This window comes from Hemitrygon akajei, chromosome 8 (genome assembly GCF_048418815.1).
Source record: "Hemitrygon akajei chromosome 8, sHemAka1.3, whole genome shotgun sequence".
Taxonomy (NCBI): domain Eukaryota; kingdom Metazoa; phylum Chordata; class Chondrichthyes; order Myliobatiformes; family Dasyatidae; genus Hemitrygon; species Hemitrygon akajei.
Genome location: NC_133131.1, coordinates 127,862,137 through 128,006,315, shown reverse-complemented (window position 1 = coordinate 128,006,315; position 144,179 = coordinate 127,862,137). Strand labels below are relative to the sequence as shown.

At 41.3% G+C, this 144,179-nt stretch overlaps 1 protein-coding gene across 1 annotated transcript; it reads left to right on the top strand.

Annotated features, from left to right (window-relative positions):
* The first annotated feature begins 44,530 nt into the window (after positions 1–44,530).
* Positions 44,531–130,628, top strand: LOC140732537 (alpha-2,8-sialyltransferase 8F-like). The gene is made up of 7 exons (XM_073055306.1): positions 44,531–44,710; positions 66,109–66,198; positions 70,205–70,291; positions 76,170–76,314; positions 103,139–103,251; positions 108,428–108,517; positions 130,139–130,628. The coding sequence occupies exons 1-7, from the start codon at positions 44,616–44,618 to the stop codon at positions 130,626–130,628; spliced, it is 1,110 nt and encodes a 369-aa protein (XP_072911407.1). The 5' UTR covers positions 44,531–44,615.
* The last annotated feature ends 13,551 nt before the right edge of the window (positions 130,629–144,179 follow it).

Genomic DNA, 144,179 nt, shown 5'->3' with positions numbered 1-144,179 from the left:
GAAAAACTCTTCCTGCCATGAACCTCCAGCACCTCAGCTTGCCAATACAGCACTTTGGGAGCTCCGACCACAGCCAACTCCAAGTCCGTCCGAAAACTTCGAGCCTCCGACCAGCCCTCTGACACCGAGCACCGAGCACCGCCTCTGCCGAGCGTTTCAACCCCAGCACCGGCCGCCAAGCAACAGGCAAAGCCGAGGATTCGGGGCCTTACTCTCAAAGATTTTTCCGATCACACAGTAGCAGCGGCAGCGAAACAGGCATTTCAAAAGTTTCACCAGATGTTCCTCTGTGCTTCACACATCCGTATCCATCAAATCAGGATTGTACACGGCCCCTACTTACAGATAACAGATATTCATTCCTGGAGTGGCCGCTGCGCTCTGCATCGCACCGCCATCTTGCCACAGATCTAAAAGAAGTTGCAGAGGTTCTGGGGGCTTAAATTGGCAGAAATTTCTTGGTAATAGTTCTAAACACCGGAACAAAGTGGTTAGATGTGTTCCCAATAGCCTCTGCTACAATAGAGAAGCTTCTTCTCCAGGACTGGTGTTCCAGAACACTTACTCAGTGATAGTGAACCACATTTTGTTGCAAAACAGTTCTAGTCATTCTTGAAAATGAATGGAATAAGGCTTATTACATCTGCACCATATCACCCAGCTACAAATGGCTTTGCAGAAAGGTTTGTACAGAGTCTAAAGAATGCACTGCGAGCAATGTCAGCAAATACATTACACTAACACTGAACCACGAGCTCGCCAATTTCCTCATGCATATCACAATGCAGCACACTCTACAACCTGTAACTTACCAACTCTGCTGTATTGGGTCATGCCTTGTGCTCACACTTGGATGTCCTTAAACCCAATCTCAGTAGCAGTATGCAAGGCAAACAGCTGAAATAAATTGAGGGCTCCTAAAACAAGGAACTTTAATGTTTCACTTATGCTGGTAAGGGACAACAGAGGTGATCAAATGTGGGGGCATGGAAAGATTAAGGACAGAGCTAGACCTTTCTCTTACACAGTGGAGAATATATCTGATGTCATCTGCAGAAGACATATCAATCAGTTTAGGAGAATAGAGTCAATTGTTCAAGAAGAAAGGTGCCCAGAGCTGTCAGAACTACTTTGAGCAGTCCCAGAGTCAGCTTCTACAACCACCCTGGCAGAAGCTCCAGAAGCTGAGATCACAGCCACATTTCTCACCTGCCAAGCTGAGTGACCCCATTTGTCAGGAAAGGCATCATCCCACAAGAGGAAGAAATCCTTCACAGCGATTAAACCTTTAGTTCTGAATAGGACAATGTAAAATTTACTATGCTGTGGATGTCTATGTAGTTATGTAGTGTACTGTTTATATACAGAAAGTACTGTGCAGATGTCTCAGGCATATCTATATAGCTGGGGTGCCCAAGACCTTTGCACACTACTGTAATAATTTTATGTATTGCACTGTACTGCTGCAAACCCCCCCCCCCACAAATTTCATGACATATGTGAGTGGTGATAAATCTGATTCTGACATGGGTCTCTATTGTGGAGTGACAGTAGGAAGGGGACGGGGAGAGGTGAATCATGTTTAGGAAAAAAGGGGTGGGGAGCAGGAGGCTGCAGGCAGACATTGTAATGATCAATAAACAAACTGTTTGGAATCAAATAGTAAAATGACCTTGCCTAGTGTCTCAGGGCTAGGTGTGTCTGCACCACCACCCCCCAGCCAGTACTCCTTTTCTGGCACCTGCCCCACACCCCTCTATTCTAGGATCTCTACCCTCACCATTGCCTATTTAATATTTCAGGATTATTTGCATAATATTGTAAATATATTATCTGATTAAGCATTTACAAAATTCATTACAGGGGATATGTAAAAGTAAATGAATGGCATATGTTATCATACCAACACTTCATAAGTACATGACTCACTTAAAGTAAAAAATGTAGAGTATATATTTATCCCAAACTCCTGTGTTTTTATTTTGATTAATTTCTGGAATAAAACAGCATAACATTGTGTCCATTCCATGTCTCTATGTAATGCAGTTTTCTAGTACAATAGGTGTATGCTGTAACACAATCAATGAATTTCCTGAATCTTTCATGTCATTGTTGCTGTAGTCTATGCCTCTACTTAATCCAGTTTTCGAGTACAATAGCTTTAACACAATTGGTGAAGTTCCAGAAACTTGGGTGTTGTCAAAGATTCTCTAGGAGTTACTCTGCAGTTCCCTTTATTACATTAGCACAATCCACATCCCTATTTCCTAGTTAATAGTCCTCAGAATCGGAATCAGGTTTATTATTATCACTGACATGTGATATGAAATTTGTTAACTGAGCAGCAGCAGTTCAATGCAATACATAATATAAAAAATGAAATAAAAATAATAATAAATAAGTAAATCAATTACAGTATACATATATTGAATAGATTAAAATGTGCAAAATAATAGAAATACTGTATATTAAAAAAAAGGGAGGCTATGTCCAAGGGTGAATGACCATTTAGGAATCAGATGGCAGAGGGGAAGAAGCTGTTCCTGAATCACAGAATGTGTACCTTCAGGCCTCCATACCTTCTAACAGTTGCTAATAGTGAGAAAAGAGCATACCCTGGGTGCTGGAGATCCTTAATAACGGACGCTGTCTTTCTGAGACACTGCTCCCTAAAGATGTTCTGGGTACTTTGTAGGTTAGTATCCAAGATGGAGCTGACTAGACTTACAATGCTCTGCAGCTTCTTTTGGTCCTGTGCAGTGGTGCAGTAGCCCCCCGAACCCCCATACCAGACAGTGATGCAGCCTGTCAGAACGCTGTCCATTCTACATCTATAGAAGTCTTAGCCCTCACTATTCTTTCCCCTGCAACAGTTCCGCGCACCCCCCCCCCCACCCCCTGAGATGCTTGGCCTAGAATGTCTAATAGGGTCTAAGGTTTAGAACCAACTAAATGGCCATTACCCGAACTCCAACGCTTTACCTTTACTAAAATTTAAAAAATAACGGTCATTAAGACAATCATCTGTACAACAACAAGAGATCAGTCAAATCCAGGGATGGATTTCTGCATTCATACCCCAATTCAAATACTATTCCAAGAAGAGGGATTCTCTAGAGCCATTTCTGCCCTATTCTAATGATATATTACCCTTTTCTTAATGACCTTCTTATCCTCCTGAATGATCTTTTCTCAATCAGCTGTAAAGTGTGGAACTAGTGCTAGTTCTGTTGCTACATACATGTGCAATCCTTTGTGTCACTACCATAAATGGTAAGCTCCAGCTGCAGTTTGAGCATCACTTCTGTAGATGATCTAGACAAGCTCTGCCCCCCAGTCATACATTCAGTTCAGGTTCACTGACTGCCACATTACAGCAGGTCAGATTGCATTGTACCTGCAATTGCAGCTGCTGGATGTCGTTCACCAAAGTATACTTCAGAAAGGTTTGTTATTATCAGGCAATATGGACAAGGGATAGTTATCATACATACCAAAACTACATTCAGTCCTGCCTCCTTGTATGATGTCCTCAGACATGCCGAATGATTACCCCTTTGGTGAGATTGCATCAAATCCACTCCCCCCCCCCCCCCTTGGAACTGTGTAACTTGATAGCATAGACCAGAGGTTGTTTTGAGAGATCCAGGTTTCCTTGTGATATTTTCCAACATTATGCACTCACATTAAGAGGGGTAATTTGATTGCCACCGTGTCAGGACACGTGGAGGACTATTGCTCTCCACAGTACATCCATAAAAGTTTTTAAGTGTACTTGTTAACAAATCAAATTATCTTCAAACTCCTAATGAAGTATAGTCGCTGTCTTGCCTCCTTTTTAACTGCATGATATGTTGGAATCAGGTTAGGTCCTCAGAGATCTAGACAGTCAGGAACTTGAACCTGCTCACTCTCTCCACTTCTGACCTCACTACGAGGATTAGTGTGTGTTCCTTCGTCTCACCCTTCCTGAAGTCCACAACCATTTCTTTCATCTTACTGAAGTTGAGTGCAAGATTGTTGCTGCAATGCCACTCCACTAGATGGCATATCTCATTCCTCTCATTGCATGCCCTCTCGTCTCCATCTGAGATTTTAACCAACAATGGTTGTATCATCAGAAAACTTATATATGCCATTTGAGTTATACCTATCCTCCCAAGTCATGGCTATAGGGAGAGTAGAGCAGTGGGCTAAACACACACCCCTGAGGTGCGCCAGAGTTATCGTCAGCGAGGAGTGTATGTTATCACCAATCCACACAGATTGTGGTCTTCTGCTTAGGAAGGAGGCCCAGGTTATATAGCTTCTTACTCAGGATTGTGGGAATGATGGTATTAAATGCTGAGCTATTATTGGCAGATAGCATCCTGATGTTGGTGTTTGTGTTGTCCAGGTGGTCTGAGGCGGTGTGATTGGTGGTGCCATTGAGATTGCATCTGCCGTTGACCTATTGTGGCGATAGGCAAATTGTAGTGTGATGAGGTCCTTGCAGAGACAGGAGTTCAGTCCAGTCATGACCAACCACTCAAAGCATTTCATCACTGTCGATGTGAGTGCTACCGGGCATTAGTCATTAAGGCAGCTCACATTCTTCTTCTTAGGCACTGGTGTAATTGTATCCTCTTGAAGCAAGTGGGAACTTCTGTCCATAGCAGTGAAAATTTGAAAATGTCCTTGAATCCTCCCGCTAGTCAGTTGGCACAATTTTTCAGAGCCTTACCAGGCACTCAATCGGGACATTCCGCCTTGCGAGCGTTCACCCTCTTTAAGGACAGCCTAACATCGGCCTCTGAGACAGAGATCATGGGGTCACCAGGTACAGCAATGAACTTCACAGCTGTAATTATATTCTCCCTTTCAAAGTGGGCATAGAAGCTGTTGAGTTCATCTGGTGGTGAAGCATCCATCCTCCTTTCCACCTAATCTGCCTTAGTCTTCTGTGCCAGGTTCAAGAGGCCCAGTGAGATACAGCACCTCAGCTTCCATCTGTGTATGTTGTAGCTTTCTGGGTTCTAGAGCAAGAAACAATCTGGTGGAGGAACTCAGCAGGTTGAGCAGCATTTGTGGGAGGAAGTGATTTGTTTACATTTTGGGTGCCACTGGTTAATCTGATCAATCTCTACCTCACAATATTAAATTTATGCATCGTACTTTGTTTATGTGTAATTCATCTCTCAATTTTATCCTTATGCAAACCCTCTATCCAAACTTGGCTCATTAACTAACTTGGCTAACAGCCACGTGAGTCAGTGATGAGAGGGCTACTTTTCATAAGCAAAACATCTAGGGTCGGTATGATTTGGGTTTAACGAAACAGGAAAGTAAGGATGTTCTGATTAAGGAACATTGATAGCAGCTAATGCTGTGTAAATACTGTCCTATACACATCATCATTTGCCAGGGAATGAAAGATTAGAGAATGGCATAAAATTAGGAAGGAAGTATATTCACCAAATTTTAAATGTTAGCAAACAGTTGCAGAAAAAGAAAATAAATTTAAAAGAGCCAATTAGTGTTAAACCATTCCAATGCACACATAAATGTTGAGCTCATTTTTGGAGTAGTTGGGTATTGCATTACTTATGCGCTGAACCCACATTCTGTGTGAAGGACTCCTCCCACAGTTTGAATTTACCTCAAAGACAATCTCAAATGAACTTAAAGAGCAAATATGAGGAAATCTGCAGATACTGGAAATTCAAACAACACACACAAAATGCTGGTGGAACACAGCAGGCCAGACAGCATCTATAAGGAGAAGCACAGTTGACGTTTCGGGCCGAGACCCTTCGTCAAATGAACTGGCTAACTCAGGAGCATTGGCTCTTCCTCCTTTAAACCATTCATCTGTACAATACTCTTATTCAAGTGGGATTCTCCAAGCATCTTTGGTTGTGCTCTCTTCTGCACCTCCTCAGAAGAGACCCCAAACCAGACTACTGTCCTTCAGAAATCTGACCTGCCCAACTCTCTGGAATGACCCATAACAAATGCTCCTTATCTTTAACCGAAGGCAAAACAACAGTGTATGAATCTCACTAACAGGACACACTGCATTTGCAGAAAATTACTAAAATAAAAAAAAGTACCTCACAGCATAGCAGTAGAAATCTTAACCAGGGTTTTACACTTACTTTCCTAAGTTATTGTGTGTTATGTGTACGACTGTGCTTTACACCCTGGTTTGTAGAAATGTTGCCTCCTTTGACAGTATACATGTATAGAGTTAAATGACAATAAACTTGTTTGACTTGAAAGTGTGCATCAGGACTGAGAATGAGGAGGGCAAGCTGGCCAGAGTGGATGTGGTGAGACCTTTCTGGGATTCATTGTCTGAAGAGCAATGTAAAATGGTAGGCAAGTTTCCCATGCAGGGTAGGAGGGAAGGGTTAAGTTGGGAAGTATGGCATGTGAATGATAGACTGAGGCAGAGGGAGAGGGAGAGAGAAAGAGGGGGGAGAAGGAGAGGGAGAGAAGGAAGGGGGAAATGATAACCAGATAGAGCAAGGCAATGGGAGGGAAGAGTGAAGATTGAATGTGGTTACTGGAGAGAGATTTGCATAAACAGAGCTTACTCACAGCATTGGACTCCAATAAATAGCTCTGAATGTAGCTTAATTTTCTAATTGAATAATGTTTATTTTGTTCAGACAGATCCGTTTAAAGATCACAAACTTAAATATTGCTCAGTTGTTGGAAATGCTGGAATTCTAATTAACAGCAGCTGTGGAGCTGAAATCAATGAGGCTGACTTTGTATTCAGGTAAGAAAAGAAAGAATCAGAAAAAAATCTACTCCAAGGTATCTCAAAGGTTTCCACAGCCAAATAAATATATTTAGCCATTCTCAATGTAGGAGCCACTTTGATAACAATACACAGCCACAAGTTATTATTATGTGATAATTCCCTCATAATCTGGTTTGCCAGAGTCAGATTCATACATCTTGGAATCAGGCCCTTCAGCCCAAAGAGTCCATGATGACCTTCAAGCAACTATTTACACAAACCGTATCTCATTCTCCCAAACTTTCCCCTACATTGTACCACTTGTGACTGCCAGAATCTGGATCAGAGATAAAGGCTCTAGATGAAGATTCTCCACCGGAAACATCAACTGTCCATTCCCCTGCACAGATGCTGCCTGACCCACTCAGTTTGACCAGCAATTTGTTTCTTCTTCATTTGGCTTGTTCAAGGGATCAATTTTGACCTGGGATCTTCAGAAAAATTGAACTAGATCACCTATATCTCTCTGCTTGGTTCACCTATGTTATTGGGCATGGTGGGTGTTTAAAGAGGAGTTGTTATTTTTACCTTAAAGAACACGTAACTGTTTATTCAAAAGAACATACATCTTGCTTGTTTCTGTACCAGATTTTTGCATTAAATTTTCCAGAATAGGACTTCAATCCAAACCCTTCTAATCCAAACCATATCACTGCAGCTATTAAGAAGGCAAGACAGTGGCTATATTTCATTAGGAGCTTGAGGAGATTTGGTATGTCACCAAAAACACTCATAATTTCTACAGGTGTACTGCAGAGAGCATTCTAACTGGCTGCATCACCTTCTGGTGTGGGTGGGTTGGGGGGTGAGTGTTTGCTATGTCGAAGTAAGCTGCAGACAGTTGTAACATTATACAGCTCCATCATGGGCACTAGCCTCCGTAGTATTCAGGTCATCTTCAAGGAGCAGTGGCTCATAAAGGTGGCATCCATTATTAAGGACCTGCACAACTCAGGACATGCCCTCTTCTCATTGCTACCATCAGAAAGGAAATACTTAAGTCTTAAGGCACACACTCAACAATTCAGAAACAGCTCCTTCCCCTCTGCCATCGAATTTCTGAATGGACATTGAACCCACGAACACTCCCTTGCACCTTTTTTATTTCCTGTTTCCGCACTACTTTATTTAATTTAACTATTTAATATATATTTATTGTAATTTACAGTTTAGATTTTTTCTCCCTCTGTTGTCATGTACTGCACTGGACTGTTGCCACAAAGTTAACAAATTTCACAACAAATGCCAAGGATATTAAACCTGATTCTGATTTTGATTCTGATTAAGTAAGAGAGGAATCCCTCAGAAAATCTTAGTCGACCAAAGAAGCTTCACATCAATGGATGAATGGTAATTCTAGGCAGAGCCTCATTCCTAGACTTTAAAGCGGAAAAGACAACAGGTTTAAGTGATTTTCTAGAACTGATCATTTCTGATAAATAGGTAGAAATTAATAAGCAGATGCCTTCTGACCAACAAAACACTGAATAGAAAGCTTTTTGTAAAGGAATAAATCCTAGAGATTAATTGACCTAGTGACAGATTAACCATGTTCCTGCATCTCATTAGGTACAATTCTGGACTAATCCCACTTTCCATCGCTTAGCTTGTAGCATTCTGTGTCCTGGCATTGTATTTTATTCCTTTAGGCAGTGTATTCCAGATTCCCACATCCTCTAGGTGAAAACATTCTCGGTTAGTTCCCCTCTTAACCTCTTAACACTTACTTTAAACTTGTGCCCTCCAGTTTTACACATCTCTGCTCTGGGGAATTATTTGTGAATATATTCCATCTATGCTCCTCAATTATGTCTTCTCATTCTCATCCATTCCAAGGAATATAAACCCAGCCTATATTCTGATAATTTTCTTTGCACACTGTGATTCTGTGCTTCAATTGTACACTTTATTAATTAGGTATTGATGTTACTTTGCAATTAATACAGTATGTAATATTTTTATAGATCAGCAACTGGTTCACAATATTGTAAATCTATTCCAAGCAGTGTAACAGCATAATTGCACATATGAAGCTTTACAGTTTGTGTCACTGCCAAGGCCACAGATGCTTTACAAAGCAGCTATAATGATGCACACTCACCATGTGCAGAATGTACTGGTGATGGGCAAATTAATTTCCTAAACATACTGTAGGTCATAAGGAGATATAGCTTTGGCAGGGAATATATCATTGAGAGAATAATCCTGTAATATTTAAAAAGATAAACAAGAACATCCAGGAATTTATATAATGCAGAATTATAGATCTGTAGGAAATTATACTACAAAATTGTAAAGGACCACTTTTTAGGCTGATAAGTAGTAACATAGTAAACCTACAGCATAATGCAGGCCCATTGGCCTACAAAATCTGTGTCCTCTTGTGGCAGCCATTTCACCTTTGGGAAAAAGCCTCTGACTATCCACACGGTCAGTCGTGCTCATCATCTTCTACACCTCTATCACATCACCTCTCATCCTCTGTCGCTCCAGGGAGAAAAGGCCAAGTTCACCCAACCTATTCTCATAAGGCATTCTCCCCAATCCAGGCAACATCCTTGTAAATATTCTCTGCACCCTTTCCATGCCTTCCACATCCTTCCTGTAGTGAGGCGACCAGAGCTGAGCACAGTACTCAAAGTGGTGTCTGACCAGGGTCCTATATAGCTGCAACATTACCTCTCTGCTCCGAAATTCAATTCCACAATTGATGAAGGCCAATGCACCATATGCCTTCTTAACCACAGAGTCAACCTGTGCAGCTGCTTTGAGCGTCCTGTGGCCTCAGACCCCAAGATCCCTCTGATTCCCTACACTGCCAAGAGTCTTACCATTAATACTATATTCTGCCATCATATTTCACCTACAGAAATGAACCACTTCACACTTATCTGGGTTGAACTCCATCTGCCAATTCTCAGCCCAGTTTTGTATCCTATCAATATCCCGCTGTAACCTCTGAGAGCCCTGCACACTATCCACAACACGTCAAACCTTTGTGTCATCAGTAAACTTACTAACCCATCCCTCCACTTCCTTATCCGGGTCATTTATAAAAATCACAAAGAGTAAGGTTCCCACAACAGATCCCTGAGGCACTCCATTGGTGACTGAACTCCATGCAGAATATGACCCGTCTACAACCAATCTTTGCCTTCCGTGGACAAGCCAGTTCTGGATCCACAAAGCAATGTTCCCTTGGATCCCATACCTCCTTATTTTCTTAGTAAGCCTTGCAAATGCCTTGCTGAAATCCATATACACTACATCTACTGCTCTTCCTTCATCAATGTGTTTATTCACATCCTTAAAAAATTCAATCAGGCTTGTAAGGCACGACCTGCCCTTGACAAAGCTATGCTGACTATTCCTAATCATATTATACCTCTCCAAATGTTCACAAATCCTGTCTCTCAGGATCTTCTCCATCAACTTATCAACCACTGAGGTAAGACTCACTGGTCTATAATTTCCTGGGCTATTTCTACTCTCATTCTTGAAAAACAAAATAACATCCGCATCCCTCCAGTCCTGCAGTACCTCTTCCATCCTCATTGATGATGCAAAGATCATCGCCAATGGCTGAGCAATCTCCTCCCTCGCCTCCCACAGTAGCCTGGTTCTGGTGACTTATCCAACTTGATGCTTTCCAAAAGCTCCAGCACATCCTCTTTCTGAATATCTACATGCTCAAACTTTTCAGTCTACTGAAATTCATCACTACAATCACCAAGATCCTTTTCCACAGTGAATACTGAGATAAAGTATTCATTTAAGTACCTATGCTATTTCCTCTGGTTCCATACACAGTTTCCCACTGTAACACTTGTTAGGTCCTATTCTTTCACGTCTTATCCTCTTGCTCTTCACGTACTTGTAGAATACCTTAGGGTTTTCCTTATTCCAGCTCACCAAGGGCTTCTCATTGCCCCATTTGGCTCTCCTAATTTCCTTCTTAAGTTCCTTCCTATTAGCCTTATAATCTTCTAGATCTCTAACATTACCTAGCTCTCTGAACCTTTCGTAAGCTTTTCTTTTCTTCTTGACTAGATTTATTACAGCCTTTGTACACCACGGTTCCTCTATCCTACCAGAAATTCCCTGTTTCATTGGAACGTACCTAAGCAGAACTCCACACAGATATCCCCTGAACATTTGCCACATTTCTCCTATACTTTCCCTGAGAACATCTGTTTCCAATTTAAGCCTCCAATTTCCTGCCTGATAGCTTTATAATTTCCCTTACTCTAATTAAACACTTTTCTAATTTGTCTGTTCCTATCTCTCTCCAGTGCTACTGTAAAGAGATAGAATTATGATCATTATCTCCAAAATGCTTTCACACTGAGAAATCTGACACCTGACCAGGTTCATTTCCAAATACCAAATCAAGTACAGCCTCTCCTCTGGTAGGCTTATCTACATATTGTGTCAAGAAACCTTACTGCACACACCTAACAAACTCCACCCCAACTAAACCCTTTGCATTAGGGAGATGTCAATCAATATTTAGGAAATTAAATCTCCCATCACAACAACTCTGTTATTATTACGCCTTTCCAGAATATGTTTCTCTATCTGCTCCTCAATATCGCTGTTACTATTGGGCTGCCTATAAAAAACACCCAGTAAAGTTATTGACCCCTTATTATTCCTAACCTCCACCCACAGAGATTGTGTAGATAACCCCTCCATGGCGTTCACCCTTTCTGAAGCCGTGACACTATCTCTGATCAACAATGCCACGCCTCACCTTTTTTGCCTCCCTCCCTGTCCTTTCTGAAACATCTAAAACATGGCACTTGAAGTAACCATTCCTGTCTCTGAGCCATCCAATTCTCTGTAATGGCCACCACATCATAGCACCAAATACTGATCCATGTTCTAAGCTCATACGCTTTGTTCACAACACTCCTTGTGTTCAAATAGACACATCTCAAACCTTCGGTCCGAGTGCATCCCTTCTGTATCACCTGCCTATCCTCCCTCTTGCACTGTCTACAAGCTTTCTCTATTTGTGAGCCAACCTTCTTATCAGAAGTAATGCTATGTTTTGTGAATTTACTGCTTTTCATTAGTGCTTATCATTAGAGTAATGATTATGTTTTAGTGTGCTTTAATAAATGGAAAAATATTTCTATAAATTTATTTGCAGATGCAATATTCCACCAGTCATGGATTATAAAGATGATGTGGGAACCAAAACAGACATGGTGACATTAAACCCAAGTATTCTTAGACTCTGGTGATTATGTATAAATATTTAAAATTAAACCAATTGTAGATATAGAGAGAAAGATGATGTCAGGAATATTGAATAAGAAAAAGAGGTTTAGGAAATAAGTATATCATGTATTTTTCAACAATGCATTTTCAGCAATCTTACCAATTTTCCTTCACCCTTTGCCAGCTGGAATTTTCTTCTTTATATTTGAGTGCCAGAACTTCTATCTATTGCTTAATCACCCCCTGATCCCAATTTAGTTGAATTCTGCCTCATTCACAGGCTGCTTTACATTGGGTGATCTATCTTTAAGAGAAGGTTACCTGTGACGGGGTGAACCATGACATGTTGCTGCTGGGGATTGCTGCTATGTTTAAAGTGGTCGAAAGGTTCACCAAGGGGACCTGAGAACTGGAACTTATTTGAATTTACTCTTCTCATCACCAAACATTTCCTGAACTAATAATCTACTTGAGCAAAAGATCAATCTTAAAAGGGCTTGAGTGTATCCAGCTGCTTAATCAGTATCCATCATTACTGGCAGGTAACAGAAGCTGGTGTAACATGACTGACCTCAGTCCAACAGATTGCAACTCCAGTTTCTGCATTGCTGAGCTCTGCTTAAATCCAGCTTTGATCAGCTTGAGACAATCTGAAATCTTCCCTGCAAATGAGGGAACTTATTATATGATGCAAGATCCCGGTTTAATTATTAAGTTCAAAGTTCAGAAGTTCAAAGTACATTTATTATCAAAGTGTATATACATCTTACATCCTTAAGATTTGTCTCTGAACAGGCAGCCGTGAAACATAACATAACCCATTAACCAAGAAGAATTAGCAAGAACCGATGAGCATATAAAGCACAAACTCTATTTGCATGGTCTCATATATTGAAAAGGAAATTGAAATTGAAATGATAAGGTTTGTTAATGTAGTTTGAGACTTGTTAAGTACTTTGATAATAAATGTACTTTGAACTTAAGGGAATCTCAACCGTCTGAAATATGGAGTACGATAAGGAAATTGAATGGTATAAGAAGTAGCAAAGAGATTCCTGTGCTAAAAAGCAAGGACAAAATGGCAATTACAATGTAGAAAAAGCAGAAATATTGGCAAAAACTTTTGTTAACATACATAGCTTGGAAAATTTGAGAGTTGAGGCTGGACAGCAAAGAGAGGAGAGGCTTAAGCAAAATTCAGGAATTACAGATGAAAGAGCAACGTTGGAAGAAGTGCTAGTACACCTATTAGCAAAACAGATATAGGAAGAGCCATTGTGAATGCGCGGCCAACTTCTCCTAGGAAGGATCACGTATGGAGTATAATGCTGAAGCACTTATCAAGAAGTACACTTCTAGTTCTAAAGAGACTGTTTAATAATATATAGGAAATAGGTAAAATACCATCTGCATGGAAACATTCCGTTGTTGTTCCAATATTAAAACCTGGTAAAGATTCATCAGACCCAACAAACTATAGACCAATTGCATTAACTTCAGAGCTAGGTAAAGTTATGGAATGAATAATAACAGATAGACTTACACACTTTGTAGAAAAATAAGTCTTATTTCTCCCTACTAAAGCGGTTTTCACAAAGGAAGAACAACAGTAGATTCAATACTTAGCTTGGAATCTGAAATTAGGAAGGCTCAAACAAATAAAGAAATGGTCCTGGCAGTATTCTTATGGTCTTATGGTATTCTTTGACATAAAAAAGACATGTGATGTGCTCTGGAAAGAGGGGCTGTTCATTAAATTGAAAGAATTAGGGGTGGAAGGAAAATTATATAACTGGATTCTAGACTTCCTTTTTGATCGAACAGTTCAAGTCAGGGTGGAAGAAGAGTACTCCAGGACATATTTGGTTGAAAATGGAACACCACAAGGTAGTGTCTGCAGTCCATTACTACTTACCATAATGATAAATGACATATTTGCACAAGTTGAACATAGTGTAGGGAAAACTTTATATGCAGATGATAGGGCTTTATGGGTGAGGGGAAGAAATTTAATTTATATACAAAGGAAAAGGCAAGATGCAATTACTAAAGTGGAGGAGTGGGCAAATAAAATGGGGTTTCAAACTGTCTATAAGGAAGTTGCAAGTGATGTGTTTCTCAAGGAATCACAAACCAGTTTCCATGAAATTATATAAACAAAAATTAGAGCAGGTAAAGGTAATTCGGTTCCTCAGTTTGTTATTTGATGAGAAACTTACATGGAAAAAGCAAATTGAGAAAATTACAAACAAATGTAAAAAAATAAACAACTTATTGAGGTGTCTCGCTGGACAGGATTGGTGTGCGAGCAGGTTATCGCTAATAAGCTCTAATGAGGGCTACATTGGATTATGGATGTGTAGCATAATGTCAGCTGCAGAAGGTAATTTAAAAATGCTGGATGTTGAGCAAGTTCAGGCCCTCAGAATACGTAGTGGTGCATTCAGAACATCACCTGTATCAGCTATTCAAGCTGAAATGGGGGCAATGCCATTAAGACTAAGAAGAATAAAGCTAATGCTACATTACTGGGTTAACATCATGGGGCATAACTATTCACATCCAGCTAAAGCTATATTAAAAGACTGCTGGGAACATAATAATTCAAATTATAATAGCTTTGGATGGATCGAGGATGCAGCAACACAAAAATGTGGTCTACATGAAATGGAATATAGCCCTCAGTTCCATTATCCGATGTTCCTCCATGGTTCTTTACAATACATACAGTGGATATAAACCTGCAACAACTTTTAAAAAAGAAGTCTAACTGTGGAGTCAAACTGATAATACAAGAATATATAGACCAAAATATTAGTAATATTTACAGATGGATCAAAAGACCCTAGCTCTGGCCACACAGGTATTGCAGTCTACATCCCTCAGTGCAAAACTAGCATTAGAAAAGAACATCAAACCATTTATAGTGTATACAACAGAATTAATTGTAATATTGAGTGCATTATCTTGGATAAAAGAAAATAATGTCATAAAGGCTGTAATTTGTTCAGACAGTTTGTCTGCATTAACCTCTATCTAACCAAGAAAATCAGAAAGTAGACAGGATATTTTATTGGGGATACTATGCAAGTTATATAAACTGACCAAAATGGGGTAGAAGTAAGCTTCCTTTGGGTTCCTGCTCATTGTGGTGTGGAGAGTAATGAAAAAGTGGACATTATAGCTAAACAATCACTCAAATCGTCTATAATAGAGGTCCAGATCCCTCTAAGCAAAGTAGAAGTCAAAAGAATTATAAAAACACGTATTGAGGAGACATGGCAGAAGCCCTGGGATGGGAGTGAAACAGGGAGACTACTGTACAAAATACAAAGGCAAGTCAGATACCAAAGAACATCAGGTGGGCATAGATAGAAGTGATCATTCGTCATTTAAGAATTGGACACAAAAGTCTTAATTACACATTATATAAAATAGGGAAACATCCAAATGGGTTGTGTAAATACTGTAATCAACCAGAAACAGTTGAACATGTATTGATAAAATGTAAGAAGTATCAAAGAGAAAGAGTGAAGATGATAGAAGCACTTAAGATAAACAACAGAACTGCTGTGGGTATAGAAGACAGTTTAAGTTGGAGTTCAAGAGAAATACGGACCTATATCATGAAGTATCTGAAAGACTCTGCTTTATTATATAGAATTTAGGGAATGCAATTCTTTTCATTCCTCCTGTTTATCAAACGATCCACACTCCAGTCTAGTAGGTGGCAGTAATGTACCTTAAAGCTGTTTTGCCAACACATGAAGAGCAACAAATGAAGAAGAAGAAGAAGAAGAAGAAGAAGAAGAACTGCTTTCTGCTGAGCTACTCAAATCTTGATTGACTTGACTGCACAGTCCAACTGCCAAAACTGCCAGAATCTCTCAAGTCAAAGACTCAAAGCTTCACTCCATCACTGGCCCACTCACTCACTGACTGTTTTCCAGTGGCCGCTCTGCTTGAGCGACCCCTCTATTTATTTGTTTGAGTTCAGATGGCCTCAGAAAGTGGTGAGTGCGTGGAATGGGCTGCTGGCAATGGTGGTGGAGGCAGAAACAATAGGGTATTTTAAGAGACTCCTGGATAGGTACATGGAGCTTAGAAAAATAGAGGGCTATGAGAAAACCTAGGTTGTTCTAGGGTAAAGACATGTTTGGCACAGATTTGTGGGCTGAAGGGCCTGCATTGTGCCGTAGGTTTTCTATGACCCAGTACACACAGCTTATTTGCTATGGGTGTATGTGCCACACAGTTCTCAAAGTGACTATTCATGATGGCTTTACACACCTCCTGCAGCTCTGGATCTGTGGCTGGCACTCTCTCTCTCTCTGGCTCTCCTGTTGTCAGGGCTATAGGCAGAGCCCTCACGGCTGTGAACCTGACATATCCCTCTGAATCGTGCTTGTGTCTCTCTCTTTCAGCAATCCCTCCCAGTAGCCTCAAGAGTGGGTCTGCAATGTTATGTTTTCCTGGCATGTGTGTGACTCTGTAGACATATGGTTGCATCTCAAGACCCACTGCTCTATACATGTGCATGTTTAGATCTTGAGTTGTAAATTATCTCCAAGGGTTTATGATCTGTGATCAGGTTAAATTCTCACTCATACAAGTAAGGATGAAGTCCTTCACAGGCCCATACTTGTGCTAATGCTTCTTGCTCTGTTTGTGAGTATTTTGTTCACAGTCTGTGAGACCACAGCTCACACAGCAGACAGGTACCATTTCTTCATTTTGTTCTTGTACGAGCACCGTCCCCAATCTGACTGGGCTGACATCTGCTATTAATTTAGTTGGTGCATCTTTATCAAAATATGCCACTGTACTTGCTCTGGCTAGCTCCTCTTTTTGGTCTTTGAATGCCCTTTCGTCTGTAATTCCTGAATTTTGCTTAAGCCTCTCCTCCCTTTGCTGTGTAGCCTCAACTGTCAAATTTTCCAAGCTATGTATGTTAACAAAAGTTTTTGCCAATATTGCTGCTTTTTCTACATTGTTAATTGCCATTTTGTCCTTGCTTTTTAGCACAGGAATCTCTTTGCTACTTCTTATACCATTCAATTTCCTTATCGTACCCTATATTTCAGACGGTTGAGATTCTCTTCCAATTTTGTTACAATATTGTCTCCAGTATGCTCACTTTGCTTGTCTGATTATTTTCCAAACTACTGCTTGTGCTGTTTTATATTGTATAATGTTTCTACCGAATGTTGTCTTTTTAACACTTTAAATGCTTTCTTTCTTACTTTTATACTTCTACTACATTCCCAATTCCACCATGGAACACTTTTCCTCTCTCCTCTACCTTTACTTTTTGGAATTGTTTCTTCTGCCAAATTTATAATTGCTGTGATCAATTTATCATTCATTTCTTCCATATCCAATATATTTTCATCTAAAATCTTTATGCATCTTACTTAACTTCTTCTTTGAAATATCTCCCATCTGCCTTATTTAGTTTCCACATTCTCACTCTAGGTCCTTTATTTTGCTCTATTTTAATCTGAATTAGATTAGATTATGAGGACACTCAGTCCTCATTTATTGTCATTTAGTAATGCATGTATTAAGAAATGATACAATGTTCCTCCAGTATGATATCACAGAAACTCAAGACAGATCAAGACTAACTGACAAAAAGCACATAATAATAACATATAGTTACAACAGTGCAAAGCAATACCATAATTTGATAAAGAGCAGACCATGTGCACGGTAAAGAAGTCTCAAAATCCCCGATAGCCCATCATCTCACGCAGATGGTAGAAGGAAGACAAACTCTTCCTGCTGTGAGCCTCCAGTGCCACAAACTTGCTGATGCAGCACCCTGGAAGCACCTGACCACAGCCAACTCTGAGTCCGTCCGAAAACTTTGAGCTTCCGATCAGCCCTCCGACACCGAGCACCATCTCTGCCGAGCTTTTCGAACCCAGCCGCCAAGCAACAGGGAAAGCCAAGGATTTGGGGCCTTCCTCTCCGGAGATTTTTCAATTGCACTCTCCCCTTCATATAGTAGCCCATTGGCTCCTTCTTAATTCCTGCTTCAGAGAGAGCTGTCTCCTTCAATGTCACCAGCTCCTCATCCCGTCTCTGCTCCTTTATAAGTTCCTTCCTCACTAATGGTAAATCCACGTCCTCTCCCTTACTTTCCTTAGCTCCACTATCCTCTTTCTTCTCATCCTTTAACCCCCTCCTGATACAGTGTCGTTAAAAATGTCTCAGCTAAATCAACGCCGGGCTCAGTTAAATTAGTGCCTGTCTCAGCCGCTTTTCTTGACATGCTGCGAGCTACTGCACAGGCGGGATAAACCTTGGAATCTATGGGCGGGTCCTCAGCACTTACAGGCTTGCTCGTCAGCTTCACTGTCGAGTACACAACCCCACCTGCAAGATCATTACCGAGTAAGACTTCCACATCACGTATCGGGAATGCAGACCGCACCCCGCTCGTGACTGGTCTGTATACCAACACTTCAAAAGTATTTTATGCAACGGCACTACCTCGGTCCCTTTTCCAACCCCTTCTATCACTACGTCACCAGTCTCAGTCTCAGCACTAAAGTCCAACACACTGCTTAGGATTAGGGGCTGAAAAGCCCCAGTGTCTTTCCAGATTTTCACTGGCACTGGGGTTGACCCTTCCGTCATAGATACCAACCCATTCAGAAGAAATTTCTCCCATCCCTCCTGAACTTGGCTTGGCTCCTCCTCCTGCTTTAACAACATTTCAGTTGGCTTAACGCAGGTGGTTGGGGTTGGTGCCTTTCCTTTCCCTGTCTCTTTCTTCAGAGCCAGGCACTCAGCTGCTATGTGACCAGCCTTTCCACAATTATAACACGTAAAGCTGGGAAAATTCCTGCCAGCCTCTTTTTCCTCCTCCTTACCCTTTCCACTAGTCCCCAGCTTATTCTCTGACTTTGCCGGTGGGCTTTCTCTACCATCCTTACTACCCCTCTGGTAGCTCTTATTTGGGGGGGGAACTTTAATTTGTGCATTTCATGGGCAAACTCTAAATACGTGCGGTCCCACAGCTTTCTCAAATTGTGGAACCTCTGCCGGTATGCCTCTGGAACCAGCTCGTAACTCCTCAGTATATCCCGCTTTACTTCCTCATAATCCTTAGCCTCATCCATAGACAATGCCGAATAGGCTTGCTGAGCCTTCTCCTTAAGTACACTCTGTAACAGAACAGCCCACTTCTCTTTTGGCCAGTCCTGATTCATAGCAACTTTCTCAAAATGGAGGAAGTACCTATCGACATCCATCTCCTCAAATGGGGGTACCAACTTAACCTCCTGGCCAACCTTGAACCCCCTGTCTGGGTCCACCACGTGTCCCCTGCCTGCAATGCTCATAACCTATCCATCTCATACTGCCGTTTCTTCTCTTTTTCCTCAGCCTTCAGCTTCCATACTCGGAACTCATGCTCCCTTTTCCTTTCCTCTGCCTCCATCTTTAATCTCTCCATCTGAAGCTGAAGCTCAACCCCACTGAGTTTACTCTCAGGAAACATCTCCCGCTCCTCTTCGGAAATCACCCCCTCAGATACATAGTGGTCAACTATGGCTCTCTGTATCTCTGACTTCCTCATTGCCGGTTTCAACTCACAAGTTTCAACTGTTCTGCAATATTCAACAATTCCAATTTTCTGGCACCCCCCAATGCCTCTGAAGTTGGTTCCCTTAAAAACTTGTCAATCTCCATTTCTGCTGTTTACCTGTATTTCCCACACACCGAATCAGATAAGGGAATTTACCCCGATCAATCCAACAACCTCCCAGTTTGACGTTCAAAATCCCGGATAGAGGCCCCAATTTGTCACGTACCCCGTGATCGTGTTACCAAACCAGCAGAAATGGAATGATACGTTGGAGTCTGGTGATACTGTAACTAAAGGTGTTTATTAGTAAACTAAGTAATACAGTATCAAAAATGCAAATATACATATAAAACAGGTTAGCAAGGATAAATACAGAAGTGTAGGAATAAGAATCAAAACCAAGCTCTATCGTAGTCTAGGGGTAAATGAATAGTCTTAAGATAATGCAGAGTTCAGTTCAGTTCAGTTTGGATTGAGGTAGTTGCTGTTATGACGTTGGAGAGAGAGCGAGTGAGTGAGAGATGAGCAGCTGCAGCAGGCAAACCTTCCATTGTCTTCTTGTTCCATTGTACCGTTGTGGTCATTGATTATGACCCTTCCATTCCCGGCTGGACCGTTCTTCAGTGGTGGACTCATCACCCAGGCGAGGATGGACACACACACAAGCCACCACTAGCCTGCCTTCACACACTGTGAGCTTCAGTCCGATTCCCCTGAGTCGATCCTCCAAGCCCCCACCTTTCTGTGGGTGCACAACACTTGTTCAGTGTCCAGTGCCGTGTCTGCCTGTGTCTCAGCAGACGCGTCTTTTATCTCCCCAGCCGGGGTACCAGCCATCCATCAACTGATCATGTCCATCAAACTGGCCACTCCCCCCAGTCTCAGCAGGCACCTGGCATCACTCTGCTGTGTCAGCAAGGATTCACACAAGCAGGCAGAGTCCTTGAAAGTAAAGTCAACAATCAGCAAAGAATCCATAATTTTAAATCCTTGTGTCTCTCTCATTATCAGCATGTGCAGCATGGCGCCTCTCCCCCTCTTTATCTGTCTCTCTCGTTAGCAGCATAGTTCACGGGGGTCAACTCTGGACCCCAACTCCCCATGGTTTTCCCATCACACATAACAATACATATCAATATTCCGTCATCTATAAATTCTTCTATCACTAATCCATTTCCAATGGTATTTTTACATCCCCATAGTGTACTGTGTCCATTCAAATCCCCACACATTATTTTCCCTTTCATCCCACCACCCACTGTGTTTAATGCATCTTTGTTTAATCTTTTACATGGATTATAATAATTTATTATTACCAGGCTTTCTCTGCCTATACAAATTTTGATTATTATTGATTCATATTTCTGCCCTAATTTGATATTATACCTCATCCTACTGGTTATAAATATTTCTACTCCTCCACCATTGCCATTACTTCTATCCTTCCTAATAGCTGTATATCCTTGTAAAACAAAATCTAATTGTGGTTTCAACCATGTTTCCTGTATACAGTACATAAAATCTGAGGTTTTTACTTAAGTTCTGATACAGATTTCATAAATTCTTGACCATTTGCGATAAGACTGTTTGCATTCCATTGTAAAAGATATACTGCCATTAATATTCCACACCCCCCGCCTGTCAACTGTTTGATTCTCCATTCAGCGTTTCTTTAACTACTTCCCACCTAAGCCCTGTAACACCAAGATTTTTTTCTGCAGACTTGACTATAATTTTAATTTTCTTGGTTCTCTTGTCTGTTTGAGCTGAACAGTTAATTGTGTCTACCATAAACTGTACAAAATCCTTTCTGCTCATTAAAGGAGGGATGTCATGTATTGAAATAGTAAGGTCAGCTAATTTAGTTTGACACTTGTCAAATACAGTGATGATGTCATCATTCTGGGATAGAACAACATGTGATGTGAGGGAGCATGGAAGTGAGACTGAGAAATAAAGACACGTTCATCCAGCCTTCGTATCTAAATCACACTTGATGGCCAGGAGCTGGACTTAGCTGTCAGAGGCTGTTTGAAGACACACTACATTGGGAGCATTTAATAGGTAGTGGAGCTTGTCCCCACTACCACCCCGAGCTTTAACAACATAAAGAAACCAAAATATAAGAATGTAAGAAATAACAGAATGAGGCCATTTGGTACATTAGTCTATCATACAATAACATAATGACTGATGGAAACTTAGCCTCAACTCCACTTCCTGTCTGTTCTTTGTAACACGTAACTCCTCAAAATCTGTACCTCAGTCCCCACAGCTTCTTGGGACAAATAATTCCAAAGAATTATGACTTTCTGAGAAAAGATTTTTTTCTTCATCTGTGATAGCGAACCAGATAAACAGTTGAAAATATTCAAAGAAGGGGGCACTAGTGAGATGAGTGCAGTATAGACGTGTTTTTTCGAGCTCCTCATGGCACCCCAAACTTTACGAGTTAAAACTGCCTTTTTGTACACTTGACTTTCAATTTTTGTTGCAAGATCTCTGTTGTTTGTTTCTCTTTTATGCCACCAAAATCATTCCACTGAGATGCAAAACTGAGCGTCATAGGAAGTCATTCCTGCCTGTGGCCATCAAACTTTACAACTCCTCCCTCAGAGTGTCAGACACTCTGAGCAAAAAGGCTGGTCCTGGACTCATTTCCTCTTGGCATAATTTACTTATTATTATTTAATTATTTCTGGTTTTATTTTGCTATATTGCTACTCTATTCTTGGTTGCTGCAACTGTAACGAAAACCAATTTCCTCGGGATCAATAAGCTATGTCTGTCTGTCAAAAAGTGTAACATGAACACGTCCAGTAAAACAGCACGAGGCGGGAAGGCAGCCGCTCGCCCGTGAGCCAATGCTGCAGCTAATGTTAGCCGGGACCAAGCCAGCAAGAACTCTCCAGAAATGTCGTCGGCTGAAGAGGGAGACGAGCTTCCTCTTACTTGGCAGAAAATGCTAAACAAGCTCTTGCAGTCCTTCAACAAGCGGTTTGACAAGTTTGAGCACAGTTTCCATAGTCTGTTGTCCGCCCTGCAAGCGCTCACTGGGAGACTGTTGAACACCGAAAATCAGACCGCCGACCACGAGCAGCGAATCCACGTCATGGAAACTTCAGTCACCGAGCTGCAGCAAGAAAATAAAAGGCTGCGGGTCAAGCTCCATTCTAGGGGAACAAACTGACAACTACTACTTAAACTTAAACAGCAACATGTTGAGTTTGGTGACAAGCCACAGAAGTTATTGGCAAGGCAGTTAAAAGGACAGCAAGCAAAATAAGCCATTTACAAAATAAAATCCAAATCTGGCCTGATGCAAACGGACTTAAAGGATATTAACAAATGATTTAGTGAGTTCTACTCTGAAATTTACACCTCCAAATCAACAGCTACACAGGAAGATTTTGATAAGATTTTTGATCTGCTTTACTTCCCACAATTAGATGCAGCTTTCAGGGAGAATTTGGATTTTTCACTATCTGAGTTACAGGATGCCATCAAAGCATTTCCCACCAGTAAGGAAGCTGGACCGGATGGGTTAGGGCCAGAGTTTAACAAAGCCTTCCAAGATGTCCTTACACCGACTTTGCTGAGAATGGTTCAGGATACCTTTAAAAACAAGAGGCTCCCACCCTCTCTCATTGAAGCAAATGTCTGTGTTTTATTAAAAAAAAGATAAAGACGAAACAGACCCTGGAAGCTATAGGCCCATTGCACTACTAAATTATGATCTGAAAATAATTACAAAAGTGTTAGCGAATCGGCTCGGTAAGCATATAGCAAATATCGTTCACCCGGACCAAACAGGATTTATTCCGGGCAGGTACTCCTTTTGTAATGACTGTAAAATTCTCAATGTTTTGTGTGCCAATTATGGAAAAGATGATAGAGCTGCTATACTGTCTCTAGATGCCCACAAGGCATTTGATATGAGAGTGGCCCTATCTAATTGCAACACACAAGAACTTTGGATTCGGCGACACTTTCATCAAATGGGTTAAAATATTATATACTAATCCAAAATCCTTCATTCTCACAAATGGAGATAAATCCAATCTGATCTCTCTGCAATGTGGTGTTCACCAAGGGGACCCATTGTCCCCCTTGCTGTTTAACATAGCACTGGAGCCCCTGGCAATTGGCATTAGGGGCCACCCACACATTAAAGGTATTAAGTTGGGCAATATTGAGACCTGTGTGACCCTGTATGCGGACAACCTCCTTGTTTGTCTAGCCGACCCAACGGTCTCTATTCCCATCCTACTGGAGTATATAAATTCCTTCGGGAGTATTTCTGGCAATACCATAAATTGGGGAAAGAGCAAATTCATGCCCTTAGTGGATCATTTTACTGAAGACTTCCTGAAAAAATTGCCTTTTAGAGTAGAGAAGGACTGTTTCACCTATTTGGGGATTAAACTGACTAAGAATCCAAAGCATCTTTTCAAATTTAACTTTACAGAATCCTTAGAAAAACTCAGAACAAATATCGAGTCCTGGAGGATACTGCCCTAATGCATGATTGGACGAGTAAATGCGATCAAAATGGTGAACCTACCCAGGTTTCTATCTTTTTCAAAACCTGCCTATATACTTAAATGCATGCTTTTTTAAGAAACTTGACTCTATCATATTGCCCTTTGTATGGGGCTATAAATCACACAGGATATCCAGGATATCTAAGGCTCACTTACACAAACCCCTTAAGAAGGATGGTCTTGGTCTGCCAATTTTCAAACATTACTATTGGGCAGCTAACTCCAGGGCTCTGTGGAAATGTGGAGGTGCTGAGACCGAAGAAAAACCTTCATGGCTACAGCCGGAAGCCTCTGTTGTTAAATATTCTTCCTTCCTGCTCTTCTACTTTCCACTTATGCCTCAACAGACAAGCTAATCCAACAAAACTTTACCTTAAAGCATTCTTTACGAATATTAAATCAGATAAAAGTGACTCACCATATTCCCAGTGTTTCCATACACGCTCCCATTTGTCAAAGTCACTCATTTAAGCCTGGACAATTAGATGGGGTGTTTGCAGTCTGGAGAGAGAGGGGTATTAAAACTTTCTTAGATCTGAACATCGATGGCCAATTTGCATCATTCACACAAGTAAGCACTAAGTTCAACCTCAGGGCTCACTAGCACATCTTTTCTGGTTTTGCCCTACATTATACAACTTTTGGACTGCAATTTTTGAGTGACTCTCAAAAGCCTATTCAGTCCAATCATGACCTTGCTATCTTTGGATGTTCTACAGTGACTCTTGAGTTGCTGCACAACATGCAGATCGCTTTGCATCTAGGAATGGTGGTGGCTAAGAAACTTATTCTTCTCACCTGAAAGTTTACTACTCCACCTACCTTTGCACACTGGCTCAAGGAGATGTTGTCTATTATACAAATGGAAAGACTGCGTCTGCACAAACCCAATACACAGAATACATTTTGAGAGAATATGGGGACCTTTCTTGGCTCAGTGTCATATTACCTCACATACATAGTGATCTTGACCTGTCTAGCCTCATGAGTGGGTGTGGTGCCTAACTGGATTCCTTTATTCATTTTATTTTATATTGCTTCCATGATACCATTATTGTGTCAACTCTTTTTTTGAAAGTCTATTTATGTAATCTTGTAAATTGTCTGGCAGCCCTTTTGCTTTTTGCTTTTGATTTGTTTTGTCTGTGGTCCACCAGGAGCTGTATTTCCTTTGCATTGTTGTGTATGTCTTCATTATGTTTTCTCTTTGTAATAACTGAAAATTGTAAATAAAGTATTTTTAAAAGGAAAATATTCAAAGAATTTGATGGAGTGGATGCAGAGAAAACATTTCCAGTTGTGGAGAAGAACATAGTCAAAGGATATCAATAGTGGACATCAGTAATTCAAATCAAGAATTTAGAAGAAGCTTCCTTACCCATAACTGGTGAGAGTGCAGAACTTGCTATCACAGAGATCACTTAGAATGAAAAGAATAAAGGCCGAATGGAAAAGTGGATGGGAGCTATCCTAGGTTTGTGAGAATGGCAAAAGAGTGCTGGTGCTGGTGAGGTCCCAGAACACTGGAGAGTAGTTGATAATGTACCTTTATTTAAAAAGGGCAATAGGGGCAAACAAAAAAAAATGACCAATGAGCCTTTAATTAGACAGTAATAGAGAAATATTGCAGAACATTAGGCATAGAATTTACACACATCTGGAAAAGCATGGATTTATTGGGGATAGTCAATATGGCTTAATTTGAATGGGGAAGGAGAGGTCATGCATGTGTATAATAAAGAACTTCAATTCCCAGTGGGCAATGCGGGCAGTTCTCCCAGAATCGGAAGCTACAATGGTGAAAGGTTGCATGCAGTCACTGTTGAACAGCAGTTCAGTAATAAAGTGTTCTAACATAAACCCACACCAAGTTTGTCTTTACTGAAAACAAATGTAACATGCTGTCAGAAGATGGCATGATGTCTAAAGATGGAGAGTAAATAAATAACAGTGCATAACCATGAAAGAAACTGCTTCAGTATAAAAGGTGCTAGAAGCAAGTAAAGTTGGATGCTAGTTACAATGGAGAGAAGCTGCCCGGCAAGGTGAGAGAGCATGTTGTTCCCAAAGTTTAGCAGCCACCAGATTCACCAAGAGAGATTCAGATGAGAGACCAAGCGATCTCTTCATGGATAAGCTAGGTCCTTATGCAGTTTCCCAGCAATATGACTGATAACTGGAAACATTTCAAACAGCTATTCAATATATTTTTAGCTGCTAGTGGAGCAGGAGGAAATGATGAAATGTTGAGAGGGTCTATTTTTCTGCATGTATTTGGTGAAGATGCTTTGGATGTCTATAACAGCTTTCAAATTGATGACACATCTTTTTTGTTGAATGCACCAATGACAAAATTGGAAGAGCATTTTGTCCCAGTTAAAAGCATTATGTTTGACAGATATCAGGTCTTTTTCCCCCGTGACCAGAAATAATGTGTTAGCTTTGACCAATACTTAACTGAGGTTCACACACTGAGCAAGTCCTGTGAATTTGGAAATCTGAGAAACTCACTAGTTAGAGACAGAATGGTTTGCGAATTCCAGATAATGGTCTCAGAGAAAGACTGCTGCATGAAAAAGTTCTACCACCGGAAACATCTGTGAATATGTGTAGGGCAGCAGAGACCACACAAACGCAAGTTAAGGAGCTGCACAGGGTAGACACAGCAGTACATGTTGTGAAAATAGAGGAGCAGTGCACAAGACATTTCCCAAAGCAGCCACAAAGCAATGAAGAGGGCTTAAACTGCAAATGCAGCAAATGTGGAGGTAGTCACATTCCAAAGATGTGTCCTGCTTATGAAAAGTCCTGCAATAATTGTAGGAAGTTGCTTCATTGCTTCAAAACTTGGGCTACCAAGAGAAAGGTGCACATGGTTGAAGAGGAAATGGAGGGATTCTTTGTCAATTATCTATATACTGCTGGTGCTGGTGAAACAGAATAGGCAATTCCAGTGACTGTGAATGAGACAGCAATTCCATTCAAGGCTGATACCATACCCAGGTGAATCTGTTATCTATGGATCATTACAAGATTCTCACAATAAAGAGCAAGATTTACCCAGTTAAGTTCTATGTGACAAGCTACACTGGAGAGAAAATTCCAGTAAAAGGGTGATGTATAGTGACCTTCAAGCACAAGGGGCAACAGCTAAAGTCATGGCTACTCATTGTAGAAAAGAGAATTGAGCCAATGTGCAATTGAAAATCTCAACCTGCTGAAAAGAGTTTTAACAGTGACATCACAGACCAAAGATGACCACACAACATTCATAGAGGAGTACGCAGATGTCTTTGAGGAGCTTGGATGCTTACCTGGTGTACATAGAATTCATATAAATGAGACAGTTGTTCCTGTTGTCCATGCACAAGTCCTCAGGGTCCCGATTTGACTCGTCATCCCATGCCGGCAGCAGAAGGGAATACCCCCTTGGACTTCCATGGGATAATTTGTTTGATGGGAAGGATGTAATAGAGAAATGGAGGTCATTTAAAGGTGAAATTTTGAGGGTACAGAATCTTCATGCTCCTGTTAGGTTGAAAGGAAAGGTTAAAAGTTTGAGAGAGCCCTGGTTTTCAAGGGATATTGGAAACTTGGTTCAGAAAAAGAGAGAGATCTACAATAAATATAGGCAGCATGGAGTAAATGAGGTGCTCGAGGAATATAAAGAATGTAAAAAGAATCTTAAGAAAGAAATTTTAAAAACTAAAAGAAAATATGAGGTTGCTTTGGCAAGTAAGGCGAAAATAAATCCAAAGGGTTTCTACAGTTATATTAATAGCAAAAGAATAGCGAGGGATAAAATTGGTCCCTTAGAGAATTGAAGTGGTCAGCTATGTGTGGAGCCGAAAGAGATGGGGGAGTTTTTGAACAATTTCTTTTCTTCGGTATTCACTAAGGAGAAGGATATTGAATTGTGTAAGGTAAGGGAAACAAGTAGGATAGTTATGGAAGCTATGATGATTAAAGAAGAGAATATAAATGGCGCTTTTAAAGAATATAAATTAGATAAATCTCTGAGTCCTGACAGGATATTCCCTAGGACCTTGAGGGAAGTTAGTGTAGAAATAGCAGGGGCTCTGACAGAAATATTTCATATGTCATTAGAGACGGGGATGATGCTGGAGGATTGGCGTATTGTTTAAAAATGGTTCTAAGAGTAAACCTAGCAATTATCGGCCTGTATGTTTGACGTCAGTGGTGAGTAAATTAATGCAAAATATTCTTAGAGGTGGTATATTATGGTAATTATCTGGATAGGCAAGGTCTGATTAGGAACAGTCAACAGGGATTTGTGTGTGGAAGGTCATGTTTGACAAATCTTATTGAATTTTTTGAAAAGGTTACTAGGAAAGTTGATGAGGGTAAAGTAGTGGATGTTGTCTATATGGACTTCAGTAAGGCCTTTGACAAGGTTCCACACGGAAGGTTAGTTAGGAAGGTTCAATCATTTAGTATTAATATTGAAGTAGTAAAATAGATTTAACAGTGGCTGGATGGCAGATGCCAGAGAGTAGTGGCGGAGAACTGTTTGTCAGGTTGGAAGCCGGTGACTAGTGGTGTGCCTCAGGGATCTGTACTGGGTCCAATGTTGTTTGTCATATACATTAATGATCTGGATGATGGGGTGGTAAATTGGATTAGTAAGTATGCAGATGATACTAAGATAGGTGGCGTTGTGGATAATGAAGTCAGTTTTCAAAGCTTGCAGAGAGATTTAGGCTAGTTAGAAGAGTTTGCTGAAAGATGACAGATGGAGTTTATGGCTGATATGTGTGAGGTGCTATATTTTGGTAGGTCGAATCAAAATAGGACATACATGGTAAATGGTAGGACATTGAGGAATGCAGTAGAACAGAGTGATCTAGGAATAGATAGATAGATAGATAGATAGATAGATAGATAGATAGATAGATAGATAGATAGATAGATAGATAGATAGATACTTTATTCATCCCCATGGGGAAATTCAACCTTTTTTCCAATGTCCCATACACTTGTTGTAGCAAAACTAATTACATACAATACTTAACTCAGTAAAAATATGATATGCATCTAAATCACTATCTCAAAAAGCATTAATAATAGCTTTAAAAAAAAGTTCTTAAGTCCTGGCGGTTGAATTGTAAAGCCTAATGGCATTGGGGAGTATTGACCTCTTCATCCTGTCTGAGGAGCATTGCATCGATAGTAACCTGTCGCTGAAACTGCTTCTCTGTCTCTGGATGGTGCTATGTAGAGGATGTTCAGGGTTTTCCATAATTGACCGTAGCCTACTCAGCGCCCTTCGCTCAGCTACCGATGTTAAACTCTCCAGTACTTTGCCCACGACAGAGCCCGCCTTCCTTACCAGCTTATTAAGACGTGAGGCGTCCCTCTTCTTAATGGTGCATAGTTCCCTGAAGGTGGAATCTCATGTGGATAGGGTGGTGAAGAAAGCTTTTGGTATGCTGGCCTTTATAAATCAGAACATTGAGTATAGTTACAGAGAAAGGTTGAACAAGTTAGGTCTTTATTCTTTGGAGCTTAGCAGGTTGAGAGGGGGACTTGACAGAGATATTTAAAATTATGAAGGGAATAGATACAGTTGACATGGATAGGCTTTGTTGATTGAGAGTGGGGGAGATTCAAACAAGAGGTTATGAGTTGAGAGTTAGGGGGCAAAAGTTTAGGGGTAACATGAGGGGGAACTTTTTTACTCAGAGAGTGGTAGCTGTGTGGAATGAGCTTCCAGTAGAAGTGGTAGAGGCAGGTTTGATTCTGTCATTTAAAAAAAAATTGGATAGGTATATGGTCAGGACAGGAATGGAGGGTTATGGGTTGAGTGCAGATGGGTGGGACTAGGTGAGAGTAAGCATTCAGCACGGACGAGAAGGGCTGAGAGGGTCTGTTTCCATGCTGTAATTGTTATATGGTTATATATTGACCAGATATTTACTCGAATCATCTGGAACTGGAGGAACCTTTGCCCACCTCCATTTAAATTAAACAGAATTTGAATTGCCAAGAGCTGTGCATTAGTGCTGCCAAAAGATTTTACTAAATGGAAAACAAACCCTATTCTATGATAAAATACTTTTAGGTTGTTTGGTTACAGTAACCTTACAACAGTAGCTGACACTAGGATAGCCCTCCCTGTCTCACTGACCCTGTCTGCTACAAAATGAACATTTGCCTACCCAGGACGTTAATTCATGAATGACTCCAACGATAGGTAAGGATTCCTTTCCATACAACAGAGTTTCAGTTGCTGCCATTTAATACTTTTAAGATAAAAATACTCATTAACAGTAGAGGTAGCCATAAACATGAGACATTGCATATCTTTCTTTGATCGAAAGCTAGATTTTCCATTGCTTCTAGTCTGCCACTGTGTACAACAGTACTTCAGCACTTTTCTCCTTTTCTGCTAGTATCTGAACTAGTTGTTTGATTCCGTTTTCATGCAATAGTCATAAATTTAAATTACATCCCAGATGTTTAAACACTATTCCTGTTGTTTCACAAGCCTACTCTTTGTTGTTGAACCAAGATATTGAGCTGAAATGCTATATGTAAATATGCATCAGAAGTTAGTGTCACAATAACAGCACCTAACACTGAACATAACAGATTGGAATAAGCAGATAGTTGACCAGTTAACTGGAAACAAATATTACATTGGGACTTTCCTGATTGACAAGACATGACAAGTGATGTTAATCTATGTAAATAGTTTGGATGAATAAATGAAAGGTACTCTTTGTTAAACATGCTCTTGGCATTAAGTAGCAGAGTAAATTGTGAGGAGGATGAAAGGAGCCTACTAAGAAATACAGGTTTAGTGAATAAATACTTGCCAAATACTGTATATTACAGGATACTGTAAAATTGTTAACTTTGGTATTATCTAAGAAGTAAGAGATTGCAGAGTTCCAAGATGTAGAAGGATCAAAAAGTCCCGGTGCATAATTTGAAACAGACTATAACATGAAAACAAAGTAATTAGGAAAACTAGCACTATTTCATTACTTATTTCCTGATAATTCTAATAAATAATTTAGGGAAGTTATGCTTCAGTCATGTGGGGCATTGTTGTGATCAAATCTGCAGTATTTCATATGACATACTTAAAGAATGATGTTAATGTATTTGAATAGTTAAGGTCATTGAAAAAATACCACAGGGAGAGCTTGTTGCTTTTTGAGGAAAGCTTGGCCAGGCTAGGCTTATGTCTCATGTATTCACAGGAATTTAAATTAGATATTTCAGACAAAACTATCTGACACCCTCAATTTAAAGTTGCAAATAAAGTTTAATTTTAAAACTGGCATTTAACAATTGCAACAAAAATACTATAGAGACAAAAAGAAATAAAGTTGCTGGTACATCTTCGTAAAAGTCACCTGGAACTGTTAAGCTCAGTACTAAGTCCCAAGGAAAGAGATATCCTTAATTGGAAAATGAGATGCTTGTTCTCAAACTTACATTAGGCATCATTGGAACAACGCAGAAGTCCCACAGTCTGCATTTGATTTCTCCACAACAGCAGAGCAAATGGAGTAAGTTCAACTCGAAGAAATATAAATTAATTGTTGCTTCACATTTAAGGACTGTTAGGATCCATGGGTGGTGGGAAAGGATGAAGTAGAGAGCAAGAGTTTCACCTCCAGCATCCGACCTTCAGGCTGAGCAGCTGAACCGGCGCCAAGGACCTCCATCCTAACCAATCCACGGTCGATCGCCTGCTTCAGGGACCACACAGACGTTACAAAGTATATTCAGCAGTGTAGACTACGAGGGGTTGCTTAAGTTAGCCCTGCCTATTAGTGGTGTAGGTAGTGTACAATATTAAGCATTTCTCGCAACTGTCTTCTCTGTATTAGCAATGAAGTGGGTTTTAAAGGAACTACCGAGTTTGAGTCCATTTGTTCAAGCGAAACCAAATAGTTGCAGCATACAATTGTTAAGATCATTTTATTTATATCTTAGATTTGCGGACAGTTGGCATAGTTGTGGCAGGATAGTGGATTACTGATAATGTTTCACTGGAACAAAGAGGTTGCCCTGGAACAATATCGCATACCTGGGTGGACAGATAATACTGATGCGTTTGCTGTGCTTGCTAACACACTTGCTAAATTGGGACCTCCCATAATTTGGGATGATCGCCTATATGATACTGGCGATAAATTGGGAAGTAAAATGGCTAGACTGTTGCGAGAAATAATTTTTCCATCGAAACAAGGTTCTCATACTGATAGCTATTGGCTGCTGGCCACAGCCCTGTGCCAACAGTTGGAAAGGACACGTGAAGTGGAATGAGAAAGGAATAAGTTGAGGGATAAAGTGAATGTTATGAAGGAGAGGTGCTCCATAATGACTGAAGTGGTAAGGACCAATCAGAATAGGTCAGAGGAGAATGGAATTAAGATGGCATGTAGGTTAGTGCAAATTAAATATCAGGAGGTGTCTCTCCACCAGAATTATACCCCGATTCCATGAAGATAAGCTCATTGTTGTTATCTAGGGAAGACCCAGATACCTGGGATGGGGATATATGGTATGATGATAATGACAATGGACTCTTTAATGAGGGGGAAACTTCTTTTCCCCCAGAACCATTGCAGGCTCGGCCTGCTGTGGTGACTTCTCAAAAGAATGTACAGGGGCAGCTGGGAGTACAGACTCTCGAGTACAAGGAGTACAATGATAAGGAGCTGTCTGAGATGGCTGCCCGTTTTAAGCAAAGGTCTGGGGAGTCGCTAGCAGAATGGTTACACTGCTTGTGGAACGATGGAGGTGCTAGAATGCTAGTATAACCTTTTACTCTGAAGAATTAGCGAGGCTAGGGTCTTTAACTTCGAATCCCCGTATTAATACTGAGTTATACCAATTTCCCCGTGCGTTCAGGTTATTTTTTCAAGTGTTGGAGGCTGTTAAGAAGGTATTCCAGCACCCACTTGATTGGAATTCATAGGTACAGGGCGACTGGGAGACTGCTGCTGAATGCATTCACCGCTTAAGACAACAGGCCCTGTTCAATAGGATATATGGGGACTGGGACGCACAGTGGCGACGAGGTCGGCGTCCTGACCAACAGGAATTCACTGGAGGGATGTACATGAGGTTCGGGGTGTGGTTCTTGCATTATTGGGGCCCTTAGGTCAGGAGGATATGGAGGGTGTGACTAATGCCTTGGCAGACCTTATGGACTTGCAGGTAGTTAAACCCCAAGTCCGTTCGACACGGCTAACGAATACTGAAAGGGGGAAGGTACTAATGGTACCAATGGGACTAGGAAACCTGCCCTGATGCGCAGGGAGATGTTCACTACCCTTTTCAAAGCAGCGTCTTCAAGGAAAAGATTGACAGTGTACCAACTAGTGTATTGGATGCTATGTATCATGAGCACATGAAAGCTGGGAAGATGCCAGCTGTCCCTCCTGCTCCTCCTGCCTCCTCGCTGTACCCATCCTTAGATGAATTGCAGGACATTGTAAAGAAAACATACAGGAGGAGACCGGGAAATGGCAGCCTCCCAACCCCTCCCGCACTTAGGGGGGTGGCTGGGTTCCCCCAACATATAAGATTAATTCAATGTGGACCCGGGGGGACTCCAGGCCTTATGTACCTATAGTGGTCCACTGGGCTAAGGGAAATGATCAATGGTTTGTTGCTCTGGTGGATACGGGAGCAGAACATACTGTGATCCAGTGCGACCCCGACAAGTGGAGGGGACCCGAGAATAATATTGAAGGGATGGAGGGGGTGCGGGGAGTGCACTGACCAGGGCCCGGGAAGTAACAGTGCAGGCAACGATTGACAAAAATGTCCCGCGTTCTGTATTTGTCCTAATTGCTGTAACCACTGAGTGTATCTTAGGAATGAATGTGTTACGGGACATGCAATTGAAGACATCATTCAGGACCTTTAGTTTTGGGATCTGGAGCATGCGGGTGGTAACAATAAAGTGGGTTTTGAAGGAACTACCAAGTTTGGGTCCATTTGTTCAAGCAAAACCAAATAGTTGCAGCATCCACCTGTTACAATTATTCTATTTATTTAGATCTTAGACTTGCGGAACAGTTGGTAAATTGGAAAAATGAACCATGGAGTTGTGAACCCTCTGCAGTATACAAGATTTTTAAAAATGCAACGCATCTTACACTGACTCGTAATTCATGCATACTTCAATAAACCATCACCTACCTTAGGAAGTAGATTGACAACATCTTCTGTAATTTTAAAAAGTTCTTCGAGGTTCTGCACTCTAACTGATATTTTTTCCCAATGGTTAATGGTCCTGAGTGACACGAAAATGTTGACTACATTGCAGCATTTCTGCAGCTGTGGCCTGGAAGAGAAAACATTGAATCACAGAAGCAAACAGCATAGAACCAGGGCCTCTCGACCCACCTCACCCAGGCCAACCATTCATCACTCTGTGTGTAAAACTACCCCTCAGTTCTCATTTCAATGCCTTTCCTCTCACCTTGAACTGGTGCCCTCTAGTTCTATACTTTTCTCCTCTGGGAAAAAGTACTCAGGACCATTGATTCTATCTATATCAACCATGATTCCTGTCTCTACTGATCGTTAGACCCATATCCAACCGCTCGACTTTCTTCTTTACAGCTGAGCAGACCAACCATTACTCTAAGCAGAAACATTTTTACATGGTTAAAAACTGCACAGCATTTTAATAAATCATTAGAAAAAGTAACTTCCAGCTACGCTGCAACAAATGCTGTGTGTATGGGAGCGTTTCAGTGACTGCCCGGCTGCACACATCTGCATCGCAGCGGGAACAGTGCCAGCATTCCTTTCCACCTTTCTTATTCAAGCATCTGCATCAATCCTCCTGCCTCACCTGAACTCTGGAATCCTGCTCTACCTGCCTGAACTCTGGGATCCTGCTCTGCCTGAACTCTGGGATCCTGCTCTGCCTGCCTGCTCCACCTGCCCCGCTGGAACTCTGGGATCCTGCTCTGCCTCGCCTGAACTCTGGGATCCTGCCCTGCCTCGCCTGAACTCTGGGATCCTGCCCTGCCTCGCCTGAACTCTGGGATCCTGCCCTGCCTCGCCTGAACTCTGGGATCCTGCCCTGCCCCGCTGGAACTCTGGGATCCTGCTCTGCCTCGCCTGAACTCTGGGATCCTGCCCTGCCTCGCCTGAACTCTGGGATCCTGCTCTGCCTGAACTCTGGGATCCTGCCCTGCCTCGCCTGAACTCTGGGATCCTGCCCTGCCCCGCTGGAACTCTGGGATCCTGCTCTGCCTGCCTGTCTGAACTCTGGGATCCTGCCCTGCCTCGCCTGAACTCTGGGATCCTGCTCTGCCTGAACTCTGGGATCCTGCTCTGCCTCACCTGAACTCTGGGATCCTGCCCTGCCTCGCCTGAACTCTGGGATCCTGCCCTGCCTCGCCTGAACTCTGGGATCCTGCCCTGCCTCGCCTGAACTCTGGGATCCAGCCCCGCCTGCATTACCCCTTACATGCCATGGCATCTGATGCACCATCAATAACTCACGCTGAGACTTAGGAAGTGAGATATCGGCTTTTATTGACTGAAGAACAACACTACATCCTGGGAAAATGAGGGAGAGCAGCAGACCACAGTCGCCTTTATACAGGGGTCTGTGGGAGGAGCCACAGGAGCAGTCAGCAGGGTCTGTGGGAGGAGCCACAGGAGCAGTCAGACAGGTATATCTAGTTCACCACAGCATCCCCATCCTGTTCTACCCCTAGTACTTCTGTTCCTGCGTCCTGCATTTGGGTCCATCCAGCCCCTGTTCCTGACAGAACGACCCCCCCAGACATTGACCCAGCAATGCAGGCACTGGAGTCTACTTCCCGTGACCCTGGGGGTTCTCTCCAGCCTGTACATTCCCCCCCCCCCACCCACCCGTAATGTCCCTAGCCCAACAGACCCTCCTTGGTCGCCAGGAGGCTCCCTTGGCGGGGGGGGGGGGGGTGTTACTGTTAGGGCCCAGTCCGGAGCTTGCTTTCCGGGTCTTGCTCCGGTCCACGGACTCCGGACTCTGGGCCTTGCAGCCAGCCCTCCTGTCACCTGGAGCCATTGGATCATCCTGGATTAAGGAGGTACACCTATCGCCTATTAGGGGCCAGGTGTTTATAAGGGGCTCGGGGACTGAGCCTAGTTGGGGGGTAGTTCTGCTCTGCCCGTGTTCTGACCTGCTCTGTACCCTGTTTACCCTGCCTGGGTTCTGACCTGCTCTGTATTGGTTCTGTCCAGGTTTGTCTTGTTTTCCTGCTTCTCTTGTGTGTGCTGATCCTGCTGTTCTGCTGTATTTGCCTTGCCTGTGCTGTCTGCTTGCTTCTCCCTATTTACTGGCGTATCCTGGTTGTCCTGCTGTTCACCCTGGACCCAGCTCCCTTCTGTTCCCTTGCCTCTGTTGGGTAAGCCAGGCTGTTGTTGTTACCCCTCGGGTGGTTCTGTCCCTCCCTGTCCCTTGCCTCTGTCGGGTAAGCCAGGCTGTTGCTGTTACCCCTCGGGTGGTTCTGTCCCTCCCTGTCCCTTGCCTCTGTCGGGTAAGCCAGGCTGTTGTTGTTACCCCTTGGGTGGTTCTGTCCCTTCCTGTCCCTTTCCTCTGTCAGGGAAGCCAGGCTGTCTGCCATTGCCTGGCAGGGGGACTTGATCCCCCTCCTACCCCTAACCTCAGATGGGTTGTGCCCTGCACCTGCCCAGGTGTCCGTGTTTCCACCTGGGAGGCGGCCCTGCCTGGGATCCATGCGGCCTGCCCTGAGGTTTGCAGGAGGAGACTGTAACTGGAGATGGTAACACAAACTGGATATCAGAACAAGGGGAAGACTTCTTGGAAATTGACAAGATTTAAAAAAAATAAAACTTTGGAAAACTGTTAAGACAAAATGGTGTTTGTCTTTGATGCAGGAACTTGTGGAAAATGTTCAATGGAACCAGTCTGCAGTAATGTTTTGCTGTACTGGTCTGTGTCCTATATTCTTTGTTCACTCCTGTTCATCTTTGCCTCCTTGTAAAGCCTCATAAATCTCACTCCTACACTGGCACATTCTCACAGTGGCCACTCCACTTGAGTTTACCTTCCTTTGGTTGGCAGGGTTTCCCTATATTGAACCAAACAGAAACACAGATTGCATGAGTGAATTATTTCTCAAGCCTTCCAATCACTCACAAGTCTGTTCCTCTTCCAGACAGTCATTGATAAAGTAAACCATGTCCTGTCGTGGTTTTTCGTGCCTTACAAATGACCAAGAGACGCAGAAGATTCTTCAAGAAGGGTTAAACTTTAATTTGCAAATCAAAGCTGAGACAGTCATTGAGCTAGTCGCTGATTGCCCCCCCCCCCCCCGATCCCCAGACACTGCAGCTTTTATAGCAATCTCTAGTTGCATACTGCACATACTGCACGTACATCATGTCCCTTTTGTTCCTATCAATTGGCTTAATCATGTTTTAATCTACATCTCTTAGCTACCTCTCATTAACACACCATTGTCTTCCACATTTTTAAGACTTCGGTCTCCTACCCAATTGGATACATGCATAGAAAATAATAGTCCTAGGATTATGTGACTTAATTATGTTCTAATCTACATCTCTTAGCTACCTTTCTTTAACACACCATTGTCTTCTACATTTTTAAGACTTTGGTCTCCTACCAAATTGGATACATGCATAGAAAATAATAAACTCAGAACTGAGCAATGTTCTAATCTACATTTCTTTAGTTCTTTAGCTACCTCTCATTAACACACCATTGTCTTCTACATTCCTAAGATTTCATTCTACTAAATTGAGTACATGCATAGCAAATAACTGACTTCATAGTTAAAGTTTATACTTTTATACTTATATAGTCCCTAGGGAAGAGCACCTGAATTATAGTCATAGATTAATATAGCAAAGAAGCAAGCCCTTTATCTCAACTGCTCTGCATCATCCATCCAACTCGTCCCAGTTACCCATGTCCGGTGCATAATACTCTAAGCCAATACTCTCCATGTACCTAACCAAATGCCTCTTAAATGTTGCTAATATACCTGCATCAACCACCTCCCCTCGTAGCTCACTAACCTTGATGTGAGATGATAAAGGGATAAAGGGTTGAGAAATGGTTTTTGAAATCTTGGAAATAACTGCAGACTTCTGATTGTTCTATTCTGTTCTGTTCTAAGTAAATTGCTTGTTCTGCTTTTAGACTAACAACTATGCTATGTTTTGTGGATTGAGTTCTGCTTATTTGTCACATATTTCCTGCTATATGGCTTCGCAAGAAATAAAATAGCACTCTTGTTAGACAAAGGTTCGATATATTTTGTTTCCAAAATATACATATATATAGCGGAATATATAGTGGGAAATATAGCGGAACTACAGTTAGGAAAATGTGGAATTATCTCATTGTGCACATAGGACATTGAACATAGAACATAGGATAGTACAGCACAGTACAGGCCATTCAGCCAACAATGTTGTGCCGACTCTTAAACCCTGCCTCCCATATAACCCTCCATCTTAAATTCCTCCATATACCTGTCTAGTAGTCTCTTAAATTTCACTAGTGTATCTCCCTCTACCACTGTCTCAGGCAGTGCACTCCGCGCACCAACCACTATCTGAGTAAAAAACCATCCTCTAATATCCCACTTGAACTTTCCTCCCCTTATCTTAAAGCCATGTCCTCTTGTATTGAGCAGTGGTGCCCTGGGGAAGAGGTGCTGGCTGTCCACTCTGTCTATTCCTCTTAATATCTTGTATACCTCTATCATGTCTCCTCTCCTCCTCCTTCACTCCAGAGAGTAAAGCCCTAGCTCCCTTAATTTCATGCCTTACTAAAATCCATGTAGATCACATCCACTGCACTACCCTCATCTATATACCTGGTCACCTCCTCAAAGAACAGTAACAGGCTTGTTAGACATGATCTTTCCTTCACAAAGCCATGTTTACTGTCCCTGATCAGACCATGATTCTCTAAGTGCCCATAGATCCTATCTCTAAGAATCTTTTCCAACAGCTTTCCCACCACAGACGTAAGGCTCACTATAATTACCCGGACTATCCCTACAAACTTTTTTAAACAAGGGGACAACATGCGCCTCCCACCAATACTCCGGTACCACCTCCCTTGTTCCTTCATGCTATCATTCTTTACCTTCTTCTCCAGGACAAATTTATCCCTAACATCCTGCAAGAGATCCCTAAACATTGACCACATGTCCATAGTACATTTCCCTGCAAAAACATCATCCCAAATCACACCCACAAGTTCTAGCCTTATAGCCTCATAATTTGCCCTTCCCCAATTAAAAATTTTCTTGTCCTCTCTGATTCTGTCCTTTTCCATGATAATGCTGAAGGCCAGGGAGCAGTGGTCATGGTCCCCCAGATGCTCACCCACTGAGAGATCTGTGACCTGACCCGGTTCATTACCCAATATTAGACTGTCATAATGGGGGCAATGGAGAGGACCCAAATGCAAGAGACAGACACTGATCAGCCAGGAACAGGACTAGGCGTGACAAGGAAGCAGGGGAAGAAAGGAAGAAAGGACGCTGGACATGACTCCGGCCCCAGATGAGACAAGGACTCTGGGCCTGTGCTAGGACCTGACTAGGATAGGGAACCAGGTCATGGAACTGGAGACTAGGAGCCTGGGCTTGGACTCTAAGCCAGAGACTGGACAAGGACCCAGAACCTGGGACTTGACTTGGGATCGGACCCCAGAACTAGGTGAGGACGCGACGAGGTTATAGGACGAGGAGAGGCAACAGGACTGGACGTGAGACTCATGGACAGGACAAGGGAACCCCAGCACAAGATGAGGGCATCCCAGCACCGGGCTGGACAAGGTACTCCTGGGCTGGGCAAGACACAACTACAAGTCGAGAACACAGAGCTGAGGCTTGAACATGACTAAGACCTAGGACGTGACTAGGACTGGATGAGACCTTGAAGCCTTGACTTGATCAAGGGACAGGAAGGCAGAAAACTGAGCCTGGGTCGAGGGAGAAAAGGAACACAGAACACAGAGCCTGGGTTTTCTCCTTGGATACAGGACGTAGGGCCGGGAATCATTACACAGAACCCTGAACACGAGGAGACAGTTCCTAATGCTAGGTAGCAGCAAAACGGCTGGACCTACCTAGCAAAGGCGTGGACACGGAGAGGCAGTCCCCAACGCTAGGTAGCGGGAAAATGGCCGGACCTACCTAGCGAAGGCGTGGACACGGAGAGGCAGTCCCCAACACTAGGTAGCGGGAAAATGGCCAGACCTACCTAGCGAAGGCGTGGACACGGAGAAGCAGTTGGAAACAGAGTGAGGCTCCAGGCAGAGGCAAAGGCGAGGCGAGGGGGGATGAATTGCAAAGGTATTTCAGGCAGTTAACATCCTCTCTAAAGTTTATTCATTCTCAGGTGCAGGAGGCGTTTAAACAACAGGAAAAACCAGAGGCGGGGTGGCCTGATTTGAAAATTAGAGATTCGGTGCTGATAAGGGATTGGGAGAACCCCAAGCTTGGACTCCGGTGGAAAGGACCTTTTCAGATCCTTCTCCAAACACCCACAGCAGTAAAAGTACAAGGTCACGACTATTGGATTGACCTGAGCGATTGTAAGTGATGGTCGCTGGACGAAAAGTGATTGTTGTCGGACTTGGACTCTTTATGTTTGTACTAACAGATACTTTGGAAAGTAATCTCTTTTATGAAACGCATATGTGATTATACGGTAATAGAACGGTATGTTACCCCTTAGCTCAATCTGTGGAGACACTATTCGTGGCTGACCCATCTGAAAGGAATTGGGAGGATTTAGTGGAAGAGGATAGGTCAGGCAGAGAGTGTAAAGGTGATAAGGGAAGGTTTACAACAGCAACTGTGGGACGGTGTGTGGAAAGTATTAACGGTACTATAGGGTGGAGCTCTGAGAATTGGCGATCCAAGTGCTGGGGAACTCAGTCCTGGCTAAAGGCACAGAGGCAACGAAATGACGATTGGGAAAGGGGACGTTGGGTCATTAACTCTAGCTGTAGAAGCACCCAAGGCTACTCTTTCTTTTTTCGAGGATTAAGATGGGGGTGTGTAATTGTCAAAGTCCCTAAGAACATCCCCTACATTGAAAAGTAGTGTCTGAATCATGATTGCAGAATAAAAAGGAGGTTTTCATGTACCTGTACTCGAGAAAGGTGTGTTTCCATACCCAAAGGGAGTCAGTACGTACGTGGTGATTGTAATAGGACCCATGTTGCTAGAGGGAGAATGTCACTGGCTTTCGCCCCAATATACCGCTCTGAAAATACCTGGTATCAGAAAATATTTTCTTCTGGTGGTTCCACTTGCTACCGGGCAAAGAGCGGATATGTGTTCCTCCTTAATGGAATCTGTACTACGGCTACTAATGTTCTGCCTCCACTATTCGCAAATCGATCAGCCCTCTCACTGTTCCTTGCCTGCAGGAGGCTCACGTTCGATGACGACTGGTGGCTCCATCCATCAGTAGAGAATTTTGTACGGATTATAAGGACCTGACCACTCTGGGATCAGCGGTAGGCTACGGCTGGGTCAGCACGTTCTCCCTCGGGGGATCTGCTGGGGCCATAGCTGCCAGGAATCGAAACTACCTTATCTGTGGGCTGATGGCATTGGGGAACAGCACAATGGAGGGCCTGGAGGCAATCAACCAAGAAATGGCAGAACGTCGGCTTTATGATCTGCAGACCCGGTATACCGTGGACTTCCAGTTAGCTCAGCAAGGTGGGGTGGGTGTGCCATAGTTGGAGATAAGTGCATCACTCATGTCAGGGACGAGTCCTGTAATGCCTCTCACACATTTCTAGAGATTCAGGAGCAGTTAGATAGTTTCAGACAAGGGTCCTCAGGAGGAGAAGGGTGGCTCAGCGGGTCGCTAGGGGGATCGTGGGGCTCTTGTCCCCTGCATGGGCTAATCATTTTTGTCATGATTATCATTGTGTGTTGTGTACTGTTGACCTGTTTAAACACTTGCTGCAAGGCTTTCGCTACCAAATTAGCGGCATTGTTTTCTGCCCAGATTTAATCATGTTAATATGGAATGATAAAGGAGGGAATGAGATGTTTAAGTGTTAAAGGGTTGAGAAATGATTTTCGAAGTCTTGAAAATAACTGCAGACTTCCGATTGTTCTATTCTGAGTAGTTTGCTTGTGCTGCTTTGAAAATAACAACTATGCTATTTTTTGTGAACTGAGTTCGGCTTATTTGTCACATACTTCCTGCTATATGGTTTTGCAAGAATTAAAATAGTGCTCTTTGTCTCGTAAGCTAGTTCCATAAATTATTAGACAAAGGTTCAATATATTTCATTTCCAAATATGTGGAACTACAGTTAGGAAAATCAGGAATTATCTCATTGCGCACATTGTCCTGGCTGTCTGAATTTGACTGCCTTTCATGGTGATCAAGTGGTCTTCACCTCGAAATACCACTGTTGCTGGGCATGTGATTACGGAGGTAGCTAAAAAATTGTTTCCTGAGTACGTGACAAAAAGTGGTATAAAAACCCTGTATCTCTGTGCTTTGCAGAGAGACCTCCGGTACAGGCCCCTGTGTGTGCCCAAGGAGGGCTCTCTCTAGTAGCAAGCTACTAAGTAAAAAGCTGTTGCTTTATCCTCCGTAGTACTGTGTGTTCTTGTATAGGGTAACGGGTAATAATTAGAACAGATGTGGAGAAGTTACCTCCCAGGTCGCTTTCAGATCTCTTCTCTTATGCCTGTGTCCTTTAGGTTTGTGTTGTAGTAGTTATTAGGTTAATCCTATGCACGTGATTAGCCGTGGGATAAGTTCATATACTGCACAAGTAGCATTATCAATAAAGTTCATTTGAATAGACTGCGTGCTGCTGGCGTTCTCCTATGCTCTGTACTCTCTCTTGTTAATGAACACAACAGTTTGAACTCCCCAACGTTGGGACAACGTCTATGGCCATCAACCTTATTTATTTATTTAAAGATACATTGCGGAGTAGGTCCTTCAAGCTGTGTCACCCAGCAACCACCAATTCAACCCTAGCCTAATCACAGGACAATTAACGTACTAACTGTTATGGCTTTAGATTGTGGGAGAAAACCAGAGCAGCTGGAGAAAACCCATGCATTCCACAAGGATGTACAGCTCCCTACAGATGGTGTCAGAATTGAACTCTGAACTCTGACACCCAAGCAGTAATGGTGTTGAACTAACTGCTACGCCACTGTAGCACCCCAATAAAAATTATCCATATCCCTCATAATTTCATAAACTTTTATAAGGCCACTCCTCATTCCCTTACACTCCAAGGAACGGAAACCCATTATGGGCAACCTCTCACTATAACTCTGGTCCTCTGGTCCAGGCAACCTCGTCATAAATCTCTACAGATATATCATGGAGAGCATTCTAACTGACTACATCGTCATATGGTATGGGGGAGGGGGTGGGGTGGGGTGCTGGCTAATGCACGGGATCGGAAAAAGCTGCAGAGGGTTGTAAAGTAGTCAGCTCTATCATGGTCTCTAACCTCCGTTGTATCCAGGACATCTTCAAAGCAGCAAAAAGGCTGCACCCATCGTTAAGGACCCTCATCACACAGGTCATGCCCTGTTCTCTTTGCCAACATCAGGAAGGAGGTACAGAAAGCTGAAGGCACACACCCAATGATTCAAGAACAGCTTCTTCCCCTCTGCATCCGATTTCTGAATGGACATTGAACCCATGAACTTCACAAGCTGTTTAATTTCTATTTTGCATGGCTTATTTAACTATTTAATATACTGTATATATACTTACTATAATTTACATTTTCCTTATTATTTTGCATTGATTGTACTGATGCCACAAAGATAACACATTTCACAGAATATGCCGGTGATCTTAAACCTGATTCTGATTCTGAAATCTCACTGTACCCTCCAGCTTTACAATGTTCTTCCTCCAAAAGAATGGACCAAAACTTTTCACAATACTCCGCGTAACCTCAGCAAGGACTGATCTAACTGCAACATAATGTCCCCCACTCTTAAGCTTGCTGTCTTGACAGATTACAGCCGACATGTCTATTTGTGTAGCCACTTTGATTCTCTTTCCTACTCGACACTGCCCCGCCATTTCCATCTAGGTTCTACCCTGATTTAACTGTCCAAAATGCATCAGCTCACACTTATTTAGATAAAAATCCATTTGCCATTCCGTAGCCCGTCTTGCTAATTGATCAAGATCTCTTTGCAATATATTGCAACCTGCTTACACTATCGATATAAGGTTTTCGAATGAACAACCCGTAGGCGCGTACAATTGAAGGCTTTGTAGGAGGTGGGTGGAACCACTCGCTGAAACACACTCGGTGAATGTTCTTATCACTGTCGTGGAAGGCGAGCGAAGTGAAACTGTTACTAGCGTCTAGAAAATCACCAGCGCAAATTTGGGTTTAGAATCTCTTTCTCAGACATTTGAAAGATTAACCATGCGAAATAAATTTTATCTCTTTATTCTACCAGCTTCTCTATTTTGCTTCTGGTGTATTTCCTGGATGGGACGAGAGAAGACTAATTACTTAAGGTACGAATCCCAATATTTGCGAATATTTTATTGTTGTTGAAAGCCTCACGTGAATAGTTTGAAAGTAAAATCCAATACATAAATACACTTAAGTAATTTTGCTTGACGGTTCTATGTTTCTCTACGAAGTAGTTGTTCGAGTGACGCTCAATCATTCTGTTTTTTTTCTAATCCCCTCAAATTTTTAATTCATAGTCCTTTCAGACCGTGGAGTATAGAGGAACAGAGCAAAGAGTTACAGTACAACCGGAGATCACGGAAAGAGTCAATATAGCTTTCATTAACACGTTACCCATGATTTTAGACTTAAGTGTTTAGTATTGTGTCAAACTAATACATAAATAAAGTTCCCCAGAATGTAAACAAATGTTTTCTGTGTCGATATTACACGAATAGCAAGAAAGCAAAGCAATAATAATTGGGAAACATTGGAAAAGCCGAGTTTCCCTGTTCGTGGGCTGCTTTGGAAGGGTTACTGTGATTGGTAGAGTTGTTTGTAAAGCACAATACGATCGTAGTGAGTAGCAACAATTATAATATTATTAAATTTTACATTCCGAGTGAGAAAGAAACGAATGGATACAGGAATAGCATTTCAAAGAGGAAATAATGATGTAAGCCTGTAAGCAGAGCTAGCTGAAATGTTGAGGCATTGGCAAATTAAAATAAGCGGGAGGCATTCAAGATGACTTTTCAGAATACAAGATAGAGATAGCTTAGAGTGTCGATAAAAAGTTGCCGGGGGGGGAGTTGGTCGACCTACATCCGTTTTAAACGTACACAAGGTTTGTGCAATGACAGAAGATTGCACAGGTTAGTAAAAAATCCTTAATAACTAGCTGAAAGATTGAGATACGAGACTAAGCGAGCTAGAAAGATGAATTGGATTGACTTTATTACTTGCTTCCTACACATACATGAGTACAATTTTTTACGTTACATTTCCGTCTAAATTTACTTACTTTACTTTGTCACCAGAGAATTGATACTAGAGCGTACAATCATCACAGCGATATTTGATTCTGCTCTTCGCGCTCCCTGACGTACAAATCGAATTAAATATAATAAAAAAATTAAATTATAAATCATAATTAGAAAATAGAAAAGAGAAAGTAAGGTAGTGCAAGTCAGGTCCGGATATTTGGAAAGTATGGCGGGTCGTGCAATGTTATATGTCAATATAACATAGAAACGCAATTACGTCAGCGTGAATTAATCAGTCTGATGGCTGAACTGGAGCTGTTGGTCCTGGCCTTTATGCAGCGGTACCATTTCCGGGATGGTAGCAGCTGTAACTGTCTGGTTGGGGTGATTCGGGTCCCCAAATATACTTCGGGCCCTTTTTACACACCTGTCTCTGTAAATGTCCTGAATAGTGGGGAAGTTCACATCTACAGATGCACTGGGCTGTCTGCACCACTTTCTGCAGAGTCCTGCGATTGAGGTAAGTACAGTTCCTGTAACAGGAAGTGATGCAGCCACTCAGGATGCTCTCAATTGTGCCTCTGTAGAAAGTTCTTAGAATTTGGGGGCCCATACCAAACCCTCATGTTGCATATTTTTAAAAAATAGCAATCTGAGTGTTGTTAAGAAAGTCAGTCTGAGGAATTGCTGTCAGCAAACAAAGAAAAGGCATTTGAATTAAACAAGACATTTGAACTGCGAGTAAATACAGAAATGCTGCTCTAGTTTTCAAAATTCACTGTATTTGGGAAGCAGGTTGATAAACATCAGATGCAACTACTTTATGGGTTAACACAATACTTTACAGTACAGGTGACTGGGATTCAATTCCCGCTGCTGCCTGTAGGAGTTTGACGACGTTGGTTTCCTCCGGTGCTCCGGCTTCCTCCCACAATTTAAAGATGTTGTGGCGGGATCAGGAAGGCTTTAAAGCGAGGCCGCGAAGCTTGAATAAATCTTTTTTTTTTGCAACTGCAGCTCACCGACTCCGTGTCGTTATTTCAGCGCTGCGTGTAGCACACCGCTACAATTGGTGACCCCGACGGCCCAAACAATATTTAGACCGGAGATGAATGACGCCGCATCTGTTCATGCAATTTCGTTAAAACTGCCAAGCTGCTGGACGCTGCGACCTCACCTATGGTTCCAGCAAGCAGAAGCCCAATTCCACATTCGGCAGATAGCCTCGGATACCACACGTTACTACTACGTGGTGAGCTCCCTCGACCAGGAGACAGCGGCCCAGGTTGATGAGTTCATACAATCGCCCCCAGCGGATAGCAAATACACAGAATTCAAAGCCTTGCTCATAAGGACTTTCGGACTCTCACGGCGAGAGCGAGCTGCCCACTTACTGCACCTGGATGGTTTGGGGGACAAGCCGCCTTCGGCTTTGATGAACGAGATGCTGTCCCTGGCCGGAGGTCACAAGCCCTGCCTCATGTTTGAGCAGGCGTTCCTAGAGCAGCTGCCCGAGGACATACGCCTGCTGCTGTCCGACCCGGATTTCAGCGACCCCCGGAGGGTGGCGGAACGGGCAGACGTGCTGTGGAAAGCCAAGAAGGAGAGTGGGGTGTCCGTCGCACTGATCACCAGGCCACACTCTCAGCAGCAAACCAGACCAGGCCCGGCAGCAGAGCCTGCTAACCCCAGAGGCAGGAGTGAGGAGACCAACGAACAATGGTGTTGCTACCACCAGCGGTGGGGCGCAGAAGCCCGCTGCTGTAGCCCGTCCTGCAAGTTTCTGGGAAATGCCAGGGCCAGCCGGCGCTGATGGCTACTGCAGCTGGCCATCGGGATAGCCTCCTGTATGTCTGGGACAAGCGGTCGGGATGCCGTTTTTGGTCGACACCGGAGCCGAGATCAGCGTCTTACCCCCGACGAGTTACGACACCCGCAACAGGGCACCGGGTCCCACTCTGAGGGCCGCGAACTGCAGCACAGTAAGGACCTACAGCACCCATATGGTGCGGCTGCAGTTCGGCTCCAGCCAGTTCATGTGGCCGCCGTAGCCCAACCGCTCCTGGGCGCGGATTTTTTGCGGTCTCACAGCGTACTGGTCGACCTGCCGAGGCAGAGACTGGTCCACACCGAGACCTTTCAGACGTTCTTCCTGGGTGAAGCCCAGTTGCCAGCCCCACACCTCGGCTCCATCACGCTGTCCGACAACGACTTCACCAGAGTCCTGGCGGCTTTCCCATTGGTTCTGGCACCGCAGTTCACGGCAGCCATGCCCAGACATGGCGTACAGCACCACATCCCAACACAAGGACCACCCCTCCACGCCCGTGCTCGAAGGCTTCCCCCGGACAATCTCCGACTGGCGAAGGAGGAGTTCAAGAGGATGGAGGAATTGGGGATAATACGGCGGTCCGATAGCCCATGGGCCTCTCCCTGCACATGGTGCCCAAAGCAACAGGGGGCTGGAGACCATGTGGCGACTACTGCAGGCTGAACGAGGCTACCACACCAGACCACTACCCTGTGCCGCACATTCAGGACTTTGCAGCAAACCTGCACGGCGCACGGATCTTCTCCAATGTGGACCTCGTCCGGGGATACCATCAAATCCCGATGCATCCGGACGATGTCCCCAAAACGGCACTCATCACCCCTTTCGGCCTTTTTGAGTTCCTCCGCATGCCGTTAGGCCTGAAGAATGCCGCACAGATGTTTCAGCGGTTAATGGACGCGGTGGGACGCGACCTGGACTTCACATTCATCTATTTGGACGACATCCTCATAGCCAGCAGCAGTCGTCAGGAGCATCTGTCCAACCTCCGTCAACTCTACGCCCGACTGTGTGAATACGCCTGACAATCAACCCGGCCAAATGCCAGTTCGGGTTCGACACCATCGACTTCCTGGGCCACAGGATTACTAAAGACGGGGCAACCCCTCTGCCCGCTAAGGTAGACGCAGTCCGCTATTTCCCCCGACCCACCACAATCAAAGGCCTTCAGGAGTTCGTAGGTATGGTAAATTTCTACCACCGCTTCCTCCCTTCAGCTGCCCGAATCATGCGCCCCCTGTTCGCCCTGATGTCGGGTAAGGGCAAGGACATTAAATGGGATGAGGAGTCCACCACCGCTTTCATTAAAACCAAAGAAGCCTTAGCAAACGCCGCGTTGCTAATGCACCCCAGAATGGACGTCCCTACCGCCCTCACAGTGGACGCATCTGCCACGGCAGTCGGTGGAGTGTTGGAACAACTCATCGAGGGTTGCTGGCAACCCCTGGCGTTTTTCAGCAAACACCTACGACCACCCGAGCTCAAATACAGTGCTTTTGACCAGGAACTGTTGGCGCTATACCTGGCAATCCGGCATTTCAGGTACTTCTTGGAAGTAGGCCCTTCACTGCGTTCACGGACCACAAACCGCTTACCTTTGCGTTCACGAAGGCATCCGATCCCTGGTCGTCCCGCCAGCAGCGCCATCTGTCCTACATCTCTGAATACACGACGGATGTCCGGCATGTCTCGGGAAAGGACAATGTCGTGGCGGACGCCCCCTTCCACCCTAACATCCTAGCCCTGTCCCAGGGGGTAGACTATGAAGCGCTGGCAGAGGCGCAGCAGGCAGACGAGGAGATCCCTAGTTACAGAACCACAGTCTCCGGTTTGCAGCTCCAGGACCTCCCAGTAGGCCCAGGTGAGAGGACCCTACTCTGTGACGTCACCACCGGCCAACCCTGCCCCGTTGTTCCAGCAGCCTGGCGGTGGCGCGTTGTCAACTCCATTCACAACTTAGCGCACCCCTCCATCAGGACAACCATCCGGATGGTCTCCAACAAGTTCGTTTGGCACGGACTCCTCAAGCAGGTCAGTGAATGGGCCAGAACGTGCATGCACTGCCAAACAGCCAAGGTGCAGCGGCACACCAAAGCTCTGCCGCAGCAGTTCCACCCCACCCACCGGCGTTTCGACCACATTCATGTGGATATCATGGGCCCCCTGCCAGTGTCGCGAGGAGCGCGGCACCTCCTGACTATCGTGGACCGGTTCACAAGATGGCCAGAGGCGATCCCACTCACAGACACCACCTCCGAATCTTGTGCCCGGGCACTGATCGCCACCTGGGTGTCCCGCTTTAGTGTACCGGCCCACATTACCTCCGACAGAGGCGCCCAGTTCACCTCCAGCCTGTGGTCAGCTATGGCCAGCCTTTTGGGGACACAGCTGCACCACACAACTGCCTACCACCCACAGTCGAACGGCCTGGTGGAGCGTTTCCACCGTCACCTGAAGTTGGCTCTCATGGCCCGCCTGAGAGGAACTAACTGGGTGGACGAGCTTCCCTGGGTCCTGCTCGGAATCCGCATGGCGCCCAAAGACGATCTGCACACCTCGTCGGCCGAGTTGGTGTACGGTGCACCCCTGGCCGTCCCAGGGGAGTTCATACCAGTCCCAAGGGGGCAAGAGGAAGAACCCGCAGCAGTCCTGGGCAGACTACGCGAGAGGCTCGGAAACCTGGCCCCCATACCCACTTCACAGTATGGGCAGAACCCGACCTGCGTACCCAAAGACCTGCGAAACTTTAAGTTCGTTTTTGTATGACGGGGCGGACATCGGGCACCACTACAGTGGCCCTATGAGGGGCCATTTACGGTGATCAGAAACAATGGGTCCAGATTCGTACTGGACATTGGGGGGAAAGAGGAGGTTTTCACAGTGGACCAACTCAAACTGGTCCATGTGGACGTGGCACAGCCGGTCGAGATTCCGGCACTGCAGCGCAGAGGCAGACCGCCCAAACAGAGTCCGGCCCAGATTGTGGACGTTGGGGGGTGCTTCACCAGCAAGGGCAAAAGCCCGCGCGCAGGATGGGACTGTGAATACGTGCCCCCTAAAGCATTCCCGCCCGGGGAGGGTGGGATCAGGAAGGCTTTAAAGCGAGGCTGCAAAGTTTGAATAATTTTTTTTTTTGCAACTGCAGCTCACCGACTCCGTGTTGTTTATTGCAGCACTGTGTGTAGCACACCCCTACAACGTACTGGTAAATGGGTTAACTGGTCTGCCCATCAGTGTCCAAAAGCATGTTCTCGCGAGAGGAGGTGGTGGGGATTGGCCGTTGGAAGGTGGTGGTGCATGTGTGAATGTGGTTTGGAACTTGTTGAGGGAAGGAGAGTGGAGAAGGAGTGGGATAGGGATTTGGGATCAGAGGTAGGCAGCTGGGGAGAAATGGATTATTGTGAAGGGAGAAATAAAGGGACTGAGGAGATAGTGAGGGGATGGATGAATGAAAACTGAGACAAAGGGAATAAAAGAATAAGAAATGACAGTGGAGAGAGTTGTGAAAGTGAGGAAAATGAACAAGTTCAGAGAGGAGGTGCTGTCATAATTAGGTTTAATGAGAAGGCACAAGGACACATGAAGAAAATTAACCCATTTGTGCTAACAACAACTCTGGCAAATAAGATAGGGGAAATAGTATTTGCAAAAGTCCTTAATGATGGCAATCTATTGGTAAGATGTGCGAATGAGGAACAACTTGAGAAAGCACTCAAGCTAAAAGAGATAGAAAAATGCAAGGTGGAATATACAGGGAGGGTGGGAGCACGGAATGGTGGTTGTAAAGGAGTGATCACGGGTGTACCAATGAGTATAAACATGGAGGAGTTGAAGAGGAATATCAAAGGGGGGAAAGTAATTAATGTTCTAAGACTGAAAACAACAAAGGAGGGAATGAAAAAGGAAAGTGAAACAGTATTGATTGAATTTGAAGAAGAAAGAGTGCCAAGGAAAGTGTTCCTGGGTTTCATGAGTTACCCAGTAAGGGTATATGTGCCAAAGCCATTGAGATGCTATAATTGTCAAAGGTTTGGACACAGAGCTAAAAACTGTAAAAGGCAGAGGAGGTGCCAGATGTGGGGATGATCATGAATATGGAAAGTGCGGAACAGGAGTGTAACCAAAATGCTGTAATTGTGGAGGGGCTCATAATGTGGCGTATAGTGGGTGTGAGGTATGAGACGGGAGAATACAATTCAAGAAATAAGAGTGAAAAGAAAGATCACTTATGCAGAAGCTGTAAGAATGTCAAGAGAACAGAATAATGCTCCTAATGACCAGAGAGCAATAGGGATGCAAGAGATGCAGCGAAGAGTAAATGATAGGATTTATGTGGGGAAAAAAAGCTCTAGTAACATTCATTGCAGGAGTCATTAATAGTACGGCAGAGGTAAAATCAAAAAGTGACAAAATTCAGCTGGTGGTCAAAGCAGCAGTAAACCATTTAGGGTTAGTAGGACTGACATGGGAAGAAGTGAGGGAGAACCTCACTAATCAGTCAAGCCAGGAAGTGTCATAGGTTGGTTAGTACTCATTATGGTGATTCTTTTGCAATGGAATGCAAGGAGTTTACTGGCCAATGGCCAGGAATTTAAGGACTTTATTAAGGAAATGGTTGTAAAACCGGATGTAGTGTGTATTCAGGGAACTTGGTTGAAACCAGCTTTAGACTTTGAGGTACATGGGTATACAATGATACGGAAAGATAGAAATCTAGGGGGAGGAGGAGGTTGTGCTATGTTAATCAAGCAAGGTATACCGTATAGAGTACTGGAAAAAGGAGACGATCAGGAATACATAGTGGTGGAAATATGGGAGAGAGGGGAGGGAGTGGTTATAATTAACTACTACAATCCATGTAAAAGGTTGGATTTGGACAGCCTACTAAGGATACAAGGACAAAATAGACATAAAGTAGTGTGGTGTGCAGATTTCAATGCTCACAGCACAATATGGGGGGATCCGATTACAGATTCAAATGGAATGGTAATTGAAGATTTGATGGAAGAAAGGGATTTGGTATGTATGAATGATGGTAGAGGAACAAGGATAAACATAACAACAGGAACTGAGTCGGTATTAGATATTACGTTAGTGTCTAATGTCTTGGCTGGCATCAGTACCTGGGGAGTTTGGACTGCTTCAACAGTAGGCAGTGATCACTACCCAGTTTTATGTTCAGTGGGTGAAAGAGTTGAAATAAGACCAGGTGGGGGAGTCCCAAAGTGGGTGTTTGGAAAAGCAGATTGGGGTAAGTTCCAGAAATTAAGTGAAGAAGCATTGACGAAGATTGACATTTCTGGAAATGTAGATGGATTAAACAGTCAGGTGACTTCAGCAATTATTATGGCAGCAGAAGGATCTATACCCAGGAGTAAAAACAGGATGAATAGAAAACTGGTGCCATGGTGGACAGAGGAATGTTGTCAGGCTGTAAAAAACAGAAATAGAGCATTCGGGCTAGTTAAAAGAACCCATAATATGCAGCATTTGATTCAATATAAGAAGGCACAGGCAGTGGTGAGAAGAACTATACGTCAAGCTAAAAGGGGGCAAGTTGGAGGAGTTTTTGCAACAAAATAGGAAGAACAACGCCTGTGGGAGAGGTATGGGGAATGATTAAGAGGATGGGGGAGATAGAAGGGATTGATAGATAGATAGATAGATAGATAGATACTTTATTCATCCCCATGGGGAAATTCAACTTTTTTTCCAATGTCCCATACACTTGTTGTAGCAAAACTAATTACATACAATACTTAACTCAGTAAAAAAATATGATATGCATCTAAATCACCATCTCAAAAAGCATTAATAATAGCTTTTAAAAAGTTCTTAAGTCCTGGCGGTAGAATTGTAAAGCCTAATGGCATTGGGGAGTATTGACCTCTTCATCCTGTCTGAGGAGCATTGCATCGATAGTAACCTGTCACTGAAACTGCTTCTCTGTCTCTGGATGGTGCTATGTAGAGGATGTTCAGAGTTATCCATAATTGACCGTAGCTTACTCAGCGCCCTTCGCTCAGCTACCGATGTTAAACTCTCCAGTACTTTGCCCACGACAGAGCCCGCCTTCCTTACCAGCTTATTAAGACGTGAGGCATCCCTCTTCTTAATGCTTCCTCCCCAACACGCCACCACAAAGAAGAGGGCGCTCTCCACAACTGACCTATAGAACATCTTCAGCATCTCACTACAGACATTGAATGACGCCAACCTTCTTAGGAAGTACATTCGACTCTGTGTAATGATATCTGAGGAGGAAACAGCAGTCTCCAGCAGGGATAAGGCTGAGATCATGGCCAAGTCATTTGTAAAGATACATAGTTCAGAAAATTTGTCTGAAGAAGGGAGAAGGAGAAGGGAAAGAACAATGAGTCAATACCCAGGTGTGTTAAACAGGAGGAAAGAAACAGATGATATAATTGATGATCCATTTACTTTGGCAGAAATGGAGAGAGCAATAAAGAGATCAAGACCAACCTCCCCAGGAAAGATCTAATATGCTACGTTATGCTAAAAAATCTAGGAGAAGGAGCGCTCTTGAAGTTACTGCATTTTTACAACAGAGTGTGGGAGGAGGGAAGATTACCAAGTGCATGGAAAGAAGCAGTAGTAATTCCAATAAGGAAACTGGCAACCATCCGTCAAAACCCACTAGCTACATGCCAATAGCACTAACACCAAATATATGTAAGGTAATGGAAAGGATGATAACTGAAAGGTTATCATATGATCTTGAGAAGAGAGGAATGCTGGCAAGTTATCAGAGTGGTTTTAGGAAGGGAAGGAATTCCATGGACTCAGTGAGAAGGCTAGAGACTGAAATAAAGGCCCAGGCAAATAAAGAATCAGTAGTTGCAGTGTTTCTTGACATTGAAAAAGCCTATGTTATGATGTGGAAGGAAGGATTATTAATTAAACTGCACAAGATGGGGGTTGGGGGGAGAGTTAAAATTCAAGTTCGGATTGGATCAGAATTATCAAAACAGTACATAGTGGGAAATGGCACACCTCAGGGTAGTTACTTTTCATCATCATGATCAATGATGTCTTCACAAAGGTACCAGTGGATATAGGTAGGTCACTGTTTGTGGATGATGGGGCCCTGTGGAAAAGAGGCAGGAACACGGTGCATATAATCAGGAAACTACAAGGAGCAATTGATGAAGTGGTAGAGTGGGGTTATGATTGGGGATGTAGATTTTCAGTGGAAAAAACTCAAACTGTATTTTTCACTAGGAAAAGAATTGAAGTAGGGAAGAAGTTAAGGATATATGGGATTGAATTAGAAAGGGTTGGATCATTTAAATTTCTGGGAGTTATATTTGATTCACGATTAACATGGGCAGACCATATCAGGAAAGTTGAGGAGAAATGTAAAAAAATAATAAACGTGATGAGATGTTTGACTGGTAGGGAATGGGGAGCAAGTTGTTCAGCATTGAAGAGAATGTATGTGGCTTTAGTAAGATCTGTGTTGGACTATGGAAGTGTAGCATATGGATCAGCAGCTACGTATCTTATAAGGAAACTGGATGTGATTCAGGCTCAGGTTTTGAGAGTGTGCAGTGGGGATTTTAAAACATCACCAGTATCAGCACTGCAGGTAGAAATGGGAACAATGCCTTTGGAATTAAGACGGATGCAATTGATGGCAAACTACTGGGTTAATTTACAGGGACACAATGATTCTCACCCTGCTAAAGGAGTGTTGCAGGAGTCCTGGGAAAATGGGAGGTTTCAGAGGGAAAACTTTAGTCGGGTAGGGAATGATATTGCTAGATCATGTGGAGTGTTTGATCTAAGGATAAGTCCTTCAGTAGTTTATCCGGTTGTAGCTCCATGGAAGCTGGTATGGCCTGATGTAGACTGGAATTTGTTAGAGGTAAAAAGGAAAGGAAAGTATAAGACTGATTTGGTAAGTGAATTTAACTGTTATGTGATGGAAAAGTATAGTGATTATACTCAGGTCTATACAGGTGGTGCGAAGGAACCTGAAACAGGAGTGATAGGGTTTGGGGTGGCTATACCAGCAAAAGCAATTGCAATCAGCAGAAGAACATCTGATAAGTTAGCGGTGTACACAGTGGAAATGATGGCAGTGTTGGTTGCGTTGCATTGGGTGAAGAAAACTAAACTAGTCAAAGCGTTGATATGCTCAGATTCATCTTCAGTTCTAGCAAGTTTAAGGTCTTCTCACTCAAACAGCCGGCAAGATGTACTTCATGAAGTCCTTCAGTCAGTCACAAGAGTTGCAAATCAGGGAGGTCAGGTTAAATTTCTATGGGTTCCAGCTCATGTAGGGGTGAAGGGCAATGAAAGGGTGGATGAGTTGGCAAAGAGGGCAATAAAGAAAGAAAATATAGAAATGCACATTAGTATCAGTAAAGCAGAGGTTAAGTGTGTAATCTGGGAAAAAATTAACCAAATGTGGCAAGAAAGATGGGACAGGGAGGGGAAAGGAAGGCATTTATATCAAATACAAAAAAGTGTTGCAGGTACTAGGGTAGAAAGTAGATACAGAAGAGAGGAAATTGTGTGGACTAGGTTAAGGCTGGGGCACTGTGCACTAAACCAAACACCGAAATTGATAGGGAAACACCAGACAGGACTGTGTGAGGAATGTCAAGAAGAGGAGTCAGTAGAGCATGTAGTTCTGAGTTGCAGGAAGTATGGGATACCGAGAGAGATTATGAGAATTAATCTAAGGGAATTGGGGGTGCAGGAATTCACATTAAAAGGGTTGCTGGGCATGGGTGAGAGAACACAGGTCAGGGTATTTTCAGCTTTCTTAAGGGGTACAGAGGTTTTTTATAGGATATGATGGATAAACAGAAATAGGGTACTAGGATGGGGAGGATAAAGTGTAGGTTAGGGTATGTGTATGTGTGTGATTGGGTGAAGGGATTTAGAATGTGAGTCCATTGCATACTCCGGAGCAGAAGGTGGCGGTAATGCACCATTAAGCTGGGTGCCAACCGCCGTAAAACAAGACGGAGAGAGAGAGAGAGAAGGTGGTGGAAGAGAAAAAGCTGCTGGAGCTGGAAAGGGTGGAAGTATTGTTTTGATGTTAGATCATTGGTGGTTTCCCTTAACTTTTTGTTGGCCAGTTTGTTTAATTTTACGTATTTTATTAATTTATTTTCTTCCCCTTTATTGAACCCAGCGGTTTGAAAGGGTTAGTTTGTAGCCTATGGCTGCGGGGGGGGGGGGGGGGTTGAGATTGAAGAGGAGGGTGTGAGACTGTGGAATACTCCAGAAGTAAGGGTAGCCAAAAAGAGGTGCATCAAGTGAAAGACCGGATGTAATAGGGGACAACAAATTGAGGAAAATGGGTGATTTGGAGGAATTTATAGTTCTGTATAAAATTAAAGGTCATAAGGAAAGGGAAGGAGGATTTGGAGCACTTAATCCTTTAAAACTGCCAGCAGCATTAGAGAACCAAATAGGTAAAGGATTCCAGGCCAAGATTTTGTATAATGGATTGCTGAAAATTTGTTGCAAAGATGTTGACCAACATAGCAGAGCTAAAATGGTGGGGAAATTGGTTGTGAAAGTGGAGTGTATTACTCCGAAAGAAAGGAAGGGAATTAGGGGGGTAGTATATGGTATTTGGTCTGGCATGACTGAAAAGGAAATTTTGGACAATATTTCAAGTGGTCGAGTGATTGAAGCCAAGCGATCAAAATCGAGAGAAGGAGGTGATTTGGATTCTCCTGTCCTACTGGTTTTTGCAGGTGAATTCCTTCCAGCTGCAGTCTATCTTGGAAGCATGTCTTATCAAGTTAGAGAATATATTAGACCTCCCTTGCGCTGTTATAATTGCCAGAGATTTGGACACATTTGTTGGTTCATGGCGAGGTTAAAGAAGATGTGTGGAGAGGATCATGATATTAAAGCATGTAAAGCAGCAGCACCTAAATGCAGTAACTGTGGAGGGGACCATGTAGCCGCATTCAGAGGATGTGAGTATTTTATCAAGTTAAAGCAGATTCAGGTTGTTAGTAACCAACAAAAAATATCATATTCTGAGGCAGTAAAGAAAGTTGATAGAGAGCAAAGGATAAGTAAAGAAAAGATTGGAACAATGGGGAGTCAGCACATTCCCCGTTCTCCAATTATGGCTCCTTCAGAAATGTTGTTGATGACTAAGGAATCCTTTTTGGTGTTTGTTGTTGATGTACTGGTCAGGGCTAAAACCTACAAACAAGAGGTCGGATATGATAAAAGTAGTTGTTGAAGCTGCAGAGAGATTCCTCAATATGAAACAGGTTTTACTGGAAAAATTACATGAGTATATGACAGACAAATAATCACTGAATATTTCCCAGTTGTTGGGGTCAGAGAGTATGGATAAGCTTTATGTGGATGAAGAGGCTGATAATTAGTATTTGGATGTTTTTAATATTACAATGGAATGCAAAGAGTTTAATTGCAAGTGGTCAAGAATTAAAAAGATTTGCTGGAACTTTTAAAGATAAGCCTGATTTGATCTGTACACAGGAGACATGGGTAAAGCCTCATTTAGATTTTGTGATCCGTAGATATGATAGATAGAGAGCTGATAGATGGGTGAATATGGTGGAGGGTGTGCAACTTTCATAAAGACAGGACTTCAGTTTAGAAGACTTGATTTTAAATCTAACCTTGAAATTGTGGCTGTAGAGTTTTGGAGCTCTTGTGGTCAAACAACTTTGGTTAACTTTTATAATCCATGTAATATGATGTTATCAGATTTTCATGGAATTATGAATAAGGTAAGATCCCCAGTAATCTGGATTGGAGATCTCAATGTCCATAATCCCATATGGTGTAACGAAAGTAAAGATAGTAATGGAGCAGTAGTAGAGGAGTTTCTAGATAAATACAACATAGTATTACTAAACGATGAAAGGCCAACAAGATTTAATATTGTAAAGAATACTTGTAGTCACTTAGACTTATCATTAACTTCCTCAAACTTAGCCAGGGTTGGGGCATGGGATGTTATGGACAGATACACACCAAGAAGTGATCACTATCCTATATTATGTAGATTTGGTAGAAATTTGATAGAAGTTGAGGAGAGGGCTGCTAGATATGAGTTTTCAATGGCCTGTTGGGATGAGTACCAGGAGAAAGCTGTGGATATAATAGAAGAGATGGATAGCGAGGACTCCATAGATGGTTGGAATGAATCCCTCTGTTCTAGAATACATAAAGTTGCTTTGTTGACTATTCCGCTATGGAACATTTGGAGCATTAGCTCCGTGGTGGAATAAAAATTGTGATATAGCAGTAAGAAACAGAAATAGTACTTACAGGAAATTAAAGTACCCAATATTAGATAATGTTATGGAGTATAAAACGGAAAGAGCAGTAGCAAGAAGAGTAATTAAAACTGCAAAGAGAGATAGTTGGAGAAGATTTTGTGGAACCCTTGGCCCTGAGACACCTATAAAGCAGCTACGGATGATCATTTACAGAATGTCAGGGATATATAGAAAACCATCCAACCCAGCATTGCTGGAAGGAGATATTGAAGCTGTAACCAACAAGGAAAAGGCTGATCTTAAGCCTTTTGTACATGCTTTAATATTTACTTGACATTTCTTCCTCTTTTCCAGATTGCACCATCATCTGAAAACAGGCTGATATGTTTGTACAGGTGCTCCAAGCATTTCACAGTTCTGGAGAGCCAGGTGATTTGAGAAATGAAATTATGTTAAAGGAAAGTTGGAAATTGGATAGGAGTTTGGATGCTAATAGCTCCATAAATTTGTTTATCTCCCTTCAGGAATTGCAGGAAGCTGTCCAATCAGGTTCTAACAATTCTCCTGGTAGGGATGGACCGTGTTATGAATTGCTTAAGCATTTAGATGACTCTGTATTAACAGAAATGCTAGCTTTGTTTATTTCAGTGTGGAAAGAAGGAAAATTACCAGTAGAATGGAAGCATGCAATGGTAGTTCTAGTTTTAAAGCCAGGTAAAGACGCGTCGAGTCCTAGTTCGTATCAGCCTGTAGCTTTAACATCAGTGCTTTGTAAAACTATGGAATGAATGGTCACCAACAGACTTGTTTATTTTTTAGAAAATAAGGGGCACTTTGTTGCCTATCAAAATGGTTTTAGAACTGGAAGATCAACAATGGAATCTGTTGCCCTTTTAGACCATGATATTAAAAAAGCGTTTCAAAATACAGAATTAATGGTAAGTGTATCTCTAGATATTGAAAGAGCATATGACTCACTATGGAAGGATTGTTTATTAATTAAACTCTATGATGCGGGAATTAGAGGTAGAATGTTTAATTGGATCAAAGATTTTCTTAAGGAAAGGACAATTCAAGTAAAATTAGGCAGAACAAGCTCCAAGTCAGTTAAAATAGGTAATGGTACCCCTCAAGGAAGCGTCATTAGTCCCGTTCTTTTTAATGTCATGATAAACGATATCTGTGATCAGGTAGGGACAGGACTTAGCAAATCATTGTTTGCAGATGATGGTGCAATCTGGAAAAGAGGAAGAAATGTCAAGTATATATTAAAGCAGGTACAAAAGGCTTAAGATCAGTTGAAAACTGGGTCAATAAATGGGGTTTCAGGATTTCTGCTTCTAGAAGTCCAAATATATGATTTCTGGCTTTAGGAGAAAGATTCCTGATTGTGAATTGTGTCTATATGATTCTCCATTAGAAAAAGTCAAGGTATTCCAGTTTTTAGGCGTCTGGTTTGATGAAAGACTTACTTGGAGGGTTCATTTAGATAAAACAATTGGAAAGTGTGAGAAAGTTTTAAATGTTATGAGAAGTATTGCTGGATGTGACTGGGGAGCAGGGCAGGAAACTATGTATTTAATATATCGAGCTATGATTAGATCAGTTATTGATTATGGTGGTATTGCTTATGGTTCTGCTGCTACGGCAGTGCTTGAAAAATTAGACACTGTGCAGTCCAAAGCACTTAGACTCTCATGTGGAGCTTTTAGAACAACGTCAGTCCCTCCATTATGTGTAGAGATGGGAGAAGCACCTCACAATTTAAAATGAGATAAGTTTGGCCTGCAGCATTGGGCAAAACTAAATGGCTTCAATCACAGCTGCCCATCAAAATGTCTTTTGCTGGAGACGTTGGAGCGCCAAAGTAAAATTAAAGATATCCATTTTTAGATTTGGTTAATATCTGGGCAGTGAAATTGAAACAAATTGAGGAAGACATAGCTGACCAAATTTGCTTGCCACCCATTCATTTTTGGCTTTTGCCAGAACCAGAAGTAGCCCTATTCCTCCTTTTTCAGCTTCAAGGAAGCAGAGCAATTTCAACAGCGTTGATCATAAATTAATATTTAAATAATAAATAGGGATCTAACCTGAAGATTTTTACTGACGGCTCGGTGGACCCAGAGAGCAGTAAGGCAGGATATGGGATGTACGTGTCTCTACTTGGAGTTGAGATTGGTCACAATCTCAAAAAAGCTTAGGGGGTGTTAGCTTTCATACATCGAGGGATAGAGTTTAAATGATGCGATGTAATGATGCAGCTCTATAAAACTCTAGTTAGGCCACACTTGGAGTACTGTGTCCAGTTCTGGTCGCCTCACTATAGGAAGGATGTGGAAGCATTGGAAAGGGTACAGAGGAGATTTACCAGGATGCTGCCTGGTTTAGAGAGTATGGATTGTGATCAGAGATTAAGGGAGCTAGGTCTTTACTCTTTAGAGAGAAGGAGGATGAGAGGAGACATCATAGAGGTGTACAAGATATTAAGAAGAATAGACAGAGTGGACAGCCAGCACCTCTTCCCCAGGGCACTACTGCTCAGTACAAGAGGACATGGCTTTAAGGTAAGGGGAGGGAAGTTCAAGGGGGATATTAAGGGAAGGTTTTTCTCTCAGAGAGTGGTTGGTGCGTGGAATGCACTGCCTGAGTCAGTGGTGGAGGCAGATACACTAGTGAAGTTTAAGAGACTGCTAGACAGGTATATGGAGGAATTTAAGATGGGGGGTTATATGGGAGGCAGGGTTTGAGGGTCGGCACAACATAGTGGGCCGAAGGGCCTGTAATGTGCTGTACTGTTCTATGTCACTGGGTTTCAGATGGTGTTTCTGTCTTTGCAACAGAATTATTAGCAATCCTCTGGGCCTTATGGTGGATAGAAGACTCTCGACCATGCAGGGTTTTCATCAGTTCAGATTCTGCTGCTGCCTTAGAGGCTATAAAAGGGAATAAAGCAAAAGCTCATCCTGACATAGTTATTGAGATTCTCTTAGTTTTGCTTAGAGTAGGGAAGGTGGGTTGTGAAGTCAGATTTACATGTTTACCTGGGCATGCTGGGGTGGAGGGAAATGAAATTGTGGATGGCATTGCAAAGTCTTCCTTACAGAGCAGGCAAGTAGGAACTAGAGTACCCCTAGGCAGAGCAGAATTGGGAAGTAGGATTAAAAAAAATATAGAGAGGTGGTAGGAGGATTGGAAATATGAACTAGAGGGAAGGCATTTCTTTTCTAGTCAGCCACTAGTTAAAAAGGTCTCAGTCTGTTACTCTTTAAATCATAGAGATATGGTGAAATAAACAAGACTTATTGTCCAAGGGGCTGTCTGACTTAAGTGTATTTTGTTTCTCTGTTAAATATTTGTTTGGCCACCAAGAGAACCACCATCTGATTGAAGAGTTTATTATTCACTTTCTTTGTGCGACTAGTTTATATTTGAGAATTTATGTTTCTTGAAATTCTATAATTAATTATACATCCTGCAGAGGGCAGTAATATGCTAGAAGCATCTAAACTGACGGAAATAGAAGAAAAGGAAGAAGGCTGATTGGTCATTGTAACTCGTCCTGTGAATAGGCTAGGATTAAATTGGTGATTGCTGGGGGGCATGTCTTGAAGGGCCTATTCCATGCAGTATCTCAATAAAGTTGCGCTCCATGGGGCACGGGCTGGTCGACGGCCTGCCCCTGCATTCCTACTGGCGAGCGCTATTTATGGTTCTTGTTTTAAAATACTTTTGTGGGATTATGGTGGGATGTTCAAGTTCATTTATTATTACATTTTAGCTTGGATTATACAGTTATTTACGTGTGTGTTTGTGGGTCACCTTGGCTGTAACCGGGGTGTGTAATTATCACTTCCCCTGTCTGTATCTGACTGAGTGGGCTCTCTCCCTGGGTCTGAGTGGTTGGTGTGTTCTTTTGTTTGTTGCAATAGCAATGGTCTGTTAGATGCAGATCATTTTATTTACCATGGGAATTCCCCACTGTCCTTATAGTCAGTGTCTACATTCCCCCCAGCACTAATGCTTAGGAGGGGCTCTGTGACCTGTATGGGGCTATCAGTGAACTGCAGAACACACACCCTGATGGACTGTTTATTGTCGCTGGAGATTTTGACCACACAAACCCAGTCAGTGCTCCCCAGATTCCCTCAGAATGTGGACTTGGCAACGAGAGGGGAGAGCGCATTGGACCATGTTTACACAAACATCCTTGATTTGTACTGGGCGGAGTCTGCCTCCACCTTGGTTACTCAGACCACATCTCTGTTATGCAAATCCCAGCATAAAGACTGCTTGTCAGTCGCTCCAGACCAGTCAGAAGTAGGTGAAAAGCCGGCCAGCAGGAGCCATCTCTGCTCATCAAGACTGCTTTGAGCACATTGACTGGCACATGTTCAGGGAGGCTGCAACTGATGACGACTCCACCAACTTGGAGGAGTACACAGCATCAGTAACTAACTACATCAGCAAGTGCATCGATGATGTCACTGTGTCCAAGACCATTACTACACGTGCTAACCAGAAGCCATGGGTGACTGTGGAAGTGCGTGTGCTGCTGAGGACCTGTGACTCCGCCTTCAGAACAGGTGACAAGGCAGCCCTAACAACAGCAAGGGACAAACTGACCCAGGCCATCAGAGAGGCAAAGCATGCACACGCCCAGCAAATCCAGAGCTACTTCCAGGACAGTGGCAACATGCAGCCAATGTGGAAGAGCATTCAGGACATCACCAACTACAGGACAACATCACCTTGACTATGCGGGAGATGCCTCCCTCTCAGATGCGCTGGGTTACTTCTACACTGGTTTTGAGGTGGAAAATGACATAGCAGCAAGGAAGTCCATCCCTCCACCAAATGACCAGATGCTGTGTCTCACCATGGCCGATGTGAGAAGAACTCTGTGCAGGGTCAACCCACGGAAGGCTGCTAGACCAGACAATATTCCTGGCAGGGTGCTTAGAGGATATGCAGACCAGCTTGCAGATGTTCTCACTGACATCTTCAACATCTCCCTGAGCAGTACCATCGTTCCAACATGCTTCAAGGCCACCACCATCGTCCCTGTGCCGAAGAAGTCTTCAGTGTTCTGCCTCAATGACTATCATCCTGTTGCACTCACATCCATCATCATGAAGTGTTTAGAGAAGCTCGTCATGAGGCACATCAAGACCCTGCTGCCCCCATCACTGGACTCCCTGCAGTTCGCATACCGTCACAACCATTCAACAGAGGACACCATTGCCATCACCCTCCACCTGGCCCTAACCCACCTGGACAAAAAAGACATGGACGTTCAAATGCTGTTCATAGACTTCAATTCAGCATTCAACACAATCATTCCTCAGAAACTGATTGGAAAGCTGAGCCTACTGGGCCTGAACACCTCCCTCTGCAACTGGATCCTAGACTTCCTGACTGGGAGACCTCAGTCAGTCTGGATCGGGAGCCGCATCTCCAACATCATCACACTGGGCATGGGGGCTCCCCAGGGCTGTATGCTCAGTCCACTGCTGTTCACTCTGCTGACCCACGACTGTGCTGCAACACACAGCTCAGAATATTTCATCAAGTTCGCTGATGATAAGACCGTGAAATGTCCCATCAGTACGAATGACGAGTCAGCATACAGAGAGGAGATGCAGTGGCTAACAGATTGGTGTAAAGCCAGCAACCTGTCTCTGAATGTGAAAAAAACAAAAGAGATGGTTGTTGACTTTAGGAGGGCATGGAGCAACCACTCTCCGCTGAACATCGACAGCTCCTCGGTAGAGATCGTTAAGAGCAACAAATTTTTTGGTGTTCACCTGGCGGAGAATCTCACCTGGTCCCTCAACAACAGCTCCATAGCAAAGAAAGCCCAGCAGCATCTCTACTTTCCGTGAAGACTGAGGAAAGTCCATTTCCCAGCCCCTATCCTGACCATATTCTACAAAGGTTGTATTAAGAACTTCTGAGCAGCTGCATCACTGCCTGGTTCGGAAATTGCACCATCTCAGATTGAAAGACCCTGCAGCGGATACTGAGGTCAGCTGAGAACATCACTGGGGACTCTCTTCCCACCATTACAGACATTTACACCACACCCTGCATTGGCATAGCAAACAGCATTATGAAGGATCCCCACGCACCCCTCATACAAATTTTTCTCCTTCTACCATCTGGGAAAAGGCACCGAAGCATTCAGGCTCTCACAAGCAGACTATGTAACAGTTTCTTCCCTCCAGCCATCAGACTCCTCAATGACTAGAGTCTGGACTGACACCAACTTACTGCCCTCCACTGTGCCTATTATCTTGTTTATTATTTATTGTAATGCCTGTACTGTTTTGAGCACTTTATGCAGACCTGGGTAGGTCTGTAGTCTAGTGTAGTTTTTTTGTGTTGTTTTACATAGTTCAGTATAGTTTTTGTACTGTTTCATGTAGCACCATGGTCCTGAAAAACATTGTGGCGTTTCTACTGTGTACTGTACCAGCAGTTATGGTTGAAATGACAATAAAATGTGACTTGACTAAATCCAGCAGTTTTGAATGAGCTTCTCTCATTTGTCACCATGGACCAAATGTTTGCCATTATAATAACATTATTAAACATAAGGAATATACACCACTGAACTTAAATGAGATATCCACCCAGAGAAATGAAGATGATTTTAAAAAAAAGTTAACCAACGGAAGTGGATGACTCTCCTTGGAAGACCCACGGTCTGAGCAGACTAGATGTCCACAAGGAAGCGACTAACGCTTGAAAGCCTGGAACATTTAGCATTCAGTCCTGAACCTCTTTTAATCAAGACTATAAAATGGTCAAAACATCATAGTTCCCCGTGCTGAGCCATGCTCAAAGTTCATCTCCTATATCCTCAATAGAAATAAACTCACTTCAGCCATTCTATCCTATCATAAAGCCTGTCTGTCCTTCCTTACAGACTGAATCAAATGTTGTTCCATCTGAGTTATGGTAAGTACCTATTATTCAGTAGAGCTAAGAATTGATATCTTATCCTATGATGTTCAGGATTTGCATAATCATGTCTAGATATTTTTTAGCATAAATGAGCAACAGATGAGCTGAGGTAGGGGCATATGTGGCGAAGATGAGATGGCAATAACATAGAAATGCAATACAGTAATAGCATCATTGTTAATTTACTAGTCTATTATTCATTACCTTGGACAACTAAAGCAGCAATCCATGTTTTCACCTGGAAAACTAGTTCCTTTATAAATATCGCAATACAAATTTAGAGTTTTACTCAGTATAATTGCAGTGAGATTCAACATTAATGTCTATAATAATGCAAAATGTAATCCTAAAAGCTCTGCAAGTAGGTGTTTTATTGCTTGACTCTTTATCTTTATTTTTCTTAACCGTATTTTTTGTAGAATCGCAAAACAGACAAGAAAGCATCAACAGAAGCATATTTCACCAGAATGTATGGAACTGAGCAAAATCTTTACTCTTAAACCAAACAGGTAACAGTTCTTATTCTGTAAGATTTGTTATCTTTACTAATTATACAAAATAAGCCATTGTGTTGCAAAGGGGTGAAACAAGCTTTTGGTTTATTGATAACACTCTCAGGTCAGGTGAAGTTTGAGTACTCCTCTGGAATTCAGATAGAATCATCAAGATTGAAATCCAGTTAAACACAGAGTCTAATGTCTTAGGATGATAGGATGACCTAACACGGAGCTGTAATCTGGTTATGAAAACCCCCAGTGTAATAGCTGAGAGAAGCAATGGTATGGCTCACCATCTGGATGATGATGATGATGATAATAGATACTTTATTCATCCCCATGGGGAATTTCAACATTTTTTCCAATGTCCCATACACTTATTGTAGCAAAACTAATTACATACAATACTTAACTCAGTATAAATATGATATGCATCTAAATCACTCTCTCAAAAAGCATTAATAATAGCTTTTAAAAAGTTCTTAAGTAGTTTACTTAAATACATTAAATACAATCAACCCCGGCACTTTAACATATCTTACTCCTGGTGGTTGAATTGTAAAGCCTAATGGCATTGGGGAGTATTGACCTCTTCATCCTGTCTGAGGAGCATTGCATCAATAGCAACCTGTCGCTGAAACTGCTTCTCTGTCTCTGGATGGTGCTATGTAGAGGATGTTCAGGGTTTTCCATAATTGACCGTAGCCTACTCAGCGCCCTTCGCTCAGCTACCGATGTTATACTCTCCAGTACTTTGCCCACGACAGAGCCCGCCTTCCTTACCAGCTTATTAAGACGTGAGGCGTCCCTCTTCTTAATGCTGCTTCCCCAACACGCCACCACAAAGAAGAGGGCGCTCTCCACAACTGACCTATAGAATATCTTCAGCATCTCACTACAGACATTGAATGATGCCAACCTTCTAAGGAAGTACAGTCGACTCTGTGCCTTCCTGCACAAGGCATCTGTGTTGGCAGTCCAGTCTAGCTTCTCGTCTAACTGTACTCCCAGATACTTGTAGGTCTTAACCTGCTCCACACATTCTCCATTAATGATCACTGGCTCCATATGAGGCCTAGATCTCCTAAAGTCCACCACCATCTCCTTGGTCTTGTGATATTGAGACGCAGGTAGTTTGAGTTGCACCATATCACAAAGTCCTGTATCAGTTTCCTATACTCCTCCTCCTGTCCATTCCTGACACACCCCACTATGGCCGTGTACAAGAGTGTACAAGTCAGAATGTGGCCAAAGCAAGGCTTTGGGAGTTGGGATAAAGGGCAGGGGGCATTAGATTCAATAACAATTTATCTATTTCACATCACATGGAATTCCCAGAGGAGTTGATTAAGGATAATCAGTATGGCTTTGTGCATGGGAAATCATGTCTCACATATTTGATTTAGTTGTTTGTTTTTGATGAAGTAACCAAGAAGGAGGATAAGGGCAGTGAAATAAATCTAGTCTACATGGACTTTAGGAAGAGTTTGATAAAGTTCTGCATGGTAGACTGCTATGGGAAGTAGATCACATGGAATCCAAGGGGAGCTGGCCAAATGGATACACAGTTGCCTTGATGGGAGGTACCAGGGGTGATGGTAGTAGATAGTTTTTGGATTGGAGGCTCGTGCCATTCCACAGGTGTCAGTGCTAGGCCCATTACTATTTGTTATTCAGTAGCAGTGATTTAGATGAGAACATACAAGGTATGCTGAATAAGATTTCAGATGACACTAAAGCTGATGGTGTTATTGACAGTGAAGGTAGTTATTAGGTATACAGAGCTGCTGATCAGCTAAGTGATTGAGCTGAGGAATGGGAAAAGGAGTTTGATTGATAAGCATGTGGATTTGGGCCTTGGAAAGATAGATCAAGTTAGGGTATTCACAGTCAACAGTTGGGCCCTGCATAATTGAACTGAGGCAACTAGGAATACAAGTATATGGTTCCCTGAAAGTAATCAGTTTAGATACCATTGAAATAAACTCAAAGATATTGCTTAGTGGGACCCCATGTAAGTTTGTTCTCGGTGCTCTTGTTGCTATTGTTCATCGTCACTCATTCTTGAGTAACACCATGATAACTAGTCTATAATGTTGTGATGTGTATGGAGACGGCTGACTATACCAATATGGACTTGAAAGTTTCTTTCACACAGATGACCAATGTGTGTGAATGCTGGAAGAACTCAGCATCTACGGAAGGGAAAAATATTTGACCCTTCATCAAAATTGAAACATAGACTGCTTATTCCTCTTCCTAGATGCTGCCTAACCTGCTGAGTTGGTCCAGCATGTTGTGTGTGTTGCTCAAGATTTCTAGCATCTGCAGAATCATTTGTCTTGCTGTTCCCGGCATCAGTTTTGAAGCTTTTTAGAGAGTCTTTGAAATACATTTTTCTGTCAACTACTTCTGCCCTCAGTAAGCTCTCCATAAAGTAGCTGATCATAATTGTCTGACAACATTGCACAGTTAGAACAAGGAAGAATATCACAGTTGCAATAACTTGACAGCAGTTGGGGCCCACAGCCATACATTTTTTGGAGACAGTCACCACTTTGTGAGAGTCAATATTCTCACTATGATCTGCATACTGATTAACTGGCTGATAATTTCCCCCTTCTATACAACAATACAGCTACCCTACACTGCAGATATTTAGGACTTTATTCCCTAGAATGTAGAAGATTGAGAGGAGATTTGTTAGAGGTATGCAAAATTATAGATAGAGTGACTTCCACCAGGCTTTATCCACTGGGGTTGGGTGAGACTACAGCTAGTGGCCATGTGTTAAGGGTAAAAGGTGAAATGTTCAAGGAGAACATGAGGGAAAACTTTTTCATTCAGACGGTGGTGAGAGTGTGGAATGAACTGCCAGCGCAAGTGGTACATTTCAGCATTTAAGTGAAATTTTAACAGGTACATGGATGAGAGGGCTATGGAAGGCCATTCAGCTGTAAGTCAATGGGATTGATGGTTTGACATGAACTAAATGGGCCAAAGGCTTATTTCTGTGGTGTGAAGTTTTATGACACTATGACTCTATAACAATCATGCAAGGTGGTGTTTTCTAGAACCGGTTCATGTTGTGTGAGTTATAAGTTGTAATGCAGCAAATATTGAAGAAATTCCTGTTCTTCTGTCTTCTAAAATCCAGCTGCTCACTGACATGAGGCAACTCACTTACAATAAAAACAGACTGTAAAAATGAGCGAGGGCTGCAGACCAAGATATGTTGCTGGAGATCAGAGGAGGATGGGCAACAGGAAGGAAAATGAGCCTGTGTGTAACATGTACACATGCAGAAATCGGCTTAAATAACACTTTTTTAAAAAATATATTCTATAGAAATATATACATTATAACAAAAGGAATGCAAAACATTTAAGTTAAAGATCACATTGCTGCTAAAAATACATTTTTGAATATGAACTGCCTGAATTCTTCTTAAATAGCAACTAAACACAGATAACTCTAATATATTGCAAATGATCTGCCAGTAACCATGCATGAGTTTTTGAGAAGGATGCAATTCAATTAATAGGACCTCTCAGTACACATTCTTGGACTCCACTAGATTGTAGCACTTGATCACGGACAGCTATTTCAATGGGAAATCTGGCAGGATTAAATGGCAGTGCAATTCTGAGGGCTATGTGGCCTACTCTTGCTGATATTTTCCCATGTTTCCTGTGTTTTGAGCAGATGATAAGGTGTGTTTGACTGACTTTAATGATCTGTTTGGTTTATATGATAGTAACATCAAGATGCAATCAAAGCAACACTTTGTAGAGCTGCTAGGGCTGATACCAATGAACCTCCTCCACCACTTCTGGGCAAAGGAGCATTCATCAGGAGGTAAATGGCAAGCCTGTCCATATCACAGACTACATGGCAGCTTGCATGGAAAATGCATGTTAAAATCCATCCTTTGGAATATACCTTGTATACTGAATTTTAAATAATGCATGGGTTTTCCTTCATATTTACCTCTTCATTATTTGATTTATGATCTTAGGTTAACTGAGGATGATTTTATCAAACTGTTCAAGAAAGTTCAGAATTGCGGATGGGTGAAAAATTCTACGGAGCACAGAAAGATCCGGTAATTTTCTAGTGTTAAAGATCGGCATTTTTTAAAAGAACTATAGTAATGCTGATACTTAGAGTTTGATCAAGAAAAAACTATTGTTAAGGAATAGTAACAATATGCTTCAAAACCATCATGCCAGGAGGCCAGTTCCCTTGAGTTTGAGGTCTCCAGTAGGTGTGCTCTTTAACCAGGTTTTTCACTGTGGGGGCTATCCATAAAAATGCTGATCTTTTCATTTCTAAACATCATGGTGTGAAGTGGAAGGTGCCTCTAAGCAATTTCTTCTTTTAGTTTGTAGGGTGCAGTGAGTAGAATGCCCCAGAAAATAGTTCCTGGCCCTCAGTTATTTATGATTTGGATAATGAGGCAAATCATGAGGTATCCTGGTTGCTGATGATACAAAAATAAGATAGAAAGGCTTGGTGTAATCAGCTTGCCGTGACCCTGTAACGGACTACAGATAAAGTGGACAAAAACTTGGCAAACAAATTTCTTTGTGGGGAATTGTGAGGTTACATACTTCAGAGGGATAAACAGAGAGGGAGATTATGATCTAAATGGAAATTGACAACAAATGAGGAGTTTGGTTTTGCAAAGTTGGCTAGGCTGGGCGTGACTGTGCCATGTCCAAATTTAGCCCCAGTCCAATGTAAAATGGTTCATCTTATTTTATTCTTGCTTTTTCTACATAGCATTTTTGGTACAACTAAATAGCTTAATTGTATGATGTATAAGGTGGCCATTGGGCCTATTGGGTCTGGGCTAGCTCCTTGCACAAAACAATATCATTGCTCACACTGCCTGTCATCTTATAGCTGTAGCATTGTAACTTACCTCCTCTCACATATACAGTGACTCTTCTGATACTGTTTCTCATCTACTTGTGTGAAAGAGAAATATATAGAAGTCTGTTAACATTGCAGAACACATGTGGGATGTGGGAAAAAGATGGAACAAGGGCAGAATCAAATCTGTGACCCTAGCACTGTGAGGCCGCAGCACTAACTACTGCCCTGCCATGCCTACAGAAAGCTATGGCTCAGTCTGCAGGAACTCTTTGGCCAGATTGGGAAAGGATGGCAGAATTCCTCACCTAAAATGGGTTTCAGTAGGATTTTAACGACAGCCCAACAGTTCTGTGGCTGTCATTATTAACGCCTAGTTTTGTTCTTTAAATTCCAGATTATTTAACTGCTTATGTGTATATTCAACAGCTACTACAAGTTTTTAATAGGACTTTATTTGTATAAGATTATCAACCTAAACTTTGCACGTCCGAATTATCCATGGAATCCAGGAAGTTTACACAGGAATCACACTAGGAAAAGTAAAGAGATAAATCAGGCACTGGGTTGCAAAATTTATTTACTGTACTCCTGATTCATGAGTAGTATCATTTACATCTGTTGACAACACCAACGTTTATATGGCCTAGAAAATAATCTGTGAAATCTGATCATTGTTGTAATGTGAGAAAAATACCAGTTTTTGTGTACAGCAATATGAATTTAACTAAGAAAATCAGATGTGACAAGAAATTAGGAAGGTATTTTGTATGTAAGCCTTCTTGGTGAAAAATTTTGAGTATCAATCGAAGCAGTTACCCTAATACTGATTAACACTTCCTGAGTACAAAACGTTTTGACGGGTGGAATTTGTTAGCTGTGTCCAAGAGTTTCTGACACAATATACAAGCAAGCCAATGAGAGGAGAGTCTATACTGAATCTAATACTAGGCAGTGAACCTGGTTAGGTGACAGAGCTCACGGTGGGTGAGCATTTTGGACACAGTGACCACAACTCCCGGACCTTTAACATAGCCTTGGACAGGGATAAGAACAAATGGTATGGGTAAATATTTAAATGGTGGAGGTGGAATTATGAATCCATTGGGCAGGAACTTGGGTCCATAAGTTAGGAACAGATATTGTCAGGGAAGTGGACAACAGAAATTGTTTAAGGAGTACTTGCATGGGGTTCTGGATAGGTTTGTCCCATTGAGGCAGGGAAAGGCTGGTAGGGTGGAGGAACCATGGTTGATAAAAGATGTGGAGCCTTTAGTCAAGAGAAAGAACCTTACTTAGGGTTTAGTAAGCAATGGTCAGACAGGGTTTTAGAGAGTTACAAGGTAGCCAGGAAGGAGTTTAGTGATGGATATTGGAAAGCTAGAAGGGCACATGAGTAGGTCTTGACAAGTAGGATTAAAGAAAACCCCAAGGTGTTTTCCACATTTGTGAAGAACAGGAGGATGACTAAAATGAGGGTAAGACCAATCAGAGATAGAAGAGGAAACATGCCGCTAGAGTCCGAAGAATTGGGGTGCAGGTGTTTTTATAAAATTCTTCGGTGCTCACCACAAGAGGGACCTTGATGTTTGTGAGGAACAGTGTAAAACAGTCTCATATGCCTGAACAATTCGACATTAAGAAAGAGGATGTGCTGGAACTTTTGAAAAACATTCCGATAACGAAGTGTGTCGGACTGGATGGGATGCACTCCAGGTTCCTACAAAAAGCAAGGGAACCTTTGACAATTATCTTTGCATCCTTACTGGCAATGAGTAGTTCCAGATGATTAGAGGGTGGCAAATGTCATTTCTTTATTCAAGGAAGTGGGTAGGGATAACCCTTGGAATAATAGTCTAGTAAGTCCTACATCAGTAGTGGGCCAATTATGAAGAATATTCTTGGAGACAGGATTTACGAGCATTTAGAGAAACATAGTCTGATTTGGGAGAGTCAGCTTATATCTCATTACCCTGAAAGAATTCTTTGAGAGTGTAACATAATGCATTGACAAAGATAGAACAGTGGATGTAATGTATTTGACAAGGTTCCTGGTAAACTCATTCAGAAAATCAGGAGGCATTGCCCGTGTGGATTCAGAATTGGCTTTCCGCTAGAAGCAGAGGATGATTGTACGTGGAGCATATTCTGTCTGGACATGGATGACTAGTGGTGTTCCATAGGGATCTATTGAAGGGGGGGACATCACGTGATGACGTAGGATCGAGACGCAGGGACCCAGCTCTCCCGTAAAAAGTTAATAAATTAATGTTTAAATGAAGAAAAGTTAGTCAATACTTTCTAAAAGTTACTTATAAACGACTCCGAACTGTGTCAAGCTATGCCTCAAGGAAGGAAGACGAAGAAAACTAATACCGGGAAGACTACGCAAGTTGGAACAAGAACAAGGCCCACGTCTACCGAGGAACCGCGGTCTCAGGTACATTATATCACCGGCGATACGGAACAGGAGACTGTGGCAACATTGGCCACAGGAAAAGACCATCGTGAGCTGCGCAAACGCGAAGGATGGAGCATGCGCAAACGGGAGCAACAAGAACTACAAAGCCCAGCTACCACTGCAACTGAAAGTGATAGCGAATCGGAGGGAGAGTCAAATCTCTCGGAAGGATCAGCTGAAGAAGGAGATAAAAGTCCTTCTAGAAATATAGAAAAGACTTTGAGGCAAATAATGCGTAAATTAGACACATTAAAAGTAATTAAAAATAATCAAAAAATACTCGAAAAAAAAATGACCAATATGGAGACTATGCTTGATAAAATGGCAAAGAGACAGGAAAAAATGGAAAAAAGAATTACGGACTTGGAAACTACAACGGAAGATATGGTTGAAAGAATGGACAAAATGGAAAAGGAAAATACTGCTTGGACATCAGAAAGAAAACAATTTATGGAAAAAATTGATAAGCTTGAAAATCTCAGTAGACGAAATAATATTAAAATTGTTGGACTTAAAGAAGATATAGAAGGAGAAGATCCAATAAATTTTTTTCAAAAATGGATCCCTAAAAAATTGAAAATGGAAAGAGAAACTCCAATTGAGATTGAAAGGGCGCATAGATCTTTAAGGTCAAGACCTCGAGCTGATCAAAACCCACGATCAATTTTGATAAAATGCTTACGATACCAAGACAAAGAAAAGATCCTGAAGGCCGCTGCCCAAAGTGCCAAAAATAGAAACGGGCCATTGATGATAGCAGGGAAACCAGTTCTTTTTTATCCGGATATAAGTTACAACCTGTTGAAGAGAAAGAAGGAATTTAACCCAGTGAAAAAAGCCTTATGGGAAAAGGGTTATAAATTTACAATGCGTCATCCAGCAACACTGATAATTTTTTTGGAGGAGGGAAAAATTTTTTTTCCGATTATCGAAAAGCGGAGGAGTTTGTACAAGAACTTCCATCTATTCGCTAATTACACATAGAGGCTTCCAAACGTAATGGATTAAAGATGAAGATAGACCCAAGGAACAGAAGTGATGGACATTTATGGATATTATAGAAGAGAAAAGCAAAATTTTAGAAATACTAAATGAGAATAGTATTTTTTTTTCTCTTCTTACGCATATACGTTTTTATGTTGTGGGGGTCTGGGAGGCTGTGGATCGGTTACTGCGGGATTCACGTGTGTAATCATGGCGGTTGCCATGACCCGTACAGCAGAGGGGGGTAATGTTGTGTTTTTTTTCCACAACATTAGTAGGGGGGTATTTTGGTTTTTTTTCTTTATATTTTAATTTTTTTCTATCTTTTTGCCTGGATGATTGGTGGGGACACACATAGCAACATGGAGATTTTTATAAAGATTTCCCAGGATACCACGAAAGTGGAAAGATTAGGTATTATTATAGATTGGAGTAATATAATAATAAAAAAAAATGACTAATCTACTAAATTTTTTAAGTTTTAATGTTAATGGGCTTAATGGGCCAGTAAAAAGAAAAAGAATTTTAACATATATTAAAAAAAAATGAGAACTCCGTGGGGCATGGGGGCATGTGGGGATCTTCCAACATCCAGGCATTCCCTTTTTTTTTCTTTCTTATTTTTTTTAATGGGGATGTTAGGGGGGAGGGGTTAAGGGGAGGGGGGCTGGGTAACACTTTTTTTTTCATACATTTATTCTGTAACTATTTGAAAACAATAAAAAAAGTTTTTTTTTTAAAAAGGGATCTATTGAAGGACCTCTAGTCTTTGTGATTCTTACAGTATAATTGACTTGAATGAGGATGTGGAAGGGTAGTTTAGTAAGTTTGCAAATGACATGAAGGTTGGTAATGTTGTAGACAGAGTACAATATCGTCGAAGGTTAAAACAGGATATTGACAGGATACAGAGGTGGAAGATAGAGCTTAAGGTGGAAAATGGGAAGTGATTCATTTTGAAAGGTCGAATTTGAAGGCAGAACACACCAAATGCTAAGGGAACTTGGGTCGGGCAGCATCTATGGAGAGGAATAAACAGTTGACATTTTGGGCCAAGTCTCTTCATCAGGACTTGAAAGGAAGGGGGAAGAACCAGATTAAGAAGGTAGGGGTATGGGAAAGAGTACAAGCTGGCAGATGATAAGTGAAGTTAGGGGTGGGGAAAAGTAAACGGGTAGCGGGGGGGAGGGAGAGTGAGAAGGTAGAAGGTGATATGTGGAAAAGGTAAAGGGCTGAAGAAGTTATCGGCTAAGGGAGGAAGGTGTACTATGGAAGAACAGGAAGGAGGAGGGGCACCAGAGGGAGGTGAGAAGAAGAGAAGTGTAAGAGGGGAGCTAGAATGGAGAATGGAAAAAAGAGAGAAGGAAAGAAATTACTGGGAGATATTGATGTTCATGTGGTCCAGTTGGAGGCTACCCAGACAGAATATGAGGACACCTCATTTGTTTAGTATACTCTTGGATGAAGGATGATTCTGTTGGTCAAGACTTCAGGTATATCTGAGTCTTCACTTCTTGAATAGTGTCACTTGGTTCTGAAAAACGCTGTCTTGATCTCTTATTTAAAAAAAAGGCACCTACATCCTCCTGAATGAGTATTGATGTATCAGCTAAATATATGATACTCAACAGTCTTTGTCACAAAATGTTTTGCCTTCCAGATCACAGCTACAGAAATGCTGCAATGCATCAAAAAATTTCATTATTACACAAGTCAGTACTCCCATGGGTACAAACATCAGTTATGCTGTAAGATCCAAAAAGAAATTTACAATTACCAACGACGTCTTTGACCTGATTCCGAAGGTAAGTTTTGGTTTGCTCAGCAGTGCTTGGAGGCTGTGGATAAGTTAAATTTGAGGAGGAGGGAAAAAAAACATATTCATGGTACCTAATGTTGCACAACATTAATCAATTAATTTTTTTTATCCTTTCATTTCTGATCATTAGTGTCAAATTTAGTGACAGTTGCAATTTGAGTTGTTACTTCTGTTGGGATCCATGTCAGTGTCTCTGATAATTCCCCAGCTTGATGTATGCAGTTTTTCCGTGAATACCCAGATAAATTGGACATCCCAAGTCTACAGAATGACTTTGGTCTGACAATCTCCAAAACAATTGGGTTTATACCTAATATATAATACATCCTCTCAGAATTTGGCCTGGGAAAATGCATTACCTCAATCTTGTTTGGATTTGTTGAGGAGAACAAGGTAGGGTCCAATATGGAAATGCTTCAGCTAGAATAAGATCTACTACTGATCAGTATCTCTAGTAGAGCAAGGAACCAGAACAATGAAACACTCACTTGCAGCATCACAGGTATGATAAAACAATACACAAAACATAAATTAGAGATAAGTTATGCAAGATAGAGAAAAGGAAAGGAAAAGACCATGCTAAGGAAGGCAATTGTTTCTTTTCTTGGCTTACCTCTTAAATAACTAATCAAATCAAGTTTAATTATCATTAAAAGACCATACATAGACACAGCTGAGCAAGAGGCCATTCCCCTAGCACCAAGGTGCAAAGCATTCAAAATAGCAAGCAAACTTAAAATTAATGAGTACCATAATTCAAAATAGTGAGCAAAGAAGCACCTTCACTAAAAAAAAATACATATACAGTCAAAGACCTTGAATGACAATGTCTGACAATCAATGGTACAGTCTTCTGTGCAGATACAAGCACTCCAGCCTGTCTTTCCACTGCTCAGACACGGGAGAGCAGCTCCGATGAGAGAGGCCAGAAGCCAGTCGAGTGCGGACAACACTCTGTGACACTTCCGCATCTCTCACCTGATTTGCATCATCAGGCACGTCTGAGGTTTGAGGCTGGAGGCTAGATCCTGATGGACACTTGGAATTGGCCTGCCACACAAGGAGGAGGGTAGTAGTAGATGGAGCATATTCTTACTAGAGATCCATGACTAGCGATGTTCCATAGAGTTCTGTTCTGGGACCCTTGTTCTTTGTTATTCTTGGAAATTTCTTAGATAAGGAAGTGGAATGGTGGGTTAGTTAGTTTGCAGATGACATGAAGTTTGGTGGTATTGTAGATAATGTAGAAGTCTGGCAAAGGTTATATTGTGACATTATTACCATAAAACCATAAGGTATAGGAGCAGAAGCAGGCTATTCAGCCCTTTGAGTCTGTTCCGCCATTCAAACATGGGCTGATCCAATTCTTCCAGTCATCCCCTCTCCCCATACACTTTGATTGCCTGGCTAATCAAGACCCTATCTATCTCTGCCTTAAATTCACCCAATGCCTTGGCCTCCACAGCCATCCATGGCAACAAATTCCACAGATTTACCACCGTCTGACTAAAGTAATTTTATCCACATCTAAATGGAAGGCCTTCAATCCTGAAGTCATGCCTTAGACCCCCCTACCATGGGAAATAACTTTGCCATATCTAATCTGTTCAGGCCTTTTAACATTCGGAATGTTTCTATGAGATCCCCCCTCATTCTCCTGAACTCCAGGGAATACAGCCCAAGAGCTGCCGGACATTCCTCATATGGTAACTCTTTCATTCCTGGCATCATTCTCTTGAATCTTCTCTGAACCCTCTCCAGTGGCAGTATATTAATTCTAAAATAGAGTCCAAAACTGCACACAATACTCCCAAGTATGGCCTAACAAGTGCCTTATAGAGCCTCAACATTACATCCCTGCTCTTATATTCTATAACTCCAGAAATGAATGCCAACATTACATTCACTTTCTTCACTACAGACTCAACCTGGTGGTTAACCTTTAGGGTATCCTATACAAGGGCTCCCAAGTCCCTTTGCATCTCTGCATTTTGAATTCTCTCCCCTTCTAAATAATAGTCTGCCCATTTATTTCTTCCACCAAAGTGCATGACCATACACTTTCCAACATTGTATTTCATTTGCCACTTCTTTCCCCATTTCCCAAAATTTTCTAAGTCTCTCTGCAGGCTCTCTGTTTCCTCAACACTACCTGTGCCTCCACCTGTCTTTGTATCATCAGCAAATTTAGCCACAAATCCATTAATCCCATAGTCCAAATCATTGACATACATCATTAAAAGCAATGGTCCCAACACCAACCCTTGTGGAACTCCACTGGTAACGGGCAGCCAGCCAGAGTAGGATCCTTTTATTCCTACTCTCTGTTTTCTGCTGATCAGCCAATGCTCAACCCATGCTAGTAACTTCCCTGAAATTCCATGAGCTCTTATCCTTATCTTGCTAAGCAGCTTCACGTGTGGCATCTTGTCAAAGGCCTTCTGAAAATCCCAGTACACCACATTTACTGCATCTCCTTTGTTTACCTTGCTTGTAATCTCCTCCAAAAGTTGCAGTAGAGTAGTTAGGCAGGGTTTCCCTTTCAGGAAACTGTGCTGGTTTTGGCCTATTTTGTCATGTGCCTCCAGGTAATCCATAATCTCATCCCTACCTATTGATTAGAACAATTTCCCAACCACTGATGTCAGGCTAACAGGTCTATGATTTCCTTTCTGCTACCTCCTATCCTTCTTAAATAGTGGAGTAACTTCTGCAGTTTTCCAATCAACCGGTAAAATGCCAAAATCTATCGATTTGGAAAGATCGTTGTTAATGCCTCTGCAATCTCTCCAGCCACTACCTTCAGAACCCAAGGGTGCATTCCATCAGGTCCAGGAGATTTATCCACCCTCAGAATATTAAGCTTCCTGAACACCTTCTCGGTCAAAACTTTCACTGCACATACTTCATTTCCCTGACACTCTTGAATGTCCAGTATACTGCAGATGTATTCCACTGTGAAGACTGATGCAAAACACGCATTCAGTTCCTCTGCCATCTCTGCGTTTCCCATTACAATATCTTCAGCATCATTTTCTATTGGTCCTATATCTACCATCAATCCCTTTTACCTTCTATATACTTAAAAAAGCTTTTAGTATCTTCTTTGGTATTAGTCCCCAGCTTCCTTTCATAATTCATCTTTTCCTTCCTAATGACCTTCCTAGTTTATGTTTAAATTTTTTTTAATAACTTCCCAATCCTCTATCTTCCCACGAGCTTTGGCTTCCTTTTTTCCCCACTGTTTTGCTTTACTTTAGGAGGATTACAAGAGGAGAGCTTCATCCTCTGTCACCAATCTCATGGTTCATTTACCCCACACTGCTCGTTCTTACCTCATACCCAAGATCCACAAATCTGACTCTTCAAGTTGGCTCGTTGTTTCTGTTTGCTTCTGCCCCACTGAACTCGTGTCTCAATATCTCATCTCTGTCGTATGGCCCTTGGTTCAGTCCCTTCCCACCTACACCCGTGACACTCTTGATCAATTTAAGCACCTTCAGTTCCCTGGCCCTGATCACTTAATTTCCAGTCCCTATACGCCTCTGTCCCCCCGTCAGTCTAAGATAAACATGCACCTCCCACTTTATGTCAACATGTCAATCTTCAGATCATACCACACAAGGACTTGCGTTAATATTATTTTGTGACTGTATAGTATGTGCTGTTTCATAAATGTATGTGCTGTGTCTAACTGTATATATTGCTTTTTGCACCTTGGTCCCAGAGGAACAATGTTGCATTTATCTATATATATGTTAATAGCTGAATGACAATAACGTTGAAGTTGAAATTGAACTTGAAGGTATAGCCAATGGCACCTGCATCAGTTCTAGCTATGTCTGCTCTTTTGTTGGTGTGTGGAACAGTCCATATTCCAAGCCTTTCCTGGAAATGCTTCCCAACCATTTCTACACTACATTAAGGACTTGTCAAAAGCACAAGTTCCTGAGTGGCATGTCTGAAGATGCTGAGCTTGTCATCGACTTTGCATCCAACTTGTTTGCATCAAAGACCAACACAGTTGAAGGATGGTGCTGGGGGCCATCCCCCCAATGTTACCACACATCCTGTGCCAACATTGCATGTTCCCTTTAATAATATATTTTATTATGACTACCTGATATGTTTTATAAAGCTACTGACTCTCACTGCTATCTTGACTATACTTCTTCCCCAACCTGTCACTTGTAAAAATGTCGTTCTCTTTTCTTAGTTCCTCCGTCTCCATTGTATCAATTCCCAGCATAAGGCTTTCCTTTACAGAACACCAGAGTTGTCTTGCTTCTTCAAAGAGTGGAGTTTCCCTTCCACTACCATTGGTGTTGCCCTCACACACATCTCCTCGATTTTGCATTCATCTGCCCTCATCTTAACGGGGTGAGATTAACCTTTGTCCTTACCTACCACTCTACAAGCCTCTGCAACCAGCAGATTATTCTTCATAACTTCCACCATTTTCAACAGGATCCTACAATGAACACTTTTTTCCCTCTGCACACCGCCCCCTCCCCACTTCCCGCTTTCCATAGGGATTGTTCTCTCCATGACTTCCTTGTCCATTCCTCCCTCCCCACTGATTCCTGCAAGTAGGACAAGTACTACACTTACCCCTTCGCCTCTTCTCTCAACATTATTCAGGACCCCAAACAGTTCTTCCAAGTGAGGCAACACTTCACCTGCAAGTATGTTGGGGTCATCTACTATATCTGATGCTGCTGGTGTGGTCCCCTCTACAATGGTGAGACCCGACATTGATTGTGGGACAGCTTTGTTGAGCATCCTTGCTCCATCTGCCTCAATGAGCAGAATTTCCTGGTGGCCACCCAGTTTTATTCTACTTCCCACTCCCATTCTGACATGTTGGTCCATGGCCTCCATTTGTGCCATGATGAAGCATGTTTAGGGAGCAACACCTTGTATTCTGTTTGAGTAGCCTCCTACCTGACAGCATAAACAGAAATTTCTCTACTCTGCTATAATTTATCCCCCTCCTCTTCTCCCTTTTTTATTTCCCATTCTGACTCTTCCTTCTCTTCTCCTACTTGCCTATCCCTTCCCTCTGGTGCACCTCCTCCTTATCTTTCTCCCATAGTCCACTCTCCACTCCTATCAGATTTCTGCTTCTTCAACTTTTACATTTTGCACCTTCTCACTTCATTCCTCCTCCACCCACCCAACTTCTGCCTCAGCTGGCTTCAGCTATCACCTCCAGCCTGTACTCCTTCCCCTCACCCCATCCACTTATTCTGGCGTTTCCCCTCCTTTCCAGTCATAATGAAATGTCTCAGCCCAAAACATGGACTGCTTATTCTTCTCCATTGGAATAAAGGACATGCTGAGTGTCCAGGATTTTGTGTGCATTACATGGGACATGGACAGGATGCAGAGCTACACTGAGTTGTGGCAGGTGGAGTTCAATCCACAAAAGTGAGAGTTGATTCTCTTTGGAAGGTTGATATTGAACGTCAAATACAAAGGTAAGAGCAGGATTCTTAACACAGTGGAGGAATACAGGGATCTTAGAGTCCAAGTCCATAGATCACTGAGAGTTGTTGTGGGAGTTAATAGGATGACTAAGAAAGAGTACAGTGTGTTGGTCGTCTTTAGCAGATGTCTCAGTTCAAGTGCTGCGAAGTAATGTTGCAGCTCTACAAAACTCTGGCTCAGCCGCACTTCGAGTATTGTGTTCAGTTCTGCTCACCTAATTACATAAAGGATATGTAAGCTTTTGAGAGAGTGCAAAGGTGATTTACCTGGTTTCGAGAAAATATGAGGAGAAGTTGAGCAAGCTAGGGCTTTTCTCTTTGGAATGGAGAAGATAAGAGGCAACTTGATGGAGGTGTGTAAGATGTTAAGAGGCATATATAGAGTGGATATTCAGCACCTTTGCCCCAGGGCAGCAATGACAACATACATTTTAGGTAATTGGAAGAAAGCATAGGAGAAATGTTATTTTCTGCACAGGGAGTGGTAAGTGCAACTCTGATGTTCTGTAAAGGAAACTGAAGGATATACAATAAATTTTGGGGGAATCTGAGAGGGATTGCTTACACTCGTAGAATAGTGAGTACTCAAAATACAATGCCAGAGAGAGTGGTGGAAGCAGAGTTATTGACAGCACTTGAGATGACATGTAACCATTTGAATTAACATGTAATATTTGAATTGCCTAGGCATTGAACGATACTCACCAAATCTTAGAAGGTTTGGTTAATGCCCATGGGTACTTACTGTTTGGCATGGATCGGATGGGCTGGAATGCCTGGCACCATGCCCTACGGCATCCTTCTGTGACCCTTGATGTTACCAAGTTGTGGTTTGAAAATGTTTCTTATACATGCAAATATTTTGAACTGCAAAGAAAATCTGAGGTGAAGAACTGAATTGTTCATCCTGTTGTTACCCACACACAACGGTTTCAAAGAACCAGCAGCAGTAGAATACACCTGAAGTCTGGTTTTGATGCTAAAAGCCACTATTTATTAGTAACTACTTAATATAGTAACTCAATCATGGTAAATCAAAAGTTAGCAGTGTTATGCATATATATGTGTGTTAATATAATTCCCAAACTCGTTCAAGCTCGAGTAGCAAGATTCAAAGTCTTACAACAGTAATGTCAGAAGGTTCACTTCAATGCACAGAGTTGTTGGGGAGAAGAGAGAGGTATCAGTAAGCCAAGGTGAAATCCATAATAGGAGAAGAATGAATAAACAGTTGGTTTTCCATCGTCGGACTCCAAATCCACTCTCAAGTTAACCAAACGTAGCTTATCACAAAGGGTACCATCTTCGAGGGAAAACTACCACCCAGGCAAGGGTAAGCATACCGGTAGCCTCCACAGGGTCAGCCCTTCTACACAACATGATAGCCACTGATCGATTTCCCTGATCGATCCTCAACCCACCCTTGTGGGCACTCGAAATTTTCACCTAGTGACTTTTCTGTCCCTGGCTTCCTTTTCATCTGACCTTGCTTAAATAAACACGCTGCAAAGCATCTGCAAACATGAATTGTCCATCATATAACTCCACCTCTCTTTCACCATCGCAACCCAGACGCAGGCAGCAGTACTGTAACCAGTTTTTTTCTCTCTTTTAAAGGCACAGTCCATGTCCGTCACACCTCCCCCAAAGGGAAATTTTGACCAAAGAGTAAAATGTTTAACTGTAGATTACAGAGTGTAAAGCAATACATATGTAGCTACCAGGTAACACATTACAGAAGCATATACAAACTTTAATTGAACACCTGGATAAACAATCTGCGATAATGTTATCGGTACCCTTTACATGTTTTATTACCATTTAATATTCCTGCAAAATCAGACTCTATTTTAGGCACCGTCTGTTTTTGTTCTTGATCTTACTCAGGAATACTAACGGATTATGATCAGTGTAAATCACAAGTGGTTTCTGATTGGAACAAACATAGGCATCAACATGTTGCAAGGCCAAAATGAGTGAGAACAAATCTTTCTCGATAGTGGAATAATTCTTCTGATGTTCATTAAATTTCCTTGAAAAGTAAGCTGCAGGATGTTCAACATCATCATCATCTTTTTGTAACAGAACTGCTGCAGCAGCTTCGTCACTCGCGTCCACAGCTAAAGAAAATGGCTTTGTAAAATCAGGTGCTCTGAGCACAGGTTGTTAATGTAGAATAGTTTTCAATCGATCAAATGCCTCCTGACAAGGTTCAGTCCACACAAACTTTTCGCCCTTCTTTAGTAGATTAGTTAGGGGAAGGGCGATATCAGTAAAGTTTTTACAAACCCTATGGTAATATCCAACCATTCCCAAAAACCTTCTTAAAGCCTTCTTACCCATCGGCACAGGTACCTCAGCAATTGCCTGAACCTTGGCCTGAACAGGAGCCATTTGGCCTTTACCTACTACATGGCCGAGATAGGTAACAGTGGCATGGCCAAATTCACTCTTAGCTAGGTTGACAGTAAGCCTGGCTTTGGAAAGCCTATCAAACAGTTTTTCTACTGCTGAGATTTACTGCAGGGTTTCAGATTTCAGGACCTCTTCTGGGGTAGGTGGGACCTGTACAAAAGAGATGGGTTACACCTGAACTACAGGGGGACCAATATCCTTGGAGCGAGGTTTGTTAGTGCTATTGGGGAGGGTTTAAACTAGGTTTGCAGGGGGATAGGAACCAGAGTGACAGAGCAGATAGTGGAGCTGGGGTGAAAATAAATGATGTTAAAAGTTCATGCAAAGTCACAAATAGAAGGTTTGTGTGTGGTGGTAATAATCTTCTGAGTTGTGTCTATTTCAATGTGCGGAATATTGTAAGGAAAGCAGATGAGCTAAGGGCATGGATTGACACGTGGAATTATGACATTATAGCCATTAGTGAAACTTGGCTACAGGAGGGGCAGGACTGGCAGCTTAATGTTCAAGGGTTCAGATGTTTCAGACGTGATAGAGGCAGAGGGATGAAGGGTGGAGGGGTGGCCTTGCCAGTTGGGAAAAATGTTACAGCAGTGCTCAGGCAGGACAGATTAGAGGGCTTGTCTAACGAGGCCATATGGGCGGAGCTGAGAAACAGGAAAGGTATGACCACATTAATGGGGTTGTATTATAGATCACCCAATAGTCAGTGAGAATTGGAGGAGCAAATCTGCAGAGAGATAGCAGACAACTGCAGAAAACATAAAGCTGTGATAGGAGGGAATTTTAGTTTTCCACATATTGTGGAATTATTGGACTCCCATACCGTTAAAGGTCTAGACAGGTTAGAGTTTGTAAAATGTGTCCAGGAAAGTTTTCTAAATCAATAGATAGAGGTACCAACTAGAGGATGCAATATTAGATCTCCTATTAGGAAATGAGTTAGGGCAGGTGACAGAAGTGTGTGTGTAGGGGAACACTTTGGTTCCAATGATCATAACACCATTCGTTTCAACTTGATCATGGATAAAGATAGATCTGGTCCTTGGATTCAGGTTCTATACTGGAAAAAGGACAAATTTGAAGAAATGGAGATGATCTAAAGGATCAGGTTGTTCCCTAGCAAGAATGTGATTGGTAAATGGGAGGCCTTCAAAGGAGAAATTTTGAGAGTGCAGTGTTTGTATGTTCCTGTCAGGATTAAAGGCAAAGTGAATGAGAACAGGGAACCTTGGTTCTCGAGGGATATTGGAACTCTGATAAAGAAGAAGAGAGAGATATATAACATGTATAACCAACAGGGAGCAAATAAGGTGCTTGAAGAGTATAAAAAGTGCAAAAAGTACTTAAGAAAGAAATCAGGAGGACTAAAAGAAGACATGAGGTTGCTTTGTCAGTCAAGGTGAAGGATAATCCTCAGAGCTTCTACGGGTATGTTAAGAGCAAAAGGATAGTAAGGGATAAAATTGGTCCTCTTGAAGATCAGAGAGGTCGGCCATGTATGGAACCAAAAGAAATGGGAGAGATATTAAATGGGTTTTTTGCATCTGTATTTACTCAGGAAACTGGCATGGAGTCTATGGAAATAAGGCAAACAAGTACTGATGTCATAGAACCTATGCAGATTAAAGAGGAGGAGGTACTTGCTGTATTGAGGCAAATCAGAGTAGATAAATCCCCAGGACCTGACAGGGTATTCCCTTGGACCTTGAAGAGAACTAGTGTTGAAATTGCAGGGGCCCTGACAGATATATTTAAAATGTTGGTATCTATGGGTGAGGTGCTGGAGGATTGGAGGATAGCTCATGTTGTTCCATTGTTTAAGAAAGGCTCAAAAAGTAATCTGGGAAATTATAGGCCAGTAAGCTTGATGTCAGAAGTAGGTAAATTATTGAAAAGAGTACCAAGAGATAGGATCTACAAGTATTTGGATAGACAGGGACTTATTGGGGAGAGTCAACATGGCTTTGTGCGTGGTAGGTCATGTTTAACCAATGTACAAGTAGTCCACGAGTTATCAATGTCTGACTTACGGACAACTCGTACTTACAAACCGAAGAAGGAGAATACCGTCTGCCATTTTAAGTCGGATCGCGACGCCGTCCGCCACTTTAAGTCATTGCCGTTGACACTGAGTTGAGTGTTTAACTTTGTATTTGGCTTAAATTTTCTTAGTAAGATTCACTCTGACCCCGCCAGCCTTCCCTCCCTCCCCCCAATTCCAGTCGGCTGGTGGCACAGTGAGATCAGCGCTGGGCTGGAGAACAGACTTTCCTGAGTTTGATCCAGTGACAGACCACTCCTGTGCCGGGTTGATGTCAATCCAGTGACTCCCGTACCATCCGTGCCGGGTTGATGTCGAGCTCGCATCTCGACCTCGTAAAAAAAAACACGGCCAGCGGAATATTGTGGAGGATCAAATACCCAAACCCAGCACAGCCCCCACTTGTCCCATTTAGCCTGTCTCAATGCGGTGGTCCTTAGGACCCAGTGGACCTCAGGAGCCGGCAAAGCTCGGGAGCCGCCGCTTGCAGTGTTTCCGTTCCATTGACAGGAAGCGATCGCGATTGAAAATAAAGTGGAAATAAAAAAGCATTTGGAAAGAGGTAAGACGCCATTGGTCATTGGAAAAGCATTAGGCTACAGTCGGTCAATGATCAGAACAATTTTAAAGGATAAAGTGAGAATAATGGAGCATGTGAAAGGTGCTGCCCTGATGAAAGCTACAATTATTACTAAGCAACGCAGTGGTTTAATTATTGGAATACATACGTTTCTTAAGTGTTTTATATGCATAGAAAGGTAAAATATATACTGTATACTAAGACAAACGTTTGACTAACTGACGCTAAATAATATCAGATGTATTTGTACTTCCAACTTCCGTACAAATCCGACTTAAAGACGGACTCAGGAATGGAACTTGTACGTAACCTGGGGACTGCCTGTATTAGAGTTTTTTGAGGAGGTTACCAGGGAAGTGGATGAAGGGAGGGCAGTGGATGTTGCTTATATGGACTTCAGTAAGGCCTTTGACAAGGTCCCGCACGGGAGGTTAGTTAGGATGATTCAGGCACTAGGTACACATGGAGAGGTAGTAAATTGGATTAGACATTGGCTCAATGGGAGAAGTCAGGGAGTGGTAGTGGAGGATTGCTTCTCTGAGTGGAGTCTTGTGACTTGTGGTGTTCCACAGGGATTAGTGCTGGGTCCATTGTTATCTGTCATCTATATCAATGATCTGGATGATAATGTGGTAAATTGGATCAGCAAATTTGCTGATAATACAAAGATTGGAGGTGTAGTGGACAGTAAGGAAGGTTTTCAAAGCTTGCAGAGGGATTTAGACCAGCTGGAAACATGGGCTGACAAATGGCAGATGGAGTTTAATGCAGACAGGTGTGAGGTATTGCACTTTGGAAGGACAAACCAAGGTAGAACATACAAGGTAAATGGTAGGACACTGAGGAGTGCAGTAGAATAGAGGGATCTGGGAATACAGATACAGAATTCCCTAAAATTAGCATCACAGGTAGATAGGGTCGTAAAGAGAGCTTTTGGTACATTGGACTTTATAATTCAAAGTATTGAGTATAAGAGTTGGAATGTTGTGGTGAGGTTGTATGAGACATTGGTGAGGCTGAATTTAGAGTATTGTAAGCAGTTTTCATCAGCTAATTACAGGAAGGATATTAATAAGGTTGAAAGAGTGCAGAGAAGTTTTACAAGGGTGTTGCCGGGACTTGAGAAATGGAGTTACAGAGAAAGGTTGAATAGGTTAGGACCTTATTCCTTGGAGCATAGAAGAATGAGGGGAGAGTTGATAGAGGCATATAAAATTATGATGGGTATAGATAGAGTGAATGCAAGCAGGCTTTTTCCACTGAGGCTAGGGGAGAAAAAAAAACAGGACATGGGTTAAGGGTGAAGGGGGAAAAGTTTAAAGGGAACATTGGGGGCGGGGGGACTTCTTCACACAGACAATGGTGGGAGCATGGAATGAGCTGCCTGATGAAGTGGTAAATGCGGGCTCACTTTTAACATTTAAGAAAAATTTGGATAAATACATGGATGAGAGGTGTATGGCGGGATATGGTCCAGGTGCAGGTCAGTGGGACTAGGCAGAAAAATGGTTCAGCACAGCCAGGAAGAGCCAAAGGGCCTGTTTCTGTGCTGTAATGTTCTATGGTTCTATGGAGATATGATATTCCCTTACAACTATATCGTCAATATAGGCATCCGTATTTTCTAACCCACGAATCACAGAATTAATCATTCTTTGGAATGTTCCTGGAGCATTTTTCATTCCAAAGGCTAAAATGTTATACTCAAAAGGTGTTACAAATGCAGAGATATCTCTGGCTCTTTCTGTTAATGGAACTCGGCCTTTTCTCCTTGGAGTGACGGAGGTTGAGAGGTTACCTGATAGAGGTGTACAAGATGATGAGAGGCATTGTTTGTGTGGATAGTTAGAGGCTTTTTCCCAGGGTTGAAATGGTTGCCACAAGAGGTCACAGGTTTAAGGGTCTGGGGAGTAGGTTCAAAGGAGATGTCAGGGGTTAAGTTTTTTACTTAGAGAGTGGTGAGTGCATGGAACGGGCTGCCAGCAACGGTGGTAGAGGCGGATATGATAGGGTCTTTTAAGAGGCTTTTAGATAGGTACGTGGAGATTAGTAAAATAGAGAGTGAGAGATATGCCTAGTAATTTCTAATGTAGGGACATGTTCAGCAAAACATTTTGGGCTGAAGGGCCTGTATTGTGCTGTAGGTTTTCTATGCTTGTATGGAACACACCAGTGCTCTTTTAACAGGTCAATCTTCATAAGGAATTTAGCCTTTCCATCCTTATCAATGCAATCATCCACCCGAGAGATAGGGTAAGCATCTGTCTTTGTCACTGCATTTATCTTCCTGTAATTGGTACAAAATTTCACACTTCCATCAGGCTTGGGCACTAAAACACAGGGAGAGGCCCATTCAGATGTTGACAGCCTAATAATACCATTTTCCAGCATGTATTCAATGTCTTGCTCAGCCAATTTACTCTTTTCTAAATTTATCCAGTAGGGGTGCTGCTTCATTGGGTCAGCTTTGAAGCAAAGCTTGAAGCACTGGCACTTTCTTAATCTCACCATCTGAGAGAGCTGTTTCTTTTAAAGCTTCAATCTCAGAATCTTGATTCTGTTCTGCTATAGACTCCTTCCTAGACAAAGGTAAACTTTTCTCATTTTGCAGGGAGCATTCCCTCTGTGACTGCCTGGTCCACACGTCCCTCCCCACAGATCTCCCACCTGGTACTTATCCCTGCAAGCGTAAGTGCTACACCTGTCCCCACACCTCCTCTTTTACCATCATTCAGGGCCCCAAACAGTCCCTCCAGGTAAGGCAAACACTTCACTTGTGAGTCTGTTGGGGTCATCTATTGCATCCGGTGCACCCAGTGTGGCCTCCTCTACATTGGCGAGACCTGACGCAGATTGGGGGACCGCTTCATCGAGCACCTCCACTCCGTCCACCACAACAGACAGGATCTCCCGGTGGCCAACCACTTCAACTCTGCTTCACATTCCCATTTGGATATGTCCATACATGGCCTCCTCTACTGCCATGATGAGGCCGAACTCAGGTTGGAGGAGCAACACCTCACGTACTGTCTGGGTAGTCTGCAGCCCCTTGACATAAACATCGGATTCTCCAACTTCTGATAATTCCCTCCCTCTCCTTTCCCCCATCCCAGTTTGACTCTGCCTCCCCTTCCAGCTGCCTATCACCCCTCTTATGATTCTGCCTCATTCTACTACACAGTGCTTTCCCCTTACATTCGTTCTTCACCTTTCCTGCCTATTTCCTCCCTGCTTCCCCTTCCCCATCCCTTGATCTTTTCTCTGATTGGTTTTTCACCTGGCACCTACCAGCCTTCTTCCCACCCTCACCCCACCTTCTTTATAGGGCCCCTGCCCCCTCCCTCTTCAGTCCTGACGAAGGGTCTTGGCCTGAAACATTGACTGCTCATTTCCATGGATGCTGTCCGACCTGCTGAGTTCCTCCAGCTTGTTGTACAACTTGCATCTGCAGTGTACTTTGTGTTAACCTTTCTCATCAGACTTACTATCTCCATCCTGTTGAAACATAGATGGTAGAAAAGTCTCTGATAAATCATCATAACCTGAATCCCGATTCTGGCTATCATGGGCATCAGAATCAAACTGCCCAGAACTATCTGCTTCGGCAGACCTTTTAGTCATACTTCGGGTTACTGTGCAGGTGGGATAAATATCAAAATCCATGTATGGATCATTAGTGGCATGTTTGCTTATTAGCTGCACTGCTGGATAAAATACACCGCCTGCAAGGTCATTATCCAACAACAAAGAAACATTCTTCAGCGGTAATTCAGGTTGTACCCCAGTCTTAACCTGTCCTGATACCAATCTGGACTTCAAAATCACCTTATGCAGAGGTACGGAAACAGTCCCTTTCCCAATACCTCTAACAATATTGACTTCACCACTTATGGTCTGGACACCACACTCCAGACCACTGCCCAATATAAGGGACTGAGAAGCCCCAGTATCTTGAAAGATCCTTACTGGGCCCTGGGTTGACCCCTTCTTTATGGACACAAACCCATCTGATATGAAATGATCGAATCACTCCTTAACTCGTTCAGACCCCTCCATCCTTAGTTGTGCCTCAATAAACTGAACACAAGCATTTGAGACTGCCTCATTTTCCTTTCTCTTCTTCAAAATGGAACAATTAGTCATCCTATGACCCATTTTCTTACAATAACAACAAGTAAGTCTGGAAGATTGCTCCTTCAACTGCTTCCCTTCGTCATTACTTTTGTCACTAGCCCCTGATTTAATTTCAGGCTTACCCTGCAGTTTATCCCTGTTATTCTTTTGGAGACTCTTATTCGGGGTAAACTTAACCTTGTGGGTTAAAGCAAACTCATCTGCTAATCTAGCCGACTCCTGCAAAATGGTTGCATCCTTTTTATCTAAATATGTCTTTATCTCATCAGGGACACAGATTTTTGAATTCCTCAATCAAAACCAACACTTCCAAGCTGATAAAATCATCATTTACATTTTTAAAGGTGCACCAGCAATCAAAATACACAAACTTTTCATAAGCAAATTCCACTTAAGACTGTTTCACAGATTTCCTCAAATTCCTAAACCTTTGTCTGTAAGCTTCCGGAACCAACTCACAAGCCTTGAGCACAGCCTCTCTCGCTAAGTCATAATCAGCTGCCTCTTCAAATGATAGGGCCGAACAAGCTTGTTAGTCTTTACCCTTAAATACACTTTGTGACAAAACAGACAGTCATCTTTTGGCCGCTTTCGATTTTGTGCCACTTCTTTAAAATGCAGGAAATATTTATCAACTTCTGTTTCCTCAAATGGAGGTAGCAACTTAACTTCTCGACTGGCACTAACGCTATCACTGGGGTCTAACAATAGACCTCCTTGTTACAATCTCTCGATCTTTTCCAGCTCAAACTGCCTCTTTATATCTGCCTCCTCAGCCTCGAGCTGTTTTAGTTGCAAATCATGCCGTCTTCGCCTGTCCTCGGACTCCATCTTGAATTTTTCTACCTGAAGCTGAAGCTGAAGCTCAACCTCGGTAGGTTTACTTTTAGCAAACATTTCTAACACATCTCCTTCAAACACTTTCTTGGATACATAATACTCTGCTATTAACGTTCTGAATCTGAGCCTTCCTCATTTTACTGTTCATCTTATGTTTTAACTTTAGAGCAATTTCCAACAGCCCAACTGTCTTAGTGTCATCCAGTGCTACAGGGGAAGGCTTTGCCAGAAACCTATCAACCTCCATTGCTGGCTATCTTCTATTCAAAGAAATCAAAAGGGATTTCCCCAATCAGATTGATAATTAATCAATCAATAAGCTCCCAAATTTGTTTATATCCCAGATGAGTCCCCAATTGTGTTACATACACTCAGTGGTTTAAAAGAACTGGGAGCAATAGAATACACCTGGAGTCTGGTTTTGATGCTAAATATCACTATTTATTAGTAACTACTTAACATAGTAACTTAAACAAAGTATGTCAAAATTTCGCAGTGTTATGCACATATATGTGTGTAAAGATAATTCCCAAACTCATTGAAGCTCAAGTGGCAAGATTTAAAGTCTTACAATGGTAATGTAAGAAAGTTCAGTTCAATGCATGGAGTTGGTGGGAGAAGAGAGAGGTATCTGTAAGCCAATGTGAAATCAACAATAGGAGAAGAATGAATAAACAGGTGTCGTTGGTCTTCCATTGTCGGACTCTGAATCTACTCTGGAGTTAACCAAACGTAGCTTATCACAAAGGGTACCATCTTCAAGGGAAAACTACCACCCAGGCAAGGGTAAACACATCGGTAGCCTCCACAGGGTCATCCCTTCTACACACGGTGATAGCCACTGATCGATTTCCATGATCAATTATCAATTGTTTGGTACAAAATAAACATTATCAAACTCATTTTGTGGCCTCCCCACATCAAATATATATATTAATGCCTATTAAGTTAATCAAAGTGATTTTGAAATTCAATAGTTCCTAAATGCATATTCTCAGCAGGCCAAGTGGCATCTGTTGAAATAGCAATAACCTATATATTTCTAACTGCTTAGAACTGAGAAAGTGAGAAAACAAGGAAGATTTGAAAGGACAATGGGAATATATGAATAGAATTCCAGATTTGCTACAGTGATTAGCAGAGAAGAAAGCCATCCGTAGTTTAATGAAAACAGTAGAAAGAATACAAGCAAAGTAAAATGAAACCTATGAATTTATATCTGTCATGTGTACACAAGCATATAAAATACTTTATCTTATTTTTACTCTAATGCCCTCATCAATCAGTCAACTGAATGACCTTGTTTACAGTTTCTCCCTTTGGCTTTATCCCACCCTATTTATCCTTTGCCCACCACCACTACAACATAAAACTAAGACTGTTTATTCTTATAGATCTGACAAATCAGTTTGTAACTTGAAATGCCACCTGTTTCTCCTTCCTCCGAAGCTGTCTCACTCTCTAATGATACCAACATTTTTTATCCTATCTGTATTCAGATGCTCTTCCCACTTTTACGCTGTAAATTATTCTGAATTACATTTTGAAAACACTGATAAATTGTTTATTCTTAAAGAAAATGAGTTCCAGATTGCAACCAATCTCAGTATAATTTTTTTCATATCTCTTCCTCCATGTTTCTAAGGTCCTTTATAAATTTGTTCTCTGTCCTCACACTAATAGCAAATTAGTGTTCCCCTTCCTATTAGTCCATTCTATCCTACCTGCATGCATCTTGTATGCCCTTAAGAAATCTCCTCTCCCTCTTTATTGCTTTGACTTCTCTGATCCAAACTTGTAACTGACATCCTTCAGTTGTGTCATCATTCTTGTAATTCCCTTCTATGCTCCCTTCACTTTCTTCCTAAAACCATACAGTCAGAAGGTACAGAAACAAGCCCCTCGGCCCTCTATGTCTGTGCCAGCTCCAGTGCCATGTTCGATGCGCTCCATATCTTGGTGATTCATAGAATATAGGACTGTACAGTACATAGCCAGGTCCTTCAGCCCATGTTGTCACTGCTGGCTGTGATGAGAAGTTAAATTGCATACTTGCCTTCACATTGTCAATATGCCATTCAGATGTTGTGAGAGTACTTTCCTCCACCTCCCTCCAAACAGAGCATTTCAGATTTCATCTGCACTCCTGCACTCCAGGTATGAAAATTCCAATTAATTCAGCATCAGAACCAGAATCAAAATCAGAATCAGTTTTTTTATCACTGGCATGTGTCGTGAAATTTGTTAACTTAGCAGCAGCAGTTTAATACAATGCATAATATAGAATAATAATAATAATAATAATAATAATAATAATAAGTAAATTAATTGCAGTAAATGCATATTGACTAGATTAAAAACTGTGCAACGAACAGAAATAATATGTATTTAAAAAGTGAGGTAGTGTCCAAGGGTTCAATGTCCATTCAGGAAGAAGTTGCTCCTGAATCCCTGAGCGTGTGCCTTCAGGCTTCTGTACCTCCTACCTGATGGTAGCAGTGAGAAAAGGGAATGCCCTGGGTGCTGGATGTCCATAATAATGGACGCTGCCTTTCTGAGACACCACTCCTTGAAGATGTCTTGGGTTGTAGGCTAGTACCCAAGATGGAGCTGGATAAATTTACAACCCTCTGCAACTTCTTTCGGTCCTGTGTAGTAGAAACCCCCCGTCACCCGTACCAGACAATGATACAGCCTCTCAGAATGCTCTCCACAGTACATCTATAAAAGTTTTTAAGTGTATTTGTTAACATATCAAATTATCTTCAAACTCCTAATGAAGTATAGTTGCTGTCTTGCCTTCTTTTTAACTGCATTGATATGTTGGAATCAGGTTAGGTCCTCAGAGATCTAGACAGACAGGAACTTGAAACTGCTCACTCTCTGCACTTCTGACCCCACTACGAGGATTAGTGTGTGTTCCTTCGTATTACCCTTCCTGAAGTCCACAATCATTTCTTTCATCTTACTGACGTTGAGTGCAAGATAGTTGCTGCAACGCCACTCCACTAGATGGCATATCTCACTCCTGCATGCCCTCTCGTCTCCATCTGAGATTTTACCAACAATGGTTGTATCATCAGAAAACTTATAGATGCCATTTGAATTATACCTATCCTCCCAAGTCATGGGTATAGGGAGAGTAGAGCAGTGGACTAAACACACACCCCTGAGGTGCGCCAGTGTTATTGTCAGCGAGGAGTGTATGTTATCACCAATCCACACAGATTGTGGTCTTCTGCTTAGGAAGGAGGCCGAGGTTATATAGCTTCTTACTCAGGATTGTGGGAAAGATGGTATTAAATGCTGAGCTATTATTGGCAAATAGCATCCTGATATTGGTGTTTGTGTTGTCCAGGTGGTCTGAGGCGGTGTGATTGGTGGTGCCATTGAGATTGCATCTGCCGTTGACCTATTGTGGCGATAGGCAAATTGTAGTGTGACGAGGTCCTTGCAGAGACAGGAGTTCAGTCCAGTCATGACCAACCACTCAAAGCATTTCATCACTGTCGATGTGAGTGCTACCGGGCATTAGTCATTAAGGCAGCTCACATTCTTCTTCTTAGGCACTGGTGTAATTGTATCCGCTTGAAGCAAGTGGGAACTTCTGTCCATAGCAGTGAAAATTTGAAAATGTCCTTGAATCCTCCCGCTAGTCAGTTGGCACAATTTTTCTGAGCCTTACCAGGCACTCAATCGGGACATTCTGCCTTGCGAGCGTTCACCCTCTTTAAGGACAGCCTAACATCGGCCTCTGAGACAGAGATCATGGGGTCACCGGGTACAGCAATGAACTTCACAGCTGTAATTATACTCTCCCTTTCAAAGTGGGCATAGAAGCTGTTGAGTTCATCTGGTGGTGAAGCATCCATCCTCCTTTCCACCTAATCTGCCTTAGTCTTCTGTGCCAGGATCAAGAGGCCCAGTGAGATACAGCACCTCAGCTTCCATCTGTGTATGTTGTAGCTTTCTGGGTTCTAGAGTAAGAAACAATCTGGTGGAGGAACTCAGCAGGATGAGCAGCATTTGTGGGAGGAAGTGAGTTGTTGACATTTTGGGTGCCACTGATTAATCTGATCTTTCTCTACCTCACAATATTAAATTTATGCATCGTACTATGTTTATGTGTAATTCATCTCTCAATTTTATCCTTATGTAACCCTCTATCCAAACTTGGCTCATTAACTAACTTGGCTAACAGAGAAGTCAGCAGGAGACGCTCATGGAATGAGCACTGTTTCAGATTCGCTCCATAAACTTTACTTTTTTTAACCTATGATCACCCTTGTTTGACTTACTTTTACCTACACCAAAAGATTTTTGCTACTTTTTTGGACTTAAGAGTCTATTGTGAATTTTGAAGAAATGAGTACAGAAATGGCTTTGAGATCTAAAGGGCGAGACCCTGGGAAAGATTCTAACGGGAACGGAAAGAAGAAAAAGACCGATCCTAAGCACACTGAATTGACTTATGAAATGTTATTGGAGCTTTTAAATGAAAAATTTGAAGAACAATGACAAATTTTCTAACAAGATATAAAGCTTTTCAGGATTATATGGATAAGACTGATTCAGTAGTTAACCAGCAGCAAGCTCTAATCGCAACTTTGCAAGAGGATGCTCGGAAGCGAGACTTGATAATCGAAAAACTGGAGCAGAAATTATCTTCGACGATTAAACAAGTGGAAACACTTAAAGCCAAGAGTGTCAACTTTGAAAATCGGTCCAGAAGACAGAACTTACACAAACTTGGTCTCCCGGAAGGTATTGAACAAGGGGATCCCTCGAAGTATTTTGCTCAACTTTTAAAGGATGCGTTCCCTTCTGTATTCCCAGACAGTCCTCCATTACTTGATCACGCTCACAGAATTATGCGTCGATCACCAAGTGCTTCAGCTAAACCACCGATTGTAATTGTCCGATTTCACTATGTGCATGTTAAAGAGCAACTTATTCGTGTGGCTCGGCGTTTAGGGATGGTCAGATTCCAAGAATTTGATTTTCGATTAGTGGAGGATTTTAGTCCAGAAGTAATGAAGGCAAGGCTTCTTTTTAAACCTCTGATGTCCGAATGTTATGAGAAAAATCTAAAACTGCGCTCTTATACCCTGCGAAGCTCAGAATCTCACCTCCCAATGCACCACGGCGTCTTTTCCTTTCTACATCTGAAGCTCGAAGCTTTCTGAATGAGAACTACCGTACTGCTGCGGATTCTCGTCTCTAATAAATGAGTGATTTTGATCGTTACAAGATAGTTTTTGTTTTCAAAACCAGATATTGTTTCTGGCTATTGGTGTAGGTTTACTCTATATTTTATACTCTAATTAAAGTTTTTTTTCAACGTACTAATCTTTTTATTTTACTTACTTCAATCACTGTACTTTATCTTTGGTCATTATTATTAATCCTTAGAAGGCAAATTTTCTTTTTACTAAGATGGTGGTTTCTTCTCTAAAATATTTTTGGCTTTTTTTTTATTTTGCCATTTTTTTTCTCTCGTCTTCTTCCTATAATGCATTTCTTATCACAGTTTAAATTTTTTTTGGTTTGTTTGGGTTTTAACCTGATTTATAAGTTACTAGTGATTATATTCTTTTTGTTTTTTTTACTAGCAATTATACTAAGAAGTTTGGTTTTAGTATAGTGATTATTTTTTTAGAGTTTGGGTGGATCTTTTTTTTCCTTTATATACGGAGTTGCCTTCTGCTGATATGGGGGTAGATTTAGTTTCATTTCTCTTTCTTCCCAGCCTTCTCCTGGCTGGGAAGGTGCTTTCTCTTCTTGGGTGGGGAATGGTTTTTTTTTCTAAATCTAATGTTCTTTATATCAGTTTTTTTTTAGTTTCTTCATTTGGGCTGATTTTAAACTACTAAAATGTCTGTGATGTCATCACTTCCGGGTCTGCCCCTTATTTTTGTTCCTCTTCCGGGTGCATGAGTTCATAATCTGGTTAACCCTTTATATACCAAAGGGTTGATTTCAGAAATATGGCTCAGACCATTAATTTTGTCTCTTGGAATACTAATGGCTTAAACCGTCCGATTAAACGAAAAAAAAAATTTCAAAGTATTCCAAAGACTAAATGCACATATTATTTTTGTACAAGAAACTCATGTGAGGAAAGAGGACAATCATCATTTTTTTTTCAGTTTTGGAGGGGTCAATTTCAATTTTTATTGACTCCTCTATTGCATTTGTCCAACACGGTATTTTTTCAGATCTGAATGGTAGATTTTTGTTAATTACTGGGTTATTTTTTAACAAAAAGGTTTCTATGGTTAATGTTTATGCTCCAAATGTGGATTATCCTGATTTTTTAAGTCCTTATTTACTTCTCTACCTAATCTAAATGAATATAGGTTAATAATGGGTGGTGACTTTAATTGTTGTTTAATTCCTTTGTTGGACAGGTCTATATCTACTCAGACTTTACCTAATAAGTCGGCCACTTATATTAACTCTTTTTTGACTGATAATGGAATCTTTGATATTTGGAGATTTTGGCATTCTAAGGACAAAGAGTTTTCATTTTTCTCACATGTTTATCATTCCTACTTGAGAATTGATTACTTTTTTATTGACTCTTGTTTTATTCCATCGGTAATTGGTTGTAATTATGATATTATAGCCATCTCTGACCGTGCTCCATTAAAACTTTCTATTAAATTTACGGATACAGCTTCTAGTGCTAGACAATGACGATTTGATTATACCTTACTGCAAGATCCGGATTTTATTAAATTTATGAAGGAACAGATCGATTTCTTCTTTTCAACTAATTCCACGGATGATATTTCTTGTGGAACACTTTGGGACACTTTTAAAGCATATATACGTGGACAGATTATCTCCTATTCCGTTGGTTTGAGAAAACGCATTAAGAAGGAAACTCTTTTATTGGCTGATAAAATTAAAGAGATTGACAAGAAATATTCGACTGCTCCTAGTAAGGAGCTTTACAAACAAAGGGTTGAACTTCAAATGGAACATAGTTTATTACTTACATCTTCGATTGAAAATCAATTAATGAAAACCAGATTTGATTTTTATATACATAGTGATAAATCGGGTAAACTGTTAGCTAGTCAATTGAAGAATGCTTTGGTTAAATGCCAAATTATTAAGATTCGTCAGCAGAATGATCTGACAGTTAACCATGATGAGATAAACAAATCTTTTCAAGATTTTTTATACCTCCCTGTATCATTCTGAATTCCCTCATGATTATAATATCATGTATGATTTTCTTGGGAAATTGAATTTTCCAAAATTATCATCAGATGATCTTTCAATGTTAGAAACTCCTATTACGGATGCAGAAATTAAAGGGGTTATTTCCTCTATGAATTCTGGGAAAGCACCAGGTCCAGATGGGTATACAGTAGAATTTTTTAAATGTTTTTCCTCTACTCTTTCTCCTTGGTTATGCAGGGTTTTTGAAGAAGCAATTAGATTGGGTAATATGCCACAATCTTTTTATAGAGCTTCCATTTCTTTAATATTGAAGAAAGATAAAGACCCTACTGACTGTGCATCCTATAGACCAATATCCTTATTGAATGTAGATTCCAAGATCTTTTCCAAGTTACTGGCATCCAGGCTGGAGAAGGTATTACCTCAAATTATCTCAGAAGATCAAACTGGTTTTATTAAAAATCGCTATTCTTTTTTCAATGTTAGGAGATTATTGAATATTGTTTATACTCCTTCACATAGCACTTCAGAATGTGTCATTTCATTAGATGCGGAGAAAGCATTTGTAGAGTTGAATGGCCATACTTATTTACTGTGCTTGAGAAGTTTAATTTTAGTCTGACATTCATTTCCTGGATTAAACTGATATATCATACTCCAGTAGCCTCAGTATTTACTAACAATCAAAGATCTCCCTTTTTTCATTTATTTTGGGGTACTAGACAAAGCTGTCCTCTTAGTCCATTATTATTTGATATTGCTTTAGAACCCTTGGCAATTGCTATCAGAGAATCACCGAACATTTTTGGCATTAATCGTGGGACAGATATACATAAGCTATCATTATATGCAGATGATTTATTATTATTTATTTCTGATCCTGAGAAATCCATTCCTGCAGTTATATCATTGTTGGCTCAATTTAGTAATTTTTCCGGGTATAAATTAAATCTTAATAAGAGTGAATTGTTTCCTTTAAATAGACAGGTTCCAATTTATGGAAATTTACCTTTTAAATTAGTTAATGACTCTTTTATTTACTTAGGGATTAAAATCACAAAAAATTATAAGGATTTATTTAAGGATAATTTTTTACCCCTAATCGATCAGATTAAATGTTTGTTTACTAAATGGTCACCATTATCTTTATGTCTGATAGGTCAGATTAATGCTATTAAGATGGTTATTTTACCCAAGTTTTTATATATATTTCAAGCGGTACCAATTTTTATTCTGAAATCTTTTTTTGCTAATGTTGATTCAAAAATTTCCTCATATATATGGCAGAATAAAAATCCTAGATTAGGTAAAAAATATTTACAGAAGGCAAGGAAGGAAGGTGGATTGGCATTGCCTAATTTTAGATTTTATTATTGGGCAGTCAATATCCGATATTTGATATGTTGGTTAAAGGATTGGGACTTATCTTTTAGCCCTCATTGGGTGAACCTGGAAATTAAATCTGTACAAGGATTTTCATTGGGTTCTATTTTATGGTCTTCTCTTCCCTTTGCTCTTTCTAAATTGCAGAAACGAATTGACAATCCGATAGTTAAGCATACTTTACATATATGGTTTCAATTTCGGAAATTTTTTGGGTTGACTCAGTTTGTTTTAAACATTCCTATTGTATCCAATTGCTTTTTTTTTATCCTTCTATTATAGACCAAGCTTATTCAGCTTGGAAGACTAAAGGATTACTACGATTTTCCGATTTATTTTTGGATAATTGTTTTATGTCTTTTGAACAACTATCTAATAAATATAATTTGCCTAGATTTCATTTTTTTAGATATTTACAGATTAGAAACTTCTTAAATACTGTACTTCCTACCTTTCCAAATCTTGTGTCTTCGGGTATTTTGGAGAATTTGTTTGAACTAAATCCTTCTCAGAAAGGGGTAATATCAAAACCCTACAATATAATTATGAAGATACATTCAGAGCCCTTCTATAAGATTAAAAATGATCGGGAAAGAGAACTTAACCTTACTATCCCTATTGAGAATTGGGATAAAATTCTTCAATTAGTTAATTCATCATCTATATGTGCATTCATTAATACAGTTTAAAGTTGTACATAGGGCTCATATGTCCAAGGATAAATTGGCTCATTTTTATTCCTATATAAATCCTATTTGTGACAGATGTCATTCTGAGATAGCGTCTTTAACTCATATGTTTTGGTCTTGTCCGCTTTTGAAAAAATATTGGAAAGACATTTTTGATATTATTTCCACGGTATTGAACATTGATTTACAACCTCATCCTATTACTGCAATTTTTGGTTTACCAATGATGGACTCAGTCCATTTATCCTCTTCTGCTTGTCGAATGATTGCATTTCTTACATTAATGGCTAGAAGATCTATTTTGTTGAATTGGAAAGAAATTAATCCTCCTACCGTATTTCATTGGTTTTCTCAAACTATGTTATGTCTAAATTTAGAAAAAATTAGAAGTGTTGTATTTGATACTTCTATTAAATTTGAAAAGATATGGAGACCATTTATTCAATATTTTCATATGATGTAATGTGGCCCTGTTCCAAGCCTATTTGTTTTTCCAGTTTTGATTTTACATATGTTGAGAGGATCGGAGTTGACAACACTGATGATTTTGTATTTTTGTTAGATATTATAAACAGCCCTTTTTTTCTTTTTTCCTTTTTTTTCTTTTTTCATTTTTTCCTTATTAGTTATTAGATTGTTAGATTAGTTTTTCTAGCATAATTTTTTTTCTCTTTTTCTCTTTTCTTTTTTTTTAATATATACTATGATATACCTAGGTTTGCTTTGTTTATATGTTACTTGTATTGTCCATGATTTGGGAAGACTCATTTATATTGTAACTATTGCTTATGTATCCTTTCATGTTCAGTTGAAATTTGTATGTTTGTAATCCCATTATCTAGGTATTAATCTTATTATGTTGATATTATTAATAATAATAATAATAATAAAAAGATTGAAAAAGAAAAGAACTAACTTGGCTGACAGCCACGTGAGTCAGTGATGAGAGGGCTACTTTTCATAAACAAAACATCTAGGGTCGGTATGATTTGGGTTTAACGAAACAGGAAAGTAAGGATGTTCTGATTAAGGAACATCGATAGCAGCTAATGCTGTGTAAATACTGTCCAATACACATCATCATTTGCCAGGGAATGAAAGATTAGAGAATGGCATAAAATTAGGAAGGAAGTATATTCACCAAATTTTAAATGTTAGCAAACAGTTGCAGAAAAAGAAAATAAATTTATAAGAGCCAATTAGGGTTAAACCATTCCAATGTGCACATAAATGTTGAGCTCATTTTTGGAGTAGTTGGGTATTGCTTTACTTATGCGCTGAACCCACATCCTGTGTGAAGGACTCCTCCCACAGTTTGAATTTACCTCATGTCCTTCAGAAATATGACCTGCCCAACTCTCTGGAATGACCCATAACAAATGCTCCTTATCTTTAACCGAAGGCAAAACAACAGTGTATGAATCTCACTAACAGGACACACTGCATTTGCAGAAAATTACTAAAATAAAAAAAAGTACCTCACAGCATAGCAGTAGAAATCTTAACCAGGGTTTTACACTTACTTTCCTAAGTTATTGTGTGTTATGTGTACGACTGTGCTTTACACCCTGGTTTGTAGAAATGTTGCCTCCTTTGACAGTATACATGTATAGAGTTAAATGACAATAAACTTGATTTGACTTGAAATTGTGAATCAGGACTGAGAATGAGGAGGGCAAGCTGGCCAGAGTGGATGTGGTGAGAAAGGAGTCTGGGATTCATTGTCTGAAGAGCAATGTAAAATGGTAGGCAAGTTTGCCATGCAGGGTAGGAGGGAAGGGTTAAGTTGGGAAGTATGGCATGTGAATGATAGACTGAGGCAGAGGGAGAGGGAGAGAGAAAGAGGGGGGAGAAGGAGAGGGAGAGAAGGAAGGGGGAAATGATAACCAGATAGAGCAAGGCAATGGGAGGGAAGAGTGAAGATTGAATGTGGTTACTGGAGAGAGATTTGCATAAACAGAGCTGACTCACAGCATTGGACTCCAATAAATAGCTCTGAATGTAGCTTAATTTTCTAATTGAATAATGTTTATTTTGTTCAGACAGATCCGTTTAAAGATCACAAACTTAAATATTGCTCAGTTGTTGGAAATGCTGGAATTCTAATTAACAGCAGCTGTGGAGCTGAAATCAATGAGGCTGACTTTGTATTCAGGTAAGAAAAGAAAGAATCAGAAAAAAATCTACTCCAAGGTATCTCAAAGGTTTCCACAGTCAAATAAATATATTTAGCCATTCTCAATGTAGGAGCCACTTTGATAACAATACACAGCCACAAGTTATTATTATGTGATAATTCCCTCATAATCTGGTTTGCCAGAGTCAGATTCATACATCTTGGAATCAGGCCCTTCAGCCCAAAGAGTCCATGATGACCTTCAAGCAACTATTTACACAAACCATATCTCATTCTCCCAAACTTTCCCCCACATTGTACCACTTGTGACTGCCAGAATCTGGATCAGAGATAAAGGCTCTAGATGAAGATTCTCCACCGGAAGCATCAACTGTCCATTCCCCTGCACAGATGCTGCCTGACCCACTCAGTTTGACCAGCAATTTGTTTCTTCTTCATTTGGTTTGTTCAAGGGATAAATTTTGACCTGGGATCTTCAGAAAAATTGAACTAGATCACCTATATCTCTCTGCTTGGTTCACCTATGTTATTGGGCATGGTGGGTGTTTAAAGAGGAGTTGTTATTTTTACCTTAAAGAACACGTAACTGTTTATTCAAAAGAACATACATCTTGCTTGTTTCTGTACCAGATTTTTGCATTAAATTTTCCAGAATAGGACTTCAATCCAAACCCTTCTAATCCAAACCATATCACTGCAGCTATTAAGAAGGCAAGACAGTGGCTATATTTCATTAGGAGCTTGAGGAGATTTGGTATGTCACCAAAAACACTCATAATTTCTACAGGTGTACTGCAGAGAGCATTCTAACTGGCTGCATCACCTTCTGGTGTGGGTGGGTTGGGGCGGGGAGTGTTTGATACGTCGAAGTAAGCTGCAGACAGTTGTAACATTATACAGCTCCGTCATGGGCACTAGCCTCTGTAGTATTCAGGTCATCTTCAAGGAGCAGTGGCTCATAAAGGTGGCATCCATTATTAAGGACCTGCACAACTCAAGACATGCCCTCTTCTCATTGCTACCATCAGAAAGGAAATACGGAAGTCTTAAGGCACACACTCAACAATTCAGAAACAACTCCTTCCCCTCTGCCATCGAATTTCTGAATGGACATTGAACCCACGAACACTCCCTCGCACCTTTTTTATTTCCTGTTTCTGCACTACTTTATTTAATTTAACTATTTAATATATATTTATTGTAATTTACAGTTTAGATTTTTTCTCCCTCTGTTGTCATGTACTGCACTGGACTGTTGCCACAAAGTTAACAAATTTCACAACAAATGCCAAGGATATTAAACCTGATTCTGATTTTGATTCTGATTAAGTAAGAGAGGAATCCCTCAGAAAATCTTAGTCGACCAAAGTAGCTTCACATCAATGGATGAATGGTAATTCTAGGCAGAGCCTCATTCCTAGACTTTAAAGCGGAAAAGACAACAGGTTTAAGTGATTTTCTAGAACTGATCATTTCTGATAAATAGGTAGAAATTAATAAGCAGATGCCTTCTGACCAACAAAACACTGAATAGAAAGCTTTTTGTAAAGGAATAAATCCTAGAGATTAATTGACCTAGTGACAGATTAACCATGTTCCTGCATCTCATTAGGTACAATTCTGGACTAATCCCACTTTCCATCGCTTAGCTTGTAGCATTCTGTGTCCTGGCATTGTATTTTATTCCTTTAGGCAGTGTATTCCAGATTCCCACATCCTCTAGGTGAAAACATTCTCGGTTAGTTCCCCTCTTAACCTCTTAACACTTACTTTAAACTTGTGCCCTCCAGTTTTACACATCTCTGCTCTGGGGAATTATTTGTGAATATATTCCATCTATGCTCCTCAATCATGTCTTCTCATTCTCATCCATTCCAAGGAATATAAACCCAGCCTATATTCTGATAATTTTCTTTGCACACTGTGATTCTGTGCTTCAATTGTACACTTTATTAATTAGGTATTGATGTTACTTTGCAATTAATACAGTATGTAATATTTTTATAGATCAGCAACTGGTTCACAATATTGTAAATCTATTCCAAGCTGTGTAACAGCATAATTGCACATATGAAGCTTTACAGTTTGTGTCACTGCCAAGGCCACAGATGCTTTACAAAGCAGCTATAATGATGCACACTCACCATGTGCAGAATGTACTGGTGATGGGCAAATTAATTTCCTAAACATACTGTAGATCATAAGGAGATATAACTTTGGCAGGGAATATATCATTGAGAGAATAATCCTGTAATATTTAAAAAGATAAACAAGAACATCCAGGAATTTATATAATGCAGAATTATAGATCTGTAGGAAATTATACTACAAAATTGTAAAGGACCACTTTTTAGGCTGATAAGTAGTAACATAGTAAACCTACAGCATAATGCAGGCCCATTGGCCTACAAAATCTGTGTCCTCTTGTGGCAGCCATTTCACCTTTGGGAAAAAGCCTCTGACTATCCACACGGTCAGTCGTGCTCATCATCTTCTACACCTCTATCACATCACCTCTCATCCTCTGTCGCTCCAGGGAGAAAAGGCCAAGTTCACCCAACCTATTCTCATAAGGCATTCTCCCCAATCCAGGCAACATCCTTGTAAATATTCTCTGCACCCTCTCTATGCCTTCCACATCCTTCCTGTAGTGAGACGACCAGAGCTGAGCACAGTACTCAAAGTGGTGTCTGACCAGGGTCCTATATAGCTGCAACATTACCTCTCTGCTCTTAAATTCAATTCTACAATTGATGAAGGCCAATGCACCATATGCTTTCTTAACCACAGAGTCAACCTGCGCAGCTGCTTTGAGCGTCCTGTGGCCTCGGACCCCAAGATCCCTCTGATCCCTCACACTGCCAAGAGTCTTACCATTAATACTATATTCTGCCATCATATTTCACCTACAGAAATGAACCACTTCACACTTATCTGGGTTGAACTCCATCTGCCACTTCTCAGCCCAGTTTTGTATCCTATCAACATCCCGCTGTAACCTCTGAGAGCCCTCCACACTATCCACAACACGTCAAACCTTTGTGTCATCAGTAAACTTACTAACCCATCCCTCCACTTCCTTATCCGGCTCATTTATAAAAATCACAAAGAGTAAGGTTCCCACAACAGATCCCTGAGGCACTCCACTGGTGACCGAACTCCATGCAGAATATGACCCGTCTACAACCAATCTTTGCCTTCCGTGGGCAAGCCAGTTCTGGATCCACAAAGCAATGTTCCCTTGGATCCCATGCCTCCTTAATTTCTTAGTAAGCCTTGCAAATGCCTTGCGGAAATCCATATACACTACATCTACTGCTCTTCCTTCATCAATGTGTTTATTCACATCCTCAAAAAATTCAATCAGGCTTGTTAGGCATGACCTGCCCTTGACAAAGCTATTCTGACTATTCCTAATCATATTATACCTCTCCATATGTTCACAAATCCTGTCTCTCAGGATTTTCTCCATCAACGTATCAACCACTGAGGTAAGACTCACTGGTCTACAATTTCCTGGGTTATCTCTACTCTCATTCTTGAAAAACGAAATAACATCCGCATCCCTCCAGTCCTGCAGTACCTCTTCCATCCTCATTGATGATGCAAAGATCATCGCCAGTGGCTGAGCAATCTCTTCCCTCGCCTCCCACAGTAGCCTGGTTCTGGTGACTTATCCAACTTGATGCTTTCCAAAAGCTCCAGCACATCCTCTTTCTGAATATCTACATGCTCAAACTTTTCAGTCTACTGCAAATCATCACTACAATCACCAAGATCCTTTTCCACAGTGAATACTGAGGTAAAGTATTCATTTAAGTACCTATGCTATTTCCTCTGGTTCCATACACAGTTTCCCACTGTAACACTTGTTAGGTCCTATTCTTTCACGTCTTATCCTCTTGCTCTTCACGTACTTGTGGAATGCTTTAGGGTTTTCCTTATTCCAGCCCGCCAAGGGTTTCTCATTGCCCCATTTGGCTCTCCTAATTTCTTTCTTAAGTTCATTCCTATTAGCCTTATAATCTTCTAGATCTCTAACATTACCTAGCTCTCTGAACCTTTCGTAAGCTTTTCTTCTTGACTAGATTTATTACAGCCTTTGTACACCACGGTTCCTGTATCCTACCAGAAATTCCCTGTTTCATTGGAATGCACCTATGCAGAACTCTACACAGATATCCCCTGAACATTTGCCACATTTCTTCTATACTTTCCCTGAGAACATCTGTTTCCAATTTAAGCCTCCAATTTCCTGCCTGATAGCTTTATAATTTCCCTTACTCTAATTAAATGATTTTCTAACTTGTCTGTTCCTATCTCACTCCGGTGCTACTGTAAAGAGATAGAATTATGATCACTATCTCCAAAATGCTTTCCCACTGAGAAATCTGACACCTGACCAGGTTCATTTCCAAATACCAAATCAAGTACAGCCTCTCCTCTGGTAGGCTTATCTACATATTGTGTCAAGAAACCTTACTGCACACACCTAACAAACTCCACCCCAACTAAACCCTTTGCATTAGGGAGATGTCAATCAATATTTAGGAAATTAAATCTCCCATCACAACAACTCTGTTATTATTACGCCTTTCCAGAATATGTTTCTCTATCTGCTCCTCAATATCGCTGTTACTATTGGGCTGCCTATAAGAAACACACAATAAATTTATTGACCCCTTATTATTCCTAATCTCCACCCACAGAGATTGTGTAGATAACCCCTCCATGGCGTTCACCTTTTCTGAAGCCGTGACACTATCTCTGATCAACAATGCCACGCCTCACCTTTTTTGCCTCCCTCCCTGTCCTTTATGAAACATCTAAAACATGGCACTTGAAGTAACCATTCCTGTCTCTGAGCCATCCAATTCTCTGTAATGGCCACCACATCATAGCTCCAAATACTGATCCATGTTCTAAGCTCACTCGCTTTGTTCACAACACTCCTTGTGTTAAAACAGACATATCTCAAACCTTCGGTCCGAGTGCATTCATTCTCTCTCACCTGCCTATCCTCCCTCTTGCACTGTCTACAAGCTTTCACTATTTGTGAGCCAACCTTCTTTTCTGAAGTAATGCTACGTTTTGTGAATTTACTGCTTTTCATTAGTGCTTATCATTAGAGTAATGATTATGTTTTTAGTGTGCTTTATTAAATGGAAAAATATTTCTATAAATTTATTTGCAGATGCAATATTCCACCAATCATGGATTATAAAGATGATGTGGGAACCAAAACAGACATGGTGACATTAAACCCAAGTATTCTTAGAGTCAGGTGATTATGTATAAATATTTAAAATTAAACCAAATGTAGATATAGAGAGAAAGACGATGTCAGGAATATTGAATAAGAAAAAGAGGTTTAGGAAATAAGTATATCATGTATTTTTCAACAATGAATTTCCAGCAATCTTACCAGTTTTCCTTCACCCTTTGGCAGCTGTAATTTTCCTCTTTATATTTGAGTGCCAGAACTTCCATCCATTGCCTAATCACCCCTCTGTCCCGATTTAGTTGAGTTCTGCCTCATTCACAGGCTGCTTTACATCGGGTGACCTATCTTTAAGATAATGTTACCTGTGATGGGGTGAACCATGGCATGTTGCTGCTGGGGATTGCTGCTATGTTTAAAGTGGTTGAAAGGTTTGTCAAGGGGATCTGAGAATTGGAAATTATTTGAATTTACTCTTCTCACCACCAAATGTTTCCTGAACTAATAATCTATTTGAGCAAAGGATCAATCTTAAAAGGGCTTGAGTATATCCAGCTGCTTAATCAGTATCCATCATTACTGGCAGGTAACAGAAGCTGGTGTAACATGGCTGACCTCAGTCCAACAGAATGCAATTCCAGTTTCTGCATTGCTGAGCTCTGCTTAAATCAAGCCTTTGATCAGCTTGAGACAATCTGAAATCTTCCCTGTGTTACGTACCCCATAACTGGGTGTCTAACCAACAGAGAAAGAAGTATCCATTGGTGTCTGGTGGTACTATTTTCAAACAGTGTTTATTAGTAAAATACAAAAATCAATATCAACAATGCAAATATATAGATAATACACGTTAGCAATACTAAACCTAAAAGTGTGGGTATAATAATAATCAATAATAAACAAGCTCTATTGATGTCTAGGGGATAATGAATGGTCATATGTGAATATAAAGTTCAGTTCAGTTCATACGTGCTGAGGTAGATATTGGTCATTGTATTGTAATTGTTGGAGAGAGGGAGAGAGAGAGCGAGCGAGCAGTAATGGCTACAGACAGGCAAACCTTCCTTTACGTTCTTGATCCGTCGATGTGTTGTGGCCATTCAGGTATGACCCCTCTGTCCTTCAGCTAGACCGTTCTTCTGTGGTGGACTCGTCACCCAGGCAAGGGCGGACACACACACAAGCCCCCATCGGCCCTGCTTTAACACTGTGAGTTAAATTGACCGATCCTTCGTTCGGTCTCCGATGCCCCACACCTTCACGTGGGTTCCAACACTCAAGCAGTGCTCAATAGTGTGTCTCCTGATGTGTCTGAGGGGTGTCTCCCCAGACCTCACCCCTATCCCCACTCACAGGGTCTCAGGTGCCAATCAGTTTTGAATGGCTTAGTCCATCAAACGAGCCCACTCCGGCTGTCCACTGAGGAATTTTAATGAACAGAATGGTACCAAGTGAACAGCCCTCTCCGGAGCCATAAGTGTTTCAGGAGTCATAATATGGTGGGTCAACAAGTCTCTCTCTCCCAGTGTTATCTCTCCCTTATCTGAAGCAGATGTTCCAGTCCCAGTATGTTTTCCCTTTGTCTCTCTTTCTCTCTCATTAGCAGCGTGGTAACAGTAACAGTTTGTGATTCTCCCGGGGGGGGGGGGGGGGGAACATGGGCAACTCTGTACCCTTCTGCCCATCAGAGCTGTTCATCCTTCGTAACACCCCCATCCTTCTGGGAATTTTCACTACGGTGAAAATTAACTAGTACATCGTCTTACAGGATTACAGAGTTTAGCAAAACTACAGAAGTGTTCTCAACTACAAAGGTAATACAATTATACACTCAACAGCATCTAGACAAACAGTCAGTGATTACATTGTCACTCCCTTTAACATATTGTATCTTAATATCTTGTATCTTAATAAATTCCTGTAGCATCCGACTCCAATTTAATAACCTCCTACCTTTTCCTTTTCGTCAGCAAAAAAAAACCAAAGGGTTGTGTTCTTAACTTAATTGTATATCACAAAATGTGAACCAATATATGTGTGACCATACTGTGATACATTACAGAAGTCTGTGCAAATACCAATCTCCACTTTACTTTCAAACCCAACAGTCAATCTTCCAGAGTGTTTTCTTTATTATTTACATGCTTTGTCGAATTCCCTCAAAACCAGATCCTATTATTGAACGTGGCATTTGGTCAACCTTTGCCCCTTTTCCACTTAACTCTCACATGGTTAGCTTGCTCACCAGTGTGGAATAGGCTTTCACATACTCCTTTCATAGGAGTTACCTTATCACCAATGTTTTCCAAACTTAGCCTATTTTCTGAACTTCCACACAATTCTTTATTTTTGAGCAAGTCATTAATTTTATCTTCAAGACCCTTCATTCTATTAGTTTTCAGTTTAACATCTGCAAGTAATCCCTCTTTGTCAAAACAACACTTTTGGTTCTGTCTCTCCAAATCACCTCCTTGAATAACATCAGCGAGTTGTTTACCTTTAAATTCCAAAACAAACTGTAATTGATTCACAGGCACCTTGTTAAAAAGCCATTGTTCCTTCAGCCTGGTTACTGCTTCTAAAACCAATCCAGACTTTAAATTTTCTTTAGTCAATTTAGGAACAACACTTTTCCCTTCTCCTTCAATAATATTCACATCACCAGCTTTCATCTCCTCACTAACTTTTAACACACCTTCTAACACAAACAACTGAGAATTCTCACTTTCCACTGGTACCAAGGTTAACCCTTTCTTCACTGAACCAAGTCCATCTGACCCAAAAGGACTGCATTCCTTTTCAACTAAATCAGATACCTCAGACCTTTCCTGAGTTTCAATACTAGGTTCAGTATCCTGTGACTCCACAGGTACTTCAACAACCTGAACACAAGCAAACGGGACATCTGCCTCTCCTAGGCTTTCAATACCCATTCCCTTTTCAAATTCTAAGTTCCCCTGATCCTCCCAGTTACTCTCTGGGCAACTCCCATCCAGAGTAAACTCAACCCTGTGGGTTATAACAACCTCATCTGTTAACCCAGCAGACTCCTTCAAGGTAATGGCATCCTCTTCATCTAGGACTGCCCTTATATCATTATCGGGAACACATTTAAATTTTTCAACTTCTTCAAACAGTTCTGTCAAGCCAGACAGATCATCCGTGTCCAACCCTGGACCTTCTAACTGCCTTATCGGTTTCTCATCTTTACTCTGTGCCTCTATACATTCTCTCTTGGCTAAGGGTAGGTCTACCTCCTCTCCTTTACTCTCTTTCAACTCACTATCCTCCGCTTTATCATCCCCTAACCCCTCGGTACAGGGTCGGTAAAAACGTCTCAGCCAAATCAACACTGGACTCATTTAAACTGTTCGCTTTCTCAGCCGCCTTTCTCAACATGCTGCGAGTGATTGCACATGCGGGATAGATCTTAGAATCTAGGGGTGTGTCCTCAGCACTGCTGAACACATGTCACCACCTGCTAAATCATTACCAAGAAGGACGTCCACGCCATCTCTCAGTAGTTCTGACTGCACCCCTACTTCGACTGGTCCAGATACCAGGTCACATTTTAAAATGATCCTGTGCAAGGGTACAGCTTCTGTCCCTTTTCCTATACCTCTTAATACCACCTCTCCAGTTTCAGGACCGAAATCTAGCACCTTACTTAGGATCAATGACTGGTCAGCCCCAGTATCCCTCCAAATTCTCACTGGAACTGGAGTTTCTCCTTTTTCACAGACACTATCCCCTCTGAAATAAATTTCTCATGGCCCTCTCGTACTCTATCCACCTTTGCCTCCCTCATCGATCTGCTGATCGACTCAATACACCCTGTAGGGATTGCTGCTTTCCCTTTTCTTGGAGCAAAGCACTTAGATGCAATATGACCAACCTTTCCACAATTATAACAGGTCAAGCCAGGAACCTTCCTGCCAGCCTGCTTGTCCTCCTCCTTACCTTTACCACTAGCTCCCAGCTTATTCTCTACCTTAGCCGGTGGACTTTCTCTACCGTCCCTACGGTCTTTCTGATAACTCTTATTCGAGGAAAACTTTGACTTGTGGGTTAGGGCATATTCATCTGCGAACCTGGCAAATTCCGATATAGACTTATTCGTCTTCTCATTCAGATACATCTGGATATTATCCAAAACACAACCTTTTAAATTCTTCAATCAGAATTAACTCTCTGAAATGATGGAAATCCTCCTCCACCCTTTCTGCAGCGCACCAGCGATCCAAGAGCACACCCTTCTCTTAGGCAAACTCTGCATACGTCTGATTCCACAGTTTCTTTAAATCTCTGAACTTTTGTTTATACGCTTCAGGTACCAACTCGTAGGCCCGAAGGATAGCCTGTTTTACTTCCTCATAATCCTCAGCAGCCCCCTTGGACAATGCCGCATATGCCCGTTGAGCCTTCCCTTTTAATACACTTTGTAACAACACCACCCACTGATCTCTGGGCCACTCCTGATTCTCTGCCACCTTTTCAAAATGCAAGAAGTAACTATCAACATCTGTCTCCTCAAACGGAGGTACTAACCTAAACTCCCTACTAACATTAAACTTCTCAACAGAGCCTTCCCCTCGGTCTCTTCCCTGTTGCTTCAACCTCTCCATTTCCAGCGAATGCTGCCTCTGTTTCTCTTCCTCCTCCATCCACCTTTCAGCTTCCTCTCTCCTCCTTTCAGCTTCCTCTTTCCTCCTTTCAGCTTTCCTTTCTTCCTCCTCTGCTTCCAGCTGTTTTAACCTAAATTCATGCTCCCTCTGCTTCTCCTTCTCAACCAACTCAGCTCTTTCATTTTCCCTTTTCGCCTCCAACTCCTTTAGCAGGATCTCATGCTCCATTTTCCTCTTCTCCGTCTCCAACCTTATTTTTTCCATCTCTAACTGAGCCACCCCATCAACTGGTTTCTTCTCAGGGAACAGGTTCAATGCATCGGGTGTGAACACATCCTCGAATATATAATACTGGGCTATGGCCCTCTGTATCTCCCACTTTTTCATTGACGGCTTTACCTCTGAGATATCTAATTGTTTCGCAACCTCCACCAACTCTGTCTTTGTGTCACCCCCTAGCGCCTTCAAAGTCGGCTTTCCTAAAAATCTGTCTATTTCCATCTCTGCTGGTTTCCTGTCTGGTTACCCACGCAACCAGATCAAATAATGGACATAGCCCGATTCACTGGCCCCCCCAATTTGGTATCAAATCTCGAGACGAGGCCCCAATTTGTTACGTACCCCGTAACTGGGTGTCTAACCAGCAGAGAAAGAAGTATCCGTTGGAGTCTGGTGGTACTATTTTCAAACAGTGTTTGTTAGTAAAATACACAAATCAATATCAACAATGCAATTATATAGATAATACACGTTGGCAATACTAAACCTAAAAGTGTGGGTATAATAATAATCAATAATAAACAAGCTCTATCGATGTCTAGGGGATAATGGATGGTCATATGTGAATATAAAGTTCAGTTCAGTTCATACGTGCTGAGGTAGATGTTGGTCGTTGTATTATAATTGTTGGAGAGAGGGAGAGAGAGAGAGCGAGCGAGCAGTATCGGCTACAGACAGGCAAACCTTCCTTTATGTTCTTGATGCGTCGCTGTGTTGTGGCCATTCGGGTATGACCCCTCTGTCCTTCAGCTAGACCGTTCTTCTGTGGTGGACTCGTCACCCAGGCAAGGGCGGACACACACACAAGCCCCCACTGGCCCTGCTATAACACTGTGAGTTAAATTGACCGATCCTTCGTTCAGTCTCCGATGCCCCACACCTTCACGTGGGTTCCAACGCTCAAGCAGTGCTCACTAGTGTGTCTCCTGGTGTGTCTGAGGGGTGTCTCCCCAGACCTCACCCTTATCCCCACTCACGGGGTCTCAGGTGTCAATCAGTTTTGAATGGCTTAGTCCATCAAACAAGCCCACTCCGGCTGTCCACTGAGGAATTTTAATGAACAGAATGGTACCAAGTAAACAGCCCTCTCCGGAGCCATAAGTGTTTCAGGAGTCATAATATGGTGGGTCAACAAGTCTCTCTCTCCCAGTGTTATCTCTCCCTTATCTGAAGCAGATGTTCCAGTCCCAGTATGTTTTCCCTTTGTCTCTCTTTCTCTCTCATTAGCAGCGTGGTAACAGTAACAGTTTGTGACTCTCCCGGGGGGGGGGGGGGGGAACATGGGCAACTCTGTACCCTTCTGCCCATCAGAGCTGTTCATCCTTCGTAACACCTGCAAATGAGGGAATTTATTATATGATGCAAGATCCCGGTTTAATTATTAAGTTCAAAGTACATTTATTATTGAAGTATATATACATCTTACATCTTTCAGATTTATCACTGAACAGGCAGCCGTGAAACATAAAATAACCCATTAGCAAGAAGAATTAGCAAGTACTGGTGAGCATATAAAGCACAAACTCTATTTGCATGGTCTCATGTATTGAGAAGGAAATTGAAATTGAAATGGTAAGGTTTGTTAATGTAGTTTGAGACTTGTCAGGTACTGTGATGATGGGATAGAACATGTGAGGGAGCATGGAATCGAGAGTGAGAAATAAAGGCATATTCAGAGCATGCAGCATCGAACCATGATGTATGCACTATCTAATTAAGTGTTAAGATAGGTTGCAAATACTCAATGGTGGGGTCAAGGATAAAGACATTTAAAGTAAGTTTAACATTAATTGATGAGAATGGAGAAATCTGGGTTCCAAAACTTCCAATGTTTTATGGAGCCAGCTACACTAGGTCTGAGATGGAAGCGGTGGCTCTCCTCATTTGAACTTTAAGCCGACAGTAAAACCCAGTCTCTATGAAAAAGAGGTACCACCTTGCGGAGCGGTCCTTGTGGAAGCAGTCGTTGTCTGAGTCACCTGTGTCAGAGTAGGAAGGCTTTGGCTCAAACAGGACTTCAGCGAGAACAGGTGGCGTCTAGGTAAGTTCATTTCTTATTTCTTATTCAACTCTAGGATGAATAGGGGGTGTTCCTTCTGTCAGTATTCTGTTCTGGGTTTCAGATCTGGGATTTCCAATGGAGTCCCAGCATCCACGATGGCCACATCTGTGCCAGGTGCATCAAGATGCATTTCCTTAGAGACTGTGTTAGGGAACTGGAGCTGCAGCTCAATGACCTTCAGCTTGTTAGGGAAAGTGAGGTAGTGATAGACAGGAGCTACAGGGAGGTAGCCACCCCAAGGGTACAGGAGAGAGATAAATAGATGACTGTCAGGAGAGGGAAGGGGGGGAAACATCAGATAGTAGAGAGCACTCCTGTGGCAGTCCTCCTCAACAATAAGTACTTCATTTTGAGTACTATTGTGGGGGTGGAAACAATCTACCTGGGGAAAGCCACAGTGGCCATGCCTCTGGCATTGAATCTGGCCCAGCGGCTCAGAAGGCACGGAACTGAAGAGGATTGCAGCAGTTATGGGGAACTCTATAGTCATGGAGACAGATCAACACTTCAGTGGATGCAAAAAGGAAACACAGTTGGTAGTTTGCCTCCCAGATGCCAGGATCCGTGATGTTTCTGAGCACGTCCACAATATCCAGAAAAGGAAGGGAGAGCAGCCAGAAGTCATTGGACATATTGGTACCAGTGACACAGGAAGAAGAAGGGAGGAGGTCCTGATTAAAGAATATAGTGAGTTAGGGAGGAAGTTGAGAAGCAGAACCTCCAGGGTAGTAATTTCGAGTTTGCTGCCTGTGCCACGCAACAGTGAGGATAGGAATAGAATGAAGTGGCAGATAAATGTGTGGCTGAAGAATTGGAGCAGGGGGCAGGGATTCTGATTTTTGGATAATTGGGATCTCTTCAGGGGCAGGTGGAAACTGTACAAAAAGGACCAGTTGCACCTGATTCCCAGGGGGACCAATATTCTTTTGGGTAGTTTGACTAGAGCTATTGGGACTGGTTTAAATTACTATGGCAGAGGATGGCAGCCAAGATGATAGAGGAGAGTATGTGCCAGCAGGTTTACAAGTAGATGATGTGTGTAATATGAATGTCAGGAAGGACAAACCAATGATTGCATACAAATGCAGAGAGTACAAAGAGTTAAATTGTACTAGAGAGGCAAAATTCAAAAGGATGAAGAATGCAGGACTGAAGGTGCTGTAGTTAAATGCACGTAACATTTGCAATAAAGTGGACAAACTCACGCAATTAGAGATTGGTCAGTATGACATTGCGGGTATCACTGAATTGTTGCTGAAAGAAGGTGATAGTTGACAGCTTAACATCAAAGGATATACTTTGTATCAAAATGACAGGCTGGAAGGCATAGGCTGTGGTGTGGCTCTGTTCGTAAGAGATGTGGGGTTGAGATTTCAAAGGCATGTACAAATGTTTGTAATAAAGGTAATGACACAATTGCAATGGGGGACCAATATGCAAGGGGATTGAGAAAAGCAGATTAGTTTCAGATCACAAGAGAGAGAATTTGTTGAATAGCTATGAGACAGCTTTTTAGAGCAGCTTGTGCTTGAGTCTACTTGGGGAAAGTCTATCTTAGATTGGGTGTTGTATAATAACCCAGATCTCATATGGGAGCTTAACATAAAGAAACTGTTAGGAGGCAGTGATCATAAGAGGACTAGAAGATTGCAAATGTCACTCCACTCTTTATGAAGGGAGAAATGCCAAAGAAAGGAAATTACCAAAACCCAATAAGGACATCAGAATGTGCCTAGACATGTGAAGGGAAAATGAAGGAGTTGTGAGGGAGAGACATCCCATTCCAACTGTAGATGAGATGCTACAGGGTATGAATCGAGCTGCAGTGTTTAGCAAACAAGACTTGAAGTGGGGCTATCACCAGCTGGAACTAACTCCAGAATCTAGAAGGTTAACCATATTTACTGTGCATAATGGCATATGTATGTACAAGAGATAGATATTTGGTGTGTCATCAGCCAGTGAACAGTCCCAGCATGAGATAGCAAATGCTTTAGTTGGAATTGAAGGAGTTGAGAACATCTCAGATGATGTGATTTTACATGTACCTAACCAAAAACTGCATGATGAGAGACTGCATGCTGTCTTGAAGAGACTTGTAAAGTGTGGACTGACACTGTACCTAGAGAAATGTCAGTTCAATATGGACAAACTAATTTTCATAGGAATTTTCTTGTCACAGAAGGGCATCAGTCCAACTGTGGAGAGAGTGCGAGCAGTAATGGATGCTCGTGAACCACAACACGCCACAAAAGTGACACACAGTCAAGTTTGGAGAAGAACAGAAACAAGCATTCAAAGACCAAAAAGAGGAGCTAGCCAGAGCAAGTACAGTGGCATATTTTGATAAAGATGCGCCAACTAAATTAATAGCAGATGTCAGCCCAGTCAGATTGGGGACGGTGCTCGTACAAAAACAAAATGAAGAAATGGTACCTGACTGCTGTGTGAGCTGTGGTCTCACAGACTGTGAACAAAATACTCACAAACAAAGCAAGAAGCATTAGCACAAGTATGGGCCTGTGAAGGACTTCATCCTTACTTGTATGAGTGAGAATTTAACCTGATCACAGATCATAAACCCTTGGAGATAATTTACAACTCAAGATCTAAACATGCACATGTATAGAGCAGTGGGTCTTGAGATGCAACCATATGTCTACAGAGTCACACACATGCCAGGAAAACATAACATTGCAGACCCACTCTTGAGGCTACTGGGAGGGATTGCTGAAAGAGAGAGACACAAGCACGATTCAGAGGGATATGTCAGGTTCACAGCTGTGAGGGCTCTGCCTACAGCCCTGACAACAGGAGAGCCAGAGAGAGAGAGTGCCAACCACAGATCCAGAGCTGCAGGAGGTGTGTAAAGCCATCATGAATAGTCACTTTGAGAACTGTGTGGCACATACACCCATAGCAAATAAGCTGTGTGTACTGGGTCATAGAAAACCTACGGCACAATGCAGGCCCTTCAGCCCACAAATCTGTGCCAAACATGTCTTTACCCCAGAACAACCTAGGCTTTCCCATAGCCCTCTATTTTTCTAAGCTCCATGTACCTATCCAGGAGTCTCTTAAAATACCCTATCGTTTCTGCCTCCACCACCACTGCCAGCAGCCCATTCCACGCACTCACCACTCTCTGAGGCCATCTGAACTCAAACAAATAAATAGAGGGGTCGCTCAAGCAGAGCGGCCACTGGAAAGCAGCCGGTGAGTGAGTGGGCCAGTGAAGGAGTGGAGCTTTGAGGCTTTGACTCGAGAGATTCTGGCAGTTTTGGCAGTTGGACTGTGCAGTCAAGTCAATCAAGATTTCAATAGCTCAGCAGAAAGCAGTTCTTCTTCTTCATGTGTTGGCAAACCAGCTTAAAGGTACATTAGTGCCACCTACTAGACTGGAGTGTGGATCGTTTGATAAACAAGAGGAATGAAAAGAATTGCATTCCCTAAATTCTATATAATAAAGCAGAGTTTTTCAGATACTTCATGATATAGGTCCGTATTTCTCTTGAACTCCCACCTAAACTGTCTTCTATACCCACAGCAGTTCTGTTGTTTATCTTAAGCGCTCCTGTCATCTTCACTCTTTCTCTTTGATACTTCTTGTGTTTTATCAATACATATTCAACTGTTTCTGGTAGATTACAGTATTTACACAACCCATTTGGATGTTTCCCTGTTTTATATAACGTGTAATTAAGACTTGTGTGTCCAATTTTTAAACAACGAATGATCACTTCTATTTTTCTATGCCCACCTGATGTTCTTTGGTATCTGACTTGCCTTTGTATTTTGTACAGTAGTCTCCCTGTTTCACTCCCATCCCAGGGCTTCTGCCATGTCTCCTCAATGTGTTTTTATAATTCTTTTGACTTCCGCTTTGCTTAGAGGGATCTGGACCTCTATTATAGACGATTTGTGTGATTGTTTAGCTATAATATCCACTTTTTCATTACCCTCCACACCACAATGAGCAGGAACCCAAAGGAAGCTTACTTCTACCCCATTTTGGTCAGTTTATATAACTTGCATAGAATCTCCAATAAAATATCCTGTATACTTTCTGATTTTCTTGGTTTGATAAAGGTTAATGCAAACAAACTGTCTGAACAAATTACAGCTTCTATGACATTATTTTCTTCTATCCAAGATAATGCACTCAGTATTGCCATTAATTCTGTTGTATACACTATAAATGGTTTGATGTTCTTTTCCTAATGCTAGTTTTGCACTGAGGAATGTAGACTGCAATACCTGTGTGGCCAGAGCTAGGGTCTTTTGATCCATCTGTAAATATTACTAATATTTTGGTCTATATATTCTTGTATTATCAGTTTGACTCCACAGTTAGACTTCTTTTTTAAAAGTTGTTGCAGGTTTATATCCACTGTATGTATTGCAAAGAACCATGGAGGATCATCGGATAATGGAACTGAGGGCTATATTCCATTTCATGTAGACCACATTTTTGTGTTGCTGCATCCTCGATCCATCCAAAGCTATTATAATTTGAATTATTATGTTCCCAGCAGTCTTTTAATATAGCTTTAGCTGGATGTGAGTAGTTATGCCCCATGATGTTAACCCAGTAATGTAGCATTAGCTTTATTCTTCTAAGTCTTAATGGCATTGCCCCCATTTCAGCTTGAATAGCTGATACAGGTGATGTTCTGAATGCACCACTACATATTCTGAGGGCCTGAACTTGCTCAACATCCAGCATTTTTAAATTACCTTCTGCAGCTGACATTATGCTACACATCCATAATCCAATGTAGCCCTCATTAGAGCTTATTAGTGATAACCTGCTCGCACACCAATCCTATCCAGCAAGACACATCAATAAGTTGTCTATTTTTTACCATTTGTTTGTAATTTTCTCAATTTGCTTTTTCCACGTATAAGTTTCTCATCAAATAACAAACTGAGGAACCAAATTATCTTTACCTGCTCTAATTTTTGTTTATATAATTTCATGGAAACTAGTTTGTGATTTCTTGAGAAACATATCACTTGCAACTTCCTTATAGACTATTTTATTTTATTTGCCCATTCCTCCACTTTAGTAATTGCATCTTGCATTTTCCTTTGTATATAAATAAATTTCTTCCCCTCACCCATAAAGCCCTATCATCTGCATATAAGGATTTCCTCACACTATGTTCAACTTGTGCAAATATGTCATTATCGTTATGGTAAGTAGTAATGGACTGCAGACACTAACTTGTGGTGTTCCATTTTCAAGCAAATATGTCCTGGAGTACTCTTCCTCCACCTTGACTTGAACTGTTTGATCAAAAAGAAAGTCTAGAATCCAATTATATCATGTCCCTTCCACCCCTAATTCTTTCAATTTAATTAACACTCCCTCTTTCCAGAGCACATCACATGTCTTTTCTATGTCAAAGAATACTATAAGACCATAAGAATACTGCCAGGACCATTTCTTTATTTGTTTGAGCCTTCCTAATTTCAGATTCCAAGCTAAGTATTGAATCTACTGTTGTTCTTTCTTTGCGAAAACCACTTTGGTAGGGAGAAATAAGACTTCTTTTTTCTAGAAAGTGTGTAAGTCTATCAGTTATTATTTGTTCCATAAGTTTACCTAGCTCTGAAGTTAATGCAACTGGTCTATAGTTTGTTGGGTCTGATGGATCTTTACCAGGTTTTATATTGGAACAATAACAGAATGTTTCCATGCAGATGGTATTTTACCTATTTCCCATATATTATTAAACAATGTCTGTAGAACTAGAAGTGCACTTCTTGATAAGTGCTTCAGCATTGTACTCTGTACTTGATCCTTCCCAGGAGCAGTTGGCCGTGCATTCACAATGGCTCTTTCTATTTCTGTTATGCTGATAGATGTATCTAGCACTTCTTCTGATGTTGCTCTTTCGTCTGTAATTCCTGAATTTTGCTTAAGCCTCTCTTCCCTTTGCTGTGTAGCCTCAACTGTTAAATTTTCCAAGCTATGTATGTTAACAAAAGTTTTTGCCAATATTTCTGCTTTTTCTATGTTGTTAATTGCCATTTTGTCCTTGCTTTTTAGCACAGGAATCTCTTTGCTACTTCTTATACCATTCAATTTCCTTATCATGCCCCATATTTCAGACAGTTGAGTTTCTCTTCCAATTTTGTTACAGTATTGTCTCCAGTATGCTTGCTTTGCTTGTCTGATTATTTTCCAAACTACTGCTTGTGCTGTTTTATATTGTATAATGTTTCTATCGAATGTTGTCTTTTTAACACTTTAAATGCTTTCTTTCTTACTTTTATACTTCTACTACATTCCCAATTCCACCATGGAACACTTTTCCTCTCTCCTCTACCTTTACTTTTTGGAATTGTTTCTTCTGCCAAATTTATAATTGCTGTGATCAATTTATCATTCATTTCTTCTATATCCAATATATTTTCATCAAAAATCTTTATGCATCCTACTTCACTTCTTCTTTGAAATATCTCCCATCTGCCTTATTTAGATTCCACATTTACACTCTATGTCCTTTATTTTGTTCTATTGTAATCTGAATTCTTGTGAGTATGGGACAGTGATCACTTCCTACTGTAGTTTGTTTTAATACATTCCAAGTACCGAACCCTGCTAATTCTCTACTTACTAATGTTAAGTCTATCGCAGATTCTGTGTTTTGGGAAATATTATATCTTCTCCATTATTTATACATACAAATTTTCTGTCATCTATAAATTCTGCTATCACTAATCCATTTTGATCAGTATTTTTACATCCCCATAGTGTACTGTGTCCATTGAAATCCCCACACCATATTATTTTCCCTTTCATTCCACCACCCACTGTGTTTAATGCATTTTTGCTTAATCTTCTACATGGATTATAATAATTTATTATTACCAAGCTTTCTCTGCCTATCTAAATTTTGATTATTATTGATTCATATTTCTGTCCTATGTTGATATTATACCTCATCCCACTGGTTATAATTATTTCTGCTCCTCCACCATTGCCATTACTTCTATCCTTCCTATTAGCTATATACTCTTGTAAAACAAAATCTAATTGTGGTTTCAACCATGTTTTCTGTACACAGTACATAAAATCTGAGGTTTTTCCTTAAGTTCTGATACATATTTCTTAAATTCTTGACCATTTGCGATAAGACTCTTTGCATTCCATTGTCAAACATACACTGCCATTAATATCCCGCCCCCCCCCCCGCCTGTGAACTGTTTGATTCTCCATTCAGCGTTTCTTTAACTACTTCCCACTTAAGCCCTGTAACACCAAGATATTTTTCTGCAGACTTGACTATTATTTTAATTTTCTTGGTTCTCTTGTCTGTTTGAGCTGAACAGTTAATTATGTCTACCATAAGCTACGAAATCCTTTCTACTCATTATTAGAGTATCCTTATTTATCATATTACAGCCCTCACAGTTCACTGGTTTATTATTCCCTATATCTGTTCACTTGATAACCTACGCCTTTTCAGTGATTCCTTTCACTGCCTTTGTGTAGATTGAGTTACTTTAAAATATTGTATCTCAGCTGCCTTCTTGCTATTAATGCACCCTTGATTAGCTGCACTGCATTCTCCAGCACAGCTGCAGCATTTCAGCCTAGCTTCTGCCTCACATTTCCCATATTCATGTTCTCTAGCACAGCTCCCACATCTTTGTTTCCCTCTGAAGACCGCAGCAATATGCCCGAATTTCTGACATTTAAAGCATCTTAAAGGTGGTGGTATATATATTCTGACCTCATGACACATATACCCTAAATAAACTTTAGTTGGCAATCTTTCTTCATCAAAGCTAATCATAACCAATAAACTATCACACCTTTTTCTATTTCTTGTAACTTTCAAACGTTTGGCCTCAATAATTTTTACTCTTTTTATGTTCTGTTTAATCTCATCCGTAGGAACTTTTGTTGGTATTCCCGAAATAACTCCTCTAGTCCACTTTTTATTGTTGGGTATTTAGCATTGTACTTTTTTGCCGTCTATTTTATTTAATCTTATCGCCTTGCTGAGCACTATCCCGACAAATCACTAATAGCAATCCATTTCATAATACCTTTGCTCTTTTGACCTCGCCTTTAAGTCTGTTGATTACCTTTGTCAAATGAATCAGGTTCCAATCATCACTCAGTTTTATAATTGCTTTATTCTCATCTTCTTTCCATAGTTTTGCTATCTTACTTCAGTCATCCCCTGACTCCTCAGAGTTTGACATCTCATATCTCTGTTTTCTCTTCTTGCTTTTTCCACTCCATTCCTCTTTCCCACCAACCTCCATCCCTAACTCACTTCCTTCTGCCATTCTCTGTCCATTCACAATCTAGTTGTTTAGCCAATCGCTGTCCTTCCTCCACTCATGTGCTCCGCCTAATTCCTCCCCCAGAAAGCAGTTGATTAGACAATTAAGATTTGAATAGATCAGACTCAGCATAAAGCAGCTGATTGGGCAATCGAGGTCAGGTGACCAAGCAGTTTGAAAAGCTTGAAATAGAGGGGTAGCTCAAGCAGAGTGGCCAGTGGAAAGCAGCCAGTGAAGGAGTGGAGATTTGAGGCTTTGACTTGAGAGGCTTTGATGAGAAGAAGTGGAGGACAAGCTTACTCCCAGTTAGGCTGTACAATGCCTCCTGAGATGGTGATGTGCCTGTCATGTGAAATGTGGCAGTGTTGGGGGAACTCCCCTCTCCTGCAGAGTCACATCTGCTAGAAGTGCATGCGGCTGGGTGATATGGAAGACCATATAAGGAATCTGGAGCAGCAACTGGATGACCTTCGACTCATAAGGGAGAATGAGGCAGACATAGATGTGAGCTACAGGGAGGTAGTCACACCTAGGCTGCCAGAAGCAGGTCATTGGGTGACAGTCAGAGGGGGGAAAGTGAAGGTGAGTAGACAGGTAGTGCAGAGTACCCCACTGCCATTCCCCTGAATAATAAGTATACTGTCCTGGATACTGTTGGTGGGGATGATTGACGGGGGTGAGCCATGGTGGCAGGACCTCCGGCACTGAGTCTGACCCTGTGGTGCAGAAGGGTGGGACGGAGAAGAGGAGAGCATTGTCACTGGGGACTCTATAGTTGGGGAGCAGACAGGAGATTTTGTGGATGTGAGAAGAACACCCGCATGCTTTATTGCCTCCTGGATGCCAGGGTCCGGGATGTCTCTGACCAGGTGCACGACACCCTGGTACAAGAGGGAAAGCAACCAGAAATCGTGATACATGTTGGTACCAACGACATAGGCAGGAAGAGGGATGAGGTCCTAAAGTGTGAGTTTTGGGAACTAGGCAGAAAGCTGAAGAATAGGACCTCAAGGGTGGCGTTCTCAGGATTGCTGCCAGTGCTATGTGATAGTGATGGTAAGAATTGGAGGAGATGGTACAAGGGGCAGGGTTTAAGACTTTTGGATCATTGGGATATTTTCTGGGGAAGGTGGGACCTGTAAAGATTCGATGGGTTGCACCTGAATTCAAGGGGAAGCAATATCCTTGTAGGTAGGTTTTCTAGCATGGTTCAGGAGGGCTTAAACTAATTTTAAGGGGGATGGGACCTGGAGGGATAGAGCAGTGGAAGAAGTGCATGGAGTAAAGCCAGATCTAACATGTAGAAAGGCTTTGAGGAAAGAGAAACAGAATAAAGGGTGTAAAAGTAGTAAACTAGAAGGGCTAAAGTGCATGTACTTCAGTGCAAGAAGCATCATGAACAAAGGTTGATGATCTCACAGCTTGGATACATATATGGAATTATGATGTAGTGGCCATTACAGAGACATGGCTGGCACCAGGGCAGGAATGGATTCTCAATATTCCTGGACTTCAGAGCTTTAAAAAGGATAGAGAGGGGGGAAGAAGGGGACGATGTGTGGCATTACAGGTCAGTGATACTATTACAGCTGCAGAAAGGGTGGGTAATGTAGCAGGATCCTCTTTTGAATCCGTATGGGTGGAAGTCAGGAACAGGAAGGGAGCAGTTACTCTATTGGGAGTATTCTATAGGCCCCCTGGTAGCAGCAAAGATACGAAGGAGCAGATTGAAAGGCAGATTTTGGAAAGGCACAAAAATAACAAGTTTGTTATCATGGGTGACTTTAACTTCCCTAATATTGATTGGAACCTGATTAGTTCCAATGGTTTAGATGGGGCAGAGTTTGTTAAGTGTGTCCAGGATGGATTCCTGTCACAGTATGTTGACAGGCTGACTAGGGGGAATGTCATACTAGATCTTGTATTAGGTAACAAACTGGGTCAGGTCACAGATCTCTCAGTGGGTGAGCATCTGGGGGACAATGACCACCGCTCCCTGGCCTTTAACATTATCATGGAAAAGGATAGTATCGGAGAGGACAGGAAAATTTTTAATTGGGGAAGGGCAAATTATGAGGCTATAAGGCCAGAACTTGTGGGTGTGATTTGGGATGATGTTTTTGCAGGGAAATGTACTATGGACATGTGGTCGATGTTTAGGGATCTCTTGCAGGATGTTAGGGATAAATTTGTCCTGGTGAGGAAGATAAAGAATAGTAGGGTGAAGGAACCATGGGTGACAAGTGAGGTGGAAAATCTAGTCAGGTGGAAGAAGGCAGCATACATGAGGTTTAGGAAGCAAGGATCATATGAGTCTATTGAGGAATATAGGGCAGCAAGAAAGGAGCTTAAGAAGGGGCTGAGGAGAGCAAGAAGGGGCATAAGAAGGCCTTGGTGAGTAGGGTAAAGGAAAACTCCAAGGCATTCGTCAGTTATGTGAAGAACAAAAGGATGGCAGGAGTGAAGGTAGGACTGATTGGAGATAAAGGTGGGAAGATGTGCCTGGAGGCTGTGGAAGTGAGCGAGGTCCTCACTGAATACTTCTCCTTGGTATTCACCAATGAGAGGGAACTTGATGATAGTGAGGACAATATGAGTGAGGTTGATGTTCTGGAGCATGTTGATATTAAGGGAGAGGAGATGTTGGAGTTGCTAAAGTACATTAGGACGGATAAGTCCCCGGGGCCTGACAGAATATTCCCAGGCTGCTCCGAGGCAAGGGAAGACATTGCTGAGTCTCTGGCTAGGATCCTTATGTCCTTGTTGTCCACGGAAATGGTACCAGAGGATTGGAGGGAGGCGAATGTTGTCCCCTTGTTCAAAGAAGGTAGTAGGGATAATCTGGGTAATTATAGGCCAGTGAGCCTTATGTCTGTGGTAGCAAAGCTGTTGGAAAAGATTCTTAGAGACAGGATCTATGGACATTTAGGGAATCATGGACTTATCAGAGACAGCATGGCTTTGTGAAGGGCAGATTGTGTCTAACAAGCCTGATAAGAGTTCTTTGAGGAGATGACCTGGCATATAGATGAGGGTAGTGCAGTGAATGTGATCTACATGGATTTTAGTAAGGCATTTGATAAGGTTTGAAATGGTAGGCTTATTCAGAAAGTCAGAAGGCATGGGATCAAGGGAAGTTTGGCCAGGTGGATTCAGAATTGGCTTGGCTGCAGAAAGCAGAGGGTCATGGTGGAGGGAGTACATTTGGATTGGAGGGTTATGTCTAGTGGTGTCCAACAAGGATAGATTCTGGGACCTCTAGTTTTCATGATTTTTATTAACGACCTGGATGTGTGGGTAGAAGGGTGGGTTTGGCAAGTTTGCAGATGACACAAAGTTTGGTGGTGTTAGAACATAGAACATAGAATAGTATAGCACATTACAGGCCCTTCAGCCCACAATGTTGTGCCGACCCTCAAACCCTGCCTCCCATATAACCCCCCACCTTAAATTCCTCCATATACCTGTCTAGTAGTCTCTTAAACTTCACTAGTGTATCTGCTTCCACCACTGACTCAGGCAGTGCATTCCACGCACCAACCACTCTCTGAGTGAAAAACCTTCCTCTAATATCCCCCTTGAACTTCCCTCCCCTTACCTTAAAGCCATGTCCTCTTGTACTGAGCAGTGGTGCCCTGGGGAAGAGGCGCTGGCTGTCCACAAAGTTTGGTGGTGTTAGAACATAGAACATAGAATAGTATAACACATTACAGGCCCTTCGGCCCACACTTCTATAGATGTGTGGTGGATAATATATCGACTCACCACATCACAGTCTGGTATGAAACAGCAATGCCCTTGAATGGAAAATCCTACAAAATGTCATGGATATGGCCCAGTCCATCACGGGTAAAACTCTCCTCACTAGTGAGCACATCTACACGAAATGTTGTTGCTGGAAAGCAACATCCATCATCAGGGACCCCCATCACACAGGTTATGCTCTTGTCTAACTGCTGTCATCAGGAAGAATGTACAGAAGCCTCAGGACTGACACAATGAGGTTCAGGAATAGTTAATATCTCTCAATCATCAGGCTCTTGAACCAAAGAAGATAACTTCACTCAACTTCACCTGCCCCATTACTGAAATATTCCCACAATTTATGGACTCATTTTCAATGACTCTTCATCTCTTCTCGATATTTTTGTTTATTTATTTATGATTATTATCAATTTCTTTTTTTCATTTGCACAGTTTGTTACTTTTTACATACTGGTTGAATGCCCAAGTTGCTGCCATCCTTCACTGATCCTATTATGGTTATTATTCCATTAGGGATTTATTGATAATGCCCACAAGAACATGGATCTCAGAGTTGAATATGGTAACATACTGTATTTGTACTTTGATAATAAATTTACTTTGAACTTTGGGGTCTAGCCAGCACTAGCAGAGCAAAATAAGCATTAAGAAGTAAATAGAATTCGTGCAGTGACAAATGCCGGTGTCAGAGATATTCTATTCCTATTAATAAAACAAAGCTTAAGAGGCATTGAGAGAAGCACATCAATAGGCAAAAATGAAGTGATTTTTAGACTCATAATACAAAGGTCCAAAGGACCTGTTCTTATTCAATGCTTTCTATGTTTTAAAGGAAGTCGTTAAGAAAACAAAGACCCCAGCCCCCCTACCCCCCCTCCATTACTCAGGACATACCCTCTTCTCATTGCTACCATCAAGGAGGAGGTACATGTGCCTCCTTGATGTGAAGACACACATGAAATGTTTCAGGAACAGTATCTTCCCCTCTGCTATCAGATTTCTGAACAGAAAATGAACCCAAGAACACCACCTCAGTATTCTTTCCTCTCTTTTTGCATCACTTATTTAATTTTCTTCTCTGTATATACTTACTGTAATTTTTTTTATTGTTATGTGCTGCAATGTACTGCTGCCGCCAAGTAACAAATTTCACAAAATATGCCAGTGATACGATACCTGAGTCTGATTCTGAAATTGCAGCTTCTTCTCTAATTATTATTATTCTCTTAAATTAGGAATCATTCCCTTAGTTAGCAAAATTTGCAAGAGGAATGTCAGGGTGTTTTATATCAGTTAATTCAATTTAGCTAGGAGGACAAATTAAAGACAAAGTGACTGCACACTATGATAGTCTTCAAATGATATCTTAAATAAGGAAAGAGTCATTCACGTCTGATGAGGTGTGGCTAGAGTAACTGGCAGGACAATATCTATAGTCTTTCAGAGGGCAGTCAATGAAATTCTTTATAAGAGATCATCAGCTAAAGTTGGCACTCTTGAAACTGAAAGCACATTATTCACTTAACTAGAAAATTCACTAAACATCAGGAGACAGAGGATAAGAAAATGAAGAAATACTCAAGTTGACTTTGGTATCCTGGAAAGACCTACTTTGGGGCCACAGATACTGTAGTTACAACTGATTATGGAATGTATCCAAGTTTGGTGCTGTCTTGAACATTGGAATCATGGAAATATAATATTATGAAGTGAGATTGAGATAGGAAAAATTGAAAAATGCAGGCAAATATGTAAAGGATTTAATTATGTTTCCAATTTTGGTAAGGAAGCAATTTTGCTGCTGCGAACAAAATGATAGTAACACTCATTCCAACAAAGTATGTGCATGCTTTGACATTGTAATTTTGTGCCCACTGGGGCTGTAAGATGGTCACTCTTTGAAATTCTAAACAGCAGAGGACTACTTCAAAGAGGAGATAGAGCAGATGGGAATGGGTCACATTGCTGTGAATGTGAGATCATTCTGGGTGAGGATGGTAGATATCTTTCTTTAATGGGTATTAGTAAACCAAATATTTTTATCAATAACATGTCTGCTGACACTGGTCAAAAAGCAAAGCGGTTAAAGCATGAAACACACAACAGGCCAAGCCACAGCTGTGGAGGAAGAAACAATATTAACATTTCAGGGCAAACATCCTTTATCAGAACTAAAAAAATGAAGAAAAAATCTCTCTCCATACCTGCTGGCTTGTTTGTTGAATATTTACAATGCTTTCTGTTTTTGTTCCAGACTTCCATCATCTTCAGTTTTATCTAATTTTTGAATGTTAATGTTAACTTTGCATGTGTGGTAATTAACTAAATTTAATAATTAAATTTAAATTTGGCTGATATGGGGATCCCAGTTAACATCCTGGATTCATTATTCCAGATCCCTGTATTCACTCGTCCAGTGACATGAAGTCATGCAAGTTAATAGATTCCAAAATTATTTCTGCCAAGTTGGAATTGCATTCTGAAGCTGTGGATGGTATTATCAACACCTGTTTCATGGCCAGTATCAAGATCACCCAACTTATTTAGCCCCAGACTGCCTCCACAATTCCCTTAGGTTGTGTTGGCGATTAAAGTTACTTTGACAGACTGATAGTATTCCTATAAACAATACTGTTTATCTTACAGATTTCAACATCTGGATTCAAGGCGAAAGCCATTTATGGACCACGTATCCATCTATGAAAACGCATTGATTCTGCTGCCTGCATTTTCTTATCCATCTGATACTTCAAACTCATTTAAAGTGTCCTTCACACTGCAAGACTTTGGAGCAAAACAACAGGCAATATTTTTAAATCCATCGTACCTGAAATCGCTTACTCAGTTCTGGAAAAATCAAGGTATAAACGAAATGTCTCTTTCTACTGGTCTCATAATATTAAGTGCAGCATTGGAAATGTGTGAAGAAGTCTGGGTATATGGGTTCTGGCCCTTCTCCAAAGATGTAGCTGGAAACCAGTTGCTCCATCATTACTATGATAATATGATGCCAAAGAAAGTTCACTCATTTTCTAATGAATTTTACAAACTACTACTGCTTCACATGAAAGGGGTTGTGAAAATGCAAGCTGGTCAATGTGAAAAATCCTCTGTGAAGTCACTTTTTGGGATTTAATTTTTGAAAGAGGTTATAACTGACATGTATATTGGTAAATCTTCCCTAATGGTGAGTGATGTAGACAGAAAAAATAAACACAACTCAGTTATTCAATGCTTGGCAATCAATCACCATTTCTCTGCAGTAATCCAAAATGTTATGATACCCTGAAAATCCAAAAATCTTTGACCTCTTGTTTGATGACACCTAGTGACCAAACCTGAGTAGTGGCCACAATGAGCACACTATGCTTCCTTGGATGACCAACTTCCTGTCCACTCGAATGTTAGTGCTGGTTCTTACCCACCCATTCCTGGTATCAAAACCAGTTACCGGAGCTTTCTTTCTAATATCAGGCTCAGTCCAGCCCCACTTTAGTCTCCTGAATTGACCCATTCTCCATCCTCCAATGTTGACACTAAAATTTTTCAGTTTTCTCAGTGGATGGAAGAAAAATCAGCAACTGCAGTATATGAACTACATCACTAAGGACCAGAATTGTAGGAAGCAACATAGTCTCTTTATCAGAGGCTACAGGAGTAGCTGGTGAAAGAGAATGTTGGCTCTGGCAATAGAGGGATGAAGTTAAGGGAGTGGGAATGACAGATGTTAAGAGGCAGAGAGTGATGCGTGTAGAAGAAAAGAATGGGTTAAAAGGGTTGGAAAGGTGATGGGGATGAAGGGATAGCAGGGTAAGGAACTAATGGTGGAAAAGTGGTGATGGGAATGGGGAAGAGAGCCAGATTGGTGTGTGGATGTGATGAGCAAAACCAAGATGGACAGAAAAGAGGAGAAAATACAGTGAAAGAGAAATAAAGCAGAGGTGACAGTGGGTGAATGTGTGAGAGATGGAGGTAAAATTGAGGGTAAGAGACAAAAGCTATGAAAAGGATTAGATGCACCCATCCCTTTTCTCTTCTCAGTTAGCTTGAACCTCTTTTTCTCTCCACACTCATTCCCTATCACTCTCCAACATTCCTTTTTCGTTCTGTTTGCCTCCCTGCTCATTTTCTCTCATCATGTTTCCGGGCATATGAGAGAGCATCCAGGACAGCAGGAAAGTAAGGAAGAAAAATCGGACTGTTAGGATTTACTTCAGAGAACTAAGATGAACCTAAGAAACCCAATGGCCTGTCATAATTTTTTTTTAAATGCATGTGCACATCAGTGTTCACTAATTTCTAACCATTAAAAATGAATTAGTTTTGACCTTGTTTGAATTTCCTCTCACATCTGATCCAAGGTAACTGTGGCCCTTCTGTCAGTAAAATAGTAAATAAAAACTGTTTCTTTCCCTAAAGTGAAGCCCCCAAAAATGTCAAAGCAGCTCCCACATTAGATTAAACAGAGCATTTGGAGATGCGTATAGTGAGGAGACAGATGGTAAGATTAAACTATTTTACTGATTGAGGAAAATAAATCTCCACACACAAGACTTCTGAAGATGTTTAATCTGATTTAATTAGGGTGTACACTGTGGTGCATCTGTTTCCATGGACTGGAGAATCCAGAACTAAGATAAGGGCTCAGCAACTTAGAATAGATGGAAGGAGAAACTTCTTAACTCAGAAGTTTGTAAATGTTTAGAACTCTCCATACATGGGAACCCTGAGCATACTTTATTATGACAAATTTGGATGTCCTAGAAGTTTGGCAATTTTGATGTGGGGAAAGTAATAGATGAGCCACAGCTTCATTAAATAGAGAAGCAGACTCAAGGGTCCATGAGGTCATCTTCTGTTTGCTATTCTTGTTTCCATATGCTTTAGTTTTCAGAAGGGCTGTAATTGTGGCTCGGTTGCTATGGTAAGGGATTTATAATTGGATAACCAGAAATGGATCTACTAAGACATATCTCAGCAATAACATTTCAACATGGTGTCTTCTATGAACATTATGGACTTTTTTTAAAGACCTGAAGATCCTGAAAAGATCACATGCTATTCATCAGGGTGTACAGTCAAACTTATGTAATTGAAAGTTAAAAATAAACTACAGACATTAGGAAGCTGAAACAAAGATTGAAAATGTTGGAAACAATTAGCAAGTCAGGCAACACTTAGGGAAAGAGAATCAGAATTAATAACTCAGATAGAAGATTCTTGGCCAGAACTCAGAAAGAGAGAAAACATTTATTTGATGTTTCTGGGAGAGGTAGGATAACCCCAATGAGCTGAAAGGCCTCCCAGCCACCAATCGTCCAGAGAATTCTGTCCAATTAATCTGTATAGCAGATACTGCCCAATCCAAGCAACATCATTGTGAACATGTTTTGCAAGTTCTCCAAAGCCTCCATAGTGATAGAAACTGAACACAATACGCCAAATGTGGCCAGATCAAAATTTTATACAGTTGCAATGTGCCTTCCCAACTTTTATACTCAATTCCTTGATTAATAAAAACAAATGTGCCTCAATTACTATCCTATACTCCAATTACAAGAAGTATGGATATGCACCCCAAATTGCCTTCATACATAAATGTTCAAAATGTTATTGTAAAAAAATGGATTATTTTTAAGTTTTATACATACAAAATATAATTGATTATTGTATTATTGATACTTGCATGGCTAGAATCAGGTTTTGAAAAGCATTTTGGTGTTTAATAATAAAGTGTAAAGAATCGTAATTTTCAAAAAACTGTCAATCAAAAAGATGTTCATTTATTGTTTGTCTGACCTCTGCATTCTGAGTGGCTGGAATACTACACAAAACTCCAGCTATGGCCTAACTAATATTCTATTCAAACATAATCTCTCCATTGTCTTTCAATAAATTATCCAATATATCATCAACATTCAACTATCATCAATCATCTGTGGACATGGTCTTGTACAATATATAGCATCAATACTGCATTCCTCTGTCCTCCGCTGTGATCCGTTGACAAAGTTTATCTATAACCAGCCTAATATGCTTCTGTCCTATTTTCTTTCAGGACATCCCATTTCACTTTTCAACAGATACTTTTGAAGTGTAGCAACTGCTGTAACAGAGGAAAGTAGTAGACTTGGTTAAATGGAGTAATACACACAAAATGGTGGAGGAACTCAGCAGAACAGACAGCATCTATGTAAGGGAATAGAGTCAATAGTTCAGGCTGAAACTTTTCAGTGTTTGTATGTGTTACACTGCATTTCCAGCATCAAAACACTCCCTTATGTTCTGGATAAGGGTTCCAGGTTCAAAATACTTGAATATCATTTCCTGTACACAAGTGTAAGGAGAATGAAACAATTGTTACTCCTGATCCAAAGAACGAAAAACAAACACAAAAGATAAAGAACAAATTAGTAATAAAAACACACACACAATAAATATAAATATATAGGATAGCTTATATACATAGGTTCATTGCAGGTCCATAAAGTTAATCTAGGTTGTACGTAAGTTGACTACGGGGAAATAATAAGGTATTGGTGGAGTTAGTGGGTGGAGATGTTGATAGAGCCTTACTGCTTGGAGAATGTGACTGTTTTTAACCATATAACAGTTACAGCATGGAAACAGGCCAACTCGGCCCTTCTAGTCCATGCCCAATGCTTACTCTCACCTAATCCCACCAACCTGCACTCAGCCCATAACCCTCCATTCCTTTCCTGTCCATATACCTATCCAATTTTACTTTAAATGACAATACTGAACCTGCCTCTACCACTTCTGCTGGAAGCTCATTCCACACAGCTACTACTCTCTGAGTAAAGAAATTCCCCTCGTGTTACCCTTAAACGTTTGCCCCCTTACTCTTAACTCATGTCCTCTTGTTTGAATCTCCCCTATTCTCAATGGAAAATGCCTATCCACGTCAACTCTATCTATCCCCCTCATAATTTTAAATACCTCTATCAAGTCCCCCCTCATCCTTCTACACTCCGAAGAATAAAGACCTAACTTGTTCAACCTTTCCCTGTAGCTTAGGTGCTGAAACCCAGTTAACATTCTAGTAAATCTTCTCTGTACTCTCTCTATTTTGTTGACATCTTTCCTATAATTCAGTGACCAGAACTGTACACAATACTCCAAATTCAGCCTTACCAATGCCTTGTACAATTTTAACATTATATCCCAACTCCTATACTCAATGCTCTGATTTATATAGGCCAGCATACCAAAAGCTTTCTTCACCACCCTATCCACATAAGATATGGCCTTCAGGGAACTATGCACCATTATTCCTAGATCACTCTGTTCTACTGCGTTCTTCAATGCCCTACCATTTACCATGTATGTCCTATTTTGATTATTCCTACCAAAATGTAGCACCTCACACTTATCAGCATTAAACTCCATCTGCTATCATTCAGCCCACTCTTCTAACTGGCCTAAATCTCTCTGCAGGCTTTGAAAACCTACTTCATTATCCACAATGCCACCTAACTTAGTATCATCTGCATACTTACTAATCCAATTTACCACCCCATCATCCAGATCATTAATGTAAATGACGAATAATATTGTACCCAGTACTAATCCCTGAGGCACACCACTAGTCACCGGCCTCCAACCCGACAAACAGTTATCCGCCACTACTCTCTGGCATCTCCCATCCAGCCACTGTTGAATCCATTTTACTGCTTCAATATTAATACCTAATGATTGAACCTTCCTAACTAACCTTCCGTGCGGAACCTTGTCAAAGGTCTTACTGAAGTCCATATAGACAACATCCACTGCTTTACCCTTGTCAACTTTACTTGTTACCTCTTCAAAAAATTCAATAAGTTTTGTCAAACACGATCTTCCACGCACAAATCCATGCTGACTGTTCCCAATCAGACCCTGTCTTTCCAGATAATTATATATACCATCTCTAAGAATACTTTTCATTCATTTACCCACCACTGACATTAAACTGACAGGCCTATAATTGCAAACACGAGGAAATCTGCAGATGCTGGAAATTCAAACAACACACACAAAATGCTGGTGGAACACAGCAGGCCAGGCAGCATCTATAGGGAGAAGCGCTGTCGATGTTTCGGGCCGAGACCCTTGCTAGGTTTACTCTTAGAATTCTTTTAGAGACCATCAAACTTTACCCCACCTGAAAGATCTGTCTGGGTCTTTGGATCATGATGACAGTGCAAGGGCAAGTGTTGCACCTCCTGTGATTACAGGCAACATTTCCAGGAGTCAGGGTGGGTTGAGTGGCGAGGGATGAGTTTTCAAGGGAACACATGAGGGAATGTCCCTGCAAAAGGCAGAAAGTGGTAGGAAGGGGGAGATATGGCTCGTGGTAGAATCCTATTGCAATAAGCAGAAATGACAAAGGATGATACGTTATATTGTAGGATAGGTGAGTGAAACATGATGACTAAGGGAAATCTATCTAAGTTCTATTTGGAAGGAGAAGTGAGAGCAGGTCTGAGAAATGGATTAATTTTAAGTGAATTTGTTCAGGATAAGAGCATGTTCATCCAGATACTTGAGAATGCTGGTTGTGGGAAACTGGTTAGATCTTCATTATTGAAAGAAGCAGAATGATTTAGGATATTCCTAATTGAGGATTGGAATGTACAAAGGCAGATGTAGTGGGTGCCAAGAAGAGTATTGTCTGTGGCAACTGAGACGACTACCTACCTGGCAGAGCAAGATTCCTGAGTTTAAAAAATGATACACCACATTTCTGTTTGGAAAGAGGACAGTGATATTTGACCATAAGATATAGGAGCAGAATTAAGCCATTTGGCCCATCAAGTCTGTTACTCCCATTTCATCATGGCTGTCAATTCCTCTCCCAGCCCCAATATCCTGCCTTGTCCCTGAATCCTTTCATGCCCTGTCTAATCAAGGATCTATCAATCTCTACCTTAAGTACTCAATGACTTGGCCTATACAGCCACATGTGGGAATTAATTCCACAGATTCGCCACTATCTGGCTAAAGAAATTCCTCTTCATCTCCATTCTAAAAGGACATACCTCTATTATGAGGCAAAGTCCTCTGGTATTACGCTCCTGCACCATAGAAAATATCTCTCCACATCCACTCTATCGAGGAATTTCAGCATTCGATAAGATTCAATGAGATCCTCTCCCATTCTTCTAAATGCCAGTGAGTACAGACCCAGAGCCATGAAACGCTCATAATTTCCATCAGACACTGAGCCATTAATGTCTTTCAATCCTCTCATAACTCTGTAAATCCACTTAAACCACTGTAACACTGATCCATCTGACTTTAGATTCTCCTTTTTAATTTGCAGGATGAATGCCTCCATGTTGTGATCACTGTTCTCTAAGGGTTCCATTATTTTAACCTCTCTAATCAATTCCAATTCACAACCCCAATCCAGAATAGCTGTTCCCCAAGTGAGCTCAACCACAATCTGCTCTAAATAGCTATCTCATATGCATTCTACACATTCTCCCTCTTGCGATGCAGCACCAACCTGATTTTCCCAATCTACCTGCATATTGGAATCCACCATGACTATCCTAACATTGCCCTTTTGACATGCATTTTCTATCTCTTTTGTAATTGTTAATGTTAGTTACTGTTTGGAGGTTTATATACAAACCCCATCAGACTTTTTTTAACCTTGCAGTTTCTTAGCTGTACCTGGAACAATTCATCCCTTTCTGATTCTATATCATCTCTTTCTGAAGAATTTGATTTCATTTTTTACCAATAGAGTTATTCCAACACCTCCCCACCTCTGCCTATCTGCCTGTCCTTTCAATACAAAATGTATTCTTGGATGTTAAGCTCTCAGCTATAATCTTTTTTCAGCCAAGATTCAATTATGCCAATCTGTAACTGTGCTACATGTTACTCTGCCTTATTCTGTATACTGTATGTATTCAAATACAGTATAACATTTCATTTTGATATTTATTGCCTTTTTGATTATGTCCTCCTTTTAATTGGAACTCATCCCATTGACTGCTATTTTGCATATCATCAGCCTCTCCTTGCTAGCAGTCTCATTATACACTACCTCTGTTTGTAAACAAACTACTCGATCCTCAGTCCTTCCACTCCAGTTCCTATCCCCTGCCAAATTTGTTTAACACCCCTGAACAGGTCTATCAAATCCGCTCACAGGGATATTGGTCCCCCTCAGGTTCAGGAGTAACCCCTACCTTTTGTTCAATCTGTACCTTCCCCAGAAGAGATCCTAATGAAATCTGAACACCTGCCCTCTGCACTAGTTCCTCAGTGACACATCCATTTGCCAAATCATTCTATTTTTGGCACAGGCAGCAATCCAGAGACTACTACCCTGGAAGTCCTGCTGTTCAGCTTTCTACCTAGCTCCCTAAAATATCTCTTCAGGACCACCTCACCTTTTCTACCTACAGTAAGTCATTGATGCCAATATGTACCAAGACTTCTGGCTGCTCACTCTCCCGCTTCAGAATGCCATGGACCCGATATGAGACATCCCTGACTCTGGCATCTGGGAGGCACATACCATCCGGGTGTCTCTTTCACATCCACAGGATCTTGTCTCTGTTCCTCTAACTATGGAATCTCTTATCACTACTACAGTCCTCTTCACCTCTCTTCTCTTCTGAGCCGTAGCACCAGACTCAGTTTCAGAGACCTGGTCACTGTGGCTCTTCCCCTGCCACCTCCCCCCCCCCACCCCCAGTATGTCGACCCTCTCAATAGAATTGAAGGGAATGGCTACAGGAGTACACTGCACTGGCTGCCCGTTTCCCTTCCTTCTCCTGACAGTAACCCAGTTACCTGACTCCTTCAACCCTGATGCTGCCATCTATCACTTCCTTAGTCTCTTGTATGACCTGAATATCAGTGAACTGCAGCTCCAGTTCCTTAACCCATTCTCTGAGAAGCTGCAGCTCAGTGCACCTAACCCTGCCTTATTTTCATTCACCCTTTGGAATGAATCCCATTCACCAATTGGGACAGAAGTGAAACCATTTCTTCACCATGTGCTCTCATTCATTGAATGGGCTTAGTTTGAGTTTCAAAAAAAGCACAGCATGTTTTTTTTTAATCTTCAGAAAGGTAGAAAGAAGGTTGAGTTAAAAATAAGGCAGAAAATAGATGAAATTCATAGGTTCAGAACAGTGAATAGTGGGTGATAATAATTATATTTTTTTGAAAAGCAGAAATTGCTGGCTTCATGAAAAGATAGACTCATTCAATTGCGCAAAAGGTAACTGGTGTTATATACTGAACGTATTGAGCGGTATTTCGAAGCAAATGAAATAGCCAATGAAAAGTGAGTGAGTGTTACTGAGTGCAATAACTACAAAAACATACTGTTTGCTTAGAAGTTTAACTGCTCTGACCAAACCAGCTGAAGTGAGTTTTGCTGATATCATGAATGTAATGCAGGAAGATTTAGATCCAAAGCCATTGCTCATTGCAGAATACTTAAGGGCGTCATTTGCAGAAAATGCAGCAAATTAGGATATGTACAATCGGCATGTCAGGTTGACAGCAATAAATGGATTGCATAGGGAAGAGAAAAAGAAATAAAACTCAAGGTGCTGTTTCAGAAAAGAAAGAACTAAACTGCATGCTGTTGATGAAAAATCTGATAATGATGAGAGTCAAACAAGACTGAGTAGCTTTGAGATTTTCAATGAGAAAACTAACAGGAAACAATTAATATGGCTTACACCAGAAGTGAACAGTAAATTAATTAAAATAGAATTGGACACCAGCTCAGCTCTTTCATCATTGAAGAAAATAAGTTTGAATGGCGTTTTAAAGATATTGAACTAGAGCCTGCAGATATCCAAGAAAGAACTTATACTGGAAAAAAGAACATTCCTGTTGGAAGGACATTCATATGTTATGTACCAACAGCAATAGATATGAAAATTGAGTTGGGTTTTTATAAATAAACAACAAAATTTATTAACCTCTACTCAAAAACATAGAAAAGTAAACAAATGACTAACTTAAATGGAAGTTAACAGTGTTATCTGTCTATAGTTATCCAACAGTCGAACTTAGAGACAATTCTTAACAGATTTTACTCAAGCACGGTCTTAAAGTGGTAATTTAAGAAGTCCAAGTGATTCATAAAGTAAGTGGGAGGAGAGACTTCACAAATCCTCGATGAAGAGATTCTTGAAGATAAGACAAAACTGTTGATGCAGAGCCCAGCCAAGAAATGCCTTTTCCAAAGAGATCATGAAGAATAAGATTTCTCAATGTAACTGACCTTTCACCGGAGGTGGTCACCACACAACACCCGAATCCATGCAGGGGTTAACCAAAAGTGTGTGCCACAATCCACATCAATCACTTTCGAGACACACAGAATGCTGTTGATTCCAAACCAATTCTTTAGGTTTATACGAAGCTACCAATTCTTCACTCTCTCTCTCGACTCTCTCTCTCTCTGTACTTCTTCGATTGCGTAACCACTGACTGTGACTCCCCAACAAAACAACTATGCAACAAACTGCGGTCTCCCCTTTTATACAGGTCAGAACGTGCCATCATGTGACATCACATTACCCCACTATCACGACAATTACATCATGCCAATATCATGAGACAATTACATCATGCTCACGAGAAACTCATGGGACAGGTAGCACCTCCCCCCACAACAAAAGAACATTTTGATCTATCAAGAGCAAAATTTTAACTACAATTTACAAAATATACAAATGTATAAAATTTACAAAATGCACAATATACATCAATTATCATACAGTACCCTACAAGTTAATATAACATATGGCAGGAGTGTATACAAATATCAAAATTCCACTCCATAAATTCAACATCTGTACAGACAGTCGGCAATTACATTATCTTGGCCTTTAATGTGAGTTATTAAAATATCATATTCCTGTAAAATTAAGCTCCAATTCAGCAACCTTCTATTTTTGTTTTTCAGTTTACTCAAAAATGCCAATGGGTTATGATCGGTATAAACCACGAGTGCTTTCTAATTTCCGCCAACATACGCATCAAAATGTTGCAGAGCCAAAATAAGAGATAGTAATTCCTTTTCTATGGTTGAATAATTTCTTTGAGGCCTATTCAATTTCTTGGAAAAGTGGGCCACAGGATGGTGAACATCATCATAATTATCCCTTTGTATTAACATTGCTCCTGCAGCCTCGTCACTGGCATCCACAGTTAGGGAAAATGGCTTCTCAAAGTCAGGTGACCTGAGCACAGGATGGTAACGTAGGATAGCTTTCGATTTATTAAATGCCTCCTGACAAGGCTCTTTCCAAATGAACTTCACACATTTCTTAATGAGGTTAGTTAATGGTAGGTCAATCTTGGGAAAGTTCTTACCGAACTTGCGGTAATATCCTACCATTCCCAAGAATCTTCTAAAAGCCTTTTTACTGGTTGGAGTAGGAACCTCCAAAATTGCCTGAACTTTTGTGTGAACAGGAGTCAACCTGCCTTGACTGAAATCCTTTCAAACAGGTTTTCCACTGCAGAGGTATGTGCTTCCCAAGTGTCATTCCCTGTGACTAAATCATCAATATAGGCATCTGTATGTTTTAACCCTTGAATTACAGAATGAATCATTCTCTGGAAGATTCCTGGAGCATTCTTCATTCCAAATGGCAGAATATTGTATTCATATAACTCAGATGGCGTTACAAATGCAGAAATTTCTCTACCTTTATCCATCAGTGGAACACACCAATACCCTTTTAACAGATCGATCTTTGTAAGAAACATAGCTTTTCCAACCTTGTCCACACAATCATCTACCTTTGGGATTGGATACGCATTGTTTTTTTATCACAGCATTCACCTTTCTGTAATCAGTACAAAACTGAATACTACCATCTGGGTTAGGCTCCATGAGACACAGTGAACTCCAATCTGAAGAACAGGGTCTAATAATATCATTTTCTAGTGTATATTCTATCTCTTGTTCAGCAATTCTACATTTTTCCATGTTCATTCAATATGGATGTTGTTTTATGGATTTGGCGTTTCCAACATCTACATCATGTGAGGCTACTGTGGTTCTATTTGGAACGTCAGGAAATAAATCCCTAAATTTCATAATTAACTACTTCATTTGCTGCTGCTGTGGCTGTAGATGAGCCTAATTCTGAGGGGATGTCATGTGATGACGTAGGATCGAGACGCTGGAACCCAGCTCTCCCGTAAAAAATCAATAAATTAATGTTTAAGTGAAGAAAAGTTAGTCAATACTTTCTACCAGTTACTTATAAACTACTCCAGATTGTTTCAAATTATGCCTCACAAACAGAAGATGAAGAAAACTACTACCGTGAAGACAACACAAGTTGGAACAGAACCAAGGCCCACTTTTGCCAAAGAACCGCGGGCTCAGGTACATTATACCACCGGCAATACAGAACAGGAAACTGCGGCAACATTGACCATTTCTAAAGAAAAAGACCAACGAGAACTGCGCAAACGTGAAGGAAGGAGCATTTGCAAACGAGAGCAACCAGAACTACAAATCCCAGTTACTACTGAAACCGAAAGTGAAAGTGGATCTGAGAGAGAGTCAGATTCTCTGGAAAAATCAGACGAAGATGGAGGTAAAAGTTTTTCTGGAAATATAGAAAAGACTTTGATGCAAATAATGCGTAAATTAGAAAAATTAAACGCATTAAAAGTAATCCAAAAAAGTGATAAATATGGAGATTATGTTTGATAAAATGACAAAAAGACAGGAAAAAATGGAAAAGAGAATTATAGATTTGGAAACTACAACGGAAGACATGGTTGAAAGAATGAATAAAATGGAAGATGATATTACTGTCTGGACATCAGAAAGAAAACAATTTATGGAAAAAATTAATAAGCTTGAAAATTTTAGTAGACGAAACAATATTAAAATTGTTGGACTTAAAGAAGATATAGAAGGAGAAGATCCAATAAATCTTTTTCAAAAATGGATCCCTGAAAAATTGGAAATGGAAGGAGAAACTCTAATTGAGATTGAAAGGGCTCATAGAGCCTTAAGACCTCAAGCTGATCAAAATCCACGATCAATTTTGATAAAATGCTTAAGATACCAAGATAAAGAAAAAATCCTGAAGGCGGCTGCCCAATGTGCCAAAAAGTGAAACGGGCCATTGATGATAGCAGGGAAGGCATTTCTTTTTTATCCTGATATGTTATAACCTTTTGAAGAGAAAGAAGGAATTTAACCCAGCGAAAAAAGTTTTATGGGAAAAGGGTTATAAATTTATAATGCGTAACCCAGCAACACTGATAATTTTTTTGGAGGAGGGAAAAAGAAGATTTTTTACCAATTATCGAGAAGCGGAGGAGTTTGCACAAAAACTTCCATCTACTCACTAATTACACATAGAGATTTCCAAGCGTAATGGATTAAAGATGAAGATAGAGACAGTGAATGGAAGTGATGGACATTTAAGGATGATACAGGGGAGAAAAGCAAAATTTCAGAAATACTAATTGAGAATAGTATTTTTTTCTTCTTATATATATACTTTTTTATGTTGCGGGGGGCTGGGGAGCTTTGGATCGATTACTACGGGATTCACATGTGTAATCATGGCGATCGCCATGACCCGTACAACAGAGGGGGGTAATGTTGTGTTCTTTTTTTTCACAACATTAGTAGGGGGGTATTTTGTTTATTTCTTTATACTCTATTTTTCTGCCTGGATGATCGGTGGGGACACACATAGCAACATGGAGAATTTTTAAAAGATTTCCCAAGATACCACGAAAGTTGAAAGATTAGGTATTATTATAGATTGGAGTAACATAATTAAAAATAATGACTAATTTACTGAATTTTTAAAGTTTTAATGTTAATGGGCTTAATGGACCGGTGAAAAGAAAAAGAATTTTAACATACATTAAAAAAATGAAAACAGATATAGCTTTTTTACAAGAAACACATTTAACAGACATAGAACATCAGAAATTAAAAAGAGACTGGGTTGGAAATGTTATTGCAGCTTCATTTAATTCAAAGGCGAGAGGAGTTGCAATTTTGGTTAATAAAAATTTACCAATTAAAATACAAAACGTATTAATTGATTCAGCGGGGAGATATGTAATTATACATTGTCAATTTTTTTCAGAACTATGGACTCTTATGAATATTTATGCACCAAATGAAAATGATGTAAAATTTATATAAGAGGTCTTTTTGAATTTGGCTAACGCACATGACAAAATATTAATAGGTGGAGATTTTAACTTTTGTCTAGATCCAGTTTTAGATAGATCAACAAAGGTTGTCACAAAATCAAAAGTAGTAAAATTAACTCTATCATTGATGAAAGACTTAAATTTGATTGATATATGGAGAAGAATTAATCCAAAAGAAAGAGATTATTCATTTTATTCAAATAGACATAAAACATATTCAAGGATAGATTTTTTCCTATTATCAAAAAATATTCAAGATAGAGTGAAAAATATGGAATATAAAGCGAGAATATTGTCAGATCATTCTCCTTTGATAATGACAATGATAATGATAGATAAAGAGGAATCAATTTATAGATGGAGATTTAATTCAATATTACTAAAATGTCAAGATTTTTGTGATTTTATGAAAAAGCAGATTCAGTTCTTTTTAGATACAAATTCACATTCAGTTGATGATAAATTTATATTGTGGGAAGCAATGAAG

Excerpts from the sequence above, each read along its gene's own strand:
- LOC140732537 (XM_073055306.1), top strand. The coding sequence starts at position 44,616 with ATGCGAAATAAATTTTATCTCTTTATTCTACCAGCTTCTCTATTTTGC. Across the intron at positions 103,252-108,427 it reads GAGGCTGACTTTGTATTCAG|ATGCAATATTCCACCAATCA; the intron begins GTAAGAAAAGAA and ends ATTTATTTGCAG. Across the intron at positions 108,518-130,138 it reads CCAAGTATTCTTAGAGTCAG|ATTTCAACATCTGGATTCAA; the intron begins GTGATTATGTAT and ends TTTATCTTACAG.